The sequence below is a fragment of the Oculina patagonica genome, chromosome 11 (assembly GCF_052425735.1).
Source record: "Oculina patagonica isolate OP01 chromosome 11, crgOcupat, whole genome shotgun sequence".
NCBI lineage: Eukaryota > Metazoa > Cnidaria > Anthozoa > Scleractinia > Oculinidae > Oculina > Oculina patagonica.
This window is the reverse complement of record NC_135768.1, coordinates 3,059,574-3,202,942: the sequence shown is the minus strand read 5'-3', so window position 1 is coordinate 3,202,942 and position 143,369 is coordinate 3,059,574. Positions and strand designations below refer to the sequence as shown.

The 143,369-nt window shown below is 37.4% G+C and overlaps 9 protein-coding genes and 2 long non-coding RNA genes across 14 annotated transcripts in view; 3 read left to right on the top strand and 8 right to left on the bottom strand.

Moving 5' to 3' along the window:
* The window catches only part of LOC144631101 (uncharacterized), a 7,431-nt gene extending 1,230 nt beyond the window's left edge, over positions 1-6,201 (bottom strand). The window contains exons 1-7 of the mRNA XM_078489484.1: positions 5,194-6,201; positions 3,750-3,895; positions 3,482-3,646; positions 2,472-2,671; positions 1,690-1,868; positions 804-1,249; positions 1-49 (exon numbers count right to left, since the gene is read on the bottom strand). The exon at positions 1-49 is cut by the window's left edge and continues 129 nt beyond it. Coding sequence (XP_078345610.1) covers positions 1-49; positions 804-1,249; positions 1,690-1,868; positions 2,472-2,671; positions 3,482-3,646; positions 3,750-3,895; positions 5,194-6,116 — 2,108 coding nt within the window. The 5' untranslated portion in view covers positions 6,117-6,201. The remainder of the gene's footprint in view (positions 50-803; positions 1,250-1,689; positions 1,869-2,471; positions 2,672-3,481; positions 3,647-3,749; positions 3,896-5,193) is intronic.
* A 2,557-nt stretch (positions 6,202-8,758) lies between these two features.
* On the bottom strand, positions 8,759-10,696 carry LOC144629888 (D(1A) dopamine receptor-like). Of its 2 annotated transcripts, XM_078488132.1 has the most exons (2): positions 10,202-10,696; positions 8,759-10,092 (listed from the first exon to the last, which is right to left on the bottom strand). In XM_078488132.1, exon 2 carries the CDS (start codon positions 10,051-10,053, stop codon positions 8,992-8,994), a length of 1,062 nt encoding a protein of 353 aa, XP_078344258.1. In that variant the 5' UTR covers positions 10,054-10,092; positions 10,202-10,696; the 3' UTR covers positions 8,759-8,991. The 2 variants fall into 2 exon arrangements, with proteins under 2 accessions (XP_078344258.1, XP_078344257.1); XM_078488131.1 differs by having other exon boundaries at positions 8,759-10,696.
* Positions 10,697-15,539: 4,843 nt separating this feature from the next.
* LOC144631132 (coatomer subunit zeta-1-like) lies at positions 15,540-24,324 on the top strand. The gene is made up of 8 exons (XM_078489523.1): positions 15,540-15,578; positions 15,796-15,864; positions 17,001-17,082; positions 20,042-20,133; positions 20,508-20,641; positions 21,227-21,278; positions 22,342-22,380; positions 23,595-24,324. The coding sequence occupies exons 1-8, from the start codon at positions 15,561-15,563 to the stop codon at positions 23,640-23,642; spliced, it is 534 nt and encodes a 177-aa protein (XP_078345649.1). The 5' UTR covers positions 15,540-15,560; the 3' UTR covers positions 23,643-24,324.
* Positions 24,325-61,436: 37,112 nt separating this feature from the next.
* LOC144631094 (ubiquitin carboxyl-terminal hydrolase 37-like) lies at positions 61,437-82,414 on the bottom strand. The gene is made up of 24 exons (XM_078489472.1): positions 82,240-82,414; positions 79,858-80,038; positions 78,622-78,671; positions 78,116-78,228; positions 77,315-77,415; positions 76,042-76,126; positions 75,628-75,756; positions 75,134-75,262; positions 74,301-74,427; positions 73,807-73,908; positions 73,562-73,632; positions 72,776-72,826; positions 71,415-71,484; positions 71,061-71,140; positions 70,168-70,268; positions 68,828-68,891; positions 68,385-68,525; positions 66,704-67,685; positions 66,020-66,077; positions 65,237-65,322; positions 64,409-64,487; positions 64,073-64,146; positions 63,339-63,403; positions 61,437-62,291 (listed from the first exon to the last, which is right to left on the bottom strand). Exons 1-24 carry the CDS (start codon positions 82,405-82,407, stop codon positions 62,234-62,236), a joined length of 3,165 nt encoding a protein of 1,054 aa, XP_078345598.1. The 5' UTR covers positions 82,408-82,414; the 3' UTR covers positions 61,437-62,233.
* A 974-nt stretch (positions 82,415-83,388) lies between these two features.
* Positions 83,389-86,399, bottom strand: LOC144631137 (uncharacterized). Its single transcript, XR_013566676.1, has 2 exons — positions 86,211-86,399; positions 83,389-83,986 (listed from the first exon to the last, which is right to left on the bottom strand). It is a non-coding gene; the product is annotated as an uncharacterized LOC144631137 (long non-coding RNA).
* A 1,059-nt stretch (positions 86,400-87,458) lies between these two features.
* LOC144629955 (E3 ubiquitin-protein ligase TRIM45-like) lies at positions 87,459-90,657 on the bottom strand. Its single transcript, XM_078488212.1, has one exon. It carries the CDS (start codon positions 90,511-90,513, stop codon positions 88,267-88,269), a length of 2,247 nt encoding a protein of 748 aa, XP_078344338.1. The 5' UTR covers positions 90,514-90,657; the 3' UTR covers positions 87,459-88,266.
* Positions 90,658-107,490: 16,833 nt separating this feature from the next.
* LOC144630960 (uncharacterized) lies at positions 107,491-109,811 on the top strand. Its single transcript, XM_078489316.1, has 2 exons — positions 107,491-109,618; positions 109,755-109,811. Exons 1-2 carry the CDS (start codon positions 107,501-107,503, stop codon positions 109,809-109,811), a joined length of 2,175 nt encoding a protein of 724 aa, XP_078345442.1. The 5' UTR covers positions 107,491-107,500.
* A 3,135-nt stretch (positions 109,812-112,946) lies between these two features.
* On the top strand, positions 112,947-117,256 carry LOC144629805 (E3 ubiquitin-protein ligase TRIM45-like). Of its 2 annotated transcripts, XM_078488015.1 has the most exons (2): positions 112,947-113,021; positions 114,108-117,256. In XM_078488015.1, exon 2 carries the CDS (start codon positions 114,318-114,320, stop codon positions 116,316-116,318), a length of 2,001 nt encoding a protein of 666 aa, XP_078344141.1. In that variant the 5' UTR covers positions 112,947-113,021; positions 114,108-114,317; the 3' UTR covers positions 116,319-117,256. The 2 variants fall into 2 exon arrangements, with proteins under 2 accessions (XP_078344141.1, XP_078344140.1); XM_078488014.1 differs by lacking the exon at positions 112,947-113,021 and having other exon boundaries at positions 113,855-117,255.
* A 1,077-nt stretch (positions 117,257-118,333) lies between these two features.
* Positions 118,334-127,691, bottom strand: LOC144630493 (serine-enriched protein-like). Its single transcript, XM_078488846.1, has 8 exons — positions 127,345-127,691; positions 125,852-126,148; positions 125,258-125,374; positions 124,406-124,515; positions 123,649-123,907; positions 122,814-122,899; positions 122,042-122,134; positions 118,334-118,939 (listed from the first exon to the last, which is right to left on the bottom strand). The coding sequence occupies exons 1-8, from the start codon at positions 127,636-127,638 to the stop codon at positions 118,738-118,740; spliced, it is 1,458 nt and encodes a 485-aa protein (XP_078344972.1). The 5' UTR covers positions 127,639-127,691; the 3' UTR covers positions 118,334-118,737.
* A 1,470-nt stretch (positions 127,692-129,161) lies between these two features.
* LOC144630476 (solute carrier family 35 member G1-like) lies at positions 129,162-132,324 on the bottom strand. Its single transcript, XM_078488833.1, has 3 exons — positions 131,794-132,324; positions 129,965-130,190; positions 129,162-129,530 (listed from the first exon to the last, which is right to left on the bottom strand). Exons 1-3 carry the CDS (start codon positions 132,322-132,324, stop codon positions 129,220-129,222), a joined length of 1,068 nt encoding a protein of 355 aa, XP_078344959.1. The 3' UTR covers positions 129,162-129,219.
* Positions 132,325-137,366: 5,042 nt separating this feature from the next.
* Positions 137,367-140,186, bottom strand: LOC144631138 (uncharacterized). Of its 2 annotated transcripts, XR_013566677.1 has the most exons (4): positions 140,157-140,186; positions 140,029-140,059; positions 139,897-139,919; positions 137,367-137,782 (listed from the first exon to the last, which is right to left on the bottom strand). It is a non-coding gene; the product is annotated as an uncharacterized LOC144631138 (long non-coding RNA). The 2 variants fall into 2 exon arrangements; XR_013566678.1 differs by lacking the exon at positions 140,029-140,059 and having other exon boundaries at positions 140,126-140,178.
* Between the last annotated feature and the right edge of the window lie 3,183 nt (positions 140,187-143,369).

Sequence of the window (143,369 nt, the reverse complement as noted above, 5' to 3'; positions counted from 1 at the left end):
CGTGTGTAATCCTGCCACGTTCGTAGTGAGTCCGCGGGGGTGGATGTACCTAAAGAAGAAGAAAATTCATGACGGTAATCATGCAATGGACTGAGAGCTGTTTTTTTGGTGTCCTGTGATTCCACCCCGTTCGCAGGCAGGACAGGTAAAGTTGATAAGCTTTGATCAATATACCTTATTATAGGAAAGGTATTGGAAATGAACGCGAAAGAGGGGGTAACAATTCAAAATGAAGGAAATAAAGCGACGTACGCAACAGGAACAAGTTTATTTCAACACTTGTTGGCGTATAATCTTAAACTCAACAATGTTCATGATACTTTTCCCACTTCGACGTTCTTCGCAGTATCAGTGATAGTGGCAGATGTCCACCCTGATAAAATAATGATTTTTCCTTTGAGTCAAGTACGTCTGGTTTGTAACGAGAAATTGGGGCTAAAATAATGGAAATTATGGTCAACGGTGCGGAAATTAACGATAACAAAAATTAACGCCTAAATTAACGCGAATTTTTGAAATTCGCGTTAATTTCCTATAATAAGGTATTTTGTAATTTTGCTGAAGTTGTTCTTACAGTCAACTCTCGCCTTGCGGACACTTCGCTGTTACGTACTTTCTCTTTTATAGACACCAAATTATTGTGGTCCCGATGATGTCCGTTATAGTGGGAGTTCACTGTATCAGGTTTCCTTCCTAAGGAATACCCGAAAGTGTCAAAAGTATCATAATCCATTATTTATAACTTTAAAAAATACATTAAACAAATTCCGACCCTAGGAGGAGAGTGATCTGACTTGACTTACCCTCGTCTGGATGTCGAGGCAGTAGTAACAAAACTTCTCCGTCCCCAACTTTTTCATCGCTTGAGCCATTCGCTTTCTTTTCGAAGTACTCAACCCTGAACTTGTAAAACCGAGGTTTATAGCTGTCGGGCATTTCATCGAGCTTGCATCGGAGATCTTCGGTAATGTCTCGGCCATCCATCGCACTGAACGAACATCGCAACTTTTTTCGCGCCAAATCAAGCGACCGTAGTAATTCTAATGAAACAGGTTGGCCGTGTCCCCGGCTGGAACCGTCGACTACTACGATTTTCTTCAGCCTCTTTTTTAGGAGAGCTAGCAGTCCCAGGTCCTCGACATGGCCACCGTCGCTTAGGTTGAGAAGAGCTGGAGGAACTGGTCCGAGGTCGACAGTTTGTAGAAAAAGGCGGGCAAATCGAACGTGATAAATGTTTACAACACACCACCTAAAGAGAGGGAAAAAATTGTACTTTTTATTGAATGACAATGCGCCTTAAGGCTTGCTAATTACAAGCTTCGTGTGAACAAAAACCTTGTAAGACACTAGATTCGTTAGCAAAATGTGATTTAGTCAATGTGGTATAGAGCGGTTTTCACTTGAGTGTCAAAAGTAATTTGCGTTTGCTTTAGTTTTGCATTACTGCGCTTAGTGATTGGCTCAAAATACTCGCGCCACTTTCTCAGCCAATCAGAAGTAAAACCAAAACCAATCATGACTCGCGCGCGCACGTTTTCCCGCGCTGCATGCCGACTACATGTATTTGCTTCGAATTTTCATTGGTTCACTGCATTGTCTATGTCCTTTGTTATTGACCAGAGTGATTTACTTTGGTTTTGGTTTTACGACACTCAATTGAGTAAACTAACAGCTGTTAAAGCTATTTACCTCACAAACTTATCGAGGTATCCGCCATTTTTACGGCCCGTTGATAAAGCAGCGATAATCAGCACCAAAACGATAACGGTTAGATACCAGGCCACCACGATCACGTGCCAGTCGTCACTGAGAAACGGCGGGAGTATGACGGGAACAACGATTAACATCTGTATTATGACGGGGAGAAACTGGAAAGGAGCGAAACAATGTAATGTGAATACCGTATTTATTCAATTAAAAATCTTTGGACTTTGAGAGTGGGCGCTTATTCGTGGTGGGCGCTTGTTACATTTTTACCATTTTTAGGAAGTAGTTAGTTTATTTTGCAACAAAACAACGAGTAATAATAAACGTGATGATGAACCAAATCAAAACTTAAACTGATCATTGAAAGTTTTTGTAAAATACTAAGAAAACTCAGTTTTCAGGAAGTCCCTCAGCGGTACTGATTCAATTCCAATCAATAATAATCAATAATAGTCTACACTCCTCTAATGCACTTCAGGGTTTTTATGAGGGAGATGTGGTGCACGAAGGTGGGCGCTTATTAACTTTCCCTACCTACAGGGTGGGCGCTTATTCGAGGCAAAGTTTTTTTCAATACATTCTAGTTTTTTATCCACTTTGTTTATTTTTGATCGCTTTAGCCGTGAGGATCAGTTTGCCGTCTATATTTTTCGAAGCTGGACGCATTTTCGAATAACAACGGTAATTCAATTGAAATGAATTAGCATGGTCTTAATATAATCATGTGTCTTTACTAAAATAGTTACGAGGAAAATGGACCTCACCCTGCAACAGGAAATTGTGGACCCTGCAACATCTCTGCTTGGATCAGATATAAGGGATTTACCAAAATGTACACCTAACACCATCTGTAGGTTCCGCACCGTCTCCGCTCTGACGTCATAAACGCCCATATACAGCGCCAGAGCAGCTGCTGACGTAGCCATGGCGTCAGACAGCTTAAGATCACGTGGCTGGATTTTTCCTACCCGATTACAAACATAGTTTTAATTACTATTTATTTCAGTGCTGGCAACGGAGATGAAAAAAGAAACAGAATGTGTAGCCTGTGTAGATGGTGGGATAAGCGCGGCGCGAGAGCGGCCAAGCTGCGATCGGCGAGCTGCGCAGCCGCGAGAGAAATTCTCAACTCGACTCCTCCCCATTTCCTTCGTGGCTTTGTAGCTCCGGTCTCTGCTGTTCGCCGTAAACAAAGCACTTGCACTCGGTCGCGAATCCCGCCAGCTACGCAGGCTACAGAATCTTGAGGTCGAAGCTATCACACCTAGATCTCCAAAAGGCCGGATTCCCCCTAAAAATAGGTTTTTTTTTTTTTTTTTTCTTGTTCCGCTAAAAAAACCCCCCCCCCCTCCCCAGGAAGTGCGAGGGGGAAAATTTTTGGTTTTACACACTCAATAAACCTCTCTACAGAAATCGGTTTTTGGTTGGCAAATGATCAGTTCTGTGGTTTCAGAAGCGAATCGTAACCATATGTGACTAAATCTCCAACTTCTGACTATTCTGGACTTAACCAAAATCAGTGCATCCAGCCAAAACGCTTAGAAGGCATGATGGGAGGGATATACTATTGTCCTCTCACAATCTCAATCTCTTCACCTAAGTGAGCTTTTTTGTCTCTGATTGTTTTTGTTAAAGAAAGTGTATTATAAACCCCTTCTTAACCCGTAATAAAGAAACGCAAAAGAAGTGTCAATCCTGGGTCAATGATGTGATATGGAGAAATTTTCAACGAAAGATGACCTCAAATCAGCTAAGAAGAATAACACATCTTAACCTGCAAAGCTGCTGTACTCATGCGGGTTCTCGTCTAACCGTTCTATGCCCGTGGGGGATAGGGTGAGAAGCTCAAAGGCGTCCGAGTTGTTTCTATCGGGTTCCTTCTGCCAATTGTTCACAACTGTATTACAAAGGTACTCTGGTTTCATGCCTACGAGGTCACCTAAGCCGGAGAAAACAGGAACAATCACAGTTAGAATTAGCCTCTCTGTCTCTCTACATTAATTCTTCTACGTTGAATTCTTAGAGACATCACACGTACTTACCAAGTGTGACGTAACCCTTGTCCAGTTTCTCCCACTCAGACGCATCTGCGCATGAGCAAAATGGTATGATGTCGTGTACGGATATCCCAGCACACCCTAGGAACCCAGTACTGTCAGGGGCGAAAAACGCCTTTTGAAGACGCCATCTTAAAAAAGGAAAGAAATGAAATTTTTCATTTGAAAAGGTAGTTTTTGTTAGTCAAAATAGGTTGCTTTTTTCTTTACATATCACAATGGTTCCACTAAATCCCTTTTAAGCTCGTTTCCAGGATTTAACCTTCGAGAAGAGAAGACCCTGGAAACGAGGTTGGCATTGTTTCTTATTTCGCTTCCATACTCCACTCCGATAGGAAGAAAAATTCAGATTAGCAACGATCTTTTGTGAATTAAGAACTACATTTAGAACATGCTAATGTTTCTGAAAAACTTTTAGAAACATTTGTTGTTTCACGGAATCAAAATTTGCTTTTAGAATAATTGTTGCGTGCAGTCGAACTGGGGAACATTAAGGTTTCCCTAACAATGGTTTGGCAACAATGTTTGCGGGGGTTTTAAGAACCTGCAACAGCGTTTAAAATTACATTTCTACACGAGACACAATTGTTGCTAATTTCCGGCAAAGATTGCCAGGCGACCTAAAGAACATTGTGTGAAATTCAAAATATCGATAGGAGACGTGCTTTGCTAGCCGGTCCCCTTTCTCCAGGCTACTATCTCACTTAGTCATTTTTGCACTTTCAAGCATGGTTTGTGAAAAAAAAAACATTTTTTCATATGCTTTGCAATTTCGAGAGCCATTTAATCAGCATTTTTTTATTTTCTTCCATACGCGTGAAAATGTTTTCCCGATTTTCTCCCCTAGATTTGTTCCTCTCGTAAACTGGGGTATTATGGTAGAGAATAGATTTAGTAAAGAGAAATATTTTCTCTTGATTTAGTCTATCCGATTTGGCGTTGTCTTTCTTAAAGAAGCTACGTCACGGGGAATTCGCAGATTTTTAGTCTAAACTGTTCTGAAATTAGTGGAAGGCAACATAACCCATATAAAAACACTATCTTTGAACATCTAAAGGAAGATATAACCTCAATTTGCGGATAGAAGTCAACCTACGGCTAAAAATATCGATTTTGTTTTATGATGCGCGGAAACCGACTTTAAAACGTTAGCCTCACTTTTTAAAAAAAGTTGCAATTCTTTTCCATCCGAGCCATCCTCGGCCAAAGATGCTCGTTAACAGTTTCAGTACTTTAATATAGCAATTTTTAATAAAAATGGACTATTATTTTTAGGTTTCCTGCAACACAAATATAAATTTTGGCTGTTCAAAAATCTGGAAAAAAAATCCGTGACAATCTCTGTCCCTTTTCCCTTTTTATTTCGCCTGCTGTTCCCCTTCGAGGGCGCAAAGCAAGTGCAAAACGACTATATATTACAATGACCTACCTTCCATATGTTTGAACTGCCGCCATTTTAATAAGACCCAAGAAAGGTCCCGTCCAAAGTAGTATGGCAGATCCGAGCAACGCCTTGTAGAATGTGTCTTCTGAATAAGTAACAGCCAACACAGGGCTTTTATACACTCGCCATTTTGTTATATAAGCGTAAGCATAGACCAGTAGCGCTAAGGAAGCCATGTTACGCAGAGGCGGAAAGCCAAGCCATAGAGCCACACTGCCCAGCAAAATAAACCCATTGACATAAACAGAAGTGTGTACTCGAAGGAACACTTCAAAAAACCACGGCAGAAATGTCATGAGAAGCAAACAGAAAGCGCTCAAGTAGAGCAGTTTGATTTTGCTACGGATAGAGGAATGGCAAGGGTATAAGAGCAACTTCAAAAGATAAAATCCCGCCGAGCATGCAAACAGCGCGCCAAATAAAGTAAAGGTTTCGTCTTGACTCTCTATAAGCATACATCCCTCGCTTTCAGTGACATTTTCATGCGTGGACCTGTTAGGACATTGAAATCCTGCGCGGAGAATATCACCAAAAAGATAATCCACAGAAAAAGCCGTTGGAAGAGCAAACGCCAGCGTAGTGAACGCTGGGAGGATAATAGCGACCACAACACAGAGAAAAAGCAGAATTACAGCATCAAGGATTCCGATGATAGGATTTCCCCAGGAGCAGAAAGTTCCACAACGCTGCCTTAACCGACTGAAGAACTTTTGGTGCCATTCCGCGCTGTCTTGTTGGTTATGGCGATACTTCCAGTCAAGATACGAAGCGCCAGTGAAACCGCCTCCCGAGACACAGCTCAAGTAATCCAAGTCGATCTCGTGTTGAAGAACATAACGTAAAGCACCTGAACAAAGAGCGGCTGATCGGATTCCACCACCGGAGAATGCTACGCCCATCGACGGCATGGCTCTCTTACAAACAAACTGCAACTCGTTTTCACACTGTTTTGGTTGTCCCGAAGCCCTTTAAATGTCACCCTTTTCTTCTTATGTTTTCAGAAACTTTGAAACTTTTAAAGGTAGCGTAGACTTTAAATGGTTTTCCGATACCCAAGCCTGATTTTTTGAGTTTAAGTTTGCTTGACACATGGGACGTTTCACCGGCAAGCTATCAGTCCAGTCCTATACGTTCAAGCTTCTCACGAAGTGTTTCGAGCTCCCCGGCGTTCAGCTAATAAAAAAAATTCTGGTCGCTCTATAGCATTCAACTTTCTTGAGAGCCAAACTTCTTCAAGATTTCCGCGATTTTAAGTTGTTCCAAGTGCCTTCCTTTTCAGTCTTTTCCTTAATACACAATTCAATTAGAACCGAGATATTCACACAACTCCATAAATTGAATTTTTCATTTTAAAAAGCTATTCTTTTTTCATCGCTGCATGAGATTAGAGAAAATAAAATTATTTTGTCGGTTTGATTGTTTAAGTTGTCGTTTTTATTTCAACAAAACCACGCAATTGTTAAAGCTAAATTAAATTACAGTGAAAAATAAATTGGCACACTTTTCTCCAATCATCTCCTTTATATATCTAACATTTACTGATTCCAAAAGGGTATTTTTATAGTAATTTGATCTTGTTAGTTCCATTCAGAAATGCCTTGTCCTCAGTCCTTTTGAATAGAAAGTTATTTAGACATATCTTCAAGAACCTTATAAGTTAGTTATTATTTCTTAACAAAGGAAAGATAAGAAAGAAAATAATTTAAATCAGATGATAAGCAACGACTTTTCACAGTTAAGAAAAAAGGTCTATTTACCCTCAGAGAATTGTAATTAAATTTCAAAAGCTACACGCAATAAATGACATTTCAGTTGAAAACTATTGTTGCCTAGTGATATACCAGTTTCAAATCATTTTGAATTTTGAGAGTGTTCAAATGATTTCTTTGAGTTCTAATAAGCTTATTGCGTTATTTGCATTAGTTCCACGAATTTAATGCCTTAATACCCTAACAATACATTTTTAGTTTAATATAAACAGTAAGGAAGACGATCTATTAATTTACTCGTAGGTTTTCATCAAGGTCTTCATAGCCCTTTTCGTTTCTCTTAGCCAGCAGGGCTCTTGAGACCGGATTTCCAGTCCTAGATTCTAGGACTTCCGGCCTTCATGTATGCAGTCATGATGTTTCTAAATACTGTATGCGAGAGTCGTGGTCCTTTTGACTTCCATTCAAATTTCTTTGTTTCAAAAAGGCCAATAAAAAATATTCAAATTAATACAAAAATCCTATGTCCCCAGAGCCCTTCTGAGGCCCTCCGGCTAAGAGAGAAACGAAGAGGGCTATGGGGGAACAATGGGAAAGAGAATGAGGTTATTTCTCTTTGCCAGTCTCCGTCTTGGGAAAAAACCACAGGAGCTCAGCATACAGCATCTAGACATGCGCGGTAGCCCTCTTTGTGATAAGCGCTGAACATTACAGGGGTGAAGAACTTGTTAAGCAAAGAATTATCATATTCTTTATTCTCTTGGCATGCCTGCTTGACATGAATTGGCAGTACAATTAAGGAGAACATTGAAGTTGACCTGGTTTACCGGTCACTACGGGGAACTTAAAACAGGTTTATAAGCTTAAGGCTAGTGCCATGTCAACCTCATCCCCAGGGTCTTCTCGGCGACGAGTTTTCAAAATGGCGGTCTCGCCCAGCCGCCATCTTGAAGCGGAGTGACCCTAGGAACGAGGTTGGCGCCATGTTGAATTCGAACTCGGGAGAGGCTTGGGGAGAGAGGAAAAAAGTGTCCAAGCGAGAAAGAGTGAGGTTGTTTGCGACTCTTATAATTAGGCCAAGTACGCGAACAAATTATCCAACGCTTGCATTGCAGAATTAAAGGCAGGGAGAGCGCTTGACTTCGCTGTTTGATGTGCATGGACTTATTTGTCTTAGCGGACTCAACGGGCTAAGCCTAACAGTTTTAACTACACATTTACAAATATTTGTAACGAAGTCAGGTCTTAACTTGATTTATTTCAGCACCCTAGAATAATTGTAACTAAAAGAAATTGACAGATAAGAAAATTAGACGTCATTCTGCTGTTTTATTTTCAAGGTCAACGTCAATATCTTACTTGATATAAAGTTTATTTGTGTCTGATTCTGATGTTTGACAAGATTTTTAATAGTATTTTTGACATCTCTCTATTCTTACATGTTTCAGATGGTTTTCCCAATGTTCAGCTGGTCAACGAGGTAATAACAGCAGTGCGAATCAACTTGTTGGTATCTTTGTCACCTTAATTCATGAAATTTTCGCGACATCTTAATTCCGATGTGCCTTTCGTTACACTAAATTCTTTGTTTTTGACCTTTTTTCGCTTTTTGGACAACATTCCTGCTGTTTTCTCCCTTGTTTGAAACGACTGCGTCAGGACACGTCAACAAAAACAAGGGGGGACTGAATTCGGCATGGCAACAACTTTGTCTACAGTGTCATGCTTGTATGTGGTTGGTTACTAATTTCGCATCATCTTTGTTCGCGACCTTTTTCGCGTACTTATTTCGTTTTTTGATCGCGTGTACGTGTCACGAAAAATGTAATAAGGTAGTTTACAAACCTCTTAGCCAATCAAAGAGCAAGAAATGGCACGCGCCGGCACGCGCAACGTTTTGACATCTTTCGTCGGTTTTCCAAATTTTCGGCCAATCAGAGTGCAAATAGCTGACTTGCGATCCGTCGATTTGTATCAAGTTTCAAAAAAAGTAACAAAATTATATGTAATAATTTATTCAAAACCTTAATCCCGTTTAAAGTTAAAAAATGAAAATGTTTAATACCACAGTGATCTAACTTTCTTCTGGTTTTACAACGGAAGCAGAGCCGACTGGACGTTGTCCAGCGGTATTACTCTGGCTGTTTGACATGCCTGCTTCAAAGTCAATTGTACAGTCTCTCTTGCAGAGGAGCTTTCTAAACGCTCGCCTGAACTCTGAACTGGCAAATGCGTACAAAACGGGATTTAAAGAAGAATGAAGGTATGCCAGCCAGCAAGCGACAGTGTCAAAAATTTCCACCAAGCAGGTTGCAACTCCTTCATCAACGAGTATCACAACGTTAATTATTTCAAAAGGCAGCCAGCAGATTACAAAGCAGAGCACGACAATCCCAAGCGTCTTAGCGAGCTTCAGTTCCCGCGCAAAGTTGTTCGTGCGTCTTGTCGACCGTGACGAATTCGTACTTGATGACGTCACCCCAGTACGCTTTGCGTGCCCTTTGGCAATAATGTAAATCTTGGAGTACAAGATTATCATAATAATAAATGGAAAAATGACATTTCCGATGAGGAGAAAACCATGAAATACTGGGTTTATATCGAAGCTGTATGTGTCGTCTTCCGGTGGTTCTAAAAGAAAGAAGATTAAAATACCGATACCGAAGGAATACGCCCATACACTTGTAATCATGATTTTAGCCAACTTCGGTGTCATCCATATGGTATAGCGCAATGGATATACCACTGCCAAAAATCTATCAATGCTTATTGATGTAAGATTTAACACTGAAGCGGTCAAGAAAAGAAAAAATAGCGCGTTCCACAAATTACACACATAGCCGCCCAGCGGCCATCGAGGAAAAGTGATCCAGTAGATAATATCAAATGGCAAAACAAATGCGGCTACCATGATGTCCGAGAGAGCTAGGCTGACTATAAACTGTTCCGAAAATGATTGCAAATACGAAAATTTTATACTTGCTATGCAAACCAGCGTGTTTCCGAAAAGGCAAGTGATCATTATGAAAAACATAAAAACCAAGCCAGCGATTGTAAAACCGGTTCCAAGGTCGTCCTCACACAGAATTAAGTCCAAAGTGTGTTCATGTGATAGTGAAGATTCGTTTTCCGGCATCGGTGAAGTTTGAAGTCGTCGTTGCCTCAACAATGGGATCTTAAAAGTCGAAACCATAATATATCGTTATGCTTAAGAATTAAAAGCAGTGTAAAAGCTTCAATTAACAGATGAAAAATGTATAAACCGACGCACTAAATGTACCCACCGAATGCTCACTCTAGTTGAGCTGTTAAATTTAGCTTTTTTAAAGGGTTGTTTCACTTGAGTGTCCTAACTCCTTGCGAAAGAACAGGTGCGTCTTCAGTTAATGTTTTTAGTTTCAATCCACTCTTGGAACAGCGCCAGACGAACAAAAATGGAAAATCCCCTGATGGGTGGCGATCAATTAATGACGGAAATAAAACTAAAACTTGTCAGGCTGCAATTGGAATATAAATCTGTACCTCCGTGTTATTTTGTCAAAATGTCTTGAATGGGTTTCCCATCTTGTTATCAGTTGACAGTCAATCGCTTTTCTTTCGCCGCAGAGGCTATTTGTTAAAAGATCCGTGAATAATATCTTCAGAGACTCCAGCTAAAGGTCCGCAGTCTTTTAATTTCTCTTGGACAATGTCGAGACAATGGCCTCTCTTGATTTAAATACTGTCCACTTCTTCTTGGAACAAAAGCTCGCAGTACGCTAACTAGATGGTCCACCTTTTCTCTACAACAGAAATCTCAACAAAATTAATTTTAAGGCTCCTAAATCTCTTGCTATCATTATTACGATGTTGACAGCACAAATAATTTAGCTCCGCCTTGGTCGAGGTGCAAATTAATCTATGTCCACAACAGCGCTAACCAGAAACTTCATGAGCAAAATTTCAAAGCAAATATGTCAATGAATGAGAAATTTTTCAACTAAAACAATATATATATATTCATGCCCACCTGTCTCGAAAGAGTTTTGTTTTCAACAATAAGGTTTATTGCAGTTGAATTTCAAATACTTGTCCTGGGTATAAGTGTTGAGTATTTCTTGAGAGCTTGGAAGAGCTCCGAAGAAATTTTTAAGCGTTTAGCAGATTAACTATGGCAGCTACGCCGATGATTTTACGACTTTTTCCCTTCTTATATTTATTATCAGCTGCTGTGTACATAAAGAAAAATTGTGGTTTTATCAGCTGACGTATTTTTTAAAAAATTGTGTGCTTAATGACACATCATTAGAAAGCTCCAAAAATTTCCTTTGCTTTTAACCGGAATATCATAAATTTAATTGAAACGCACTTTTCGAAAAAGCGAAAAGTTGGGAAGCCATTTTATAGCGTCAGATAATTTAAAGACATCCTGACAAGGTATTGCTTGTTATCGGCGAAGTTTTCGGTTTAATAACAATTTCGCACTTAGTCTTTTATTGTTGATTTTTTGCTTTAGGAGTGTTCAAGCTTTCACCTTGCTAATGCATATAGACAAGGGCCCCTGACGGCTGACAGTATTGTTCTAAAAATATTGCTTCATATTTTGCTAATGTTCTAGTTAGAAGGTTGTTTTGTCTGCCTGCATAATAGGTTTTATATTTATCTTATTTTATCTATCTTGCTCTATCTTGTCATCATGCTAGACAGAGTGCCATGAATTGAAGTCTATTCCAATAGCAAAATTTAATTGCGTGAACCTATGAAATCGAACGTCAACTGATTGGTTGGCTTTTAAATCGCTGTCAATCAACTAAAAAACTAAATTTGCCAATGACGCCATGCTCCTGACTCGTACCCAGTCGCTATTTTAATACGTGTTTTTGGGGCGAGACAAGGTTGGATACGAAAGTGGAATGCTCCCCGCGCGCTCCACTCAATCCAGACCCTTTCTCGCAATAATAATATTTTATAATATTTTAAAAAAATTGGGGGAGAAAAAAAAACAAGGGGTTGAAAATAGTCCCCCCTTTGGCCAAAAAAATAATATAGATAGAAAAACTGGTACAAGAAGCATGGCATACAAAAAAAAAAAAAAAATATAGACAACTCCCTGAAAAAAAGACAAAAAGAAAAAAAAATAAAAATAAAAAAAAAATACAAAAAAGAATCAAATTAATTAATAATAATAAAAACTGAAAATTGCAATTGTTGGTCAAAAATTATCTTTAGTGTTTTATTTTATCAATGTTTTTAAGGCCAAAAGGAGCAAAAGGTGTAAGTACAAGTTCTGTATATACGAAGGAACTGCTTCACTTTCAATTTAAATTAATATATAGATAATGAATCTTTAGGAGATAAAGGAATTCTATAAAGAAGCAAACTTTAGTCCAATTTCTCCAGATATTACTTATCTTGTTTTTTTGTTGCGTAAATACTATAATTTGTAAAAATTGCACGAGTTTTTTTAGTATTAAAGTCGTGAACTTGAGTATTTTATATACAGAAATCGTTGAACTATGGTATTGTTCAACTTGTCTCGCAACATTGTTGCATTTCAAGTTGAACGAGTTGTTGCCCGTATTACTACACTGTTACTACCGCGCGCTCAACTTGTCTCGCAACAAATTTCGGGTCTATTGTTGCGAGAAAAGTCCTCATACAAGACCTACGTTCGCCTTGATCCACCGGATGTCTCAAGACTTACCGAATGCCTTCCTTCAATTCTGCTCATTGGTATATGGACCGTTCTCTACCGTGCTCTTCATAGGAGTTGTGCCGGGTGCAGAACTTTCCACAACAGCAAATTTGCCTCAAAATATGCAAGAAGGCGGCACGAAAATTCTGATTGAAAACTGGATAGATGTACGGCGTGATGGCGCTGTTAGAATACGAAACAAAATACCTCATGAAAACAAAACTACTATTGCTGCAGAAGCGTGGAGCTGAGGCATTTAAACACGCCCCGATAGCAACCCAAGCAGGCAACCAGCAAATACAGAACACGATCACAACAGTTGAAAGCATAGAAATCACTTTGCGGTTAATCATACGAGTGCGTGCGGTTCCAGAAGCTGTGCGTTCGCCAGGAGTTTTTCTAGCCAACAGTTTCATCGAAATAGCAGTATACAGGGCTGTTACGGTGCAAATTGGAACTCCTGACGTAATGACAAAATCACAGATTAAATATGTATGATAGTTTTCTGTCGTTTTGAAGAGATTTGCTACAATGGAATTACCACAGTACGTTTTCCCGTTTATGCCTACAAGTACGGCGTAGTGGAATAGCAGATAGTAACAGCAACATGGTAGGATCCAAGTGAAGGTAATTATTCCGGTCATAATTTTTCCAGTCATTGGTCGGCGAAGTGCGAAAAACACTGCAAGAAATCTGTCCAAGGCGATGAACGCGAAACTTAACGTGGAAACGAACAAAGATATAAATGGAACTGAGCTATTGATTTTGCACGTGAGAAGGCCAAAGGTTCCATCGATGAGCCATTCATAACCCACAAGTTCGAGGGAGACCATTCGTGGCATGTTACATAAAGTGATAAGCAGATCTGCGACACTAAGATTCACGATCAGGTAGTTGCTTACTGTTCGCATTCTCCTGTTTTTATTCTGATAAACCGAGCCGATGACGAGGGAATTGCCGACCAGAGAAAGGACTATAACAACAACATAGGCCAAAACTTTGAAAACTGTCGAAGCTAACGATTCCTGGTTAACGGGATTTCTCCAAACGAAAATCGTTCCATTTCTAGGAATCCAATAAGCTGATTTGTTAGCAAAACCAGCATCGAAAATGGAAAAAGGTTTCTGTGTAGTTCCATTAAGAAAACTCATCTTTGGGAGAGAAATCTTCAAACTGGACTGATTGCTGTCGGTAACGCAGAAGTCAAAATCTTTACATGTCTTTCACACATCACAAATTGACCACAGAAGATTGTTATTAAACGTAAAACGGTCGTAGTTATCAAGAAAGACTACACAAATGCAGGAAATAAGACGGAGTAAACGTTGAACTGTCTTACCAAGATTGCCTGAAAGCTATTTATCCAAAATTTCTATTAGCAAGCAGCTGTTCCCAGCTTTGTGTTTAAGTTTAGTTCATTTTGGCCGTATAAGGAAGACGAGTAACATGTCTTTAAATAGATATATAATAAGTCTAAAATTAGCTACGTCAAGATTCAAACTCATTAAGAGATCTACACAGTTTCTTTTCGTTCCTCTGAGTCTTTGTTGCCAGCTTGACTGTGAAAATACAAGGTGGCCTAATGGTTAGCGCGCCGGACTCCGGAGCGAGCGTTCCGGGTTCGAGCCCTGGCCCCCGGGGGGGGACTCGCATATGAAAGTGACGGGGATGCTCGTCGTCTCGCTTAGGGGTGTAAATTTCAGACTTTTGGTCTCGCTTAGGGTGTTCCGGGAAAAAACGCCCAAAACGCCAATATTTTTAGCCATAATTTTGGTCTCGTTTAGGGTTACACACGAAGAAATATACAAATGTAAACTCCATTCTTAGTTTTTTGGTATCTTTTAGGGGTCAAGAAAGGCTTTAGCCACACCCAGATTGGTCTCTTTTAGGGGTTCTTTTCAAAATTTCCGACGAGCATCCCCGTCCCTTTAATATGGGAGTCCCCCCCCCCCGGGCCCTGGCCAGGGTCACTTGTGTCGTGTTCTTGGGCAAGACACTTAACTCTCATAGTGCCTCTCTCCACCCAGGTGTATAAATGGGTACCGGCGAAATAATGCTGGGGGGTTCCCTGCGATGGACTAGCATCCCATCCAGGGGGGAGTAGAAATACTCCTAGCTGCTTAATGCTAAGGAAACCGGGATAAGCTCCGGCAGTATGCGCCACTTTGGCTCGAAGCTGACCTTATTTATAATAGATATATAATAAGTCTAAAATTAGCTACGTCAAGATTCAAACTCATTAAGAGATCTACACAGTTTCTTTTCGTTTCTCTACGTCTTTGTTGCCAGCTTGACTGTGAAAATACAAGGAAGAAAAGCAATAACTTTATGTGCGTGTCGCATTCATATAAAAGTATGATGCCTAAGGCAAATAAATGTCTTTTTGCGTGACCCCTTTCCATTACGTTTCATACGCACTGCTTTACGACTAGTATTAACTAAAGCTGTGCAAGCCACTTTTATCAAAAAAACTGCTGCATTTTTTCATAAAAAATAGAAGCACTTTGCGCGTCCCACAGGGGTCCAAATAGACGTTTGTTTTTGTTTTCGTAAACCAACTGTTCTGGCTCTATGCTTAAAAATTCATACTCGCGGAGGAATTTAGCTAAAGTTTTTCACTTGTCTCCTGAATTAGGTAAAAAGAATGCTTTAGAATGAAACATACGGTTAATTTATAGGTCAAGAAAAGTTTCAGCCAGTTTTACAGATTAGTGAAAGAGTCGGATCTACAGTCTGCATTTGTTGATCGAATATTCTGTGGTATCACTAGATACAAGTAAATTCTTCACGGAAACCTAATTATTGCGATTCGCACTAAAATAAACTTCCACAGACCCAACACTATGAAATATATCCCGAATCCTGTCCGAGCTCTGTCCGATTCATTCCCAGTCCACCGCATACTTGAAGGTTGCCTTGTTCCCAGCATACCTCACGCGCTTGGAATTGGAAACGTCACCAAATCCAATATGGACACCGCGGTTCTGGTGAGCAAGAAAGTTTTTTTTACGAAATTTTTGTACTTATATAAAGTTTATTGACACAAACATTCGCTTTATATAGTAATTTTAGTTTTTAGAAAGAATATTATTGCCTAAACATTTTACGATGATGCGAGATCTTGAATTGCAAGGCCGCTTACGCTGTTCGCTTGAAAATATTTTTTCATTGTAAGCTAAATCTTTCATTCTTGTCGTATCGCAGGAAGCTTCCTTGTACACAGTGAAGGCGATCGCTATATTGGATAATGATGGCGAGAGAGTTGTAGCAAAGGTATGAATGTATTTCCTATGGATTTACATAAGCTTACGCACACGAGCGAAGCTTTTAGTGTTTTCTATTTGCCATGTGTACATCAGAAACACTAAGTAAAATAATAAGTATTTGTAGGACGGTATAACAGTCAGAAAGCGCTTAAATAGCGGGAAATTATAGAAAGCTTTATCACCCAAACTATGTTCAATGTTGCCTTCAATGGTCATTTTCTTTGTACAAGACTCACTAGCCTGCCAGGAGTCTATCTTGTTTGGACTCAACGAGGTCTTATACCAAGATTAGATAAGATTACTTTATTTAAACATGATTAAAAATCCTTCAGCATACAGTATAAAAAATAAACAAAAATGGAGTATCTATCTACTGAACTAAACTGACTGACAATTACCAAATTACAACAATTTCACACTAAGCAAATGAAAGATCATCGCAGTAATGTGCACTCAACTTAAGCAGTTGAGAAAAGCAAGCCTGAAAAAATTCAGGCTTGAACGGAAATCGAACCCATGACCTCCGCGATACTAGTACTACTAGCTGCTTTTCAAGGATGCCTTGTGGAGCGTACAGACAGAAGTCATACAAAACTGTGATGACGCACTTTAGTTTAAAATCTGTTTAAGACTACACAGATTGTAGATCATGGGATAGGCTGTCCCACAACTCAGCTCCTCTATTGAGAGGCTTTGAAAAGCCCTTTTACATGTTCCGTACTGAACTTGTAAATAGAAATGGCGTGAAAAAAAGTGAGACTACACATTAGCCATTGTTGTATAAAATCCCCCCTCTGACCAATAGATGTGAAATGCAGGTAGAAAGGATCATTCTAATTGGTTCACTTAAGTTTTGCAATAGAAACCACTCATGGACAGCTCACAAACATATTTTGCCAGCTTCCTTTCCCACTCCTGAAGGCAAGTAGCCTGCGAATACAGCCGCCTCTCTTTGCTCCCGGTCGGTTTGACATTTTGCAAGACGTCTGCAGTTTACAGCCAGAAATACCGTACTGATGACATCTCTCTTGCGAAACGCCAAACTGACCGTGAGGTGGCTGTATTTGCAGGCTAGAAGGCAAGTTAAGCACTGATCATTTTGTGCAATTATTTGACATCTAACTCTGTTCCATTGCATTATAGTATTATGATGACACATATCCAACGACAAAGGAACAAAAAGAGTTTGAAAAGAATCTTTTCAGTAAAACACATAGAGCAAATGGTGAGATTTCTTTTAGTATCATGATTTTATCATGAGTATTTTACCTATTTTTCTTCTTATGCAGGGCTGCAAATAATTTTTTTCACTTGAAAGGACATACGTCCTACTAAAACACCATCTTGGTCGGACAAAACAACATTGTGGTGGGACAGATTTTTATTCATCGTTGCTGTAAAATGATTTATAATCAAAAATGTGTCCGGACATTATGTCCGACCACACTTGGGATTTCGTCAGACATGAGCAAATTTTGGTCGGCCAATGTCCGATGACTGACTGTTATTTGCAGCCCTGTTATGTACTTATCTTACTTACAGCACATCCTTCTTGTCAGGGTTCTATAAAGTTCTTTATACCATGCCATAGAAAATACAGCCAATCAGAATACAGGAAAGCCGTTGTATATTCGACGGTATTCAACCCAACCTTCCCATCGTGCGCTGCGATCTTATTCTCGCTGAAATTTAGTAAGCGAATTTTCTATGGCATGGTATAAAATAGTCCGGCCCTTTGCCCACTTAGGGCTTATGGCCATAAGTCAAGTAAGTCAAGTATAAAATAGTTACACAACACTTTCTCGTGGTATACTATGGAATATCCCACTTGTCACTTGTATTTTCTCGGTATACACACGAGCCTTTAGGCGAGTGTGTATACGAAGAAAATACAAGTGACAAGTGGGATATTCCATAGTATACCACTCGAAAGCGTTGCATAACTAGTATAAAGCATTTAAATAAATGTTGTACAGATATTAAAAGAAATGTTGTTCACCAGGGCGAGTGAAGAGTTGACTATGGTACCACTATAAGCCTGCACAGAATTAATTTTTGTAGGCCTTTCTGCAGTAGTGACGGCTAGGAAGGGACGGTGTTTTGTTTAAGAGAGGGAGGGGCTAGGGCTTCATTAGCAGTGAGAAGGTAGTTATAAAATTTGAAGGAGATGGAGATGTTTGAGCTGGAAATGTTTGAAACTTGTGTTTGTTTTTTCATTTGATGTGAATTGAAAGAATGTGTTTACCTTGGGCTTGAACAAAAAACATATTCCAGCTTGCTCTTCGGACAGCTGCTCCTTATGTTTCTTGCCCAGGACAGTTGCATTCTTTTTTTTTTTTATTAGTTTACCCCATTGGCTCTTGTGCCGGCCGTAACCGGCCGCGCGAAAACCACCCCCCCAAATTCCCGTGCCGGCCTCAACCGGCCGTAAAAACCACGTGTTGACAAAAGGCCTTTCCCTCCCTCCCTGGAGCTTTTTTGGTTCTCCTATTGTTCTATTGATAATAAGGGCAAATAAACCAATCAGAATCCGTTTTCTGCGCATATTTTTAGAGATTTCTAGGGGTCCTAGAAAGGAGGTTTTTCGCCTTTATACGTGCGTTGAAAATGTACAAGAAAAGCATGGCGCCTCGCGGGATGTATTTACAAACTTCTAGGGTCTTGTTTTCCGTTCTGGACACAGAGAAACACCTTTTTAAAGCTAAATATGGAATGAAAAAACATGGATCGATTTTAAAGTGGATCTAACATGGAAACTAATGGATAACAGAGTGCTAAAACTGCTTTGGTGAAGAAATTTTTCTCTCCTTCGGCTGCCAAGATTACCTCGTGTCATGGCGCTTCTAAAGTGTTTTGACTACAATTCACGGCCTTGATCACGGTTTAATGCAGCTTCTCAAAGCTTCAGAAAGCAAAATGGTAATGTACAATATTTGCTTCGAACTTGAAAGGAATTTTTAGGAAGATCGGTACAGTGATTGACTAAAAAATGCCTTCCAAAGCCGTCGCTCTGAAATAAAACACTTTCACTTCAGCTCGAATATTTAATTTGAACATGGTGCATGCGGAATATCACGGCTTTGAAATTTGCGAAATTTTAAGCTTTTTTAGACATTTATTTGCTTCATCGTGAATGAGAATTAATATTAAACAAACTTTCTTTCAAGTTTCTTTCATTTGTCCAGCTTTAGTTTGGAATTTTAGGCTTTTGAAGCGAACAGATTTGATGTGCACGCGGTGTTATCTGATACGCATCTCTTTCGGCAGACTTGCCGTCGCGTTGTTGATTTAGTCGCTAAGATTTTAATTGTGTTTTACAACCTTCAACGCGAAAAGATTTACAACAGTACTTCAGAAAATTCAAACAAGTATTTTTATTGACTTTGAGATTTATAGAAAGCATTGTGAGTGTATATTTTGTGGAAGGAATTCTGTTGTTTTGCAAAGCGGTTTTGCTCTATTTCACATGATTCGCAAATAATTTTATCACTTCCAATTACCGCTTTTCTGTACCAGGATAATACTTCATTGCTGTTAAATTAATGCCAGTAACAGTTTTACATAACATATGCCAACATTTTATCAGAGTTTTTTTTAAGATTGCTTTATGTTTTGTTCAAAGATTTCGTGTTTTTGTGAGTTTTTAAATGACGCGCGGAAGTGAATAATTTTTTCCTCTGCCTTCAAGCTTGGTTTGGGATCAAGTTATTTAGGTTGATAAACATTTTAATTCATAAATTAGTCTTTTAACATGTCTAGTTGTATTAAAAGTTTACTTCAGAAACGAATTATTTGTCTGAATTTACTGCGCATATGGTTTATTTTTTCCACTCGCACGTCTGTGTTAAATGCTGTAAAAGAGCCGGGAATTTGGGGGTGGGTGCGCGCGTAAAACCTTCGGGAGTCAATGGGTTACTATTTTATGATTTAGTCAGCAAATGACTTGCCTGGGCCCTTGCTCATCGGGCAAGTAAACATGAAAAGTTACTTGCTGGCAGGAAAATCTACTTGTCCCAGATGACGAGACAACAATTTTTTGAAGCCTTGTTTAAACTCAGTTTGTTTTGGATGGCCACCTTGAAATGAGAGGAGAGAGAGAGGTTAACCAACAGTATTTTGTGAATATCAAGCATGCAAGCGACGAACATGACACTCTAATCTTTGTGTGTTTTTTTTTCACTCAGCTGAAATTATTATGTTAGATGGCTTGACATGCGTGTACAGAAGCAATGTAGATCTCTTCTTCTATGTAATGGGATCTTCCAATGAGAATGAGGTAATTTTCAATTATTTTGTACTGATTAACTATCAAAAAATTCCCGTGCATTTTCAGACAAGTGAAAAACCCCTAGAGGGATTTTCACTTAAGCATTGAATGTAATTTACGTTTTGCATTACTACACCTAGTGATTGGTTTAAAACACTCGCGGCCACTTTCTTGACCAATCAGAAGCAATCGTAACGTGCTTACACGATTTTTCCTACACTTTGAACCACCTACAAGTAGTTACTGTACTTTGAGTTTTGATTCTTTTAATGGACTGTCTGTGTCTTTTGTGATTGGCCAGAGTGATTGATTGGGTTTTAGTTTTACGACACTCGAATGAAAACCTCTCTAAAAGTGCATTTTGCAATTTGTTTATTTCACAGCTGATCCTTGTAAGTGTGTTAAATGCATTCTATGATGCAATCAGTCAAATGCTGAGAAAAAATGTTGAAAAGAGAGCACTGATGGACAATTTAGATGGTGTTTTGTCAATACTTGACGAGATTGTGGATGGAGGGTAAGTATCAACTCTAAATTTCCCTCACTGTTTTTGTAGATTTTTTGGGGGGAGGGGGTGGGAGAATTTGGTTCTTTAATCAAGAATTTTTCTGAGATGATTGGGTGCTTGATTCTCATAAATGGGAATAGAAAAGAATCATGTTAAACTGCTCAACATCCCAGTAGCTACTGTAAAACATGTAGGCTTGGATGATGCTCATAAATTGCCATTTTGATGTATCTAGAATTTGTTTTTAGTATGAGGCATAGAGCAGACAGAGACCTACAAAGCGCTGTAGAAATTTTGTGCTCGGATTTTTGAATCAAGACATATCAGGCTTGGTCTTGGATTTTATACTGGAATCTCGGCGTCCCCTTCATAACCTGCTATAATTAGGTATCATTAAGCTGTTAAGCAGCCATTATACTGAAGTTATCACCCGTAGCATTCGCTCTGTAATGCAAGTGTAACATAACACCAATCACATCTTAACTGAACTTAACCATAACAGGTGTTAAATGAGTTATGGCCCTTAATGACTGCCCTGATGGGTTTCTAAAGGTTTTTTGATGTTACTGATCTACACTGTTATTTGAATCACAGGGTGATAATGGAATCTGATGCTTCGTCTATCATACAAAGAGTTGCCATCAAGGTTAGAAATTTAATTATCATCATCATCATCATTATTTATTTGCCATTTCAGAATAACTATGTAATACAAGTTAAACAGTAACATAGGGCAGGGAGACCCCCAATAAAACCACCAGGCTTATAGGGGAGGCTGCCTTGGTTATCATTCCAAAGATATCGTATTCGTTTAACTGCTAAGAAGCTTTCATTTGAATGGTCACACACTAGGGTTTCATCCATAGGTTTAAACGTTAGAACTTCCTTGTTCACCATAATAATAAACAGTACCATATGAAAGTACTACTCAATTGAATGGTCACACACTAGGGTTTCACTTTGTATCTGCTTTGATCTCTGAGAGAATATAATAGCTGATCTTGTAGCTTCCATCCTTACTGTCATTTATTTTGCACTTCCATCGCCTGTGGTTGTCCTTGTTCGTCACAGGTATCTACCGTAACACTGAACCACCTTGTACAGCATAATAAACAGTACCACATAAAAGTACTGCTCAATAGCTTTCATTTAAATGGTCACACACTAGGGTTTCATCCACAGACTCAAAAGTTAGAACCACCTTGTACAACATAATAAACAGTACCACATAAAAGTACTGCTCAATAGCTTTCATTTAAATGGTCACACACTAGGGTTTCATCCACAGATTCAAAAGTTAGAACCACCTTGTACAGCATAATAAACAGTACCACATGAAAGTACTGCTCAATAGCTTTCATTTGAATGGTCACACACTAGGGTTTCATCCACAGACTCAAAAGTTAGAACCACCTTGTACAGCATAATAAACAGTACCACATAAAAGTACTGCTCGACAGCTTTGTTTGAATGTGTTTAAAACTCAGAGCCACCATTTACAGCATAATAAACAATATTACATGAAAGTACTGCTCAATAGCTTCCATTTGAAGGGTCACTACATATAAGAACTACCATAAATGATAATTGGTAGTTCAAATTTATCACTTATTATTTTTGAGAGTTCCACCAATTTGGACATTGCAAAAAATGACTTATCAACTGTATTTTATCAGTCCTTGATATATTTGTATTTTTTTAATTTTCAGACTGATGATGTACCAATCACAGAACAAACAGTAGCTCAGGTAAAATAAAGGTTAAGGGAAAATCCAGTACCTAATTGTGTTTTTAGGAAAGACACATGCTCTGAACAAAGTGAAATTACATGTATTTTTTAGTCCAAGTGGTTGTTGGCTGTAAAAAATTATTGGGAGAAAGGCTCTGAACCTCTTGCTTTCCATGCCTTGTTTTTACATTTTTCCCTGGCCTGACCAATCGATGAAAATCGATGATTGGAAATCAATCAATCAATATCAATCGATGATGGTTAGTTAATTGATATCGATTGGCATAGGCCAATCGATGACCAATCGATAGTCACAAATAAAATTTCCTTAATTACATCGATTGCTATCAATTTTCATCAATTGTTATCGATATCTTGCGGCGTACTTGGGCATCCCCAGGATAATTCTACAGGATATCCAGAAATAGATTTTTGCAATCCTAAAACGACTCATTGTGAGCTGAGCGCGCAATGTCTGAAGAAGCGGTTAAAGCCGGGGATAAAGCATCGGACGTTACACTTGTTATTAAGTGCGTAGTCAAAGGCTACCATCTTCTCAAGTAACCTATACGCTAGTGTAATCCTTGCACCTTTTCTTAATAACGTTGTTTTTGCTGCAAAACAGACATAACAGTACATCAAGAAAATAAATAAATGAGGTATTGATCGCTTTTAAGAGCCACTGAGTTGATGTAATAACACCCATGAATATTGAATTGAACCAAATAAAAAACGATACATGAAAATTGATGGTAATCGATGAAAATCGATGATAATTGATAAAAATCAATGACAGTCGATGAAAATCGGTGAAGTTTTTAAAGTCACAAAATTTTCGGTCATTGATTGGTCATCGATTTTCAATATCAATCGATTAATTGGCATCAACTATTATCGATTGATATCTATTATCATCGATTATCGGTTTCATCGATTGGTCAGGCCTGGATTTCCCATCCCTTAGTTTTGTGGTTCCCTCCACTTTGAGACCTTCCAAGGGGTTTTGTTTTAAAATTTATCATCAGTTTTGTGGCAGCTGTAAAATTCTGGTTTTTGGGGATGCTGTCTCAAAATTGAAGACGTTTGTATGTGTTTTGAACCAGTTTATCAATTGGTTGAAATTTGAAACTCGCCCCAGTTCCCTGCGCAACTCCGGAATGGCAAATGATTACCCAAGGTGCCTAGGATTTACTGTATGATTATTTTAACTGACTGTTTTATTCTCCCTTGTAGGTTCTCCAAACAGCAAAGGATCAGCTGAAATGGTCTCTTCTCAAGTGATAGTTATAAAACCAAAAATTGATATTTAATATGTAGAAAACATTAAACTAAGAAGTTAGAGGACTGTAATACCCTTTGAAACTGGATGGGAATGACACACACTGAACTAACTGAGAAGTAGCTTTGTAAGAAAGACAACGCGTCATTGAGTCATCTGGAGGTATCAATCAATCAGTTAAGCCCGGGATATCTAATCCAACGCTTAGTAATCAAACCCAATCGAACACCGTCATTTAATTGGGTTTGGTAATCGAACATAATTAAACTCACAAAACAATTTGGTCAAACGAACTCAATTGAACGTTTGATTCCCAAACTCCAGTTTGTTTGCATGCCAGACTTACTTATTTTCAGGCATTAAGAGATGCATTCCACTAAAAACCAAGTTGGATAAAGTTTGATTGCATTCGATGTTGTTTGATTGGTTCGATAATTGAACTCACAATAAATAAGATGTTCAATTGAGTTTGATTGAATTTTGGTTCGATTTTGTTCAATTAGATACCCTGGGATTAAGGTATATTATGTGTTGTCATGCAGTGCTTCTCCCATTCCTTTAAATCCATTATTAATTGAGTTGTAGTGGAGAAAAAGGATTATGTGATGATCCAAATAGATATGGTGCATGTATATCAAGGCATACCCTGGCTCTGTAATAAATTTCTTGTTTTTATGTTGCAAATGAACTGTTTACTCTGAGTGATGTTACATTACTTTCAAATCATATAAACATGATGTTGCCAGACTCTCAACATGTGGCTGATTGGCCAAAATATAATTTAATTGCAAAAATAGTCATCTCTCGTGTTTTCCATGCTTTTTCAAGAAATTTGAAACTTAAAAGGAGCTAAGAATGATAAGATGTCACTGTTCAAATGACATCAGATTACTACTTTTTTATTGAAAAACAATTTTCGTTTCTTTAATTTATTCCCATCTTTTTCTACTTTTCGTAATTTTCTTTTAACAAGATTTCGACATGCATTCAAATATTGACCTTCAATATTTTGTCTCCCGTTAAAATCTTAAACTTCAAGATTTTGACTCTTGTTCAAATCTTGAACTTCAAGATTTTGACTCCCGTTGAAACCTTGAACTTCAAGACATTGAATCCCGTTAAAATCTTGAACTTCAAGATTTTCACTCCCGTTCAAATCTTGAACTGCAAGATTTTCACTCCCGTTCAAATCTTCACCTTCACGATTCGAATCTTGAACTTCAAGATTTTGACTCCCGCTCAAATCATGAACTCCAAGATTTTGACTCCCGTTAAAATCTTAAACTTCGAAAGTTTGACTCCTGTTGAAATCGTGAACTTCAAGATTTGACTCCCATTGAAATCTTGAACTTCAAGATTTTGACTCCCGTTCAAAAAAACACGAACTTCAAGATTTTGAATCCCGTTTAAATCCTGAACTTAGGGATTTTGACTGCCGTTGAAATTTTGAACTTCAAGTTTTAATTTGACTCCTGCCGAAATCTTGAACTTCAAGATTTTGACTCCCGTTCGAATCTTGAACTTCAAGATTTTGACTCCCGATGAAATCTTGAACTTCAAGATTTTGATTGCCGCTCAAAACTTGAACTTTAAGATTTTGACTCCCGCTCAAATCTTGAACTTCAAGATTATGAACCCCGTTAAAATCTTGAACTTCAAGATTTTGACTCCCGTGAAAATCATGAACTTCAAAATTTTGACTCTCCTAAAAATCGTAAACTTCAATATTTTGACTCCCTTTTAAATCTTGAACTTCAAGATTTTGACTCCAGTTAAACTCTTGAACTTCAAGATTTTGACTCCTGTTAGAATCTTGAACTTCAAGATTTTGACTCCCGTTAAAACTTTGAACTTCAAGAATTTGACACCCGTTAAAATCTGGAACTTCAATATTTTGACTCCTGTTAAAATCTTGAACTTCAAGATTGTGACTCCCGTAAAAAACGTGATTTTCAAAATTTGGACTCCCGTGTAAATCTTGAACTTCAAAATTTGGACACCCGTGAAAATCGTGAACTTCAAGAATTTGACTCCTGTTAAAATCTTGAACTTCAAGATTTTGCTCCCGTGAAAATCTTGAACTTCAAGATTTTGACTCCGGTGAAAATCTTGAACTTTAACATTTTGACTCCCGTTTAAATCTTGAACTTCAAGATTATGCCCTCCGTTAAAATCTTGAACTTCAAGATTTTGACTCCTGTGAAAATCTTGAACTTCAAGATTTTGACCCCCGTTAAAATCCGGAACTTCAAGATTTTGAATCCCGTGAAAATCGTAAATTTCAATATTTTGACTCCCTTTTAAATCTTGAATTTCAAGATTTGACTCCCGTTAAAATCTTGAACTTCAAGATTTTGACTCCAGTTAAAATCTTGAACTTCAAGATTTTGACTCCCGTGAAAATCTTGAACTTCAAAATTTTGACCCCCGTTAAAATCCTGAACTTCAAGATTTTGAATCCCGTGAAAATCGTAAACTTCAATATTTTGACTCCCTTTTAAATCTTGAATTTCAAGATTTGACTCCCGTTAAAATCTTGAACTACAAGATTTTGACTCCCGTTAAAATCGTGAACTTCAAGATTTTGACTCCAGTTAAAATCTTGAACTTCAAGATTTTGACTTTCGTGAAAATGTTGAACTTCAAGATTTTGACTCCTGTGAAAAAAGAAAACTTCAAGATTTTGATTCCCGTGAAAAAAGAAAACTTCAAGATTTTGACTCCTGTGAAAATCTCGAACTTCAAGATTTTGACTCCTGTGAAAAAAGAAAACTTCAAGATTTTGATTCCCGTGAAAAAAGAAAACTTCAAGATTTTGACTCCTGTGAAAATCTCGAACTTCAAGATTTTGACTCCTGTGAAAATCGTGAACTTCAAGATTTTGATTCCCGTGAAAAAAGAAAACTTCAAGATTTTGACTCCCGTGAAAATGGTGAACTTCAAGATTTTGACTCCTTTTAAAATGTTGAACTTCAAGATTTTTACTTCCGTGAAAATCATGAACTTCAAGATTTTGACTTCCGTGAAAATCGTGAACTTCAAGATTTTGACTTTCGTGAAAATCTTGAACTTCAAGACTTTGACTCCCGTGAAAATATTGAACTTCAAGATTTTGACTCCTGTGAAAAAAGAAAACTTCAAGATTTTGATTCCCGTGAAAAAAGTAAACTTCAAGATTTTGACTCCTGTGAAAATCTCGAACTTCAAGATTTTGACTCCTGTGAAAAAAGGAAACTTCAAGATTTTGATTCCCGTGAAAAAAGAAAACTTCAAGATTTTGACTCCTGTGAAAATCTCGAACTTCAAGATTTTGACTCCTGTGAAAATCGTGAACTTCAAGATTTTGATTCCCGTGAAAAAAGAAAACTTCAGGATTTTAACTCCCGTGAAAATGATGAACTTCAAGATTTTGACTCCTGTGAAAATGTTGAACTTCAAGATTTTTACTTCCGTGAAAATCATGAACTTCAAGATTTTGACTTCCGTGAGAATCGTGATCTTCAAGATTTTGACTCCTGTGAAAATGTTGAACTTCAAGATTTTGACTCCTGCGAAAATCGTGAACTTCAAGATTTTGACTCCCGTGAAAATCGTGAACTTCAAGATTTTGACTCCTGTGAAAATCGTGAACTTCAAGATTTTGATTCCCGTGAAAAAAGAAAACTTCAAGATTTTGACTCCTGTGAAAAAAGAAAACTTCAAGATTTTGACTCCTGTGAAAATCGTGAACTTCAAGATTTTAATTCCCGTGAAAAAAGAAAACTTCAAGATTATGACTCCTGTGAAAAACGAAAACTTCAAGATTTTGACTCCCGTGAAAATAGAAAACTTCAAGATTTTGACTCCTGTGAAAATGTTGAACTTCAAAATTTTGACTCCCGTGTATATCGTGAACTTCAAAATTTGGACTCCCGTGAAAATCGTGAACTTCAAGATTTTGACTCCCCTTAAAATTTCGAACTTCAAGATTTTGATTCTCGTGATTTTGACTCCCGTGTATATCGTGAACTTCAAAATTTGGACTCCCCTGAAAATCTTGAACTTCTAGATTATGACTCCCGTTAAACTCTCCAACTTAAAGATTTTGACTCCCGTTAAAATCATGAACTCCAAGATTTTGACTCCTGCTAAAATCTTGAACTTCAAGATTTTGACTGCCATGAAAAACGTGAACTTCAAGATTTTGACTCCCGTGAAAATCGTGAACTTCAAGATTTTGACTCCCGTGAAAATCGTGAACTTCAAGATTTTGACTCCTGTGAAAATGTTGAACTTCAAGATTTTGACTCCCGTGAAAAAAGAAAACTTCAAGATTTTGACTGCTGTGAAAATCTTGAACTGTAAGATTTTGATTCCCGTGAAAAAAGGAAACTTCAAGATTTTGACTCCCGTGAAAATATTGAACTTCAAGATTATGACCCCCGTTAAAATGTTGAAGTTCAAGAATTTGACACCCGTTAAAATCTCGAACTTCAATATTTTGACTCCTGTTAAAATCTTGAACTTCAAGATTGTGACTCCCGTAAAAAACGTTATTTTCAAAATTTGGACTCCCGTGTAAATCTTGAACTTCAAAAGTTGGACTCCCGTGAAAATCGTGAACTTCAAGAATTTGACTCCTGTTAAAATCTTGAACTTCAAGATTTTGACTCCCGTGAAAATCTTGAACTTCAAGATTTTGACTCCCGTGAAAATCTTGAACTTCAAGATTTTGACTCCCGTTTAAATCTTGAACTTAAAGATTATGCCCTCCGTTAAAATCTTGAACTTCAAGATTTTGAATCCCGTGAAAATCGTAAACTTCAATATTTTTACTCCCTTTTATATCTTGAATTTCAAGATTTGACTCCCGTTAAAATCTTGAACTTCAAGATTTTTACTCCCGTGAAAATCGTGAACTTCAAGATTTTGACTCCCCTTAAAATTTCGAACTTCAAGATTTTGATTCTCGTGATTTTGACTCCCGTGTATATCGTGAACTTCAAAATTTGGACTCCCCTGAAAATCTTGAACTTCTAGATTATGACTCCCGTTAAACTCTCCAACTTAAAGATTTTGACTCCCGTTAAAATCATGAACTCCAAGATTTTGACTCCTGCTAAAATCTTGAACTTCAAGATTTTGACTGCCATGAAAAACGTGAACTTCAAGATTTTGACTCCTGTGAAAATGTTGAACTTCAAGATTTTTACTTCCGTGAAAATCATGAACTTCAAGATTTTTACTTCCGTGAAAATCATGAACTTCAAGATTTTTACTTCCGTGAAAATCATGAACTTCAAGATTTTGACTCCCGTGAAAGTATTGAACTTCAAGATTTTTACTCCCGTGAAAATCTTGAACTTCAAGATTTGACTCCCGTGAAAATCGTGAACTTCAAGATTTTTACTCCCGTGAAAATCGTGAACTTCAAGATTTTTACTTCCGTGAAAATCATGAACTTCAAGATTTTTACTTCCGTGAAAATCATAAACTTCAAGATTTTGACTTCCGTGAAAATCGTGAACTTCAACATTTTGACTTTCGTGAAAATCTTGAACTTCAAGACTTTGACTCCCGCGAAAATCGTGAACTTCAAGATTTTTACTCCCGTGAAAATCGTGAACTTCAAGATTTTTACTCCCGTGAAAATCTTGAACTTCAAGATTTGACTCCCGTGAAAATCGTGAACTTCAAGATTTTTACTCCCGTGAAAATCGTGAACTTCAGGATTTTTACTTCCGTGAAAATCATAAACTTCAAGATTTTTACTTCCGTGAAAATCATGAACTTCAAGATTTTGACTTCCGTGGAAATCGTGAACTTCAACATTTTGACTTTCGTGAAAATCTTGAACTTCAAGACTTTGACTCCCGCGAAAATCGTGAACTTCAAGACTTAAACTCTCGTGAAAATCGTGAACTTCAAGATTTTGACTCCCGTGAAAATCGTGAAGTTCAAGATTTTTACTCCCGTGAAAATCTTGAACTTCAAGATTTTGACTCCCGTGAAAATCATGAACTTGAAGATTTTGACTCCCGTGAAAGTATTGAACTTCAAGATTTTTACTCCCGTGAAAATCTTGAACTTCAAGATTTGACTCCCGTGAAAATCGTGAACTTCAAGATTTTTACTCCCGTGAAAATCGTGAACTTCAGGATTTTGACTCCCGTGAAAATCGTGAACTTCAAGATTTTGACTCCTGTGAAAATGTTGAACTTCAAGATTTTTACTTCCGTGAAAATCATGAACTTCAAGATTTTTACTTCCGTGAAAATCATGAACTTCAAGATTTTGACTTCCGTGGAAATCGTGAACTTCAACATTTTGACTTTCGTGAAAATCTTGAACTTCAAGACTTTGACTCCCGGAAAATCGTGAACTTAAAGATTTAAACTCCCGTGAAAATCGTGAACTTCAAGATTTTGACTCCCGTGAAAATCGTGAAGTTCAAGATTTTTACTCCCGTGAAAATCTTGAACTTCAAGATTTTGACTCCCGTGAAAATCATGAACTTCAAGATTTTGACTTTTGTGAAAATCTTGAACTTCAAGACTTTGACTCCCGTGAAAATATTGAACTTCAAGATTTTGTCTCCCGTGAAAATGGTGAACTTCAAGATTTGACTCCCGGTAAAATCGTGAACTTCAAGATTTTTACTCCCGTGAAAATCGTGAACTTCAAGATTTTGACTCCCGTGAAAATCGTGAACTTCAAGATTTTGACTCCTGTGAAAATGTTGAACTTCAAGATTTTTACATCCGTGAAAATCATCAATTTCAAGATTTTGACTTCCGTGAAAATGGTGAACTTCAAGATTTGACTCCCGGTAAAATCGTGAACTTCAAGATTTTTACTCCCGTGAAAATCGTGAACTTCAAGATTTTGACTCCCGTGAAAATCGTGAACTTCAAGATTTTGACTCCTGTGAAAATGTTGAACTTCAAGATTTTTACATCCGTGAAAATCATGAATTTCAAGATTTTGACTCCCGTGAAAATCGTGAACTTCAAGATTTTGACTCCCGTGAAAATTCTGAACTTCAAGATTTTGACTCCCGTGAAAATCTTGAACTTTAAGATTTTGACTCCCTGTCAAAATCGTGAACTTCAAGATTTTGACTCCCGTGAAAATATTGAACTTCAAGATTTTGACTCCCGTAAAAATCGTGAACTTCAAGATTTTTACTCCCGTGAAAATCTTGAACTTCAAGATTTTGACTCCCGTGAAAATCGTGAACTTCAAGATTTTGACTCCCGTGAAAATAGTGAACTTCAAGATTTTGACTCCCGTGAAAATCGTGAACTTCAAGATTTTGACTCCCGTGAAAATCGTGAACTTCAAGATTTTGACTCCCGTGAAAATCTTGAAGTTCAAGATTTTTACTCCCGTGAAAATCGTGAACTTCAAGATTTTGACTCCCGTGAAAATATTGAAGTTCAAGATTTTGACTCCCGTGAAAATCGTGAACTTCAAGATTTTGACTCCTGTGAAAATGTTGAACTTCAAGATTTTACTTCTGTGAAAATCATGAACTTCAAGATTTTGACTTCCGTGAAAATCGTGAACTTCAAGATTTTGACTCCCGTGAAAATCGTGAACTTCAAGATTTTGACTTCCGTGAAAAGCTTGAACTTCAAGATTTTGACTCCTGTGAAAATCGTGAACTTCAAGATTTTGACTTCCGTGAAAATCGTGAACTTCAAGATTTTTACTTCCGTGAAAATCGTGAACTTCAAGATTTTGACTCCCGTGAAAATCGTGAACTTCAAGATTTTGACTCCCGTGAAAATCCTGAACTTCAAGATTTTGACTCCCGTGAAAATCGTGAACTTCAAGATTTTTACTCCCGTGAAAATCGTGAACTTCAAGATTTTGACTCCCGGTGAAAATCGTGAACTTCAAGATTTTGACTCCCGTGAAAATCGTGAACTTCAAGATTTTGACTCCCGTGAAAATCGTGAACTTCAAGATTTTTACTCCCGTGAAAATCTTGAACTTCAAGATTTTGACTCCCGTGAAAATCATGAACTTCAAGATTTTGACTTCCGTGAAAATCGTGAACTTCAAGATTTTGACTCCCGTGAAAATATTGAACTTCAAGATTTTGACTCCCGTGAAAATCGTGAACTTCAAGATTTTGACTCCCGTGAAAATCGTGAACTTCAAGATTTTGACTCCTGTGAAAATCGTTGAACTTCAAGATTTTTACTTCCGTGAAAATCTTGAACTTCAAGATTTTGACTTCCCGTGAAAATCATGAACTTCAAGATTTTGACTTCTGTGAAAATTTTGAACTTCAAGACTTTGACTCCCGTGAAAATATTGAACTTCAAGATTTTGACTCCCGTGAAAATGGTGAACTTCAAGATTTGACTCCCGGTAAAATCGTGAACTTCAAGATTTTTACTCCCGTGAAAATCGTGAACTTTAGGATTTTGACTCCCGTGAAAATCGTGAACTTCAAGATTTTGACTCCCGTGAAAATGTTGAACTTCAAGATTTTTACATCCGTGAAAATCATGAATTTCAAGATTTTGACTTCCGTGAAAATCGTGAACTTCAAGATTTTGACTCCCGTGAAAATTCTGAACTTCAAGATTTTGACTCCCGTGAAAATCTTGAACTTCAAGATTTTGACTCCTGTCAAAATCGTGAACTTCAAGATTTTGACTCCCGTGAAAATATTGAACTTCAAGATTTTGACTCCCGTGAAAATCGTGAACTTCAAGATTTTTACTCCCGTGAAAATCTTGAACTTCAAGATTTTGACTCCCGTGAAAATCATGAACTTCAAGATTTTGACTCCCGTGAAAGTATTGAACTTCAAGATTTTTACTCCCGTGAAAATCTTGAACTTCAAGATTTGACTCCCGTGAAAATCGTGAACTTCAAGATTTTGACTCTCGTGAAAATCGTGAAGTTCAAGATTTTTACTCCCGTGAAAATCTTGAACTTTAAGACTTTGACTCCCGTGAAAATATTGAAGTTCAAGATTTTGACTCCCGTGAAAATCGTGAACTTCAAGATTTTGACTCCTGTGAAAATGTTGAACTTCAAGATTTTTACTTCCGTGAAAATCATGAACTTCAAGATTTTGACTTCCGTGAAAATCGTGAACTTCAAGATTTTGACTCCTGTGAAAATCTCGAACTTCAAGATTTTGACTCCTGTCGAAAAAAGAAAACTTCAAGATTTTTATTCCCGTGAAAAAAGAAAACTTCAAGATTTTGACTCCTATGAAAATCTCGAACTTCAAGATTTTGACTCCTGTGAAAATCGTGAACTTCAAGATTTTGATTCCCGTGAAAAAAGAAAACTTCAAGATTTTGACTCCCGTGAAAATGGTGAACTTCAAGATTTTGACTCCTGTGAAAATGTTGAACTTCAAGATTTTTACTTCCGTGAAAATCATGAACTTCAAAATTTTGACTTACGTGAAAATGGTGAACTTCAAGATTTTGACTTCCGTTAAAAGCATAAACTTCAAGATTTTGACTCCTTTAAAAATCGTTAACTTCAAGATTTTGACTTCCGTGAAAAATATGAACTTCAAGATTTTGACTTCCGTGAAAATCTTGAACTTCAAGAGTTTGACTCCCGTGAAAATATTGAACTTCAAGATTTTGACTCCCGTGAAAATCGTGAACTTCAAGATTTTGACTCCCGTTAAAATTATGAACTCCAAGATTTTCCCCTTTAAAATCTTGAACTTCAGATTTTGACTCCCGTGAAAATCGTGAACTTCAAGATTTTGACTCCCGTGAAAATCGTGAACTTCAAGATTTTGACTCGCGTGAAAATATTGAACTTCAAGATTTTTACTCCCGTGAAAATCTTGAAGTTCAAGATTTGACTCCCGTGAAAATCGTGAACTTCAAGATTTTTACTCCCGTGAAAATCGTGAACTTCAAGATTTTGACTCCCGTGAAAATCGTGAACTTCAAGATTTTGACTCCTGTGAAAATGTTGAACTTCAAGATTTTGACTTCCGTGAAAATCATGAACTTCAAGATTTTTACTCCCGTGAAAATCTGGAAATTCAAGATTTGACTCCCGTGAAAATCGTGAACTTCAAGATTTTGACTCCCGTGAAAATCGTGAACTTCAAGATTTTGACTCCCGTGAAAAAAGAAAACTTCAAGATTTTGACTCCCGTGAAAATCGTGAACTTCAAGATTTTGACTCCCGTGAAAATCATGAACTTCAAGATTTTGACTTTCGTGAAAATCTTGAACTTCAAGACTTTGACTCCCGTGAAAATCGTGAACTTCAAGATTTTGACTCCCGTGAAAAAAGAAAACTTCAAGATTTTGACTCCCGTGAAAATCGTGAACTTCAAGATTTTGACTCCTGTAAAAATGTTGAACTTCAAGATTTTGATTCCCGTGAAAAAAGAAAACTTCAAGATTTTGACTCCTGTGAAAATCTTGAACTTCAAGATTTTGACTCCCGTGAAAATATTGAACTTCAAGATTTTGACTCCCGTGAAAATATTGAACTTCAAGATTTTAAATCCTGTGAAAATCCTGAACTTCAAGATTTTGACTCCCGTGAAAATCGTGAACTTCAAGATTTTTACTCCCGTGAAAATCGTGAACTTCAAGATTTTGACTCCCGTGAAAATCGTGAAGTTCAAGATTTTTACTCCCGTGAAAATCTTGAACTTCAAGATTTTGACTCCCGTGAAAATCATGAACTTCAAGATTTTGACTTTTGTCAAAATCTTGAACTTCAAGACTTTGACTCCCGTGAAAATATTGAACTTCAAGATTTTGACTCCCGTGAAAATGGTGAACTTCAAGATTTGACTCCCGGTAAAATCGTGAACTTCAAGATTTTTACTCCCGTGAAAATCGTGAACTTCAAGATTTTGACTCCTGTGAAAATGTTGAACTTCAAGATTTTTACATCCGTGAAAATCATGAATTTCAAGATTTTGACTTCCGTGAAAATGGTGAACTTCAAGATTTTGACTCCCGTGAAAATTCTGAACTTCAAGATTTTGACTCCCGTGAAAATATTGAACTTCAAGATTTTAAATCCTGTGAAAATCCTGAACTTCAAGATTTTGACTCCCGTGAAAATCGTGAACTTCAAGATTTTTACTCCCGTGAAAATCGTGAACTTCAAGATTTTGACTCCCGTGAAAATCGTGAACTTCAAGATTTTTACTCCCGTGAAAATCTTGAACTTCAAGATTTTGACTCCCGTGAAAATACAAGAACTTCAAGATTTTTACTCCCGTGAAAATAGTGAACTTCAAGATTTTGACTCCTGTGAAAATCTTGAACTTCAAGATTTTGACTCCCGTGAAAATCGTGAACTTCAAGATTTTGACTCCCGTGAAAATAGAGAACTTCAAGATTTTAACTCCCGTGAAAATCGTGAACTTCAAGATTTTGACTCCTGTGAAAATGTTGAACTTCAAGATTTTTACATCCGTGAAAATCATGAATTTCAAGATTTTGACTTCCGTGAAAATGGTGAACTTCAAGATTTTGACTGCCGTGAAAATATTGAACTTCAAGATTTTGACTCCTGTGAAAATCGTGAAGTTCAAGATTTTGACTCCCGTGAAAATATTGAACTTCAAGATTTTGACTCCCGTGAAAATATTGAACTTCAAGATTTTGACTCCCGTGAAAATCGTGAACTTCAAGACTTTTGACTCCCGTGAAAATCTTGAACTTCAAGATTTTGACTCCCGTGAAAATCATGAACTTCAAGATTTTGACTCCCGTGAAAGTATTGAACTTCAAGATTTTTACTCCCGTGAAAATCTTGAACTTCAAGATTTTGACTCCCGTGAAAATCGTGAACTTCAAGATTTTTACTCCCGTGAAAATCGTGAACTTCAAGATTTTTACTCCCGTGAAAATCTTGAACTTCAAGATTTTGACTCCCGTGAAAATATTGAAGTTCAAGATTTTGACTCCCGTGAAAATCGTGAACTTCAAGATTTTGACTCCTGTGAAAATGTTGAACTTCAAGATTTTTACTTCCGTGAAAATCATGAACTTCAAGATTTTGACTTCCGTGAAAATCGTGAACTTCAAGATTTTGACTCCTGTGAAAATCTCGAACTTCAAGATTTTGACTCCTGAAAAAAAAATAATTACCGTCTTATTTTACTCCGTGAAAATCGTGAACTTAAGATTTTATCCCTGAAAAAAGAAAACTTCAAGATTTTGACTCCCGTGAAAATGTTGAACTTCAAGATTTTGACTTCCGTGAAAATCATGAACTTCAAGATTTTTACTCCCGTGAAAATCTGGAAATTCAAGATTTGACTCCCGTGAAAATCGTGAACTTCAAGATTTTGACTCCCGTGAAAATCATGAACTTCAAGATTTTGACTCCCGTGAAAAAAGAAAACTTCAAGATTTTGACTCCCGTGAAAATCGTGAACTTCAAGATTTTGACTCCCGTGAAAATCATGAACTTCAAGATTTTGACTTTCGTGAAAATCTTGAACTTCAAGACTTTGACTCCCGTGAAAATCGTGAACTTCAAGATTTTGACTCCCGTGAAAAAAGAAAACTTCAAGATTTTGACTCCCGTGAAAATCGTGAACTTCAAGATTTTGACTCCTGTAAAAATGTTGAACTTCAAGATTTTGATTCCCGTGAAAAAAGAAAACTTCAAGATTTTGACTCCTGTGAAAATCTTGAACTTCAAGATTTTGACTCCCGTGAAAATATTGAACTTCAAGATTTTGACTCCCGTGAAAATATTGAACTTCAAGATTTTAAATCCTGTGAAAATCCTGAACTTCAAGATTTTGACTCCCGTGAAAATCGTGAACTTCAAGATTTTTACTCCCGTGAAAATCGTGAACTTCAAGATTTTGACTCCCGTGAAAATCGTGAAGTTCAAGATTTTTACTCCCGTGAAAATCTTGAACTTCAAGATTTTGACTCCCGTGAAAATCATGAACTTCAAGATTTTGACTTTTGTCAAAATCTTGAACTTCAAGACTTTGACTCCCGTGAAAATATTGAACTTCAAGATTTTGACTCCCGTGAAAATGGTGAACTTCAAGATTTGACTCCCGGTAAAATCGTGAACTTCAAGATTTTTACTCCCGTGAAAATCGTGAACTTCAGGATTTTGACTCCCGTGAAAATCGTGAACTTCAAGATTTTGACTCCTGTGAAAATGTTGAACTTCAAGATTTTTACATCCGTGAAAATCATGAATTTCAAGATTTTGACTTCCGTGAAAATCGTGAACTTCAAGATTTTGACTCCCGTGAAAATTCTGAACTTCAAGATTTTGACTCCCGTGAAAATCTTGAACTTCAAGATTTTGACTCCTGTCAAAATCGTGAACTTCAAGATTTTGACTCCCGTGAAAATATTGAACTTCAAGATTTTGACTCCCGTGAAAATCGTGAACTTCAAGATTTTTACTCCCGTGAAAATCTTGAACTTCAAGATTTTGACTCCCGTGAAAATCATGAACTTCAAGATTTTGACTCCCGTGAAAGTATTGAACTTCAAGATTTTTACTCCCGTGAAAATCTTGAACTTCAAGATTTGACTCCCGTGAAAATCGTGAACTTCAAGATTTTGACTCCCGTGAAAATCGTGAAGTTCAAGATTTTTACTCCCGTGAAAATCTTGAACTTTAAGACTTTGACTCCCGTGAAAATATTGAAGTTCAAGATTTTGACTCCCGTGAAAATCGTGAACTTCAAGATTTTGACTCCTGTGAAAATGTTGAACTTCAAGATTTTTACTTCCGTGAAAATCATGAACTTCAAGATTTTGACTTCCGTGAAAATCGTGAACTTCAAGATTTTGACTCCTGTGAAAATCTCGAACTTCAAGATTTTGACTCCTGTGAAAAAAGAAAACTTCAAGATTTTTATTCCCGTGAAAAAAGAAAACTTCAAGATTTTGACTCCTATGAAAATCTCGAACTTCAAGATTTTGACTCCTGTGAAAATCGTGAACTTCAAGATTTTGATTCCCGTGAAAAAAGAAAACTTCAAGATTTTGACTCCCGTGAAAATGGTGAACTTCAAGATTTTGACTCCTGTGAAAATGTTGAACTTCAAGATTTTTACTTCCGTGAAAATCATGAACTTCAAGATTTTGACTTACGTGAAAATGGTGAACTTCAAGATTTTGACTTCCGTTAAAAGCATAAACTTCAAGATTTTGACTCCTTTAAAAATCGTGAACTTCAAGATTTTGACTTCCGTGAAAAATATGAACTTCAAGATTTTGACTTCCGTGAAAATCTTGAACTTCAAGAGTTTGACTCCCGTGAAAATATTGAACTTCAAGATTTTGACTCCCGTGAAAATCGTGAACTTCAAGATTTTGACTCCCGTTAAAATTATGAACTCCAAGATTTTGGCTCCCTGTTAAAATCTTGAACTTCAAGATTTTGACTCCCGTGAAAATCGTGAACTTCAAGATTTTGACTCCCGTGAAAATCGTGAACTTCAAGATTTTGACTCCCGTGAAAATCTTGAACTTCAAGATTTTTACTCCCGTGAAAATCGTGAACTTCAAGATTTTGACTCCCGTGAAAATCGTGAACTTCAAGATTTTGACTTCCGTGAAAATCGTGAACTTCAAGATTTTGACTCCCGTGAAAATCGTGGAACTTCAAGATTTTGACTCCCGTGAAAATCGTGAACTTCAAGATTTTGACTCCCGTGAAAATCGTGAACTTCAAGATTTTGACTCCCGTGAAAATATGGAAACTTCAAGATTTTGACTCCCGTGAAAATCGTGAACTTCAAGATTTTGACTCCCGTGAAAATCATGAACTTCAAGATTTTGACTTTCGTGAAAATCTTGAACTTCAAGACTTTGACTCCCGTGAAAATCGTGAACTTCAAGATTTTGACTCCCGTGAAAAACGTGAACTTCAAGATTTTGACTCCCGTGAAAATCGTGAACTTCAAGATTTTGACTCCCGTGAAAATCGTGAACTTCAAGATTTTGATTCCCGTGAAAAAAGAAAACTTCAAGATTTTGACTCCTGTGAAAATCGTGAACTTCAAGATTTTGACTCCTGTAAAAATGTTGAACTTCAAGATTTTGATTCCCGTGAAAAAAGAAAACTTCAAGATTTTGACTCCTGTGAAAATCCTGAACTTCAAGATTTTGACTCCCGTGAAAATATTGAACTTCAAGATTTTGACTCCCGTGAAAATATTGAACTTCAAGATTTTAAATCCTGTGAAAATCCTGAACTTCAAGATTTTGACTCCCGTGAAAATCGTGAACTTCAAGATTTTTACTCCCGTGAAAATCGTGAACTTCAAGATTTTGACTCCCGTGAAAATCGTGAAGTTCAAGATTTTTACTCCCGTGAAAATCTTGAACTTCAAGATTTTGACTCCCGTGAAAATCATGAACTTCAAGATTTTGACTTTTGTCAAAATCTTGAACTTCAAGACTTTGACTCCCGTGAAAATATTGAACTTCAAGATTTTGACTCCCGTGAAAATGGTGAACTTCAAGATTTGACTCCCGGTAAAATCGTGAACTTCAAGATTTTTACTCCCGTGAAAATCGTGAACTTCAGGATTTTGACTCCCGTGAAAATCGTGAACTTCAAGATTTTGACTCCTGTGAAAATGTTGAACTTCAAGATTTTTACATCCGTGAAAATCATGAATTTCAAGATTTTGACTTCCGTGAAAATCGTGAACTTCAAGATTTTGACTCCCGTGAAAATTCTGAACTTCAAGATTTTGACTCCCGTGAAAATCTTGAACTTCAAGATTTTGACTCCTGTCAAAATCGTGAACTTCAAGATTTTGACTCCCGTGAAAATATGAATATTGACTCCGGAGGACTTCAATTTTACTCCCGTGAATCTGATTCAAATTTTACTCCCTAAATTTCCGGGTTTGTTATCCGTTCGTGATAATTTTGACTCCGTAAATCGTAATTGAAATTTTTACTCCCGTGAAAATCTTGAACTTTAAATTTGACTTCCGTGAAAATATTGAAGTTCAAGATTTTGACTCCCGTGAAAATCGTGAACTTCAAGATTTTGACTCCTGTGAAAATGTTGAACTTCAAGATTTTTACTTCCGTGAAAATCATGAACTTCAAGATTTTGACTTCCGTGAAAATCGTGAACTTCAAGATTTTGACTCCTGTGAAAATCTTGAACTTCAAGATTTTGACTCCTGTGAAAAAAGAAAACTTCAAGATTTTTACTCCCGTGAAAAATAGAAAACTTCAAGATTTTGACTCCTATGAAAATCTCGAACTTCAAGATTTTGACTCCTGTGAAAATCGTGAACTTCAAGATTTTGATTCCCGTGAAAAAAGAAAACTTCAAGATTTTGACTCCCGTGAAAATGGTGAACTTCAAGATTTTGACTCCTGTGAAAATGTTGAACTTCAAGATTTTTACTTCCGTGAAAATCATGAACTTCAAGATTTTGACTCACGTGAAAATGGTGAACTTCAAGATTTTGACTTCCGTTAAAAGCATAAACTTCAAGATTTTGACTCCTTTAAAAATCGTGAACTTCAAGATTTTGACTTCCGTGAAAAATATGAACTTCAAGATTTTGACTTCCGTGAAAATCTTGAACTTCAAGAGTTTGACTCCCGTGAAAATCTTGAACTTCAAGATTTTGACTCCTGTGAAAATAGAAAACTTCAAGATTTTTATTCCCTGAAGTTAAGATTTTGACTCCTGTAAAATCTCGAACTTCAAGATTTTGACTCCCGTGAAAATCGTGAACTTCAAGATTTTGACTCCCGTGAAAATCGAAAACTTCAAGATTTTGACTCCCGTGAAAATCGTGAACTTCAAGATTTTGACTCCTGTGAAAATGTTGAACTTCAAGATTTTTACTTCCGTGAAAATCATGAACTTCAAGATTTTGACTTCCGTGAAAATGGTGAACTTCAAGATTTTGACTCCCGTGAAAAGCATGAACTTCAAGATTTTGACTCCTGTGAAAATCGTGAACTTCAAGATTTTGACTTCCGTGAAAATATTGAACTTCAAGATTTTTACTTCCGTGAAAATCTTGAACTTCAAGATTTTGACTCCCGTGAAAATAGTGAACTTCAAGATTTTGACTCCCGTGAAAATCGTGAACTTCAAGATTTTGACTCCCGTGAAAATCGTGAACTTCAAGATTTTTACTCCCGTGAAAATCTTGAACTTCAAGATTTTGACTCCCGTGAAAATCGTGAACTTCAAGATTTTGACTCCCGTGAAAATCGTGAACTTCAAGATTTTGACTCGCGTGAAAATATTGAACTTCAAGATTTTTACTCCCGTGAAAATCGTGAAGTTCAAGATTTGACTCCCGTGAAAATCGTGAACTTCAAGATTTTTACTCCCGTGAAAATCGTGAACTTCAAGATTTTGACTCCCGTGAAAATCGTGAACTTCAAGATTTTGACTCCTGTGAAAATGGTGAACTTCAAGATTTTGACTTCCGTGAAAATCATGAACTTCAAGATTTTTACTCCCGTGAAAATCTTGAAATTCAAGATTTTGACTCCCGTGAAAATCGTGAACTTCAAGATTTTGACTCCCGTGAAAATCGTGAACTTCAAGATTTTGACTCCCGTGAAAAAAGAAAACTTCAAGATTTTGACTCCCGTGAAAATCGTGAACTTCAAGATTTTGACTCCTGTAAAAATGTTGAACTTCAAGATTTTGATTCCCGTGAAAAAAGAAAACTTCAAGATTTTGACTCCTGTGAAAATCTTGAACTTCAAGATTTTGACTCCCGTGAAAATATTGAACTTCAAGATTTTGACTCCCGTGAAAATCTTGAACTTCAAGATTTTTACTCCCGTGAAAATCCTGAACTTCAAGATTTTGACTCCCGTGAAAATCGTGAACTTCAAGATTTTTACTCCCGTGAAAATCGTGAACTTCAAGATTTTGACTCCCGTGAAAATCGTGAACTTCAAGATTTTGACTCCCGTTAAAATCGTGAACTTCAAGATTTTTACTCCCGTGAAAATCTTGAACTTCAAGATTTTGACTCCCGTGAAAATCATGAACTTCAAGATTTTGACTTCCGTGAAAATCTTGAACTTCAAGATTTTGACTCCCGTGAAAATCGTGAACTTCAAGATTTTGACTCCCGTGAAAATCGTGAACTTCAAGATTTTGACTCCCGTGAAAATCGTGAACTTCAAGATTTTGACTCCTGTGAAAATGTTGAACTTCAAGATTTTGACTCCCGTGAAAATCGTGAACTTCAAGATTTTGACTCCCGTGAAAATCGTGAACTTCAAGATTTTTACTCCCGTGAAAATCTTGAACTTCAAGATTTTAACTCCCGTGAAAATCATGAACTTCAAGATTTTGACTTCCGTGAAAATCTTGAACTTCAAGATTTTTACTTTCGTGAAAATCTTGAACTTCAAGACTTTGACTCCCGTGAAAATCTTGAACTTCAAGATTTTGACTCCCGTGAAAATCGTGAACTTCAAGATTTTGACTCCTGTGAAAATGTTGAACTTCAAGATTTTTACTTCCGTGAAAATCATGAATTTCAAGATTTTGACTTCCGTGAAAATCGTGAACTTCAAGATTTTGACTTCCGTGAAAATCGTGAACTTCAAGATTTTTACTCCCGTGAAAATCTTGAACTTCAAGATTTTGACTCCCGTGAAAAAAGAAAACTTCAAGATTTTGACTCCTGTGAAAATCTCGAACTTCAAGATTTTGACTCCTGTGAAAAAAGAAAACTTCAAGATTTTGATTCCCGTGAAAAAAGAAAACTTCAAGATTTTGACTCCTGTGAAAATCTCGAACTTCAAGATTTTGACTCCTGTGAAAATCGTGAACTTCAAGATTTTGATTCCCGTGAAAAAAGAAAACTTCAAGATTTTGACTCCCGTGAAAATGGTGAACTTCAAGATTTTGACTCCTGTGAAAATGTTGAACTTCAAGATTTTTACTTCCGTGAAAATCATGAACTTCAAGATTTTGACTCCCGTGAAAATCGTGAACTTCAAGATTTTGACTTCCGTGAAAAATATGAACTTCAAGATTTTGACTTCCGTGAAAATCTTGAACTTCAAGATTTTGACTCCCGTGAAAATATTAAACTTCAAGATTTTTACTCCCGTGAAAATCGTGAACTTCAAGATTTGACTCCCGTGAAAATCGTGAACTTCAAGATTTTTACTCCCGTGAAAATCGTGAACTTCAAGATTTTGACTTCCGTGAAAATCGTGAACTTCAAGATTTTGACTCCTGTGAAAATGTTGAACTTCAAGATTTTGACTTCCGTGAAAATCATGAACTTCAAGATTTTTACTCCCGTGAAAATCTGGAAATTCAAGATTTGACTCCCGTGAAAATCGTGAACTTCAAGATTTTGACTCCCGGGAAAATCGTGAACTTCAAGATTTTGACTCCCGTGAAAAAAGAAAACTTCAAGATTTTGACTCCCGTGAAAATCGTGAACTTCAAGATTTTGACTCCTGTAAAAATGTTGAACTTCAAGATTTTGACTCCCGTGAAAAAAGAAAACTTCAAGATTTTGACTCCCGTGAAAATCTTGAACTTCAAGATTTTGACTCCCGTGAAAATATTGAACTTCAAGATTTTGACTCCCGTGAAAATCTTGAACTTCAAGATTTTGACTCCCGTGAAAATATTGAACTTCAAGATTTTGACTCCCGTGAAAATCGTGAACTTCAAGATTTTGACACCCGTGAAAATCGTGAACTTCAAGATTTTGACTCCCGTGAAAATCTTGAACTTCAAGATTTTGACTCCCGTGAAAATCGTGAACTTCAAGATTTTGACTCCCGTGAAAATCTTGAACTTCAAGATTTTGATTCCCGTGAAAATATTAAACTTCAAGATTTTGACTCCCGTAAAAATCCTGAACTTCAAGATTTTGACTCCCGTGAAAATCGTGAACTTCAAGATTTTTACTCCCGTGAAAATCTTGAACTTCAAGATTTTGACTCCCGTGAAAATATTGAACTTCAAGATTTTGACTCCCGTGAAAATCGTGAACTTCAAGATTTTGACTTCCGTGAAAATCGTGAACTTCAAAATTTTGACTCCCGTGAAAATATTAAACTTCAAGATTTTGACTCCCGTGAAAATCCTGAACTTCAAGATTTTGACTCCCGTGAAAATCGTGAACTTCAAGATTTTGACTCCTGTGAAAATGTTGAACTTCAAGATTTTTACTTTCGTGAAAATCATGAACTTCAAGATTTTGACTCTTGTGAAAATCTTGAAGCTCAAGATTTTGACTTCCGTGAAAATCGTGAACTTCAAGATTTTGACTCCTGTGAAAATCGTGAACTTCAAGATTTTTACTTCCGTGAAAATCATGAACTTCAAGATTTTGACTTCCGTGAAAATCGTGAACTTCAAGATTTTGACTCCTGTGAAAATCCTGAACTTCAAGATTTTGACTCCCGTGAAAATCGTGAACTTCAAAATTTTGACTCCCGTGAAAATTGTGAACTTCAAGATTTTGACTCCTCTGAAAATTTCGAACTTCAAGATTTTGATTCACGTGATTTTGACTCCCGTGAATATCGTGAACTTCAAAATTTTGACTCCCCTGAAAATCTTGAACTTCAAGATTATGACTCCCGTGAAACGGTCCAACTTCAAGATTTTGACTCCCGTGAAAATCATGAACTTCAAGATTTTGACTCCTGTGAAAATCTTGAACTTCAAGATTTTGACTCCCATGAAAATCGTGAACTTCAAGATTTTGACTCCCGTGAAAATCCTGAACTTCAAGATTTTGACTCCTGTGAAAATGTTGAACTTCAAGATTTTTACATCCGTGAAAATCGTGAACTTCAAGATTTTGACTCCTGTGAAAATCGTGAACTTCAAGATTTTGACTTCCGTGAAAATGATGAACTTCAAGATTTTGACTCCTGTGAAAATCGTGAACTTCAAGATTTTGACTCCTGTGAAAAAAGAAAACTTAAAGATTTTGATTCCCGTGAAAAAAGAAAACTTCAAGATTTTGACTCCTGTGAAAATCTCGAACTTCAAGATTTTGACGCCTGTGAAAATCGTGAACTTCAAGATTTTGATTTCCGTGAAAAAAGAACACTTCAAGATTTTGACTCCCGTGAAAATAGGAACTTCAAGATTTTGACTCCTGTGAAAATCTTGAACTTCAAGATTTTTACTTCCGTGAAAATCATGAACTTCAAGATTTTGACTTCCGTGAAAATCGTGAACTTCAAGATTTTGACTCCTGTGAAAATGTTGAACTTCAAGATTTTGACTCCTCCGAAAATCGTGAACTTCAAGATTTTGACTCCCGTGAAAAAAGAAAACTTCAAGATTTTGACTCCTGTGAAAATCTCGAACTTCAAGATTTTGACTCCTGTGAAAAAAGAAAACTTCAAGATTTTGATTCCCGTGAAAAAAGAAAACTTCAAGATTTTGACTCCTGTGAAAATCTAGAACTTCAAGATTTTGACTCCTGTGAAAATCGTGAACTTCAAGATTTTGACTCTTGTGAAAATCGTGAACTTCAAGATTTTTACTTCCGTGAAAATCATGAACTTCAAGATTTTGACTTCCGTGAAAATCGTGAACTTCAAGATTTTGACTTCCGTGAAAATCGTGAACTTCAAGATTTTGACTCCTGTGAAAATCGTGAACTTCAAGATTTTGACTCCCGTGAAAATGTTGAATTTCAAGATTTTTACTTTCGTGAAAATCATGAACTTCAAGATTTTGACTCCTGCGAAAATCTTGAAGCTCAAGATTTTGACTTCCGTGAAAATCGTGAACTTCAAGATTTTGACTCCTGTGAAAATCGTGAACTTCAAGATTTTTACTTCCGTGAAAATCGTGAACTTCAAGATTTTGACTTCCGTGAAAATCGTGAACTTCAAGATTTTGACTTCCGTGAAAATCGTGAACTTCAAGATTTTGACTCCCGTGAAAATCGTGAACTTCAAGATTTTTACTTCCGTGAAAATAATGAACTTCAAGATTTTGACTTCCGTGAAAATCGTGAACTTCAAGATTTTGACTTCCGTGAAAATCGAGAACTTCAAGATTTTGACTCCCGTGAAAATCCTGAACTTCAAGATTTTGACTCCCGTGTAAATCGTGAAATTCAAAATTTGGACTCCCGTGAAAATCGTGAACTTCAAGATTTTGACTCCCGTGAAAATCTCGAACTTCAAGATTTTGATTCACGTGATTTTGACTCCCGTGTAAATCGTGAACTTCAAGATTTTGACTCCCTGAAAATCTTGAACTTCAAGATTTTGACTCCCGTTAAAAGCTCGAACTTCAAGATTTTGACTCCCGTTAAAATCGTGAACTTCAAGATTTTGACTCCCGTTAAAATCTTGAACTTCAAGATTTTGACTCCCGTGAAAAACGTGAACTTTAAGATTTTGACTCCCGTGAAAATCCTGAACTTCAAGATTTTGACTCCCGTGAAAATGTTGAACTTCAAGATTTTTACATCCGTGAAAATCATGAACTTCAAGATTTTGACTTCCGTGAAAATCGTGAACTTCAAGATTTTGACTCCCGTGAAAATCGTGAACTTCAAGATTTTTACTTCCGTGAAAATAATGAACTTCAAGATTTTGACTTCCGTGAAAATCGTGAACTTCAAGATTTTGACTTCCGTGAAAATCGTGAACTTCAAGATTTTGACTCCCGTGAAAATCCTGAACTTCAAGATTTTGACTCCCGTGTAAATCGTGAACTTCAAGATTTTGACTCCCGTGAAAATTGTGAACTTCAAGATTTTGACTCCCGTGAAAATTTTGAACTTCAAGATTTTGATTCACGTGATTTTGACTCCCTGAATCGGAACTTCAAAATTTGGATCCCCTGAAAATCTTGAACTTCAAGATTTTGACTCCCGTTAAAATCTTCAACTTCAAGATTTTGACTCCCGTTTAAATCATGAACTTCAAGATTTTGACTCCTGTTAAAATCTTGAACTTCAAGATTTTTACTCCCGTGAAAAACGTGAACTTCAAGATTTTGACTCCCGTGAAAATCCTGAACTTCAAGATTTTGACTCCTGTGAAAATCTTGAACTTCAAGATTTTTACATCCGTGAAAATCATGAACTTCAAGATTTTGACTTCCGTGAAAATCGTGAACTTCAAGATTTTGACTCCTGTGAAAATCTTGAACTTCAAGATTTTGACTCCTGCGAAAATCGTGAACTTCAAGATTTTGACTCCCGTGAAAAAAGAAAACTTCAAGATTTTGACTCCCGTGAAAATCTTGAACTTCAAGATTTTGACTCCTGCGAAAATGTTGAACTTCAAGATTTTGACTTCCTTGAAAATCGTGAACTTCAAGATTTTGACTCCTGTGAAAATGTTGAACTTCAAGATTTTTACTTCCGTGAAAAGCATAAACTTCAAGATTTTGACTCCTGTGAAAATCGTGAACTTCAAGATTTTGACTTCCGTGAAAAATATGAACTTCAAGATTTTGACTTCCGTGAAAATCTTGAACTTCAAGAGTTTGACTCCCGTGAAAATATTGAACTTCAAGATTTTGACTCCCGTGAAAATCGTGAACTTCAAGATTTTGACTCCCGTTAAAATCATGAACTCCAAGATTTTGGCCCCTGTTAAAATCTTGAACTTCAAGATTTTGACTCCCGTGAAAATCGTGAACTTCAAGATTTTGACTCCCGTGAAAATCGTGAACTTCAAGATTTTGACTCGCGTGAAAATATTGAACTTCAAGATTTTTACTCCCGTGAAAATCTTGAAGTTCAAGATTTGACTCCCGTTAAAATCGTGAACTTCAAGATTTTGACTCCCGTGAAAATCGTGAACTTCAAGATTTTGACTCCTGTGAAAATGTTGAACTTCAAGATTTTGACTTCCGTGAAAATCATGAACTTCAAGATTTTGACTCCCGTGAAAATCGTGAACTTCAAGATTTTGACTCCCGTGAAAATCGTGAACTTCAAGATTTTTACTCCCGTGAAAATCTTGAACTTCAAGATTTGACTACCGTGAAAATCGTGAACTTCAAGATTTTTACTCCCGTGAAAATCGTGAACTTCAAGATTTTGACTCCCGTGAAAATATTGAACTTCAAGATTTTGACTCCCGTGAAAATATTGAACTTCAAGATTTTGACTCCCGTGAAAATCGTGAACTTCAAGATTTTGACTCCCGTGAAAATCTTGAACTTCAAGATTTTGACTCCCGTGAAAATCGTGAACTTCAAGATTTTGACTCCCGTGAAAATCGTGAACTTCAAGATTTTGACTCCCGTGAAAATCGTGAACTTCAAGATTTTTACTCCCGTGAAAATCTTGAACTTCAAGATTTGACTCCCGTGAAAATCGTGAACTTCAAGATTTTTACTCCCGTGAAAATCGTGAACTTCAAGATTTTGACTCCGACGAAAATAGTGAACTTCAAGATTTTGACTCCCGTGAAAATGTTGAACTTCAAGATTTTTACTTCCGTGAAAATCATGAACTTCAAGATTTTGACTCTTGCGAAAATGTTGAACTTCAAGATTTTGACTTCCGTGAAAATCGTGAACTTCAAGATTTTGACTCCTGTGAAAATGTTGAACTTCAAGATTTTTACTTCCGTGAAAATCATGAACTTCAAGATTTTGACTTCCGTGAAAATCGTGAACTTCAAGATTTTGACTCCTGTGAAAATGATGAACTTCAAGATTTTGACTTCCGTGAAAATCGTGAACTTCAAGATTTTGACTCCTGTGAAATTCCTGAACTTCAAGATTTTGACTCCCGTGAAAATCTTGAACTTCAAGATTTTGACTTCCGTGAAAATCTTGAACTTCAAGACTTTGACTCCCGTGAAAATATGGAACTTCAAGATTTTGACTGCCGTGTAAATCGTGAACTTCAAGATTTTGACTCCCGTGAAAATCGTGAACTTCAAGATTTTGACTCCCTTAAAATTTCGAACTTCAAGATTTTGATTCTCGTGATTTTGACTCCCGTGTAATCGTGAACTTCAAAATTTGGACTCCCCTAAAAATCTTGAACTTCAAGATTATGACTCCCGTTAAAAGCTTGAACTTCAAGATTTTGACTCCCGTGAAAAAAGAAAACTTCAAGATTTTGACTCCCGTGAAAAAAGAAAACTTCAAGATTTTGACTGCTGTGAAAATCTTGAACTTCAAGATTTTGACTCCTGTGAAAATCTTGAACTTCAAGATTTTGACTCCCGTGAAAATATTGAACTTCAAGATTTTGACTCCCGTGAAAATCGTGAACTTCAAGATTTTGAATCCCGTGAAAATCGTGAACTTCAAGATTTTGACTTTCGTGAAAATCTTGAACTTCAAGATTTTGACTCCCGTGAAAATATTGAACTTCAAGATTTTTACTCCCGTGAAATCTTGAACTTCAAGATTTGACTCCCGTGAAAATCGTGAACTTCAAGATTTTTACTCCCGTGAAAATCGTGAACTTCAAGATTTTGACTCCCGTGAAAATCTTGAACTTCAAGATTTTGACTCCCGTGAAAATATCGAACTTCAAGATTTTGACTCCCGTGAAAATCTTGAACTTCAAGATCTTTACTCCCGTGAAAATATTGAATTTCAAGATTTTTACTCCCGTTAAAATCTTGAACTTCAAGATTTGACTCCCTAAAATCGTGAACTTCAAGATTTTTACTCGCGTGAAAATCGTGAACTTCAAGATTTTGACTCCCGTGAAAATCTTGAACTTCAAGATTTGACTCCCGTGACAATCGTGAACTTCAAAATTTTGACTCCCGTGAAAATCTTGAACTTCAAGATTTTGACTCCTGTGAAAATCGTGAACTTCAAGATTTTGACTGCTGTGAAAATATTGAACTTCAAGATTTTGACTCCTGTGAAAATCTTGAAGTTCAAGATTTTGACTCCCGTGAAAATATTGAACTTCAAGATTTTGACTCCTGTGAAAATCTTGAAGTTCAAGATTTTGACTCCTGTGAAAATCGTGAACTTCAAAATTTTGACTCCCGTGAAAATCTTGAACTTCAAGATTTTGACTCCTGTGAAAATCGTGAACTTCAAGATTTTGACTGCTGTGAAAATCTTGAACTTCAAGATTTTGACTCCTGTGAAAAGCTTGAAGTTCAAGATTTTGACTCCCGTGAAAATATTGAACTTCAAGATTTTGACTCCTGTGAAAATATTGAACTTCAAGATTTTGACTCCTGTGAAAATCTTGAACTTCAAGATTTTGACTCCCGTGAAAATATTGAACTTCAAGATTTTGACTCCCGTGAAAATCTTGAACTTCAAGATTTTGACTCCCGTGAAAATCTTGAACTTCAAGATTTTGACTCCCGTGAAAATATTGAACTTCAAGATTTTTACTCCCGTGAAAATCGTCAACTTCAAGATTTTGACTCCCGTGAAAATATTGAACTTCAAGATTTGACTCCCGTGACAATCGTGAACTTCAAAATTTTGACTCCCGTGAAAATCTTGAACTTCAAGATTTTGACTCCTGTGAAAATCGTGAACTTCAAGATTTTGACTCCTGTGAAAATATTGAACTTCAAGATTTTGACTCCTGTGAAAATCTTGAAGTTCAAGATTTTGACTCCCGTGAAAATATTGAACTTCAAGATTTTGACTCCTGTGAAAATCTTGAAGTTCAAGATTTTGACTCCCGTGAAAATCGTGAACTTCAAGATTTTGACTCCCGTGAAAATCGTGAAGTTTAAGATTTTTACTCCCGTGAAAATCTTGAACTTCAAGATTTTTACTCCCGTGAAAATCATGAACTTCAAGATTTTGACTTTCTTGAAAATCTTGAACTTCAAGATTTTGACTCCCGTGAAAATCTTGAACTTCAAGATTTTGACTCCCGTGAAAATCGTGAACTTCAAGATTTTGACTCCCGTGAAAATATTGAATTTCAAGATTTTTACTCCCGTGAAAATCTTGAACTTCAAGATTTGACTCCCTAAAATCGTGAACTTCAAGATTTTTACTCCCGTGAAAATCGTGAACTTCAAGATTTTGACTCCCGTGAAAATATTGAACTTCAAGATTTTGACTCCCGTGAAAATATTGAACTTCAAGATTTTGACTCCCGTTAAAATCTTGAACTTCAAGATTTTTTGACTCCCGTGAAAATCGTGAACTTCAAGATTTTGACTCCTGTGAAAATATTGAACTTCAAGATTTTGACTCCCGTGAAAATCTTGAACTTCAAGATTTTGACTCCTGTGAAAATCTTGAACTTCAAGATTTTGACTCCTGTGAAAATCTTGAACTTCAAGATTTTGACTGCCGTGAAAATCTTGAACTTCAAGATTTTGACTCCCGTGAAAATCGTGAACTTCAAGATTTTGACTCCTGTAAAAATATTGAACTTCAAGATTTTGACTCCCGTGAAAATCTTGAACTTCAAGATTTTGACTCCCGTGAAAATATTGAACTTCAAGATTTTGACTCCCGTGAAAATATTGAACTTCAAGATTTTGACTCCCGTGAAAATATTGAACTAAAAGATTTGACTCCCGTGAAAATCGTGAACTTCAAAATTTTGACTCCTGTGAAAATCTTGAACTTCAAGATTTTGACTCCTGTGAAAATCGTGAACTTCAAGATTTTGACTCCTGTGAAAATATTGAACTTCAAGATTTTGACTCCCGTGAAAATGTTGAACTTCAAGATTTTGACTCCCGTGAAAATATTGAACTTCAAGATTTTGACTCCTGTGAAAATCGTGAACTTCAAGATTTCGATTCCCGTGAAAATCGTGAACTTCAAGATTTTGACTCCCGTGAAAATCGTGAACTTCAAGATTTTTACTCCTGTGAAAATCGTGAACTTCAAGATTTTGACTGCTGTGAAAATCTTGAACTTCAAGATTTTGACTCCTGTGAAAATCTTGAACTTCAAGATTTTGACTCCCGTGAAAATGTTGAACTTCAAGATTTTGACTCCTGTGAAAATCTTGAACTTCAAGATTTTGATTCCCGTGAAAAAAGAAAACTTCAAGATTTTGACTGCTGTGAAAATCTTGAACTTCAAGATTTTGACTCCAGTGAAAAAAGAAAACTTCAAGATTTTGACTGCCGTGAAAATCTTGAACTTCAAGATTTGACTCCCGTGACAATCGTGAACTTCAAGATTTTGACTCCTGTGAAAATCTTGAACTGCAAGATTTTGACTCCTGTGAAAATCGTGAACTTCAAGATTTTGACTGCTGTGAAAATATTGAACTTCAAGATTTTGACTCCTGTGAAAATCTTGAAGTTCAAGATTTTGACTCCCGTGAAAATATTGAACTTCAAGATTTTGACTCCCGTGAAAATATTGAACTTCAAGATTTTGACTCCCGTGAAAATCGTGAACTTCAAGATTTTGACTCCCGTGAAAATGTTGAACTTCAAGATTTTTACTTCCGTGAAAATCATGAACTTCAAGATTTTGACTCTTCGAAAATGTTGAACTTGAAGATTTTGACTTCCGTGAAAATCGTGAACTTCAAGATTTTGACTCCCGTGAAAATGTTGAACTTCAAGATTTTTACTTCCGTGAAAATCATGAACTTCAAGATTTTGACTTCCGTGAAAATCGTGACTTTCAAGATTTTGACTCCCGTGAAAATCATGAACTTCAAGATTTTGACTTCCGTGAAAATCTTGAACTTCAAGATTTTGACTCCTGTGAAAATCCTGAACTTCAAGATTTTGACTCCCGTGAAAATCTTGAACTTCAAGATTTTGACTCCCGTGAAAATCGTGAACTTCAAGATTTTGACTCCTGTGAAAATGTTGAACTTCAAGATTTTTACTCCCGTGAAAATCATGAACTTCAAGATTTTGACTTCCGTGAAAATCGTGAACTTCAAGATTTTGACTCCCGTGAAAATCTTGAACTTCAAGATTTTTACTTCCGTGAAAATCATGAACTTCAAGATTTTGACTTCCGTGAAAATCGTGAACTTCAAGATTTTGACTCCTGTGAAAATGTTGAACTTCAAGATTTTTACTTCCGTGAAAATCATGAACTTCAAGATTTTGACTTCCGTGAAAATCTTGAACTTCAAGATTTTGACTCCTGTGAAAATCCTGAACTTCAAGATTTTGACTCCCGTGAAAATCTTGAACTTCAAGATTTTGACTCCCGTGAAAATCGTGAACTTCAAGATTTTGATTCCCGTGAAAATGTTGAACTTCAAGATTTTTACTTCCGTGAAAATCATGAACTTCAAGATTTTGACTTCCGTGAAAATCGTGAACTTCAAGATTTTGACTCCTGTGAAAATCTTGAACTTCAAGATTTTGACTCCCGTGAAAATCGTGAACTTCAAGATTTTGACTCCCGTTAAAATCGTGAACTTCAAGATTTTTACTCCCGTGAAAATCGTGAACTTCAAGATTTTTACTCCCGTGAAAATCTTGAACTTCAAGATTTGACTCCCGTGAAAATCGTGAACTTCAAGATTTTTACTCCCGTGAAAATCGTGAACTTCAAGATTTTGACTCCGACGAAAATCGTGAACTTCAAGATTTTGACTCCTGTGAAAATGTTGAACTTCAAGATTTTTACTTTCGTGAAAATCATGAACTTCAAGATTTTGACTCTTGCGAAAATCTTGAACTTCAAGATTTTGACTTCCGTGAAAATCGTGAACTTCAAGATTTTGACTCCCGTGAAAATGTTGAACTTCAAGATTATTACTTCCGTAAAAATCATGAACTTCAAGATTTTGACTTCCGTGAAAATCGTGAACTTCAAGATTTTGACTCCCGTGAAAATGATGAACTTCAAGATTTTGACTTCCGTGAAAATCGTGAACTTCAAGATTTTGACTCCTGTGAAATTCCTGAACTTCAAGATTTTGACTCCCGTGAAAATCTTGAACTTCAAGATTTTGACTTTCGTGAAAATCTTGAACTTCAAGACTTTGACTCCCGTGAAAATATTGAACTTCAAGATTTTGACTGCCGTGTATATCGTGAACTTCAAAATTTTGACTCCCGTGAAAATCGTGAACTTCAAGATTTTGACTCCCCTTAAAATTTCGAACTTCAAGATTTTGATTCTCGTGATTTTGACTCCCGTGTATATCGTTAACTTCAAAATTTGGACTCCCCTAAAAATCTTGAACTTCAAGATTATGACTCCCGTTAAACGGTCCAACTTCAAGATTTTGACTACGGTGAAAAAAGAAAACTTCAAGATTTTGACTCCCGTGAAAAAAGAAAACTTCAAGATTTTGACTGCTGTGAAAATCTTGAACTTCAAGATTTTGACTCCCGTGAAAATCTTGAACTTCAAGATTTTGACTCCCGTGAAAATCTTGAACTTCAAGATTTTGACTCCCGTGAAAATCGTGAACTTCAAGATTTTGAATCCCGTGAAAATCGTGAACTTCAAGATTTTGACTTTCGTGAAAATCTTGAACTTCAAGATTTTGACTCCCGTGAAAATATTGAACTTCAAGATTTTTACTCCCGTGAATATCTTGAACTTCAAGATTTGACTCCCGTGAAAATCGTGAACTTCAAGATTTTTACTCCCGTGAAAATCGTGAACTTCAAGATTTTGACTCCGACGAAAATAGTGAACTTCAAGATTTTGACTCCTGTGAAAATCTTGAACTTCAAGATTTTTACTTCCGTGAAAATCATGAACTTCAAGATTTTGACTCTTGCGAAAATGTTGAACTTGAAGATTTTGACTTCCGTGAAAATCGTGAACTTCAAGATTTTGACTCCTGTGAAAATGTTGAACTTCAAGATTATTACTTCCGTAAAAATCATGAACTTCAAGATTTTGACTTCCGTGAAAATCGTGAACTTCAAGATTTTGACTCCTGTGAAAATGATGAACTTCAAGATTTTGACTTCCGTGAAAATCGTGAACTTCAAGATTTTGATTCCTGTGAAATTCCTGAACTTCAAGATTTTGACTCCCGTGAAAATCTTGAACTTCAAGATTTTGACTTTCGTGAAAATCTTGAACTTCAAGATTTTGACTCCCGTGAAAATATTGAACTTCAAGATTTTGACCCCCGTGAAAATCGTGAACTTCAAGATTTGGACTCCCGTGAAAATCGTGAACTTCAAGATTTTGACTCCCCTTAAAATTTCGAACTTCAAGATTTTGATTCTCGTGATTTTGACTCCCGTGTAATCGTGAACTTCAAAATTTGGACTCCCTAAAAATCTTGAACTTCAAGATTTTGACTCCCGTTAAAAGCTCCAACTTCAAGATTTTGACTGCTGTGAAAATCTTGAACTTCAAGATTTTGACTCCCGTGAAAAAAGAAAACTTCAAGATTTTGACTGCTGTGAAAATCTTGAACTTCAAGATTTTGACTGCTGTGAAAATCTTGAACTTCAAGATTTTGACTCCCGTGAAAATATTGAACTTCAAGATTTTGACTCCCGTGAAAATCGTGAACTTCAAGATTTTGACTCCCCTGAAAATCGTGAACTTCAAGATTTTGACTTTCGTGAAAATCTTGAACTTCAAGATTTTGACTCCCGTGAAAATATTGAACTTCAAGATTTTTACTCCCGTAAAAATCTTGAACTTCAAGATTTGACTCCCGTGAAAATCGTGAACTTCAAGATTTTTACTCCCGTGAAAATCGTGAACTTCAAGATTTTGACTCCCGTGAAAATATTGAACTTCAAGATTTTGACTCCCGTGAAAATATCGAACTTCAAGATTTTGACTCCCGTGAAAATCTTGAACTTCAAGATCTTGACTCCCGTGAAAATATTGAATTTCAAGATTTTTACTCCCGTGAATATCTTGAACTTCAAGATTTTGACTCCCTAAAATCGTGAACTTCAAGATTTTTACTCCCGTGAAAATCGTCAACTTCAAGATTTTGACTCCCGTGAAAATATTGAACTTCAAGATTTTGACTCCCGTGACAATCGTGAACTTCAAAATTTTGACTCCTGTGAAAATCTTGAACTTCAAGATTTTGACTGCTGTGAAAATCGCGAACTTCAAGATTTTGACTGCTGTGAAAATATTGAACTTCAAGATTTTGACTCCCGTGAAAATCTTGAAGTTCACGATTTTGACTCCCGTGAAAATATTGAACTTCAAGATTTTGACTCCCGTGAAAATCTTGAAGTTCAAGATTTTGACTCCTGTGAAAATCGTGAACTTCAAGATTTTGACTCCCGTGAAAATCTTGAACTTCAAGATTTTGACTCCTGTGAAAATCTTGAACTTCAAGATTTTGACTCCTGTGAAAATCTTGAACTTCAAGATTTTGACTCCCGTGAAAATATTGAACTTCAAGATTTTGACTCCCGTGAAAATATTGAACTTCAAGATTTTGACTCCTGTGAAAATCTTGAACTTCAAGATTTTGACTCCCGTGAAAATCTTGAACTTCAAGATTTTGACTCCCGTGAAAATATTGAACTTCAAGATTTTGACTCCCGTGAAAATCTTGAACTTCAAGATTTTGACTCCCGTGAAAATATTGAACTTCAAGATTTTTACTCCCGTGAAAATCGTGAACTTCAAGATTTTGACTCCCGTGAAAATATTGAACTTCAAGATTTGACTCCCGTGACAATCGTGAACTTCAAAATTTTGACTCCTGTGAAAATCTTGAACTGCAAGATTTTGACTCCTGTGAAAATCGTGAACTTCAAGATTTTGACTGCTGTGAAAATATTGAACTTCAAGATTTTGACTCCCGTGAAAATCTTGAAGTTCACGATTTTGACTCCCGTGAAAATATTGAACTTCAAGATTTTGACTCCTGTGAAAATCTTAAAGTTCCAGATTTTGACTCCTGTGAAAATCGTGAACTTGAAGATTTTGACTCCCGTGAAAATCGTGAGGTTCAAGATTTTTACTCCCGTGAAAATCTTGAACTTCAAGATTTTTACTCCCGTGAAAATCATGAACTTCAAGATTTTGACTTTCTTGAAAATCTTGAACTTCAAGATTTTGACTCCCGTGAAAATCTTGAACTTCAAGATTTTGACTCCCGTGAAAATCGTGAACTTCAAGATTTTGACTCCCGTGAAAATATTGAATTTCAAGATTTTTACTCCCGTGAAAATCTTGAACTTCAAGATTTGACTCCCTAAAATCGTGAACTTCAAGATTTTTACTCGCGTGAAAATCGTGAACTTCAAGATTTTGACTCCCGTGAAAATATTGAACTTCAAGATTTTGACTCCCGTGAAAATATTGAACTTCAAGATTTTGACTCCCGTGAAAATCTTGAACTTCAAGATTTTTTGACTTCCGTGAAAATCGTGAACTTCAAGATTTTGACTGCTGTGAAAATCTTGAACTTCAAGATTTTGACTCCTGTGAAAATCTTGAACTTCAAGATTTTGACTCCTGTGAAAATCTTGAACTTCAAGATTTTGACTCCTGTGAAAATCTTGAACTTCAAGATTTTGACTCCTGTGAAAATATTGAACTTCAAGATTTTGACTCCTGTGAAAATCGTGAACTTCAAGATTTTGACTGCTGTGAAAATATTGAACTTCAAGATTTTGACTCCTGTGAAAATCTTGAAGTTCAAGATTTTGACTCCCGTGAAAATATTGAACTTCAAGATTTTGACTCCCGTGAAAATATTGAACTTCAAGATTTTGACTCCCGTGAAAATATTGAACTTCAAGATTTGACTCCCGTGACAATCGTGAACTTCAAGATTTTGACTCCTGTGAAAATCTTGAACTTCAAGATTTTGACTCCTGTGAAAATCGTGAACTTCAAGATTTTGACTCCTGTGAAAATATTGAACTTCAAGATTTTGACTCCTGTGAAAATGTTGAACTTCAAGATTTTGACTCCCGTGAAAATATTGAACTTCAAGATTTTGACTCCTGTGAAAATCGTGAACTTCAAGATTTCGATTCCCGTGAAAATCGTGAACTTCAAGATTTTGACTCCCGTGAAAATCGTGAACTTCAAGATTTTTACTCCTGTGAAAATCGTGAACTTCAAGATTTTGACTGCTGTGAAAATCTTGAACTTCAAGATTTTGACTCCTGTGAAAATGTTGAACTTCAAGATTTTGACTCCCGTGAAAATGTTGAACTTCAAGATTTTGACTCCTGTGAAAATCTTGAACTTCAAGATTTCGATTCCCGTGAAAAAATGAAAACTTCAAGATTTTGACTCCTGTGAAAATCTTGAACTTCAAGATTTTGACTCCAGTGAAAAAAGAAAACTTCAAGATTTTGACTCCTGTGAAAATCTTGAACTTCAAGATTTTGACTCCCGTGACAATCGTGAACTTCAAGATTTTGACTCCCGTGAAAATCTTGAACTTCAAGATTTTGACTCCTGTGAAAATCGTGAACTTCAAGATTTTGACTCCTGTGAAAATCTTGAACTTCAAGATTTTGACTCCCGTGAAAATATTGAACTTCAAGATTTTGACTCCCGTGAAAATATTGAACTTCAAGATTTTGACTCCCGTGAAAATCGTGAACTTCAAGATTTTGACTCCTGTGAAAATCTTGAACTTCAAGATTTTTACTTCCGTGAAAATCATGAACTTCAAGATTTTGACTCTTCGAAAATCTTGAACTTCAAGATTTTGACTTCCGTGAAAATCGTGAACTTCAAGATTTTGACTCCTGTGAAAATGTTGAACTTCAAGATTTTTACTTCCGTGAAAATCATGAACTTCAAGATTTTGACTTCCGTGAAAATCGTGAACTTCAAGATTTTGACTCCTGTGAAATTCATGAACTTCAAGATTTTGACTTCCGTGAAAATCTTGAACTTCAAGATTTTGACTCCCGTGAAAATCCTGAACTTCAAGATTTTGACTCCCGTGAAAATCTTGAACTTCAAGATTTTGACTCCCGTGAAAATCTTGAACTTCAAGATTTTGACTCCTGTGAAAATCTTGAACTTCAAGATTTTGACTTCCGTGAAAATCTTGAACTTCAAGATTTTGACTTCCGTGAAAATCGTGAACTTCAAGATTTTGACTCCTGTGAAAATGTTGAACTTCAAGATTTTTACTTCCGTGAAAATCATGAACTTCAAGATTTTGACTTCCGTGAAAATCGTGAACTTCAAGATTTTGACTCCTGTGAAAATGTTGAACTTCAAGATTTTTACTTCCGTGAAAATCATGAACTTCAAGATTTTGACTTCCGTGAATATCTTGAACTTCAAGATTTTGACTCCTGTGAAAATCCTGAACTTCAAGATTTTGACTCCCGTGAAAATCTTGAACTTCAAGATTTTGACTCCCGTGAAAATCGTGAACTTCAAGATTTTGACTCCTGTGGAAATGTTGAACTTCAAGATTTTTACTTCCGTGAAAATCATGAACTTCAAGATTTTGACTTCCGTGAAAATCGTGAACTTCAAGATTTTGACTCCTGTGAAAATGTTGAACTTCAAGATTTTTACTTCCGTGAAAATCATGAACTTCAAGATTTTGACTTCCGTGAAAATCGTGAACTTCAAGATTTTGACTCCTGTGAAAATCTTGAACTTCAAGATTTTTACTTCCGTGAAAATCATGAACTTCAAGATTTTGACTTCCGTGAAAATCGTGAACTTCAAGATTTTGACTTTCGTGAAAATCTTGAACTTCAAGATTTTGACTTCCGTGAAAATATTGAACTTCAAGATTTTGACTCCCGTGAAAATCCTGAACTTCAAGATTTTGACTCCCGTGAAAATCGTGAACTTCAAGATTTTTACTCCCGTGAAAATCTTGAACTTCAAGATTTTGACTCCTGTGAAAATCTTGAACTTCAAGATTTTGACTCCTGTAAAAATCGTGAACTTCAAGATTTCGATTGCCGTGAAAAAAGAAAACGTCAAGATTTTGACTCCTGTGAAAATGTTGAACTTCAAGATTTTGACTCCGGTGAAAAAAGAAAACTTCAAGATTTTGACTCCCGTGAAAAAAGAAAACTTCAAGATTTTGACTCCCGTGAAAATCTTGAACTTCAAGATTTTGACTCCCGTGAAAATATTGAACTTTAAGATTTTGACTCCCGTGAAAATCGTGAACTTCAAGATTTTGACTCCCGTGAAAATCTTGAACTTCAAGATTTTGACTTTCGTGAAAATCTTGAACTTCAAGACTTTGACTCCCGTGAAAATCTTGAACTTCAAGATTTTTACTCCCGTGAATATCTTGAACTTCAAGATTTGACTCTCGTGAAAATCATGAACTTCAAGATTTTGACTTTCGTGAAAATCTTGAACTTCAAGATTTTGACTCCCGTGAAAATCTTGAACTTCAAGATTTTGATTCCCGTGAAAATCGTGAACTTCAAGATTTTGACTCCCGTGAAAATCTTGAACTTCAAGATTTTGACTCCCGTGAAAATATTGAACTTCAAGATTTTTACTCCCGTGAATATCTTGAACTTCAAGATTTGACTCCCGTGAAAATCGTGAACTTCAAGATTTTTACTCCCGTGAAAATCGTGAACTTCAAGATTTTGACTCCCGTGAAAATATTGAACTTCAAGATTTTGACTCCCGTGAAAATCTTGAACTTCAAGATTTTTACTCCCGTGAAAATCTTGAACTTCAAGATTTTTTGACTCCCGTGAAAATCGTGAACTTCAAGATTTTGACTCCCGTGAAAATCTTGAACTTCAAGATTTTGACTCCTGTGAAAATCGTGAACTTCAAGATTTTGACTGCCGTGAAAATCTTGAACTTCAAGATTTTGACTCCTGTGAAAATCTTGAACTTCAAGATTTTGACTCCTGTGAAAATCTTGAACTTCAAGATTTTGTATTCCTGTGAAAATCTTGAACTTCAAGATTTTGACTGCTGTGAAAATCTTGAACTTCAAGATTTTGACTCCTGTGAAAATCTTGAAGTTCACGATTTTGACTCCCGTGAAAATCTTGAACTTCAAGATTTTGACTCCTGTGAAAATCTTGAACTTCAAGATTTTGACTCCCGTGAAAATATTGAACTTCAAGATTTTGACTCCTGTTAAAATCGTGAACTTCAAGATTTCGATTCCCGTGAAAATCGTGAACTTCAAGATTTTGACTCCCGTGAAAATCGTGAACTTCAAGATTTTGACTGCTGTGAAAATCGTGAACTTCAAGATTTTGACTCCTGCGAAAATGTTGATTTTCAAGATTTTGACTCCTGTGAAAATCCTGAACTTCAAGATTTTTACTCCCGTGAAAATGTTGAACTTCAAGATTTTGACTCCCGTGAAAATGTTGAACTTCAAGATTTTGACCCTCGTTCAAATCTTGAACTTCAAAATTTTGACTCCCGTTCAAATCTTGAACTTCACGTTGAAATCTTGAACTCTCGTTCGAATCTTGAACTTCAAGATTTCGACACGCGTTCAAATATTGAACTTCAAGAATTGTACTTGCATTTAAAACTTGAACTGCAAGATTTGGACACGTGTTCAATATTCAACCTCATAACTTCTATAGTGAACTTGAAGATTTTGACATGCGTTCAAATATTGAACTTCAATATTTGGATTCGCGTTCAAGAATTGAACTTTAAGATTTCGACACGCGTTCAAATATTGAACTTTAATATTTGTACACGCGTTCAATTATTAACTTCAAGATTTGAAGACGCTTTCAAATATTTTATTTCAAGATTGTGATACCGGTTCAAATATTGAACTTCAAGTCTTGGGCACAGAATTTTCATATATTGAGCCTTAAAACTTTGTTCTTCAAAATCGGAATGTGAGTTTTAATTTGATTTTTAAAGTTTGGTCGCCATGCCAAATATTTAATATCACGATTTGGAAATCATTTCAAATATTGAACTTTAAGATTTGGAGATCCTTAACAGTAACGAATTGCAAGTATAAAGTAATATACTGTTAACTTCACCCTTAGCGTAATGACAATATACAAAGCAACATACACATATAATAATAGTTTTTATTCATGATCCTGATAATTAGTCAACACTTATAAACTGGTACAATTTTAAAACCCCAGATCTTGTTTTATTTTATTCTCTAATATTTTTGCTTGTATTTTCCCATTTATTTTACATAATTATGGCATCTCATACTCTCATTTTGAGACGCGAAAGCAAAATTACTAATAAATAACACCTTGGTACAGATTTCTTAGCAAATAAAAACATTTACCAAGGTAAGTTCTTTTTTGGGTGAAAAATGTTCTCCAAATCAAATAATTCCAATCGTTGTAATAAGGGAATTGGTCAAAATTTAAGCACTTTTTACATGTAATGACGTTTTGCTCACTTGTGGTTTGCAAAACGATCGCTGAAATTGAAAATCACATGTACCAAAACAATTCTTTTGGTGACATCATTGAACCTGGGTTCTTATTTCTATCATCAATTATAATTTTTCTCTTGTTCTTTAAGATATAAAACAAGGTTTGGAACGCATTACATACCATTAGATTTAACAATGCCAAGAGATTTATTCTGCGAAAGTTCAACATAATTGGGGAACATACCGGTATGATGCTTTTTAAGAAAGCTGAAAGAAAGATGGTTTAAAAAATATTCAAGACTCGCCCCTCGATTTTTCAAGTTTTTCTGCCATAACAGAGTTAGATGTTGCAGTTTCTCTTCCAATCCTAGTAATAATTATTGTTGCTTTTGCCATACAAATTTAAAAAGCTGTCGTTATTGATTACATGATTGGACGCATCTGCTATTTGCACTATGTACACGTATTCTGCTATCTTTGTGTGTTTTCCTTGCATGGGCTTGCATTCTCTATGGCATCTACACATTGTCTGTGGAAAAATGTACTACGATAAGGATAACATTCAAAACAGTACAGCCCCAAATAAATAAACAAATTACTATATTTAGGGACGGCCCATTATTTTTTTGGAGGGGGGGGGGGTGAAAAATATTGAAAAAAATTGTTTGCAGGGCCTGGAAAGACAAAATAAATTGTTTGCAAACACGATATGTATAAAAAAAATAGTAAGAATTTCGAAAAAAAATGTTTGCAGAGGTGCATAAACTAAAAAAAAAATTTTCAGAGGAAAATTTTTCATCCCCCCCCGCCTCCAAGAAAATAATGGTCCGTCCCTTAAAGAGGAAGCCACATCGGCTCTAGCTGGTTTTCAGGCGGTTTCTCTCTATCCAGATCGAACTGGAATTTGGAAAGTTGGTTTTATGGAGGGAGGAAAACTGGAGAACCCATGCTATGTATACCACTGACATTGAAATTTGTTTTCCTTTTCAACATAGCGAAACGCTTATCCTACAGTGCTTTTTGTCCCACTGATAATTTTACAATATGGGCTGGGACACCTCTTCACTCCATCCCTCCTCCTCCCCCCCCCCCCCCGCACCACCAAAAAAAAAAAAAAAAAAAAAAAGAAATTTAAAAGATGGTTAATTAGACTTGAGGTTATACTAACTGAACAAACTGAGCATGGGATGTTTTGGCTCAAGTGGGCAGTGGTTTGGGTCCTTGCGTCGTATATTTTTTTCTCTTTAACTCACCTGCGTCATATCAAACCTCACTAATACAAACTTTCTGGTGTTCGAGGGGGTGGGGGCTGAATATGTAAAACTCAAACTTAACACATATTCGTCGTCACACCATTAAGGGGAAAATTGGCTTGTGAAACAACCGACTAGAAAGGTTAGTTTAAAGAGACCATTTAATGAAATTTTTATAATGGACAGAATTGTTACAGCTTTGGGCACAAGTTTTATTTCCTATACTTTAACAGGTCTTCAAAAAGTTTCTATTCAGAGTTTGAAACATGTGTTTAATAAAATTATTTCCTTTGGCAGAAGTTTGACACGCACAATGCACTTACTTGTACAAATAAAAGAAAATGTATCCACTATGCTGTCTTTTGTACCGGACACCATGTTCTGTAAGCTGCAGATAAGCACACGTAAACCATTAGAAGGATGGTGGCTTAAAATATGGCAAGTGTGCTGGACTCGTCTCTATATGAAAAGGTCCAAGTTTCACTCCCTGGTTGAGGCCATTATGTTCTGTTGTTGGGCAAAGCTGTTTACTCTCACTGAAAATGGGATGGGGGGGGGGGTAATCTTTAAATTTATGGGGTGTGTCTCGAGGACCCTGAGAACCCAAACCTATACTTGAACATGTTCAGCTGCATCTTGTCGCCCTTTTCTAGACTAAACACAGAAAATCCCTACCCTAGAGCTATTTATCATTGCTTTCAGCTTATAAATGTAAACACAATCCCGGACAAAACGGTTGAGACACTTTGCTAATTTTCACCAATTTTGGTACTACAGCTCATTTTTGTCAATCTCCCCTATTTCAATGTTGTCGTTTTATGGAAACAAAGCCTGGTGAATTGGCATGCCTCATAAAACAACATTGAGTTGGGGAGAGGGGGATAACATGTTTTCAACAAGCTTGACAGGCAAGACAATCACGAAACTCCCACCCCATCCTAGTGATAATAATGCGTTTGTCTCAACTGGTTTTGTCCGGGATTGCAGGGGTCAGTAAAGTTGCTGTACTGCCTGCCATACCAAGCTGCAGCACATGCCTATATAGCTTAGTAAATACCTTTGTTGCTGTAGAATCGTCGTAACTGGTCCACTGTTTGGTTTTGCAATCATAAACATCCGAAATATAGTGTCCTGGTTTAAAAATGAGCAGAGACAGAAAACATGATATAAGCACTTCACAATGCATATTCTCTTAAATAGCAAAGATGGTAAATTTTAAGCTCCGTGATAAATAATACTGAAGATTAAAAGTTCACTATGTCATGAGCATGGGACAAAGAATAAAATTTGGTCCCCAACAGAAATCGAACCCATGGCCTCCCATCATAAAATTTGCGCACTTTTTCCTCAACTTAGAATTCTGTACTTGATGAGAATTAGCCACAGCACTCACCTGAAGTAGAGCTTGTACCAAGATGGCTGACGATACTAATTAGTCTGTATGAATGTGTTGAAGGCTCACCATCCTCATCCTAAACAACAACAAAAAGGTTAATCTTGACTATGGTAAAAAGAGGGAGGCGCGGTGGCCTAATGGTTAGTACGCCAGACTCTGTATTGAATGGTCCGGGTTCGAGCCCTGGCCGGGGTCACTGTGTTGTGTTCTTGGGCAATGCACTTTACTCTCATAGTGCCTCTCTTCACCCAGGTGAATAAATGGGTACCCACAAAATAATGCTGGAGGGGTACCCTGTGATGGACTAGCATCCCATTCAGGGGGAGTAGAAATATTTCTAGCAGCTTAATGCTATCAAAACCGGGATAAGCTTTGGCCTGATGGGCCACTTGGCTTGAGGCTTCCCTTTTGATGGTAAAAAAGGAAACAAGAGCCATGTTTAACACTGTCATAAAACAAAACAGGCATTGGAGAATACTTCAAATGCACTGACTATGAGGTCACTGTGCCTCCTCTGTAAACAAATTTGTAAGAACTTGCCGGAATTCAGTTTCACAATCATTTGTTAACCTCCCAAACTCAACATGTGTTTGCGTTAGGTTAAATAAACACAAGTATGCACATGTTTATTCAATTTTTATTTTATACAGGGCTTCATTGAAAAGCACTACGGTGACATGGACTCCCTTTTAAAATATCATCATCATTATTATTATTAAGGTATTTTTTTATTTCTTTAAAAATACAGTTTTATCATTCTACACATCAAGAAAAATAATAATTTAATTGGTTTTAAAGCATCACCAAACAGCAGTAATAAAATACCTGAAAAGCAGGGTCTGTTAAATTCTCAGTATCCACACTTGCTGGTAAATCAGGCTGATCTGTTGCAGCACCGTTGTCTTCAAACTCTACAAAACAAAACAAAACGTAGTCAAACCTCTATTAAGCAGCCACCCCTATAAAGCTGCCAGTTATCAAAGACCCAAAATGATTGTCAGTAAAATACTTTACATAAAACCCCTTAAAGTTAAGCTCTAATCTGGTTGAAACATAAGCAATATTTTCATTACTAATTAAGGAGGCGAAAAATCCATTAAAACTTGTCAATAGTGTAGTTAAATATCCAGGGCGACATTGATGGAATCTGAGCTGCGCTCAATTAACGACTCCATTGCTTTTTAAAGCCATCACTGCGCTTTCTCAACCGTTGAGTCTTCTTTATAATTATTCCTTGCAAATTAAACTTTTTAAATGTGTGTTTGGTGGTAAGAGCAGAAGATCAACATCTTGAAAATTTAGAAGTTGGACCACATCATCTGCCATGTTTGTTGACTGCTTGCATATAACAAAAATTTCTTTCTACTAGCCAGACACAAAAGGAGAACGAAGAGACCTTTGGGGAGTGGGAAAGGAAACCTGTCTTAGTCTTTACTTCTCAAAAGGTCAATTGCCTTACCTACCCCTTGACAGAGTATACATGCTACAGGTGTACATGTACCTTACCCACCCCTACACATAGGTCTAACAAAGAATTCAAGGAATTTTAAAAGAAAAGAATCACTGATAGCATTTTCCAGATGTGAACCTCTAAGATAGGTTCCTCACCTTGTAGGCTTATCTGTAAAGCCTTCTTTAGTTCTTCATCTTCATCTGTCATCATTTTCTAGAGGTAATTGTTTCAGAAAAAAATAAGAAAAAAATTACAAATTTTTGACATATAAGAAGATATTCCCTAAAAAGGTGTCCAATTAAGAGAGTTTTCACTGTTAAACAATAGAATCCCGGTTAATCGAACTCTGGATGAAAATGAAAAACAGTTTAGGTTAAAGGGGTTTCAAGTAAACGGGGTCGGTCGCCCTGTTAATAATATTATTGGTTTACAGTACACTCAGCAGGAACTGAAACAGGATTATGCATTGTTATGACAATACAGTACTGTGAATGTATGTTTGACTCATAAATTAAGAAAAGACTGTTACACAACAAGAAGAGGTAATAGGACAGTTCAATGGGCTGATCCATTGCGAGTTGCTAGAACAAGAAATTCAAGTTATCAGGGGAAATTTGACTCGAAATTTAGTTGAGTAAGTGTGAATTTCAAGTTATCCAAGTTTGAGTTAACAGAGTAAAAATAACTTAATAGTAGGGTCAAATCAAGGGAAAATGGGACTGTTTTTTCGAGTTTGTGGGGAGTTGGAGTTATCCGAAAATTTTTGAAAAACCGAGGTTCCACTGTAATCAAAAAAATTAATAATAAGTAGAATCTTAGAGAATCTATCTTTGTCTGACCTGTTCTTGCAGACTCATATTGATTGCCTTTGCCATGTCATCGTCTCCAAATGAACCACTGTACCAGCTGGTCTTAGGGCTGTCACTAGGCTTTGCACCACTTGTAGAAACCTTGTTCTCCTTTACACTGTCTTCAAAAACATCGCCGTCAAACCAACTACTCTTAGGCCTGTCATTAGCCTTTGCAACATTCGCAGAATCCTTGTTCTCCTTTACACTGTCTTCAAAAAGATCACCATCAAACTTTCCTAACATTGGCGTTTTGGTCATGCTGACATTGTTTGCAGTTTTTCGTTTTCGCATGAGATGCCCATTGCGTCGTTTCACGCACATTATAGGACTGTTTTTGAGGAGAGTTTCCTTGCACAAGTTCTTTTCTAAACCTGAATCAGCATTGCAGTTTTTGTTAGTACCAGCGTCGTGTACATCACTGATATCCAGGTTGTCAGAACAGTTTTGTGTTGTTAATGTTATTGGTGCACCTCCTTTCAATCCACATGTTTCCTCTGGTCCACTCTCCTGGGCTGCACTCATTAAGTCTTCATCTGACACATCACTTATGAGATTGAAATCTTCATCTTCAAAATTACTTGTGGTATCCTCTGTCGCAGCTGGTGACTTTCCTAAGCACTCTGTGTCAATTTTAGTTGATTCTTGCTCATTCAATTTTTCTCTTGACTCTTTTTCTGCTGACTTGGCACTTTCTGCCATTGCCCATGCCATTTGCTCCTCTTCAGTACCTTCCCAAACAGGTTTGTCCAGTCCCAAACTGGATCTTCCAGTTGTGTTCTCAAGATTTACACTCTGATCAATGTCAAATTGAGTGCAGTTTTTATCACTAGTTTTGTCAGTAGTGCTGCTAGGTTGTTCTGTCTTACCCAGCTTGCTATACTCAACTGTTTTATTAAGCTTGGAAATGCCTATGACCTCCACTTCATCCTCAGAGTTCGCCTCTTTGTTTTGTGGAGAAACTTTAGCAGTGCTGTTGAGAAACCAAGAAACTTTAAATAATCCAGAATTGTGAAAAGGTAAAGTTGGCATTCAAGCCAAGTAGCCTATCAGAAAAAAAAATAGCCCATCAGGCGGGAGCTTATCCCAGTTTCCACAGCAAGAAGCGACTAGGAGTATTTCTATCCCCCCCCCCTCAGGAAGGGATACTAGTCTATCGCAGGGTTACCCCCAGCATTAAATTTGTGGTACCCATTTATACACCTGGGTGAAGAGAGGCACTATGAGAGTAAAGCATTCTGCCCAAGATCACAACACAGGGCTCCCACCAGGGCTCAAACCCGGACTACTCGATCATGAGTCCAGTGCATTAACCATTAGGCCACCACACTTTCCAGAATTGTGCTCAGCTGCAATTCAAAAACACAAGCTCCCTTTATGGTCATTTCTCTAAAAAAAGGACCAAGGACCTGCATTGAATTCTTGTTGGACTTTGCCTATTAGTTGTTTACCTTTTCAAAACTTTCAAGCAAAAATTGGGGGGCAGGGTCCCCCCATTATTGTTTAGGAGCAGCAGTATCTTATTTATATGCATTCATTCCATAAAATATCATCATGATTAAATTCCACAATTGCTTGCTAAATTTAGGTCTCCAACTATTGTTTCTTATTCTACACTGAAAATCGGTCTAGTCATAATTAATTCTATCTGTGTTACACATGTATTATGTACCTTGTAGCTTTCACGTCAGAGAATGAATGAGCAAGTTTTCTCCTCACTGAAGGAGAAGGCTGAAAATCACTAGAATCATCATCATCATCTTCGCAGATAAAATGCCGTTTCTGTGGCTTCCGGCTTGATTTAGTTGGGCTCCTTGAACAAGGATACAATAAGATTAATGAAGTAGAGAATGTGACTAAATCTATAGTTATGAAGAAACCCTTGATACCTAAGTACATTACAAACATGCAGGAACCATATAAGTTCTTAAAGACGCCTTTGCCTTTCGAAACGAAGGGGGGGGGGGGTGGCCTGAATTGGATTGGCTAGTAAAGAGACTGCATGAGATCATTTTGCACTGAAGCAACCTTTGGCATGGTCTTTCCCTACAAAGATCTCCCACTGACCAAAATAAATAACATAAGGTTTGCCAATGTATTGCTCATTGAACTTACATTTTGAGCGGCGACTTTGGTTGGAAGGCAAGTGGAGCCTTGGTGTTGGATGAGCACAGCATTCCTGCAGATTAAGAGAAAGGAAAAGTTAACAGAAATCAACAATCCGCTGACATTCTCCTTTGAACGAATATCAGCACATCAGACAGGTGACAGGAATTAAAGAGAATCATCAACTACAGGGTTCGGTGCAAAAAGGGCGGCAGTGGTTTTGGCCAAAAAAGAACATCGACAAAACAACTCCAAATTTCGCATGTCGTTTGTTCACATATGCAAAACATTGTACTGTATTTATTGTCCCTGGTTTTTGCACCGTTTTACAGGAATAACATAGGCAGAAAGCTCTGTTGTTCAAGTCGGCATTGTTAGAAGTCTCTTTGTTCCCTTTGAATAAAGAAAGTACTAAAGATGCCGACTGGAAAAACCTACTTTTTGCATAAATTATTTCCTCGGAAACAGAGCAAAAGCCACGGAAAATTAATTCATTACAATGTTTCACTTTTGTCAACAAACCCACAAGTGAATTTTGGAGTTGTTCTGGCAACGTTCATTTCAAGGCAAAATCACGGCCGCCCTTTTTGCACCGAGCCCTTCAACTACAAGACAAAGCCTTGACATTCCACCAAATACCCACAGGTTACAGCTCTAAGAACCAATGACACAAAATGAGAACATGTGCATTTACAACCCTCCTCACAGCAAACACAGACCCAGATGTCACTGAAAATCCTTGTAGTATATCAAGTACATCCACTATTTGCTGCAATGGCAAATGATGGTTTCCATCAGCACATGAGATTGTCCAGAAGGGTTAGAAGATGATGATGATGATAAGGAGGAGGATGATGATGGAGGATGATGATGACTAAAGGTAAATCTACATTATAACTGAATCTCAGCAGATGTTAGAACTCAAGCAGGTCGTCACAAAGTGCGAGGCAGCATGGCGTGCGAGCCAAAAAAAATTCCGGTTAATAATAATAATAATAATAAAAAGGTACTTAAAACGCATTTTACAGCCTGACGGAGTCTCAATGCTTTTTACAATTTTAGTTCTATTCCTAATCAAATATAAACGCTGTTAAAAAGAAAAGTTTTAAGTCTCAATTTAAAAGAGTCGACTGTGGAGCACAGTTAGCCTAAATCGGCACTCCGGTTAGCCTACAGTTAGCTTAGGTAACTTGCAGTTAGCCATTTTATTTGGAGTAGGGATTTCTGCCTTGCATGCCTCCCCCCCCTCCTGCCTTACCTCGCATGCCTCGCACGCCTCCCATATTTGAAAGACTCAAAGTCAAGTCAATGAAAGTCTTGTATGCTGGACTAAGACTAAGAACACTTACTGAGATCAATGAACCTTTCAATTTTAACCTTGTCTTGTTTCTTGGCTTGTTCTTCAGTTAAGTTATCGTAGCCATACCGTTTCAAGTGAAGAATAAGCACTCTAAAAAACAAAGTTCAATCTAAATCACTCTTTAACCCTTTTTTTCTTGCAAACCCCAAATCTGTAAGTTGCCCCCAACGCCCAGGTCTACTTTTGCAGGGAGGGGGGGGGCTCGGGGGCTTGCTATCTGCACATACACAGCAGCCACTACACCTTTATCTACAGACCAAAAAGTGGAGTACCCCCCACCCTCACCACGTGATGGAATAAACACAGGAGAGAGACCAAAGCTGTCATGTCTAGCGGGATGGTCTGGATCACAGATGATCTCCTCATTAACAGTAACAGCTGGTGCGGCAAGGGCTTACGGTGGTCAGTGACATTGGCATAAAGACTGAAATTCCCTGATAACTAAGGGAAGGTACGTTTTTTATTGTGGGTGAGGTGGGCTGGGCCTCAGAGGGTAGGGTCATCAGTAAAATTGTTACAAATTGGGGAGGGCCAAACCTGTTTTTTTTTTTTAACAGGAGAGGGAGGGTTACACTTTGTTTTGGCATGGAAAAAAATTTAACAAGAAATAAAACATAAATAGTGGCAACAAACATAACATATGGACAATGCATGGTTTGACAAAGACCCTAAAATGACCCTAAAATACCCCGGCCCACCCCCCCCCTAATAAAAAACATACCTTCCCTCTAACATGCCAGCCCTGTAGTGACTTCTTCCAGTCCAGAAAAATTGAACATAATGTTTTGATTCAATATAATTATAATAATGACTGTAAAATATAGGTAAAAGTATTTTACATACTGTGAGAAAGAGAAAATTGATAGTTAATGGCCCGCTAACCTTGGAAGCCTGCTGAAACTGTGTGAAAGAACAGCCTCCTTAGACTCGCATTTACTACATGAGTATTCTAGTTCTTCATCCTAAAAAATAACAAATATTCCACATCACAGAAAAAAAAAAAAAAAAATAAACTATACATGCCATACCATATCTGGGACAGTGCACTGTTTGCGACAACCATGTCTGAAGGATAATTATTTCTAAAGTACAGACAAGTTACACCTTTAGAACCTTGGGATCCCTTAGGCTAGAGTGTTCCCTTGAGGTCATGTGTGCGTACTTTAGATGTGATCCAGAAAGGTACCTCAACTATCTGCTGTCTTTTCTGATGGTAACAAAATAAAGTTTTCTAACCTCAAAGTGTTTCTCTATTAAGGTTTGCATATTGATTGCACCAAATGAAGACATGTCTGAAGAATCACACCTATGCAAAGAAAAATGTGGAATCTAAAATCAGTACAGTCAAATCTCGATAACTCGAACCTTCAAGGGAAATAGAAAAAGGTTCGAGTTATTGGGAGTTCGAGTTATCCAGGGAAAAATTAGTACGAAAATGACCTGGAGGGGAATCATAAAAAGGTTCGAGTTAGTGGGAGGTTCAAATTATTCAACTGTACTAACCATCCCAGGGGGGGGGGGGGGGGGGGTACTCCGGCTTGTAAATGATGGGGATGATTGAATGAAGGCAAAACTCAGGACCCAAAAAAATCCCTAAGTCTTCCGACATTACCCAAAAAACTCCCTGGACCAAAAATAACCCCCAAAAAATCCCTTGTCAAATTTCCCCTAAATTGCCAGGAGCCACAATAATATAACACAAACGGAACGCTCATTTTGTTTATTCATCATACCATAAAAACGCCAAGGCACTTCAGTTCATTTTTAGTAACCAAAAAAATCCCCTATCTAAATCAAGTCACCCAAAAAAATTCTTGCCAAATTTTCAAACCCCAAAAAATCCCGGAATCAAAAATTTCAAACCCAAAAAAATCCTTCAATCATCCCCGTCATTAACAAGCTGGAGTACCCCCCACCCCTGGGCTAACCATTCACGGAATTAGTGCAGGTTCAGAAAGCACATACAGTTCATTCAGTATCTACATTTGCATGGTTCCAGAAAATATCCATACCCCTACCCCCAGGGGGGTACTCCGGGTTCCAAGTGAGGGGGATGTGCGAAGGATTTTTTTGGGGTCGAAATTTTCGATTCCGGGATTTTTTTGGGTAGGAGAATTTGGCAGGTATTTTTTTGGGTGACTTGATTTAAATAGGGGATTTTTTGGGGTATTAGTGCCTTAGCGCACGGCCTTGGCAATTTATTCATTGTCAGGATTCGTCTCTTACGGAAGAGAGTAGTTGCGCTTGCTGTCCAAACAAAGCTCATGGCCTTCACAACGTTAACAAAACTGCGTATAATAGGGGAGTGGTGAAAATTAATAACTTTGAACTGCAAATCATCGCTTTTGATGAAAAGGAATTTCCAAGGCTGTTTAAGAGTTTCTTTATAGTGCTATTTTTGGTTATACGGAATTCCTTGAGTAAGCACTGCATCGGGACTACGGCACTTATTCGGGGGGGGGGGGGGGCTTATGGGAGTAAATACGGTACACTTTTAAACTAGGTCAGTACAAGTTTGTGCCTACAGTTTGAAGCAAAGTAAAAAATCAGGGCAAATAGAGGAAAGTCACTTTCTTGGATAAACAAAGCACACTTACACAAGGGAAAATGCATGGTAGATCTCTTCTTTTGGCGTTGACTCACCACATCTGAATGAAGGAATATATTATATGAATAAAAATATAGAACAGCCAAACACTTACAGAACTGTTTGTCATGGTTTAATGAAATACAAAGGAGGGCAGGCAGGCAGGTAGCCAGGGAGGGAGGGAGGAAGGAAGAAAGGAAGGAATCAAGCAAATATACCTTATTATAGGAATTTAACGATACATGTAATTACGTCATTGTTAATTAAAATTACATTATTTTTCAGCATTGTTATTTTAATACACCTTTAATTCCGGAAAAGTTATGTTTAAATGACATCAACTTCTCCGTGAAGGCTGCAGGAATAACAAAGGCAGCGGAAAGCACGAGGACGGGATGTACCTCATCCCTGGATCCATTCATTTAATATTAGTCACTATTTGGTCTGTTGAAGTATCTTTGTTGTGTATAGTTACATGTAGTTAGTTCTCTTCGCGCCATGAGGCGCATAAGGCTGTAACTGTCTCTCGCCAATTATCAGAATTAAACTTAAAGTTCTGTTGTTGGACGTTGTTGTTTAATGTCTTTTAAATAGCGTAGTTTGCTATAAAAATTACTATGCATCAAATTTGCGTTAATTAACTGCATGTAAGCACACACCACACGAGAATTCGCGTTAATTAAATGCATATTAACATAAATTTTCGACAATTCGCATTAATTTTATTACGCATAAATTTTGTTCGCATTGTTAAAATGCTTCGTTATATTCCTATAATAAGGTAAACAAAACTTACTGTTTACAGCTGACTGTGTGCACCACTCCACTTTCAAATGACCTTGTCACAGGACACTTTGAATCTGTTGACTATAATAGATAAAATAAGTTATAACACTAGGAGGGGCTGCCTAGTAAGCAGCACATGCCAGGTATTTTTCATTCAGTTCAGATTTTGCGAAAAAAAAACCTTCAAATATGACTTCTTGACTAAAACAGCTGACACACGGAGACTTGTTTTCTGAAAAACTTCATATTTCTTACCAGTGTGTTGCTTTCTTTGGGGGTATCTTTAGGAGGTGAGCTACAAGTACTAACATCATCTTTTAGTTGATCAAACACCTGACACAGAAACTCATGAGCATCCTAAAAGAAAGGAAAGTGAAAAAAATAAAGAAGGAAACAATGGTTTTCACAGTGCGTAGAAAACTTTGGATCCAGCTTGCCCTTCTAATGACCAGCTCTCGATTTTTGCTTGCCCAGGATGTTGCATGCATGTCGTAGTTTACTTTTTAATGATTAAATTGACAAAAGACATGTCAGGGCCCTTAAAATAATAAGCATTAAAGTTAATTGCCCAGCACAAAAATGTATTAATTTTTGTCCCTGATGTCTGACTGGCACAACATTTTTTCAAGCCCTGATATGGTACTGAAAGCAGCTTTCATCCTTCAACTTTTGGTAACTCGCATTCTAATATGTATGATGCCTGGGGGTTACAGTTAAATATAAAATGTTGCAGGATGTCTCTTACGTACATGCTGATGGTAGCCTGAGAAGCGAGTGGCAGCTTCTGAGATTGTTCGCTTTAGTTTCCTCAAACAATTTTTTAGCACCTCGGGATTTTCACATCTCTTTTTGCACAAGAGCACACTGTAAAGACACCTGTAATAAAAATAAAAGAGAGATAAACTATAACTGAGAAGTAAGAAAATTCTACTGACCACTTGTTTCCTAATCTGTCAATGAACCCATGTTTCAATCACTCAGCCCAAGTTTTTAACAATAACCTGGTCAGTCAGTCATTCATTCAGCCAGCCAGCCAGCCAGTCAGCGAGTCAGCCAGCCAGCCAGTCAGTCAGCCAGCCAGCCAGTCAGTCAGTCAGTTAGCAAGTCAGTCAGTGAGTCAGCCAGCCAGCCAGCCAGTTAGTCAGTCAGTCAGTCTTCAGTCAATCAGCCAATGAATCAGTCAGTCAGCCAGTCAGTCAGCCAGTCAGCCAGTCAGTCAGCCAGTCAGTCAGTCAGTCAGTCAGTCAGTCAGTCAGTCAGTCAGCCAGACAGTCAGTCAGTTAACCAGCCAGCCAGTAAGTCAGTCAGTTAGTCTTCAGTCAATCAGCCAATCAATCAGCCAGTCAGTCAATCAGTCAGCCAGCCAGCCAGTCAGTTAGCCAGCCAGCCAGTCAGTCAGTCAGTCGGTCAGCCAGTCAGTCAGTCAGCCAGTCAGTCAGATCAGTCAGATCAGTCAGTCAGCCAGTCAGTCAGTCAAGCACAATGTATTAAATTTGCACTGTGATTCCCCACACAGAAATTTTGCTTTAAATTATAAACTTTTATGGTAACTCTAGAAGCAAGGTGACATATCCAGACTAACCTATACAAACATTGAGGATGAACTTTTTCCAACAAGGCCTTGTTTGAAAGATCCTGAACAAAGGGTGGTACACCAAACAGTGACTGAAGAATGGCATTCATGTAGCATGTATTCCCCAGGTTTGAAAAACTGCAACAAAAACATTTTTATTTTTGACAAAATTGTACAACATGTTATTTTTTCTTTCAATCACAGGATCTAACTCTATTATGTGAACTGATGACCATTCCTACTTTGTACAACTATGAAACTTGTTTTTTTAAATTCAATTTATGCAAATCTCAGGAATAGCTCTACAGGCAACAGTCCGAATACGAAAAATATATAAAAAATGTTCTCTGGCTAAAATTTACAAAAGAGTTGAGCTCTAGGCAGATCTGAATACTGTACAGGCAAATCCTAATTTAGAATAAATACTATCTAAAGCATTCCAATGCTTGTTCTGAAGGTGTACTGTTTGATCCAGTTTTTAAAAATTGATGAGATTTCCCTACCCAGTTAATGCCACTTCTTTTTCAAGTGAAAGCTTCTCACGCGATCTGAAAGAAATTTGACTTGCCAAGCGTGATGTATAGGTTCCTGGTCGAGGTGGAGGCATGAGGCCTGGGCCCCTGGTAGATTTCCTGTGGATTGAACAGTGACGCATCATGATTTGTATCCAATAAAATAATTATTTATGAAATGAAATGGTTTTTAAGCCAATCGTTTTTATAACCTAAATTTTCAGTGACTTTACTGTTCACCTTTATCAGAGTTAAGTAAGTTCATGCAAGACATACTCTGATTACAGTGTTGAGCTATGCAGAAAACAACTCTTAGTTCTGAGAATATCAAAAGGTGGGCTATGCCAGATAATTCATTCTGACTAATTCATTTATTCAAACGTCAGAAATTACAAAATCACCAACCTATCACTTGGAGACCAGGCAGAGTTTCGTGAACCATAAAATGATGATGCAGATTTGTTGCCACTGGATGTATTGCTAAGGTTGTCTACAACAGAAAAAAAAAAATCACAGGCTATGTATAAGAATCTCTCTTCCTTTGGTGACTACCGTTATGTTTCGATTTAGCGCCCAGGGCGTTAATTTACTTTTGGCACCTCAAGGGAGGGCGCTTTTTCAAGACAGGGCGCTTATTCGGGACAGGCCGCTTACCGGTATTTAATTTTTGAGAAACAATCAAATGTTCAAAACAAAACATAAATAACTAACTAACAATAACAGAAACTGTAACAGTAACAAATTGTTGAAAGTTCAGTTACTTTTAAAAGAATAGTTCATTTTAGCAGAATATATATACATGTACGGTACGGTGAATGTTCATGAGTTTATCTATTCGATATTGATGACATCCGTAGGGGCAGTTATCCACAATAGGGGCGCTTTTTAGAAAAGGGGTGCTTATAAGAATGGGGGCGCTTATTGCAATAGGGGCGCTTATTGACAAAAACACATTCGAAGGGGGCCCTTATTCGGAAGGGGAGACTTTTGGAACAAGGGCAAATCATTACGGTACTTTTTATTTTTGTTAAAATACAAACACCAATTTACAACAATTACTAAAAGAATGAAAGTATATATAAAAAACACAATTGAAGGGATCAGTGTTATAAGCAGATATACAGTTATCTGCAAATAATGTTTAATGTCAAGTCAAAATTGACAAAGCATTATCAAAGTTGACTCCTTTCTGTACAAGTAGGGTCAACAACACAAAGCTGGCTCAACAACAAGCCCAGCTGGCTTTTCTGGCCTTGGAAGCCCTAAGTTTATCTACGTCTCTGTTTCCATGTGAAATTTCAGCTGAATTTAAGTTCAGCCAGTGAAATTAGCCGGCGGCCGGCCCTTAGCGACATCCCTAAACAAGTACATGTACTTGCTTTGACGTAGGAAACAGTAGAGCTGTGTATTAAATAATTCTGTTTGGCCAGTTAAAAAGCTTAAATTCCAGCTTGCTTTCAGACAAGCAGCTCTGAAACTTTGCTTGCTCAAGGCAGTTATATGTTTGTCTTAGTTTTCCTCTTTATGATTAAGTCGGCAGATAACTTGCCTGGGCCCTTGCCCATCACGCAAGCGAGCATTAAAGTTACTTGCCTTGCAGGAAAGCCTACTTGTCCCAGTTACCTGCACCAATCATTTCATTTCACTAAAATAAAATTATTAATGTAGAGCTACCAACCTCTTGCAAAAGTTCGATCAACAAGGGGTGTTTTCTTATTCTGCGAGCTGTAAGAAGAAGGCAGATTCATCTGCTTTGCATAGAAATTAGATGGTGTGGCCCTTCAAAAAAAGAAATACTATTATTATAATTATAGCACGTCAAAATGTTCATCAATGTTACTTTTATGTTGAAAGATTGGTGTAGGAGAGCTCTAAGGGATGATTAAGACAATATCAATTTGTGCCACACAAATCTAAATCTCTTTTTGTGGGGAAGACAGGGTTCCTACTCTTGTGAGCTTTTGAAATTCCACAACTTTCCATGACCTTTTCCATGACTTTTCAAAGTTTTCCACGACCTAAATTTGACTTGAAAATTATTTTTTCTTGGAAACTTTCAAAAAATTGTCTTGATTTCGGGTACATTTTTACCCTTTTTCCTCACAAAATATAACCTGCCTAATTAATTTTAAACAATCAATACCATTTTCCATGACCCACACTTAAATTCCAGGACTTTCCAGGCCTGGAAAATGAAATTCTAAAATTCCATGACTTTCCAGGTTTTCCATGACCCGTACAAAGCCTGGGAAAGGGGGGGGGGGGGCACTTGGTGATGGTTCCTTAGGAGAGGTGAAAAAATGCTTATTGCTGCAAAGCACTTGTTCATTTTTAATTTTCAAAACACACCATTTTTTTTCTGGGATTACCGTCTGATTCTTTGGTAAAAGATGGCAAAATCAGCCATCTACTTCCAAAATAAAATCACCTACTTCAAAACTTTCCGACAACCCTGTTGCAGTGCTTACAAAGAACTTACTTTTGTGTGCTCCGAGAGGGTGAAAAAGTGGTGAGGTTGCTTCTTAATGGTGATTCATATTTAGTAACTCTTGGTGAAGTAATACTGAAGTTGTTGTTATTGCAGGGCTGGTTCTGGAAACAAAAAGATCTCTTATTTATAATCTTATCAATCATGGTTGCCACAGACATAAGTTTTCAAAATTCCCTGACGTTTCCCTGATAAAGATCAAATTTCCACGACCAAAAAATGCAAAATGTCAGATGTAATTGCAGTGTCAATCTTTCATTTCCAAAGGAAAAAAAATATCGCTGAGATCATTGACCTGAAATATGTCTTGCAGCCTTCAATGGTATTACATCACTGGTGATATAATTTCAATCTTCCCTGACTTTCAAGAATTTTATTTTTCCCTGACCATTTCCTGACCTGTCGCAACCCTGATTGATGTGCATGTGAATCTCTAGTTCTCGTAACAAAAATTTTTTAAGATAATTTAAGAAATTTTATTGTATGTTATGCCGTACCTCTATATTTTGTATGTTGTCTTCTCTTGACGAAGATGAAGATAATTTTCCTGCAAATACGGAAACATTTTAAAGCAATCTGCTTTACTTACACTACAGGTACTTACCGGGTAACATGAAACTTTAATTTCGCAGCAAATCTCTGATTGATAACAGATCACCACAAAGTGCGAGGCAGCGAAGCATGCAACCCATTCTGGTTAGCCGAAATAGAACTTCAGTTAACCTACATTGTAGATGGCACTCTGGTTAGCCTACTGTTAGCTTACGTAGCTAATGGTTAGCCTTTTTGTTTGGAGTAGGAATTTCTGCCTTGCATGCCTCGCTACCTTGCCTTGCATGCCTCGCTGCCTTGCCTCACACATTTGTAGGACTCATTGATAACACTACTGGTAAGTATGATATATTTTGACAACAGATTACACTTTTGCTACATCACTAAAGTGCTGGATCAGCATCATTAATATGCATTAGCATAATAATCAGCATAAATGAAATTACCGTAAAATTCCGGTTATAAGCCCTGGGCTTATACAACTTCGTAAGGTGTTTTGGGTGGGCTTATAAGCGGAGGGGCTTATATCCGGGAGGTCTTATAATCGGAATAAAAAAAATGTTTCGAAACGAGCCACAGGAGTGTTGATCGAAATACGTTTTTAAGTTAAAAACACATAATAAAGCAACATTTAGCCCTGTTCAGTACAGTCATCTTGCAGAGGGGGGCTTATATCCAGGGGGACTTATAATTGGATGTATTTTTGTGTTTCCAGGCAGATGGGCCTATAAGCAGGAGGGGTGGGGGGGGGGGGGGCTTATGAGCTATGAAGCCATTCGTTGGGAGCCAGGGCAAACACATTTATCAGAAGTCAACCCAAGTATGAGATGTTGAAGTCAGTTTTGTTTCTGGATCAAGAAGAACTCTGTTTATTTGCAGTTATTTGCAGAAGCACTTAATAGTTTTGTGACTAACAAACCTGGGGCCCTCGGATTCCTGATCAAATTGGAATTTAGAAGTGTTGGTTTTTGTGGAGGGAGGAAAACCAGAGAACCTGGAGGCAAACCCTCAGAGCAAGGATGAGAACCAACAACAAACTCAACCCACATATGACGCCGGGTCCGGGAATCGAACTCAGGCCACATTGGTGGGAGGCAAGCCCTCTCACCACTGCGTCATCCCTGATCCCCAAAAGGGTCACAATTAAAGTTATAAAAGCTAACTTTCGCCTTTTTTCTTACCTTTGAAGGAAGCAAAGTATGTTTTAACAGTGTTTAAGGAATCTAGGAACACTCCCAGTTGATTAGGTGTTGCATCTCTCAAATGAATAGAAACTGCAGCTTTATTAGCATCGGCTGATAATGACAAAGTTAACCGTGACTCACGGCTGAGGAGGTTAAATTTATCTGGTTTTAACGGAAACTGAAAGCAAAACATGAGAAAAATACAGTCAGGTTATTCAGAGATTTAATAAACACCATCAACTGATAAATTATATTTTTGCTTGACTCTGAAGATGACTTTTAGTCAGGCAATCAAAAAACCAGCTGTCAATAACAGGCCTCAAAGAACATTGCTTTTTGACTGTGCTTTGTCTTTCCTTGTGGGAGGCACGGTGGCCTAATGGTTACACACTCGACCCCGAGTCAAACGGCCCAGGTTGGAGACCTGGCCGGGGTGCTGTGTTGTGTTCTTGGGCAAAACACTTTACTCTCACAGTGCCTTTCTCCACCCAGGTGTATAAATCGGTACCGCCGAATTTACTGCTGGGGGGGGGGTAACCCTACAATAGACTAGCATCCCATCCAGCAGGGAGTAGCAATACTCCTAGTTGCTTAATGCTACAGAAAACAGGATAAGCTCCGGCTGTATGGGCCACTTGGTTCGGACGCAGACTTTACCTTACCTTAACTTGTGCTTCCTATTTTAAAATATTGTTAGCAATTTTCAATTTTTTCACCTGATTTCTTGTGATTCCAACTAGCTTAAAATTCTCTTTTATTGCCCTCTCTTTATCCACTTCCTTTTGAAACACTCCCTTACTTAGAAATTCCCATGACCTTCCTACAAGGATCCTAAATCCAGGGGGAATGGGGGGGGGACTTAGAAATGTCCTGGGTGGGTATGTGCCATCCAGGTCTCCAAAAAGGCACCCCGCTTTAGCAAGAATTTGTAGTCAAAATCATACCCTGTTCTAGAGACAGGTCGATTTTGTAACCCGTCATTCTTTTAAACTTTCATGGGTTCAAAATATCATACCCCATTCTAGGAATCCTCCCAAGAAAGAATACCCTGTTCAAAATTGAGAGCTTGAAATCATGACCCCATTTGGCAGCACATACCCATGTAGGTATTTTGGGACCCCCAGGGGGTCCTGAAGTAGAAGAGGGGGGGGGGGTATAAGTCCCCTTTCCCATCCAAATTTTGCATTAAATTTAAATACCATTTCCAAGCAAACTTTTTATCCAAATCCCATTCCCATTTTTTCACTTGTGACTGCCAGTCCCAGTGAACCAAATCCTATTTTCCCAGTAAAAATTTAAAAACCCCAGTTTCCATTTTAACCCATCCACCCCTCCCCACCCTATGGGTGCCTTTTGATATTTCCTGGATTTTCTATGTGGTATAACGTTTTCCTAATGCATTGGAGATTGTGAATATACCCATTTATGAAAGCAGCAACAACAGCTGTTTATTTTTAGGGTGGATTTATTTGCAACATAGGCGTATAGCCGTCACATTTGCCTGTTGGAATTTTCAAAAACAATAAACAATTCCAAGGGGCAAATGCGACGGCTATAGGCGTATGTTGCAAATAAATATGCCCTAAATCTTGCAAATTTACAAAGTGATGAGCCTTTTACGTTATGAAGAAAAAATTGCAAGGCCGATTAAACGGTTTGGGACTGTATTGAAATTCCAATATTTCCAATATTTCCAATATTTCCGTTGAATCGGCCTTGCAATTTTTTTCTTTATTCGTTATTTAGTTATAGCCGATAAGATCCTCTACAGTGAGAGGATCCTGTACTTCTATTTTGTCACGGTGGTCCTTGCAAATTCACGTTATCACCACTTTTCACTTTGGATTCCCAATTGAAACCACAGTTGAATCCCGTTATTTCAAATCGTCAGGAAAAATAGTTCAAAATATTGGAAATACGAAATAGCCGATAGTAAATGACTGAAGGGGAAATCCAAGGGAAATGAGTTTTAGTTCGAAATATAAAAGAGGAATTCGAAATAACCGCGTTCGAATTAGCGGGATTCAGCTGTAATTCAAAATTCACAGCAAATTATTATGCCCTTCAAACCAAGATGGCGTTGAACAAATGTAAGGTACGCCATATTTATGTCTGAAAAGCTGTAACGTTACATCTACCCAGTAATCAAAAGGTCATGTAGTGCTGAAAGCATTCTATTCGAAAGGCAGCTTGCTTGCGCAAAAACAACGCTATTATCGGTAGCTTAGTCTCAAAATGTGCAAAATAACTCACTAACTCAAAAGAATAACATATTAAAACCTCGAATTTAAAGATATTCGACACACATCCAAAATAAAAACAGTGAGTTTACATACAAGAGTACGACTTGAGATGACACGGAGAAAGTATTGACCTCACCTTAGCTCGTTTTATAGCTGTTATCGCATGAATGTAATAACTGCTACTGAGCTTGTAAAGAGCTAATGATCCATGATGATAGTCCATCATACAACGATCCACACTGGACCATTTGACGTTGCCAGCAACCTCACAAAGCTTGTCTCCATCGAGTACACAGGCCGCCATCTTTGTTCGTATTTTCAATTTATTTAGCGGGAAAATTTGGTTATATCTGACCGCAAGGATTTAGGGGATACTTCGAAGTGTTTCAAAGATCCTGAGTAGGGTGGGGTGGGAAGAGACAATTTTTTTGGCCGAGGATGAGCAAAATTTCGTGATTTTGATTGGTGAACAGGGCCGGGTTGTTCGAAAGCCGATTAACACTAACCCAGGATTAAAAGTTGATGGAGGGTTCAATTTCTCTTGTATAAAAGTTTTTTTTTGCCAATGTTTTGTAGAGTTTGAGATGAGTTGACGTCCGAAATGGAAGACAGAAAATATAAACAGAAATCTCACTGAAAAGTTAAAAAACTGAAATCAAAATTCATGCTAATCCTGTATGGATTAGCTTAATCGTGCTTTGAACAACTGGGCCCAGATTAATTGCTTGCCGAAGCCGAAGTCTTAGGCAAACAATGGATCTGTGGGACACTATAAACATTTGATCACTGAGTTTGTTTTTGGCTCAGTAGAAAATTTCATTCACTCAGAACTATGGAAAACTGGCTGCCATTATTGACTCATTATTTCTTGAAAGGAGTGAACACAACTACACAACAGCAAAACTCTTATAATTGGCAGCAAAAATTACTGCCAGATGCTAAAGTGCATGCCCAGACCATTATTTTGCAGGCAGTTATTTCTAAATCATGCAGTGCCATGGGCTCTAAAGAAAAAGAGAAACGCATTGAATGATAACGCAATGTGACACAATATTGGTCGATGCTCAAATCAAAAATGCCAAATTTCAGTAAAGAGGCTCTGGCAGGGTTAATTCTGACAAGTGACATGGGCCAAACAGTAGCAACGGCACCTAAAATAAAATTGCGACAAAAGACAACCCTTCGCGGCACAAATTCTGACAGCAACATCAAGGTAGAGAAAAAGGAAACAAAGAACAGCCAGTTGGTATATTTTTACATTAATTTGAAGACCAAGAATCGTAAAGACGAGGCTGAAGTGTTTTATTGCTCGCTGCACTATAAAACAAAGAAAAATTTTTGTTTCAATTTCCAACGAAGTGAGCTAAAACTTGTCTTTCAAAATTAAGAAATCACAGCAACAATCCTGCATCATTAATGTTTACTGAGAGGTCTGTCACGAAACAGTATCAGTAGGATTCCAGGCCCCAAGACTCCTCAGAAACAGTTATTGTAACAATTTTTTTCAACATTTCGTTTATTTTGAAGAAAATACACAAAATCATAAAACATATCATTGACCTATCAGAACAGCAAATTATTTAATTTTGAAAAAGTTAAAACCATCAGCAATTAAAGAGTTTACAAGGCAAATAACAATAGCATCAGCCTCAAAATACATCAAAAGTGTTTAACATTTCCTTCTTATTTACTTGTCACACATCCACACAAAAACAGTCAATAGAAACACCAGTCAGCTTGTCTTTCAAAATTAATGAAATCACAGCAACAATCCATCGTTAATGTTCACTGAGTGGTCTGTCACGAAACAGCATCAGCAGGATTCCAGGCCCCAAGACTCCACAGAATATGGCAGTAAAGGCTCCCACTTGCTGAACAGGTGTCTGTTGAGAAAAGTTTTCAAGTTAAAATTACTGTTCTCCATATTATGTAGCGATCAAATTGAAACTTCAACATGGCCCCCACAAAGCAAACCCCAGGCATCTGAACTTTTGAAGTTTTGGTTGTTCGAATTCCCATCCCTCGGGCGAAAAATAGTGTTCAAATGCCCCACATAACAGTCCCAGCTTGTGATCAAATTTCCCCAACCCCCAGGACATAAATGGAAAAACAATGATCAGTAGAATGGAAGTGCATTTCTTTTTGGTGTATTTATTTTGATTTATTTAAAGTGCAAATTAGATAAAACTGAAACAAATTTATCTTTTAAGCTTTTTCAGGCCCTTCTTTTGCAGCTACAATGTCATGAAAGAAAACAATTGATTCTTAAAGCTCGTTAGTTTCCCAATCTCCACGAGGATTTTAATCAGGAACTGTGAATGTACATGTAGTCATGAAACTGCGGGGAATTATTAACACAACAGTGAGGCAATTTGTTCAAATCTACCCCCACCCCTACCATTTGGTTTCAAATTCCCCACCCTCAAAACAACAACAAAATAATGTCAAATTCTTGCCCCCTGGGCACATTAATGAGTCAAATACCCAGGGTTTGCCCGGGAAGAGGGGAGGGGTGTCGAAGTTTCGATTTAATCCATACATTATACAAGCATTATGTAAAGCAAAACAAGTTCAGGGTTCTCAGGCAACCGACAAGCTACATTAACAAAGCAGTGGAAATCTGCCTGTTGCTGTGTTGTACAGAGAACTCTGTGAGCTACCCAACAACAAGGTAAACTATACACTGGTACCAGGGTTGTGGTTGTGGTACTAGATGTGGTTGTGGTACTAGATGCCCTGATAACTAATGAAAATCACTGTCTTCTTGTCTTGGGTATGCTGGCTACCCTTGCAACCTCCTAAAATAAATAGGATTTTTCAAGATACAAAAATGTACTTGTAAATGTTTTGCTGAGGTTTCCTTCATAGCTAGGTTTTGAAAATGTTCACTGCTGCCCAAAAAAGGCAGATTAGTCCTTGACTTTGGGCAGAATGTAAAGCCTTACCACTTGCTATAATTTACCACAAACATAGAAAATAAGTGGCCCTGTATTCTGTTAAATTTAGCCGATTATAAGCCAATCTTGATCGAATTTAGGCACACGGCAGACAGGGGTTTCAATAATAGCCGGGTAGCGGGTAGATCTACCCGCTTGTGATGGGCGGACTACCCGCTTGAAGCGTAATGCGAATATCTTATCAGACCAGATCATTTCACCGTAGCTACGAATTTCTACCAAGAAATTTCATAAAATTCCTGTCAGGTTCTAGGGAAAGAAAACAAAAGATAAAAAGAAAAGATATTCTGGTGTTTACCCTGTCCTTTGGACCATAAAAGGTGAAGCGAAGTCTTGTAATGACACGTAAAATCATCGTTTCAAAGCGCGAAAAAAATCTACCAGGCACTCTGAAATCGAGGGAGACTGGGACTAAGCGTGAATATTAATATGGCCGCTAAAAATAAAAGACAGACGCTGTTGGCATTTTACGCCCCGGAACCTAAAAAAAAAGGTCAAACGAGGTCAATTCTTCGCAGGGTAAGTTGAATACATTAAAAGGTTAGGGTTTTGCCTAGAAACTTGAAAAGTTTGCACTGATTTATTGCGTAACGTTCGCGTATCATTTCGAATACGAAAAATTAAAATCACATGTTTCAGATGTGTTGGCAACTTGGGCATTAAAAGAGTGCTCTTCCTTGATAGACATTATTGTCTGAGTAACATAATTTTCTTCAGATCTGTTTCTGAGTAACACAATTTTCTTCAGATCTGTTTACACTGGTTGACTTCATACATACAACAAAGTAATCTTAAAAGTACCCAAAATGCAGGAAAATGCACCTACGAGAGTATAGAATTTCAAAACTTTCCGGGGGGGCATGCCCCCGGACCCCCCTAGAGGGGGAAGGCCCGTTGGGCCTTCCATTGATACCCGCCTGTTTTTATATTCTACCCACTTGTGCCAAAACTTATTGAAACCCCTGGCAGATGAGGGAAAATCTGCGTTCAGGCGTAGTGGGCCATCGGAATAACATTGAAAATAGACTATGCTTATTTTATTGACAACTTACACAATTAGACACATTCCCATACGCTAAAAAGAGTGCAATACTGTTTTTGAGATAGATTGCGTGGACTCAGAAATTCAAAATATAGAATCGGGCCTCACCATCTTTAACCCAGTAGATTCCGTGCTTTGCCCAGTGGCCATAGATCTTCGAAGTAAGCCCAATCTTAATGCTCGCTGAAGCAACATTATCGAAAGCCTTCAGGTCCGCCGCTTGAATCTTCCAAAGCAAAAGATCAGATACTACAGTGCTTGCGTTTTTTTGCGTCGAACAAGATGGCGGAAAAGCGATAAGGGTGGGCCGATACTCGATACCAAATATTCGATACACCGATATTTTGACAATTTGGAAAAGTATCGATACTTTCGGAAAATATCGCACTTTCGATACGTTTTCGATACTGCACACGTGACCTGAGCCTGCGGTCTTCTGGTCAGCACCTGAGGTTTAAAAATGCAATTTTGCTCAAAGAAATATTGATGTTCTCGTCAATATTTGAATTTTTCTTGCCTTGACTTGATGTCCACACATTCCTGATGACCAGTGAAACAAAAAGACCAAAAGCAACATTCTTGGCTAACATTTATGATACTTAGTCTGTCCTTTGTATGGTCACGTGACAAACAAATAACGTCAGGACGGAAATGACGTCATGATATCGATATCGATATCGATATCGAGAAAAAAGGCAAATATCGTATCGATATCGTATCGTTTTGAAAAACCGGTATCGGCCCATCCTTAAAAAGCGATGAAGGAACTATATTTCAGCTCTAAGCATGATGGGTAAATTGGTGCTTAGTCTCTCGCGACCAATCTAATAGTTTCTCGGCAACAAAACGGGGAAAGTGAAAAAAGAAAAAATGCAGAAGTAGAAAAAAACGAAAAAACAAAAAGCAAAACAAAAAATTTAGACGCCAAGCTAGTTCAGAACAATTCCATGTCCGGCTGAAATTGCAGAACTCCGGCTTGGCTGAACTCAGCTTAACTTGTCGCAAAACGACAGATCACTTATGTCTTATTACGGCTACTGTAAAATTATTCACTTTATAGCATTACTTCATGTAATTCAGTTTTATAAAAGTTTTTGCCTGTGTAGCATGCAGGCTTCAATGGGTTTTGTTTTTGCTTTTTTTCAGTTCTTGTTGGGCGACGTCTGTAGATCTGTCAAAACTGAGTTCACGAGGTCAAATTCCTGGGAATCAGAAACCATGCATATCCCACGTACGCATCTAAAACAATATTCCGTGATTGGTTCTTGCACAAAGGAAGGTTTTCATAACAAACTGAGTCGATTCCAAGAATAGCTAAATATAGAAAGTCACAAGACTTTAAACGGTCCTTACTAATTCTTTATTGAAAATGTTACACAAAAATTACACAAGTATTTCGTACAAAAAGTATTCACTTGGAAGTGTTAACTATTACAGTTTGTAAGAGCTTGTAAACTACGAAACGCTTACGATTGAACTTATACTTACTTACTTACTACTTACTTACTTACTTACTTACTTACTTACTTACTTACTTACTTACTTACTTACTTACTTACTTACTTACTTACTTACTTACTTAACTGCTCATAGCATGCGGTAAATTAGTACTTTAATTTTCATCAAGCAATGTTCACTTGTATATGTACACTCCTGTGCTTAAATGGTTGTCGTTTACCCTGCCTTAAAGGCAGTAAAATTGTTCAAAATCACACATGATTTGACAAATCTCACACGAGGGACAAGATATTTTCATGTATTCAATGAGTGAAATCCTTATAGCTTACAAACAGCACACGACTTTTCCCCAAAGAAACTTTGATCAGATGTAAAATTCAGTTAAAAGCATCGCTAAACTAGGTAGCAGTGTTGCGGAAACAATGTTTCCTGTTACGTTTCTGGGTGGCTTCATTAGTTGAAGAAGTTTGATTTTTGTCACTGAAAGAGTGTCAAAGCCTCTAGATTCCAAGTTTTTCTGGAGGGCATCCCCCAAGGACCCCCGAGCAAGATCTTGCCTCATCTATTGCAAAGGTCTGGTTACGGCCCTGCTCTATACGCCTCATTTACGAAGGACTTCGAGTCGTTTCATTGATTTTTACTCTTAATTTTTTTTTAAATTTATTTGTCAATTTTTAAAAATGATATCGTAACTTAACTTTTGGCTTCACAACAAATCAAACGTCTGTATGCGATGATTATCAAAATCAGACACAACAATTCGCCCATTACTTAGAACTGCTACAGACCATGGTCGATCGAATTCTCCTAAATTGTTTCCTTGCGTTCCAAACTTTCCAACAAACTTTCCATTCAATTCAAATACTTGTATTCTATGATTACTTTTATCACAGACCATCAGGTGTCCTGACTTGGTTATTGACAAACAATAAGGTTTATTTAACTCCCCGTCCCCCCCACCCTCCTTTCCAAACTGGTACTGAAAGTTTCCGTTTCGGTCGAAAACTTTTATACAATGTTCATCTTTGTCTGACACTGTGAGATATCTATCACACTGAACACAGTGGATAGGAAAAGTAAAACATTCCTTCCCACCAAACTTCAATAGCAACTCTCCATTAGGAGAAAAGATCTTAATCAGTTTGTTACCTGAATCAGCAACAACAATATTCCCATCACTGTCTACAGATAAACCACAAGGATTAGATAGATGACTATCAAGGTTTCCTTTCCCGCCAAACATACCTACGTACTTACCCTCCCCACTAAAAATCTGGATCCTATTGTTACCTTTGTCAGCTACGAAAAAATTTCCATTGCTATGAAATGTTACTCCTCTCGGAAATCTAAATTCCCCGTTTTCGTTACCATTAAGACCAAAGGATCTTAAATAATTCCCGTTAATGTTAAAGATTTGAACTCTATGGTTGTTAGAATCAGTTACAGCTATCTCGTCCATGTCATTCACTGCCACACCCCATGGATGCTGAAACATTCCAACAGACGAACCTTGATTTCCAAAAGATAAAACAGGTTTGACCTGAAATGGCCCTATTTGAACAGAAAAAGGACTATCTCGAATGGGTTGTCCGTTTACCTTTACAGTCATTTTGTATCTGCCTTGATCTCTAGGAAAATAGCTGATCTTGTAGCTTCCATCGTTTTTGTCAATAACTGTCATTTCCGTCGCGCATTCTCGTCCTTGTTCGTCCCTGATTTCTACCGTTACACGGTCGTGTTTATTGTAACACTCTCTTCCTTCAGCACTTCTTGTCTTCAGAACGAACTGGGCTTTACCTGCAACAGTTGCTTCTTTGAGTCCTTTGCCTTCAGCGACAGATTGACTTGCTTTTGTATTAGACGGTATTTCCAAAGTTCCAATCTCTTCGATGTTGACAGTGTCTAACAACTTTTGATTTTCCACGAAAACTGGAAGACCTAAAGGGTCACGGTCAGTCAGTTCCGTTTCACTAACTCCCTCCAAGATGTTCTCTAATGATTTCTTCAGTTGAACGACTTCAGCGTTTGTACTTCGCGTTAAAAGTTTATCGGCCTTTTCCAGCGATGATTCAATCACTTTTACTTGTACGTCAATCTCGGTCTTTCGCTTTGTTAGACTTCCAAGTGTTTTCGTTGTTTCCTTTTCCACCGCTGAGAAAATAGTTTGCTTCTTAGCTTGAATGGCTGTAATTAAATTGTCGGCAATTCTTTGGACATCTTTCTTCACATTTTCGCCTTGCTGGATCAGTTTGGCGCTATCTTCATCAAGTTGACGACCTTCGTTCATCTTTTCTTCTAATTTGCGTCGGTGTGCTTCGACCAAAGATTTCATTTCAGTCTTTTGTCTTTCAGCTTCTTCTTCGATTAAGTTCAAAGTATGACCTCCATGTTCTAACAGGACACAAGTTTGGCAGACTGCCGATTCACAGTTCTTGCAAAAGTAGCTCAGCTCTTCTTTCTTATGTCCCTGCTTAGGACAAAACGCAGGTCTCTTCAACACATCCTCATAGTCCTTTTCTTGAAACTCTTTGAGCGCCAGAACTCTATGATTTTTATGGCTCCGCATGATGTTGTGTCCAGTTAAGCATTTTTGACAATAAAATAAGCAACACTGGAAACAATAAGAACTCTCGGAGCTTTTCACATCGCAATTTCCACATCTTACTTGGCTGCTTTGGCATTCTTTGATTGCCAGCACATCAATCATACCGTTCAGATAAAAACTGGTTGGAAGATCTTTCAGATCGCCACTTTCAGGTATTCTGCTAACGGCTTGGCAGTTTGGACATCTGATTGTGCCTCGGCCATCATAGCTAGTTCTGTGCCATTGTTTTAAGCAGTGCAGACAGAAACTGTGTAGGCATGGAAGCTGTTTTGGGTCGGTAAATATGTTGGAACACACCGAACAAGACACTTCTTCACGGAGATTATGGAGCAACGTTTTGATATCCATGCCGTCTTCGAAAACAAGCGAGCGATTTTGCCTTCTTCGCGGAATTTAAAACGAAACAAAGAAGTCTTGTGACTTTCTCGGGACTTTCTATATTTAACTATTCTTGGAATCGGCTCAGTTTGTTTTGAAAACATTTTCTTGTGCAAGAACCAATCACAAAATATTGTTTTAGAAGCGTACGGCCGTAGTGGGATATGATTTTTGATTCCCAGGAATTTGACCCCGATGCACTAATAATTCTGACAGATCTAGAGAGGTCTTTTAACAACCGAATAAAACAACACAAAACACCTAGCAAGGGCTAGGAGCATACGTTAGATTAAGTGTCTGATTCCTAGGTATTTGACCCTGGAGCACTCAGTTTTGACAGATCAACAGATTTCTTTCTGCAACTGAATAAAACAAGACATAGCACCCAGTCAAATGAGACCCTTGTCTGCATATTGCAAAGGAACGGAAATTAAGAATTCAAAGTCTATCGAGACTCTTAACAGTCGCTTTTTTTTTTCCAGTATTAAATATAATCAACTGTGGAGCCGCCATGTTGAATAGCGTGATAAAACAATTTCGGGTGTTGAGAAAAGGCGGACTTGAGTATTTTTGCCATTCAAGATGGCAGCTTCCTGTTTCTAGCTGGATAAATATTTTGCGTACCTTTAATACCTTTGGGGAAGGGGAGGGGCGACGTTCACAAAATTATTTATGCGATGAGGCTCTTAGGCTCTGTTACGAGGTCCAAACCTTATCCTTTTATATACCATTTTTAACAGAAAAGATAACCTCTATACACCTTCAATAGATGATGGTAACCTTTTCACATACAGGTTCCTACAGTAGGAATATTGCATCTCTTTTCTCTACCGTTTCAATTAAATTACCCCTTTAAATACTAAATGAATCAGCTATAGAGTTCCCCTAGGGGAACCTTATAAATCATTCACTCATTCTTCTATCCCACCCCCAATACTTACAGAACAGTGTACTAGATATGTAATTTGCATTGTCACGCACAAAAATGTCACTTGCACGCATTGTCTGCCTATGTTTTTTGATACTTGGTGTCGCCGCACTCTTCTCAATGTCACAGTCTTGCTATCCAACTGTACGAACGCTTACAAATCGTCTCCAGAGGCATTTGAAATTTTCGTCAGGTTTAATAACGCAGTCTATGCCCTACGCATTCATGATACAAGGCGTCCATGATAATCAGCATGTAATGTGTCCTTTGAACTCAGTTTTACCGCAAGAAGCCGTTTCAGTTGTAAAGCGCAAAGAAAAGCAAAAACGCATTGCTCCATCTCTTTCACTTCTTGATATATATTATTTGAAGTACAATGTTCTGTCAAAAAAGCTAGTGGAGAAGGGCTCATCCCCTAGAGGGAGAGGGTACGTATATGGGCCTATATCCGAGGCGGGAGGCTTGTAACAGGGGGCGGGACGGGGGCGGGGGGTCAGTTCTTATTACCACAATTCTTTGTATATCGAAAAGGAAGTGATTTCGCCTTGTGAAAAATCACAGGGGCTGCTGCATAACCCAACCAATAGTTTTGAATGCCACTGACAGAGAACACTCACAGAGACAAATACTGGAATGGTGATAAATTGTCCTGGGCTTTTCACCCTTCACCCCCTCGCATCTCCCGTTTTGCACTGGCGTCCAGTTCTCTCGCGATTCTTTCCCTGTGTTCAACGATAGAAGAAATATACGTGAAAATAGGACCGCGCACACTCTATATACAGTGTCGAACATGGCACTGAAACTCTCTCCTCCGCAGAGGCTCCTTTAGTGGGGGAAGGCGAAAAACACGGGGGGAGGAAGGCGAAAAACACGAAAAATGAAACATAGGGGGAGCGCGGGTAACGCGTGTAACGCGCGCTTTCGTTTCGATTCTCTCCAGGCTCCGCGCGCTTACTTTTCACCTCTCCCCATTTCCCAGCCCCTACGAAACACGAAAGAGGCCTCTGCGGAGGAGAGAGGCACTGAAAAGGAGGCATATAAAATGGTAATACGAAAATGTCAAATAACTCAATCACACTTGAAGTATTTATAAGACAAAGTAGGTAAAGTCTGCGTCGAGCCTAGTGGTCCATTCAGGCTGGAGCTTATCCCGGTTTCTGTAGCATGAAGCGACTAGGAGTTTTTCTACCCCCCCTGGATGGGATGCTAGTCCATCGCAGGTTTACCCCCCCCCCCCCCCCAGCATTAGTTCGCCGGTACCCATTTATACACCTGGGTGGAGAGAGGCACTATGAAAGTAAAGTGTCTTGCCACGCAACACAATGACCCCGGCCAGGCTCGAACCCGGACTGATCGATCCGGAGTCCAGCGCGTTAACCATAAGGCCACCGCGCCTCCATAGGTCTCCATAATAAGACAATACTTGCGTTCAATCCTGGACACTAGTGACTTTTTTTTAAACAATATAAACTCAAGGAACATCATTTTGAAAATTCTTTATTGAAAATGGTACACTCTATATACCGTTGCTGATATTGAAGGCAGTGTTGTTGTCATTGAAGCTCAGGAACAAGCTATTTTCTCAGCGGTGGAAAATGAAACAATGAAGTCACTTGCAAGTCTAACAAAGCGAAAGACCGAGATCGACGAACAAGTCAAGGTGATCAAATCATCGCTGGAAAAGGCTGATAAACTATTAACTCGAAGTACAAACGCTGAAGTTGTTCAACTGAAGAAATCATTAGAGAAAATCTTGGAGGGAGTTGATGGAACTGAACTGACTGACCGTGACCCTATAGGTCTTCCAGTTTTCGTGGAAAATCAAAAATTGTTAGACACTGTCACCATCGAAGAGATTGGAACTTTGGAAATACCGTCTCCTACAAAAGCAAGTCAATCTGTCGCTGAAGGCAAAGGACTCAAAGAAGGAACTGTTGCAGGTGAAGCCCAGTTTGTCCTGACGACAAGAAACGCTGAAGGAAGACAGTGTTACAATAAACATGACCGTGTAACGGTGGAGATCAGGGACGAACAAGGACGAGAATGCGCGACGGAAATGACAGTTATTGACAAAAACGATGGAAGCTACAAGATCAGCTATTCTCTCAGAGATCAAGGCAGATACAAAGTGACAGTTAAGGTAAACGACGAACATATTCGAGATAGTCCATTTTCTGTTCAAATAGGACCATTTCAGGTCAGACCTGTTTCATCTTTCGGAAATCAAGGTTCGTCTGTTGGAATGTTTCAGTGTCCCTGGGGTGTGGCAGTGAATGACATGGACGAGATAGCCGTAACTGATTTTAATAACCATAGAGTTCAAATCTGTAGCTGTGACGGAAAGTACTTAGGATCCTTTGGTCGGCAAGGTAACGAAAACGGGGAATTTAACAGTCCAACGGGAGTGATATTTCATGCAAATGGGAATATTTTCGTATCTGACAAGGGTAACAATAGGATCCAGATTTTCAATGAAGAGGGTGAGTACGTAGGTTCGTTTGGTGGGAAAGAAAGCCATGATGATAGTCGTCTATCTGGTCCATGTGGTTTATCTGTAGACAGTGATGGGAATATTATTATTGCTGATGCAGGTAACAAAATGATAAAGAACTTTTCTCCGAATGGCAAGTAGTATAGGAGTTGGGGGTACGAGATCATAAAAATTTTTATAATCTCTTACATCCCCAACTCCTATACTACTGCACAGCACTGGATTCAAAAATAGAATCAAAAATAGAATAAAAAAAAATAGAATCAAACATGGAATCAAAAATGAAATCAAAAATAGAATCAAAAATGGATTCAAATATTGGAATCAAATATTGGATCCAAAACTGAAATTGAAACCCTAGAAAAAAAAAAGCCTGTAAAACCAAGCCTTAAAAACCAACCCTTGCTAAACCCTTTAATCAAAATAAAAAAATCTCTTATACCTTTTTCAAAATTTTGGATACAGTGCGTTTAAACAAGCCTTGAAATCATAACTGAAATATGAATCTGGAAAACCAAGCGAAGCAGATTATTTTTGACAATATTTAAAATCAAATGCTCTTATAGTTTAATTGAAAAATCTTGGATCTTAGTGCGTTTATATATGTTGTAGATCCTTCATTGGTATCCAACTATTAAAATCATCATTATATCCTTTCCACTTCACTAAAGCTTGTTTCTTCTTATAATCCCTCCGAATGACTTTATCAATTCTAAATACATCCTGTTTTGCTTTTAACAGTTCAGGTTCATAAAAGCTTCCTTGTATGTCTTCATTATTGAGATCTTTCAATTTGTATGTAATGGGATTAGTATGTTGGATCTTAGTAATTACGAACATTTCTTCACTCCAATTCGGTGTATAACCCTTATCGAAAACAATTCGTTTATACTTAGATATTCGGACCTTGTCACCAACCTTAAATTTTGGTTTAGCTGATAATGGCTCCATATCACCGTATAGGTTAAAGTAAACAGTTCCTTCATTCTTTTTCTTTGAAGCTTCTATGGGTGTCATTTTGATAGAGCTATGTTTTGTATTATTATATTCTTTTACTATTTTTGGAAGTATTTCAAGATACTGTGTATTACCTTGAATAGTAAACTGTTTGTACATTTTATTTTTCAAAGTTCTATTAAATCTCTCAATAACAACAGCTTTACCTTCATTAAAAGTGGAATACATGTTAATATCATTTTGCTTTAGCCATTCCTTGAATGTTTTGTTATAAAATTCAGATCCCTTATCAACCCAGAGATATTCAGGTTTACGCTTGTCATTAATGATAATATTGTTGAAAGCGCTAGTTATTGATGCACCTTTCTTGTCTTTCAATTGTATAGCCCAAGCGAATTTACTGAATACGTCAATTATAGTCAATAGATATTTATAACCTTTATTCCATTTTGAAAGTTTATCCATAAAAACTAAATCAGCCGACCATATGTCGTCAATTCCATTTGATATTACTCTTCTAGTTTTAAATTTTCGTCTGATTGGTTTATGTAACTCATCGGCTAATTGTTGAGACCAATCATTTTTACTCAACGCCGTTTTCCGTTTTTTGGCTTTTTAACACCGAGCCCTATTTTAGCCTTGGTTGCAATTACATTACGAGCGACAGTATGACCCCATTGACGTTGAGAATAAGGGGTAGAGTCGAGCTCTTGGATCATTTTTTGGTCAGCTTTATGCTTGCAACTTAGTTGTTTAGATTTTGCTTTATTTCCACAAACGCTGTATGCAATATCATGCCTCATCGCTATTTCATCCGTTCTGCCTGTCGGTTTTTGAAATATTTGAAGTAATTCACCTGTATTTGGATCATATTTCACTTGTTTTTCGAGAGGATTATAAGGACCCAAAAAGGCATAGCCATGGGGTACCCAGCCGGCTTTTGGTTTTGGCAATTTCCCAATCAATTTATGTATATCAAGAGCGCCTCCTTTAATAAATTTGCTTTTTTTCTTCCTGCATATTTGACAAACTGATTTTTCCATAAGCCGACCATTTTTAGCTTTTACCTTTTTAGAGTTTAATGATTTGGTTTGTTTTTTACACGATAGACAATACGATTGGCACATTATATATATATTGATTAGATATTTAATCGCAATAATGATTTATCCATTTTCCATTTTTATACTCACTGAAATTGCATTTGGGGTCGAGATTTTCATTTTTATATGCACCAGCAGGCTTCCAAAAATTAGATGTCTGAATCCCGCTTTTTTTATTGAATATACCTTTAGCAAAGTCACCGCGCCAATATTTTTTAAATAGATCTTTATCAGATCCCGTAACTGCCATGATACCCGATGCTAAGTCTTGAGCCTGTTGAAAAAATGGAATTTTATCACCAATCTTTTTGTTAATGGTTTGTCCAACTCCTCGTCCTTTTTTCTCACTGACAAATTTGGTTTTAATGATTTTGCATTCTAAGAAAACGCAACGCATCATAAGTCTTCCGTTCTTTGATCTTACATATTGTTCAGAATTAGGTACACAATTTGTTATTTTTCTTTGATTCACACAATACGATTTCATATATAATATGATTACATATTTTTGAAATAATTGCTTATAAAACGTTCATTGTACATTGTGTCAGTCATTGATAATTGCATTAATATATCATGATACTCTCTATCATAAACCAATGCTTGATGCAAGAAATAAATACAATAATAGCCACAAAGTACTGATTTGATATTCTGATATTGTGTGTTATTATACAAAACTTGTTTTATCCCATCTTTCTCAGCTCTCATTTTAAATTCATTTGGGTATGGCATTCCGAAGCTATCAAAGTACCACAATATGTCTTTTTTAATACTAGGAACACAGGCAACCCAGTGGCTACCAACACCTTCATAGCTGTCTAAATTAATGATACATGGGCTATGTTTTTTAGGCATGTGTTCATCTCTGCTGTATATCCCTGTAATATTAATATTTAAATACTTACACCATCTCATTAGATCATTGTTACTTAGAGCTTTTTTGATAAATGCAGGCTTTTTTACTTTTTTTTTGGTTTCAAGATCTTTTTTTTTGGAAGCGCCAATCCGCCTTTAAGAAATTTATCATATTCACCCCAAGAACCAATGAATGGTGGCGGTCTGTAAGATAATGCATCTCTCTTATTTAGTAGTTTGATTTTGCCACCGTTTTTTGGTCTTTGTTTCCTAATGTTTGGTGATGTATAATAAGGGTACTCTATTTGCATTCCTCTACCTCCTTGATTATCAGGAGTGACTTGAATTCCTTTTCCAATCATATCCCTTCGCATTTTACTTATTTGGGCTTTAGATAAACTCAATGTAATGCCTTTACCCTCACTTTTTACTTTATTATGACGTGTTATTTGTCTTTCTGTAAGATATAACTCAGTATTACCCTTCTTTTTTATCTGATTCTTGTTAATTAATAAACTGATTTCACTTGAATTTTTGATTGCTCTGGCTAGCTTTTTTATTTGACCTTCTGAAAGAGGAATATATGTTAAAATATATTTTGTGCTCATAGTCTTGCTCTATATATAATAGTGTTAGATTAAATATTACATAAAAATAAGTTCATTCCCAATTTTATCAATTACGATACTTTCCTCATAAAGAACTACAGCGTAAATCATATAATTGTCAGTAGCTTGTACATTTAATCGATAATGAAACAATAACTGTTTTGGATCATCAGTAACCGATTCCTTATGATTTCTTAAATCGAAATAGATAACAGGAAATAATTCAGAATAATTTTGTAAATTTAACTGAGTTCCTGTATTGTAGTCGTTGGTTCTGAATGCATATTCTTGAATGTCATTATATAATCTTGGTTTAAAATCACAATCATACTCTAGTTCTGGAGTAAAATATGAATTCCCAAGTTGCAATCGACAGGTAGATAGTGTACATGCATTATCACCCGCATTTATTTTAAAAGTATCAAAAATAAAGGGATTTTCTAATTCATTATTTGACTTGTTTCTTTGCAGATATACAAAAACATGTTTTGCATTTTTAATAGCTAGTGTAATTTGATATATCCCAGAAATAGCAGTTGTTGGTGATGAATGTTTAATAAATTCTCTTAAATATATCCATTTTGATGGTGTTAAAAAGGTATTATTCACTAATTTTTGGCCTGCTGATGTAAAGTTTAAACGCGGTAGCCATAACTGAAAATCTTGAACAACATATCGTGTTTCATCCCCCGCAACTCTGTAAATGAATTCTCTGTCATCATTTAGTGTTATATTTAGTTCGATTTGCATAGGTGGTATCATTTTATCGCGGAGTTCTTGAAAAATTGAAAACCTATTTAACGGAATGATTGCGTATACGTCTTTTGATTGTGAACACAATTCAGCTCTTTTAATTGCTCCTACTTTTGGGGCTGTTCTTAAATCGCCCGCTAATACAGCTCTATCGTCGAGATACCAATTGAAATTGGTAGCTACTGTACGGCTATAGTCATCAGAAAATTCAAGCAATCCTTTTATGAAACAGATTTTATGCAGGCTATTACTATCGTAAGGTTTTTTACCTCCTGAAGTTATCATTATGTGATTGATGATACTTGTACTATCATTTATCGTTGACGTTAGCAAGGGTGTTGCTAGATTATTGGCCACGATATTTGCACCATCAGCCTTTTTCTCAAGTTTGTATTTTACGAGAAAGTAACCATAAAACCAATCAAACCAAGAACTTCGGTCAGTCATATTGAATATATAGCCTGTTTTTTCTTGATATTGTCCATTTGCAGGTCGAATAATTGGTGTTGACAGATTAAATCTGAGATAATCTGTTTTTTCAACATTTTCTATGCTTCTGAAACTCATTATATTAATAGATTAGATAATTTACTTCAATTGTGCTAATCGTTTCAAAATAAGATCCCCAGATTTTTCACTTCTATTTAACACGGTTTTTAAACTTTTCTTTTGTGTTTTGTTTAGGGGTGATTTATTGATATATTTTACCATTTTTTTAGCATATTGTCCAATATTTGCTAAATCATTAGTTATTAAACCTGATCCTTTATGACGATATTGATATAAACCTTTTTTAGGGTTATAAAATTTTGACCATTCGTATACTCGATTCATTTTATATTATTAGTTTAGATTAATTTACCTCTTTGATAACGATATGAAACGCCGTATCGATTTCATTTAAATCAATGGGACGATTATACGAATCGGTTATATATATTCGAATTGAATCGATGCTATTTTTATTAATTGGAGAAAATTTCAATCTTCTCGGTTCAAGAGTGAAAGGAAATGACCTACGAATTCCTTGTGCTATAATACTAAAACAAAATAAAACGTCTCTTGATTCATCTGTCAAGGATCTTTTAGTCAAATCGCAATGAATACATATCATATCAACGCTCCTTGTTAAATCAGGTATTTTGTCACTTATATTACTCCCTGAAGTTAAAATTTCTTTTCAAAACCCAGAATCAAATTAAAGTCTGATACAGATAGATCTAATTCATAATTTTGCTTTATGGTTATTATTGTTCTAAATAATGATAAATCAAACGTAACTGAAAATGGATAATCATCACCATCTTTACCAGTTGTATTTTTTAAAAAAGTATCAATGTCTGTATATGAATACATTCCATTAGGAAATTCAACATTTTTAAAATTTGTATCACTTCCATTGGTTTTTCGATATCTTATTTTATTGTTACCGAATGAGGCTGAAAGGTTATACCACGAATATGTCATACTGATTATTTCGTCCAACGCCATTTCATAATTTTTATTTGGATCTAGGAATAAAGGCTGGTCAAGATAAATTGTAAAATCATGTGCTTTCTGATTATAATTATTGGCTTGTCTTTTCGCCCTGAATGAACTAAGTATTAAATGCTTCTCCATTATATATATTTAAATTAGATAAAATAGTTGTTATAAATTTTTTCATATAGACGCTTTGTAATTCTTTTCACTCTTAACAGTTCATCCAATATTGTAATACCTTGGTTTCTTACTTCATAAGATGAATTGCCTGCTCTAATGGTACCGCAAATTACATCCAATTTTTCAATAAGTTTTTCAGGGTCTCTGTAATAAATAGCCTTATAATTATGGGCTAGACCACTACCTTCCCACTCATCTTCTTCTCTATCAGAATCAGAATCAGGCGCTGTGTCCTTCCTAATAGTATCTATCTTATCAAATAATGATTTGACTATAGTTGGCTTTGATTTTATTTTAGATTTACTTTTTGGGGTCTTTTTTAATTTCTTTGAACTCTCTTGTAAATCAAATGATGTGAAGGGAACCCGTTTGTTCTCCATACGTTGTATTTTTTGCTTAGTTAATAACAACTGGTTTTCAATTCTATCAATTTTTTGTGTAAAATCTTCATCTATTTCCAACAGGTCATTATATGATTTTCCTTTGTATTTACCAGATTTGATCATATTTTTACCACTTTTCTTCAGTTTGCCTAATAAAACACTAACCTGACGCCTTTTTTCGGCGAGAGATTCCCTTTGACGATCTAACTCCTTTTGTTCAGCACTTGTATCCCATTTTTTTCTCTTTCGTTCTATTGAGGGTGGTGCTTCAAAATCAGGCATTTCATCTTCATCTTCTGTTTAAATTTCATCAATTGGTATCGGTGGTGGATAATTGGGCATTTCATCTTCATCTTCTGTTTGAGTTTCATCAATTGGATATTCTGGAAGAGGGTCACGCTCTTTTACCCCTTTATTATTATTCAACTTTTTAGTTGCTTCAATTTGAGTGTCGAGACGAGATGTCACAGGTTTAGACATTTTTGCGAATTTGATTTGGCCTAATTCATCTACCAATTTTGAAGACATTATTTGATTGTTGATATTCTTGATTTGATTTTCAACTTCTTCTTTTTGATCAGCAATTTTTTGCCAAGCTAATAGACTCATTTATATATATTAGTGTAGATTATTATCAATCTTTCATCAGTCTTCCAGAAGTCTTTCATCAGTCTTTCATCGGTCTTCCAGAAGTCTTTCATCGGTCTTTCATCAGTCTTTCAGGCGTCTTTCATATTATATAACTGATATATATAGATATGAAAATACCAAATTATGACACTGAAGACGATATAGTCTCGAACTTTAAACAAGTATACGATTTCATGCCAAATCAATGTTTTCGTATGCTACTTTGCGCTCCGAGTAATATGGGAAAGACTAATACTTTAATGCATATGATTTACAATTTATTATATTTCGATAAAATATATTTATATGCAAAAAATTTAGACCAGTCTAAATACCAGAATCTTATCAATGTGTTCCAACCAATAAGCGATGAAGCTGGTTATAACATTATTGAAGCTAGTAACGACCAAATAATTCCTGTTTCTAAACTAAATGATGATAATCAAAAGCTCGTGATATTTGACGATTATGTTTGTGATAAAAATCAAAAACCATTAATCGATTATTTTATACAAGGGAGACATAAAAACTGTAGCGTGATATATTTGTCTCAAAGCTATTTTAAAACGAAAAAAGACATAAGACTTAACTGTTCGCATTTCTGTATTTACGAATTCCCAAGTGCTAATGAGAGGGCACTGATATGCCGTGAAAACAGTATTCCAAAAGAGCTATACGAGCAAGCAACTAAAGACCCATTCAGCTTTTTATATATTGATAAACCACGTAAATTCATAACAAAAAATTTCGATGAGAAGATTTAATCTAACATATTAACAGAAAATGGGGTACATTAATGACGAAAATGATTTTATGCATACCAAATATTCTCAAAGTGCAAAACCTGCAATTGGTTTTAAACAACTGGGAGCTGATTTCGATATGGATAACAAAAAGATATTCCGGTTAAATACGCAAGCTGATGTAGCTATCGATGCTGATCTCGATACATATGCTCTTGATCTTTCGTCTGGAGTTAATAAGGGTTACGTTAAACGTCAATGTCTTACTAAAGACGCTCAGGGCAATGACTTTGATTTGGGCCAGTGTAATATATTTAATAGTGAGCCCTTTTATTCCGGTTTGTACAACGATACATCTTTGCCAAATGTGGAATACGTGAGGTTGGAAGACAACAAAGTCAAAGCAGAACTCAACAACAAACTCGCTGATAAAGCTGATCTAAGTACCAACGACGAACAAACATTTAACAGCATAATAAATGTTCCGAATTTAGATCAAGGATACAGCAATATGTCAAACGTAATGAATAAAGAATATATTGACTCCAGAGACGCGCTTAAAGCTGATAAAACATATGCCGACAATACTTTTCTAACGAAGAAAACAGGTGCTATTTTGGCTAATACCCTTCAGAGCAAGGCTTCCAAAATATATGCCGACAGTACTTTTTTAACGAAGGTTGTTGGTAATGGTTTAGCTCAGAACATACAAAATAGGCTCAATATTCACGGTAGTAACATGATGCAGGGAAATCTCGATATGAACGATAATCGCATAACAAATCTAAGCAAACCAATATATGGAACCGATGGTGTAAATAAATTGTATGTTGACAGTTCACATATTACCTCTATTGATAAAGGAAACGTTTTCAATAATATAATGATTGACAGTGATAATCAACTTAGTGAAGAGAATGATATCGAGCTTGGAGATTTAATTCATCATCCAAATCCTGTTCATCAAATCAATAAAAAGGTAATAGATACAAAATTACTTCTTGATAGTTCGAAAAATTACTACTCAAGCAGATTAGGTATCAACATGTACCCTATACCAATTAATTATTATACAATGGCATTTGAACTCTATTTTCCAGTTGAAATAGATGAGAATAGTGTTGATATCAGTGTTGTGTCACTGATTGATACTGTTAATAAAGTAACTACACGAGTTTATAACGGTTATAGTCGAACAATAGCTCAAGTTCATAAGTATCAACAACATAACAACAACTATCTCTATGTCGATATCATTTTAAAAATGAAGTCAGGACACTCGTATGTACCAAAACTGCAAACTTATATTATAATATATGGGATTAAGAATTATGAAAGTAATGTTGAACCCAGTGTATACGATCAGCTATATTATGTTGAAAATGATAAAATAGCTTTCAATGCATCAATTGATATGAAAACACAGGCCATTCATGGTATTGCAGAAGGTATTACTGATGATCAAGCTGTTAATTATAAACAGTTGGTAAGTCAAATCAATATTCTCAAAACAACTCTTGAAAATCAGATTAAATTATTACAGTCCAAGAGTTTTTATAGTGAAATATTTGAGTACTATTTCGATCTAACGGATGCCTCTAAATTCATCATGTCAGATAGCAACGGAGCTGTATTGTCTGGATTAAATGATAATCTTGTCTTTAATCCCACAAAATTGTTAGCAGATTTTGATCCGAAGAATGGTTTTTTTGGTGTTTTTAAAATTAATTTAAATACAAATATCACTCACGCCGATAACTGGACTTTTTATATGGGATTTAAATATGACTATAAAACCGGTGATAATAAAAGAATTAAAATTGAATTTATCGAGGGTGATAGCTTTAGTTTTCCGTGGGTTAAAGTGGAGCATAATAAGCTATTCATCGATTATGATCTAGATTCATATACAGAGCAAATAAGAGGAACATATTTTGATAAATATTTGAATCTCTGGTATACTAAAATAGGGAATCAATTTAGAATCGCTGTTTGCAATAATGCTATGAGTATTGATCAAACATTGTCTGGGTTTAATATCAATGCATCCAACATTAAAATCAGTTCAGATTACTATGTACAAAGAATCGCTTTTAGTAAAACTGCATATCCGATAAATGGTAAAGAGTATCATAAAATCCAATTTTTAGATAAAACAAAGGCTGTATTCTTCCAATAAATTATCTAACTCCAACGATTTTATCTAATTAAATTATATGAAAACAGTGAAATTGGTTAGCAATATTATTGATTCTATTGAGAGATTAATTCAAAACATAAGGAAGCTGTATTACACAATAAAGAACAAGCGCAATGCTAAAATGACAAAATGATAAAACAAAAAAAATCATATATAACTAATATATATGACCGAACATCGAAAATGCATATTTACATGGAACCATATATCAAGCGAACTTACTGAAGACCAAATTATAGAATTGAAAGCTTATTATCAAACATATCATCGAAAATGTTGGGCTTACAAGCAGGCTGTTAAACGTTTCAAAAAATGGAAATTATTAGGGAATTCATTGTCTATCATATTTGCATCAAGCGGATTTGCCTCCTCTATAGCGACTGGTGGTATCGCTTTGATTACAATATCAACAATTTCATTATTGATTCAGGGTTGGATGATTCACAAAAATCTCGAGTTAAAAATTCATAACTCCATATATGCTTACCAAAGCTATCAACACCTTTTGAACTCTATTAAAGGCGCTATGAGAAGTGGCGATTATAATCCGTCTAGCATTCTAAATACAATGAAAAGCATTGACGATTACATATGCGATACCGGTCCAATAATCGATCGGTATCTGCTCAAATATGATGATAAATTTACCGAATAATCCGTGCGATCTGGGACGATTTTAATGCTAAAATCTCACCCCAATACCAATCATTAAAAGCTCGCGTTTTTTTTTATTTAGTAACACAGATGAAATTGTATGGGATACCAAGCATTTTAAACAGCTGTCTTATAATATATTTCGTTGAGATCATCCTCTTTCTTCTTTTATTTATAGATGGAAGAATAGTATCGATCTCATGAAACACTTTATAAATCTTATCGCGCTGATTATGAGACAATTGAACTCCATTTTTAATACATAAATCGTTTAAAACAGCCTCAATGTGGTATTTACGATGATAGATGCTTTTACGCCATATCTTGTGTATGTTATCGTAAAAATCAATGTACTCACTGACATAATCATAACTATGAACCAAACCGCAATTAATACAAACATTTATACCGTTTTGATTTGACATATCATGCCTAATACAGCATGGCTCAGCCAGCTCAGACACTTTATCACCTTCTACTAATACTTGACCACAATAAGGGCATGTAAACTCTTCCATATTCTTTAATTCATCGTGAATTTGTGAATTACAAGACATTCTATACTATTGATTATATTTTTATGTTGCTACCACATGACGTTAGGGCACAGCTTGGGCAGTAAATTTCAGAATAAACTTTGGGAGTAAAATTTACTCAAAAAGTTTATATATAAAAAACTTTTTACTTGTTGAAATATAATTGGTCAATAGAAATCATACGACTGCATGATGACCTTGGAAAGTAATGATGACTCATTTTCATGGGGAACCCCTATAGTTCTTACATCTTCACAAAAATATTTCACAAAAATATTTCACAAAATGAATAAAGTTTCACAAAATATTTTCACAATTGTGAATCAAAATATGTAGCTTTTGATTGGTTAAAAAAATCATACAATAATCTCCTTATGCTATCAAAAAGTAAATATTTGCGTTGCTATGTTTTTGTTATCATAATAGAACATTGTGGAACCATCTTTTAGTCATTAATCATTTATAACTTATGGCTAAAACCGTAAACTGAATAAATATGTATTTAACGTTGATCCTTACGAGGCCTTCCACGTCGTCGTTTCTGGTCTTCAGGTATACACTCTAAACATGCATGATTTTTGTCTTCATTTGATATTTCAGATCGGCTTTTCAGGTCTGAAGATAGCATTTTAATAATACTAATATTAGCGTCAAGGATGCTCTGAATACAATACATTTTATTAATGAAGGCTATATCATTCGAGCTTTGATCAGCTTCTAGTAGGTGTTTGACATTTAATGTTATATCACTCATTCTATATATATTAATAAAGAAAATAATTATCTGTTTATATCTATCACTTAAACGCACTATAAAAAACACTTAAGGAAATAATATATAGTATATATAATGGGACGAAATAAAAAATACGATAATGAAGAAGACAGACAAAACGCTATTAAGGAAAGCAAGACCAGATATATGCTAAACAAATCATGGATATGTGATGCATGTCAACATGACTACACGCTCGCTGGAAAGCACTCTCACATGAGGACCAATAAGCATATTAAAAATACTGTTATCAAGGCTATTAAAGACCAATACAACATAATACCAGCTGAAAACATATAAAGCAATATTATATAATTATATATTGTATAGCACAGTATATATGAATTGCTGTTATCTGTTGCCTTAGGTGACCAAAAATATATTTATTTCTGGTTATCTTTTAAACGCACCAAAAAAAATCTCAAAAATAATTTTTACTATAAAGGACTTAAAGAAATGGTAATTCTATATAGTACACAAAAATGGAAAAAAATATCTCATATATTAATATGAATGAATTAGATCTAGAAAAATTATCTAAAACTGAACTCATAAAACTAGTATTATCACTAAAAGCAAACCAACCAAGAGTTTACAAACCTAGGCCACCAATCCCAACTCCTCGTAAGAGTGTTAAACAGATGATTGATGATTATGAGGAAAATGTCATTCAACCACCTCCTGAATTTAGGGATGATTACAAGCCTAAACCCATGCCACGGACTATAAAAACAGCCCCACTACCATTACCAAGGACAAAGATAGAGGAAGTTGCTAAAGCTATGAAAGGCTACACAAAGTCTTTTGAAATTGGTACAAAAAATACTAAAGACCCGTTATTACAGCTTCAAAACACAAGAAAAGCTGTAGAAAATCACATAATAAAAGAGCTATCAGCAATGAAAGGACTCAAATTTGCTGAAACTCTTAAGGTGACATTTTCAAAGATGACTGGCGATAGTGTAATATATAAAACAGCTTATTTTAATTGCAAACCACAAACAATCATCAATAATCTAGAGATCGCAGAATCACTACAAGCATCTAAACAACAGATATTAAATTTCGTAGCTCAATGGATATCAGAAGGCTCAGGATGGGTATTACAATCTGTTGATGGTCATTATATTAATATAGTAAAATATGAACCAATAAAGGCATCCTCTTATATCAAACTACCTCAAGAACTCAGAAATAGTTCAAAAGGATTAATAAATATGAAAAATGAAGATAATGAATGCTTTAGATGGTGTCATATCAGACACATAAATCCTCAAGAAAAATATCCTCAACGTATTAAAAAAATTGATAAATCATACATTGAGAATCTAAATTATGATGGAGTTCAATTCCCAGTAGCAATAAAGCAGTACAATAAAATTGAGAAGCAAAATGAGATTAATATTAATGTTTTCGGTTATGAAAACAAACAACCATATCCCATCTATATATCAAAAGAAAAGTATAACAATCAGATGAATTTATTATTGATAACTGAAAATGAAAACAAGCATTATGTTCTAATAAAGGATTTCAATAAATTCATGTATAACCAAACAAAGCATAAAGAGAGGAAACACTTCTGTATGCACTGTTTGCAATGTTTCAGTTCTGAAAGAGTATTAAACGATCACAAAGATAATTGCATTCAAGTCAACGGGACACAAGCAGTTAAAATGCCTGATAAAGACAATAATATACTAAAATTCAACAACTTTCATAAGCAACAAGCCGTCCCATTTGTGATATATGCTGATTTCGAAGCTATAACCGAAAAGATTTCCGGTTGCAAGCCTAAAGATGATAAATCCTATACTCAAGCTTATCAAAGGCATACAGACTGTGGTTATGGTTATAAAGTAGTTTGTTTTTATGATGATAAATACACTAGGCCGTTACAAATTTACAGAGGTGAAAAAGCTGTTTACAAATTCATGGAAAAGATGCTTGAGGAGGTTAAATATTGTAAAAATACAATGAAAAAACATTTCAACAAACCATTAAAGATGACTAAAGATGATGAAGAAGAATTTCAACAAGCAAAAGTATGTCATATCTGTGATAAAGTGTATAATGATGATGATATACGAGTGAGAGATCATTGCCATATTACTGGTAAATACAGAGGGTCAGCACACCAAGACTGTAATCTTAAATTGAGAATAGAACCAGATAAAATAAAGATACCTGTAATTTTTCACAATCTCAGAGGTTATGACAGTCATTTTATAATGCAAGAGATTGGTGCTATTGTCAAAAATCATACATACAAAAATAAAAAAGGAGAGATTAAAGAGATGAATATCAATGCTATACCCAATACCATTGAGAAATATATGACATTTATGCTCGGTAATTATTTAACATTTCTTGATAGTTTCCAGTTTATGAGTTCCAGTCTTGATAAATTAGTAAGTAATCTGCCGAGAGAAAAATTAATATATACTTCTAAAATGTTTAAGGGTGATAAGCTTAATCTTATGTCGAGAAAAGGAATATATCCGTATGACTATATGGATAGCTTTGATAAATTTAATGCAGAGCTACCAACTAAAGAAGAATTTTACAGTATATTAAATAATGAGCATATATCAGACAAAGACTATAAGCATGCAGAAAATGTGTGGAAAACGTTTAAGATCAAAAATATGGGTGAGTACCATGATTTATATTTAAAATCAGATGTCTTATTATTAGCAGATGTGTTTGAAAGCTTTAGAAAAACATGCCTAGAATACTATAAACTTGATCCATGTCATTACTTCACAAGCCCAGGTTTATCGTGGGATGCTATGCTTAAAATGACTGATATCAAATTAGAGCTAATGACTGACGTTGATATGTACCAATTCATCGAAAAAGGAATGAGAGGAGGTATATCGTATATAGCTCATCGATATGGGAAAGCTAATAACAAATATATGAAAAAATATGATGAGAAGGCGCCCTCAAAGTATATCATGTATCTTGATGCTAATAATTTATACGGTTATGCTATGAGTCAATATCTACCAACTGGATGCTTTAGATGGTTAACACAAAAACAAATTGATGAAACAAACTTGGCCAAGTATAAAGAAGACAGTAAAAAAGGCTTGATACTGGAGGTTGATCTTGAATATCCCAAGGAGTTGCATAATCATCATAATGACTACCCATTGGGTGCAGAAAAAGTTAAGGTGACTAAAGATATGCTATCGGATTATTGCAAAAACATTGCTAAAAAATACAATATATCATCAGGTTTAGTACATAAACTGATGCCTACATTAAACAATAAAGAAAAATATGTATTACATTACAGGAATCTTCAGTTGTATTTAGATCTAGGATTAAAGCTCACAAAAGTCTATCGAGTGTTAGAATTTAATCAATCCCCATGGTTGAAGCAATATATCGATTACAATACTGAAAAACGTAAAAATTCTAAAAACGCTTTTGAAAAAGACTTTTTTAAATTGATGAATAATTCAGTATACGGCAAAACCATGGAGAATTTGAGGAAGCGAGTCGACGTTAGGTTAGTGACTAATAAAAATAAATTATTAAAGTTAGCTTCAAAACCAACATATGTCAGTAGCAAAATATTTAATGAAAACTTAGTAGCTGTCCATAAAATCAAAGAAACATTAACCCTCAATCGACCTTCATATGTAGGAATGGCTATATTAGATTTAAGCAAAACACTAATGTATGATTTCCATTATAACTACATAAAAAAGAAGTATGTAAACAAAGCCAAACTACTATTTACAGATACAGACAGTTTAACTTATGAAATTCAGGCTGAAGATGTATATAAAGACTTTTTTAATGATAAAGAGAAATTCGATAACAGTGACTACCCTGAAAAATCACCATTCTTTGATAAAACAAACAAGAAAGTCATTGGTAAATTCAAAGATGAAGCTTCTTTTATTCCTATTTTAGAATTCATCGGTCTGCGATCAAAAATGTATTCTTATATTAAAGACAATCTACAAGTAGGAAAGACTGCCAAAGGAATCAAGAAATCCGTTATCAAAAAAGATATCAAACATGAAAACTACAAAGAGACCTTATTCAATAAAACACAGATGCATCATACTATGAAAACCATCAGAAGTCAAGGCCATCAACTTGGAAGCTATGAGATTAATAAAATATCACTGAGCTGTTTTGATGATAAACGGTATATACTTGATGATGGCTTAACAAGTTATGCTTACGGGCATTATAATATAAAGCAATAATTTTCATTATGATTTCTAGTATAAGAGATTTTTAAACGCACCTTAATTTCAAAATTTTAAAAAGAGTATAAGAGCATTTTTTAAATAATGTGATTTTTGAAATAAATTTTAAAAACATCATAAAACAAGGCCCGAAAAGCTTCTTACGAAGCTTTTTTACCCACCAAGGCCTTGTGATTTTTTAACATTCGTCCCATCCCCCTCCTCGATCTTACGATCTGCGGTGCCGGACTCATTAAAATCTGCTTCGCTTGGTTTTCCAGATTCATATTTCAGTTATGATTTCAAGGCTTGTTTAAACGCACTGTATCCAAAATTTTGAAAAAGGTATAAGAGATTTTTTTATTTTGATTAAAGGGTTTAGCAAGGGTTGGTTTTTAAGGCTTGGTTTTACAGGCTTTTTTTTTCTAGGGTTTGAATTTCAGTTTTGGATCCAATATTTGATTCCAATATTTGAATCCATTTTTGATTCTATTTTTGATTTCATTTTTGATTCCATGTTTGATTCTATTTTTTGATTCTATTTTTGATTCTATTTTTGAATCCAGTGCTGTGCAGTAGTATAGGAGTTGGGGATGTAAGAGATTATAAAAATTTTTATGATCTCGTACCCCCAACTCCTATACTACTATGGCAAGTTTCAATGGAAGTTTGGTGGGGTGGAATCTTTTAGTCATCCTATCCATTGTATTCAGTGTAATAGATATTTCGTGGTGTCTGACCAGGGTAAACATTGTTTGAAAGTTTTCAACAGGAATAGAAACTTCCAGTACAAGATTGGAAAGCCGGGTGGAGGTGACGGGGAGTTTAGGTTTCTCCATTGTTTGTCAGTGAACAAGTCAGGACACCTAATGGTCTGTGATGGAAGTAAAAATAGAATACAAGTATTTGAATTGAATGGAAAGTTTGTTGGCAAGTTTGGAACACAAGGCAACAATTTAGGAGAATATAATACACCATGGTCTGTAGCAGTTTTAAGTAATGGCCGAATTGTTGTGTCAGACCTGTGGAATCATCGCATTCAGATTCTTCAGTTGTTATAAAGCCATTTCCAAAACTTTGAGGGGATACGTTAGTAAGGCATAATTTTCCATCTGCAACAGCGTGCAGGTGAAAAACGTGTTTTTTAAGTTGTGTTTAGCCCTTGGACGTACAAGAAAGGTGGATGCCAACCCTCGAGGTTTTCTTTCGCAATTTTGAAAGGGGGATTTTCTATGCTTAAACGTTTAGTAGCTGTTCATTTATCCCTCACGAAAATTCCGATGTGTCAACTGCGTGTCCATGATTTTTGATATTGCTATGGCAATCGACAAAGTCAAGCCAAATTTCGACATTTTTGGCATGTAACTCTTCGATTTTTCCAGTTGTCGTAAAATTGCAGAATTGTTACATTTTTACATTCCAGTAGCATTTTGGATTGCTCTTGTATCAATTTCCGTTATTTTCTGACCTACTTAGAAAACAGTGAAATCCAAGATGGCGGAAGCCTAGAAGGTGGATATAATGACGTCATAACCAACCACAATTTGCGACATCATGCATGGCAAGCTCATAGCTATCCACACAATGCAAAATAGTTTTGCTGTGGCGTTTGTGAGTGAGGGGTGGCCCATCAACCTTCCTTGTATCACGGTGGGGTATGAATCAGCTTGCATTACCGATGGATAAAAACAAAAGAAAGTTATGGTGAAATGGGATTTTAAAATAAATTAAGCTTAGGAAGGAAAAAAAAAACCCTCGTCGTCAGGATGGAAATTTAATTTTAAAGACTTACTAAAGACATTTCACCTGCATGATCAATGTTCTATTGTGGAGTGTGTTGTTATATTGCTTCCCGTATAAGAAATTGTTAGATTATGTGTGATGTTTATTTTACTAACTGCCTTTTAGTGAAAGTGATGATATGTATATATAATTAAATGAGTAATTGAAGTGAGTAAGCGAGTAAATAAGTATCAAAGAGTTTGTAAGCGAGTAAGGAGAGTTGATGAAATAGAATGAACGAACTTTAGCTTGCTTAAGCTATGTTAATCGCTAGAAATGAACTATTGTAAAAGTATACCAGCTCCTAAACCTGTAAATAGCAGTTATGCCCCTAAGTGAACAGTTTCTGCCAGTACAAAAACTCGATTGTAAGAAACTTTTGTGCAAAATTTTCAATAAAGAACTTACACTGATTATTGAATTTATATAATTGTTTGAAAAATGCCTCGTTGACGATCGATCATTGGTTTTGTTATTTTGTGTACGATGATCATTTCATCCCGTTTCGCATTTTAACGAAAACAACCATGTCACATTTACTAACTATAATATAGCATAACTATTCGAAAAAAAGACGAGCGGTCGATACGAAAATTGAAAGACTTTCAGTTCCTCAATGCTAGCAAGCGTAGCAGGTATTTAAGGGGATGGGAGAAGAAGAGAATTTGACAGGCGACCACTCGCGAGGCTGGCTAAAAGATGGGGAAAATATAGGTCCGCAAAGCGTGCAACTGCCTGAGATCTTGGAGCAGTAGAAGCGATTCTTTATAGAAACCTTTTCCAATCAAACAGCTTTATTGCGAAGCCATCAAATTGAGTAAAAAAGTACAAACAGTACAGTTGAAATGTGAACTCTTTCTGTTCCTAAAACGCGGCAATACAATGCAATGGGGTCTTGCATGCCTTGCTTTTTTAGACCTGGAGTGACATCTTTAGATCTGTTAAAACTGAGTGCAGCAGGGTCACATTCCTGGGAACTCAGAATCGATATCTCTCTTGAAAAAATTCTAGTACAACAATTCGCGATTGGTTCTTGCACTGAAATACGTTAACATAACAAGCTGAGTTTATTCCAAGAATAGCTAATCGAAAAAGCAAAAGACTAACTGTGCAATGTTGAATTCATTGAAAAAGGCTTCATCCCTCGCTTGTTTCCTAACACGACATAGATATCAAAACGTTGCTCCATAATCTCCGTGAAGTAGTGTATCTTTCGATTGTGTCCCAACATATTTGCCGATCCCAAATATCTGCAATTCTTACTTGGATGCCAGGGACGAGTTAGCTGTAACTGACATGTGTGCGAAATACTTCTGTAAATTTGGTGTAACATTTTCAAAAAAAATATACAATACAATGCTGCTTAAATTTATTGTCTAAAAGTTGTTACTGATGTCAAGTAACATAAATTTTGTTCTATAAGTACCATGCTTGACTGGGTTGTTTAGCATTTTCGTATTTCTTTATATATTGTGACAGAATCATTATGAAGTCGCCATCTTGAATGGGAAAGCTGCTAAAAGTCCCGTGGCAGGCTGCCAAAATAATATTAGGTACCATCCCACCCTCACCCCCTCCCCTGTTCTCCACAACATGAGTGGTTTAATCAGATCAGGCTATTCAACATGGCGGCTCCACGGTTCAGGAACTACAACCAGCGACTGTCAAATATATATCTGTGAAATTTGAATTTTTAATTTCCGTTCTTCTCTTGTTCATGCGATGTGATACAGTTAGAACCTGCTAATTCAAACTCAGTTATTTCGAATTTCCTGTTATTTCGAACTAAAACCCATTTCCCTTTGATTTGCCTTTCAGTCATTTGCTAACAGCTTTTTCAAACTCGCGATATTTCGAACTATTTTGTGTTTCCCCTGACAACGGGGTTCAACTGTATGTCGAATGGGGTCTCGCTTGACTGGGAGTTTTGTCTTGTTTTATTCACTTGCAGAAAGACATCTGCAGATCTGTCAAAACTGAGTGCAGCAGGGTCAAATTCGTGCGAATCAGAAACCATCGCCTCTAAGACAATATTCCGTGATTGGTTCGTACAACAAAAATATTATCATAACAAACTGAGCCGATTCCAAGAATAGCTAAATATAGAAAGTCACAAGACATCTTTGTTCCGTGTTGAATTCCGCGAAGAAGGCAACTGAAATCGCTCGCTTGTTTCGAAGACGACATAGCCTGTTCACCACGTTATTCGCTCTCCCATAACAACGAGAGCCTGGAACAGGCTAAAGACGAGATGGATATCAAAACTTTGCTCCACAATCTCCGTGAGGAAGTGTCTTGTTCGGTGTGTTCCAGCATATTTACCGACCCAAAGCAGCTTCCATGCTTGCACAGTTTCTGTCTGCATTGCTTGAAACAATGGCACAGAACAAGCTATGATGGCCGAGGCACAATCAGATGTCCAAACTGCCAAGCCGTTAGCAGAATACCTGAAAGTGGTGATCTGAAAGATCTTCCAACCAGTTTTTATCTGAACGGCATGATTGATGTGCTGGCAATAAAAGAATGTCAAAGCAGCCATGTAAGATGTGGAAATTGCGACACGAAAAGCTCCGAGAGTTCTTATTGTTTCCAGTGTTCCATATTTTATTGTCAAGAATGCTTAACTGGGCACAACATCATGCGGAGCCATAAAAATCATAGAGTTCTGGCGCTCAAAGAGTTTCAAGACAAGGATTATGAAGATGTGTTGAAGAGACCTGCGTTTTGTCCTAAGCAGGGACATAAGAAAGAAGAGCTGAACTATTTTTGTAAGAACTGTGAAACGGCAGTCTGCCAAACTTGTGTCCTGTTGGAACATGGAGGTCATACTCTGAACTTAATCGAAGAAGAAGCTGAAAGACAAAAGATTGAAATGAAATCTTTGATTGAAACACACAGACAAAGTTTACAAGCAAAGATGAACGAAGTTCGTCGACTTGATGAAGACAGTGCCAAACTGATCCAACAAGGCGAAGACGTGAAGGCAGATGTCCAAAGAATTGTTGACAATTTAATTACGGTCCTTGAAGCTAAGAAGCAAACAATTCTCTCTGCGGTGGAAAATGAAACAATGAAGTCACTTGGAAGTCTAACAAAGCGAAAGACCGAGATTGATGAACAAGTAAAGGGGATCAAATCATCGCTGGAAAAAGCTGATAAACTATTAACTCGAAGTACAAACGCTGAAATCGTTCAATTGAAGAAATCATTAGAGAAAATCTTGGAGAAAGTTGATATAACTGAACTGACTGGCCGTGACCCTATAGTTCTTCCAGTTTTCGTGGCAAATCAAAAGTTGTTAGACACTGTCAACATCGAAGAAATTGGAACTTTGGAAATACCAATCCAAACAAAAGCAAGTCAATCTGTTGCTCTTGGCAAAGGACTCAAGGAGGGAACTGTCGGAAGTGAAGCACTGTTCGTTCTTAAGACAAGAAGCGCTGATGGAAGAGAGTGTTACAGTGAACACGACCGTGTAACGGTGGAGATCAGGGACGAACAAGGACGAGAATGCGCGACGGAAGCAAGAATAAATGACAATAAGGATGGAAGATACAAGATCAGCTATTCTCTCAGAGATCAAGGCAGATACAAAGTGACTGTAAAGGTAAACGACGAACATGTTCGTGACAGTCCTTTTTCTGTTCAAATAGGCCCATTTCAGGTCAGACCTGTTTTAACTTTTGGACAATTAGGTTCGTCTATTGGAATGTTTCAGTATCCCTGGGGGGTGGCAGTGAATGAAAGGGACGAGATAGCTGTAACTGACTGGAACAACCACAGAGTTCAAATCTTTAACAGTAGCGGGAATTATTTAAGATCCTTTGGTCGGCAAGGTAGCAATAAAGGTGAATTTAATCATCCTAAGGGAATAGCATTTCACAAAAATGGGAATATTTTTGTGGTTGACTGCGATAACAAAAGGATCCAGATTTTCAATGGGGAGGGTGAGTATATCGATTCGTTTGGCGGGAAAGGAAGCCCCAATAGTCCGTTCTCTATTCCTTGTGGTTTATCTGTAGACAGTGATGGGAATATTATTGTTGCTGATGCAGGTAACAAATTGATTAAGATTTTTTCTCCTAATGGCGAGTTTCTAATGAAGTTAGGTGGGCTGAGCTCTTTTAGTTATCCCACCCACTGTGTTCAATGTGATAGATATCTCATAGTGTCAGACAGTAATGAACATTGTATAAAAGTTTTCGACAGGAGTGGAAACTTTCAGTACAAGTTTGGAAAGCAGGGTGGAGGGAATGGGGAATTTAATACACCTCGTTGTTTGTCAGTGAACAAGTCAGGACACCTGATGGTCTGTGATTCAGAAAATCAGAGAATGCAAGTATTTGAACTGAATGGAAAGTTTGTTGCCATGTTTAGAACACGGGGCAATCAATTAGGCGAGTTTTATTCACCATGGTCTGCAACAGTTCTAAGTAATGGCCGAATTGTTGTGTCTGAGTTTCAAAATCATCGCATACAGACATTTGAGTTGTTGTAAAGCCAAAAGTTAAGTTAAGATAACATTTTCCAAAATTGACAAATAAATTCAGAAGAAGTGAGTGTGAAAATCTATTAAACAGCTTGAAGTCCTTCATATGAGAGGCGAATAAAGGATAGTTGAAATTCTTGTGGAAACTTGAGGGCTATCTATATCTGTAGCAAAGCTAGTGTTAACGAAAATGTAAAATTGCTCAGAAAAAATATATATCTCTACTAAAATGATCTAGAAAAGTACAGAATTACATGATAATTAAGTATACGTACTGAAATTAGGCCTAAGGAAGATTAAAATTATGCTGACGTAAGTAGGAAAAGCATATCTTCATTTATTGTCATGTTTCCTCGTTAAGTCACTCGAGCAGCAAAACACTAAACTTGCTTTCCGTTAATGAAGCGACACAGAAAACATAACAGGAAACATTGTTTCCGCAACAATGTTACCTAGTTTAGCCACGCCTTCAACACAATGATTTTCTGTAAGCCTGGTAGAAACATTTTATCTGATCAAAGTTGCTTTAGGGAAAGTCGTGTGCTGTTCAGTTGTAAGTTATAAAGATTTCAGTCATTGAATACATGAAAATACATCGTTGCTCGTGTGAGAATCGTCAAATTATTAATATGTGCGATTTTAAACAATTTTACTACCTAAAGAGTGTACATATAGTTGTGAACTGGTTTTATTTTAAAGTACTGATTTACCGCATGCTATAAACATATAAGTAAGTAAGTAAGTAAGTAAGTAAGTAAGTAAGTAAGTAAGTAAGTAAGTAAGTAAGTAAGTAAGTAAGTAAGTAAGTAAGTAAGTAAGTAAGTAAGTAAGTAAGTAAGTAAGTAAGTAAGTAAGTAAGTAAAGCGTCTTTGCGAAATACTTGTGTATTTTGTGTAACATTTTCAATAAAGACTGATGTTGTTTGAAGAATTTTAGTTTATATTATTTAGGAATTGCCCCCTAAGCGTTCAACTGCACCCAAATATAAAATCATTTCTACTTCTTTCACATTTTCCAAAACACCCGTCACCCTTTCAATAACTGGGATATTAGTAATGATAATAAACATTGAGTGAGTATAAGTGAATTCAGTGAGCCAAATCGGGAAAATAAGTTCAGAAGCAACCCGAGCATTTAGCGCAAGTTTGTTTTGAAATTATACGACCTGATTATAATGACTACATAACAAAATTCGGATATTGTACGAACGTATGGACCCGTCACGGAGATTCTGTAACTTACGCGCTATAATTATTCTCGTGATACACTTGTTCCCTGACGGGTAGGCGGGGCTCGCTATATGGAATGGCGCGCATGCGTGTTTTTAAGATTGACTTACTTGACTTAAACCCTTGACTTTCCATTGGAACATAGGTCGTCCACCAGAGATCTCCATCTTCCCCTGTCCTTGGCCACTTTTTCCAGTTGTTTCCAACTCATCCTAGTCTGTTGTACTTCAGCCTCAGTTGATCTTCTCCATGTTGTTTTAGGCCTTCTTCGGTTTCTTTTACCCTGAGGTATCCATCGAAGGGCATGCCTGGTGACATTGGCAGAGGGCTTTCTCAGCGTATGGCCTAGCCAGCGCCGTGTTTTTTAGATTAGAAGATAAAAAATGAATCGAGCCTCTTAATCTGTTTCTAAATACAGTGTTAGATGGCAGGCTTTTGGCGGCCATTGTTTTGGCGTGGGTTTCTTGGCCGATTTCTTAGCGGACTTTTAGCTGTGGGCTTCTTAGCCGCTGTTTTTTTAGCTGCGAGTTTCTTTGCTGCTGGTAATTTAGTGGCGGTTTTTTGGCAGCCTTTTTCTTGCCGCGGGCTTTTTCGCTGGCTTCTTGGCGATGGCCTTCTTTGGTTAGATGGCAGCGGCTTACTTCTTGGAAGCTGGCTTTTCGATTTCTTCTCCCTCTTTCCCGCTTCTTGGGCAATTTGAAGGAACCTAAAGCACTTACTGTAACTGTAACCATGAGGTTTCTTGACTCCACCCGTGAAAGGCCCACTCTTACGAGCTGCCTTTGTGGCGCGCTGTTCGCACAGAGCTTTTCTACCAGTTGCATCATAAGTAAAAAAAAAACGCTAAAAGTCAATCACAAGGAGCAAACAAGGCAAACAAGAGCACATTTTATAACAGCGAGGGAGTTTTTCAGCTCCTTGTTTTATTAAGTTAAATTTATTTACAGTTGCCAATCGAACTATTGAACTATAGAAAAACAATTAAAAAATATAGGTTAGTCTCTGCATCTGCATTGGTGAGTTTGTGTGAACATTTCAAATACAACTCGTTTATTCTCTGCAAAAGAGCCAGAAATGAACATTGCTGCTTTTTGATCGCAGTATATGGTTCAACAAGAGAAAAAATGTTTACCCTTGATACAAAACAAATAAACAAAGTATGTTTCCTAAAGTATGTATAAAATATTTTTTTCTGTTTGTTATACTCTTTCATATAAAGGTTCTGTTTTTAAGCCAAATACTTCATAATCTTTTACTATGAAATTGTAGTCTCCCATAAGGAGAGTAGAGGAGGCCTGGGGACCATCATAGGAGTGAGGTAAGTTAGAGTAGGACTCAGGCCTCTCATGACACTCATCACTGATACACAGGTCTGCCCCAGCACCGAACATAGGACCATATCTGCAAGACAAAAAACCCCTTGCATTATAGGCATGCAATGTGTGTTGAGTGCTTTGTAGCTGTAGTACCAATCTCGAGCCCAGAGTCCGTCCAGTCGGTCAGCGGTACGGGACGGACTCTGGGAAACTGGAATCGATCAGATCAATTTCAGGTCGATTTCAGGTAGAGCCTTGGTCTTCCGGTTTTTATTGTGCATACACGGATCCAGAGTTTCAGACTTCCGGTCCAAATTCAAAGGAAAAGTGAGCACTCATTAAGTCAGACCATTGTTAAACATCGCAAAACACAATAGCCTGACTTAATGAGTCTCACTTTTCTTTTGAATTTGGACCGGAAGTCTGAAACTCTGGATCCGTGTATGCTCTCAGGTCTAAGCGGAAGTAAATTTCCCAGAACGGAAGTAAATCGAGAAAGTTGAACTATTTCTAACACAGTATTGACAGAACTGGTGTTTATCGAAGCAACAAAAGTAACAAAAACGTAACGTAAAGTAACAAAAGAGAGAGTCAACAAAAGAGTGTCTGGTGTTTTGATTTCCGTTAGTCTCTTTCTTGTGCATACTGTTATAATGGTTTTAAATCAAAGATCTTGTTTGCCTTCCAAGATTCCGCCTGACTGTGTGCATGTGTTCGTTGTTGTTTTGCGGACGACAGTGAAGAAATTTACATAATGCACAACGCACGGACAAGCTATTGTTCTGTTATAAAAAATTTTTGTTTGGCGACTTTCGTATATTTCAAAGGCTTCTCGCTGACAGCGCATCTTTTTATGATAGATTGCATGTTTTCGAGCAAATAATTTTTTCCTCGTCAAATAGCGGTAATATTAATAAAGACGTTAAAGGCCACATCGGTCAACGCTATTCAAAAGGAGTAATTAGCATTTCGGCGACTCAGCTCGTGCACACATTCACGTGCACAAAATTGTACAATTCTTTTTTTCAGCAAAACAACAACGCGTAATGTTCAAATTCTGCTTTATTGGTTATTATTTTGAATCGAGCACTGTCTGCGATATTCAGTTTTTCAACCGTAACGGAGATTTGAATGAAAACAGTAGTTCTAGCGAGATTTGTAAGTCAACTATAAATTGAGTTTTCAATCGACCTTGTCCTTGGTGACGCCGTGGTTGTTGTTTTAAAACTCCGCTCAGAATCGACGCTTAAAGGAAGTCCTTTTTTATTCAAGGTATCTTTTGAGTTCAAAAAGAATGATAGAATTAGAAAATACTTCATTTATGTAGCGCCATATGACGAGTTCTTAGGTGTTTTACAAAATTAAGGTGATACACCTGAACATTCGACCATGGAAAACAAAAAATGTTTTTCCAGGGTTTCCGGTTTGGTTTACTTCCGGGGAAGATTTTCAGACTTCCGTGTTGATTTCTATTGTTCTGTGAGGACCAGTAAGACACTGAATTATTATTCAGTTTCCCAGAGTGAGTCCCGGCGACCCTACCGCTGACCAACCGCTGACGGATCGCGGAGCCGGGGCTCACTCTGGGCTCGAGATTGCTGTAGTACTTTAAGGTGGCTCGTACCAGTTTTTCTTGCGTGGGAAGTCTGGTGACTAGCGCGCATCAAGCTTCATAACCACGAGTCACGCGCGAGATTTGAAAAGGAAAACAAACACGGCGGCCCAGTGCGTGGTTGCTTTTCTTCAATTTATGAAAAAAAATCCGTCTTCAATTGAAGTTGTTTCAACAAGAACATTTTAAGTAAACTTAATGTTCATTAGTCAAAATGTTTTCGGATCTCACTGCTCGAGTTACAAAAGCAAATTCGCATGTGCTACGATCGATCTTCAGGTTGGAGATCGTGAGTCAATTCCACTTTTTTTGTTTCAGCTTATCTGAGTTCGCTGTCAAACACATGATTATTCAGACAAAGAAATACTTAAAACTAGGACCTAAGAGGCATAACTGGCGTCAACTGAAACTGGCTAAATCCCATAAAATCCTTAGCCGAAAAGTTTCGCAGACAAAGCGAGGGAAAGTCCACGCGTGTTGCGCGCGTATGTGCCCGCAAAGATCAGCTGTAGTCGGAACTGAGCATGAGTAAAAACCAAACTTTTGAAAATCGAAATTTTAAAGTGCGAGGAAACGCGCGTGGGAATTATTGAGTTCGCGAAGGCTTTAGCAAGAAAACTAACCCGATGACCGCTATTTTTTATTGCCCTAATATTTTCCTTTTATGTAAAGCAAACGACAGAAAAAATCTAAAAAAATTCTACGAAAGGAATTTTTAATTAATTTCAAATTGCCCTTTTTTCCATTTGCAGAAAATCCGCTTCGTAGAAATTTTTAAAAATAATTATACAGTTTCTTTTTTATATGCCAAAATTTATCAGGAGAAAAAAAATGAGTGTCATCGAGTTAGTTTTCAAGATATAAGCACTGGAAGCTGAAAAAGGGTTCTAAAAATCATTGGCTATCGTTGCCATGGTAACCACTGATGACGTAATTATTGGTATTTCGGAACAACAACACAATGGGTAATTTAATTATGCAAAAATTTTGTTACGATCTTTAATTGTTTTTTTGCCATTTTCTTTCAAAGGTCGCACAGTCAAAAACCTGAATACTGGTACGAGACACCTTAAATACATAAATTTGGGGAGCTTTGCATTTGATACTTGGTGATGAAATGATTATTAACGAACAGATTATAAGGGTTCCCCTAGTATAACTGACATATATTGGAAACAGTTCCTCCCCCCAGCTTTTTCTTTTTTTGTAGATTCAAGAAAAGTCATGCATGATTTTGTTGCCACGATCATATTCTATGACAAGTGAAATCTGGGGAAAGAAGAAAACAAATACGACAAATGGTTTGTTTGGATGTTTTTTCATGATATTAAAGATGGCAGCTCTTTGATTGAACATAACAGCATGCATTGAACTGCAGGGTCTTCTCCACTACAGCAAGAAACCTTTTATGTCTAAAAATAGTAGCAAAAATGTAGAGATGAGTGTATATATTATTAATTGCAGTCATTGATCTAAACAAATAGGTATGTCATATTGTAAAAGCACGAATCATAGAATTGGCAATCTCCCTTAACAAATTAAGTGTGTGGTTTATTGGTATCCATGGCAACAAACCTTGGATGATGAAGAGTAGCATACTTGGGGTGTGTTACATCAAACTTGCTTGGAGGGGCACCTTCAGAGTTGATCAGTGTAAACAAGAACGCCCTAACAAAAATTAATAAAACAAAATCAGTAAATGCAAGAAAATATTGTTCCAAGGGGGTGGGGGGAGTGTTACAGGTGAACTAAATGGACAAGAGTTAAGAGAGGAATAGAAGACGGAAGAAAAAGGCACAGGTTAGAAAGTGCGGGCCTTGACGCACTTAGAACTGAAAAGCACTGACTGGTACGAGAGTGCGTAATGTTAGATGGCAGTGTCGATAAATAAATGATAAAATGGACAAAAGACAATGGTATTCCGAGTAATGCGTCATGCAAGGAATGCATGTTTTTATCATTTCCTATTGCAGCGAACCAATCTATGCTGTTGATTACACAGTTTTGTGAAGTGTAGTCGAGCGCACACGCGTAATACGCAATCCGCTGGTCACTGTCAAGATTAGGGTTGCGGGCCTCTCTTGGGCCCGCAATAAGTAGCTCTTGTGCACCCCTTCAACTTGTGTAATATCATTACTCGAGCACCTGTAAATGGTTGGGTGAAGTACAGGTTTCCTTACTTTAATGACATGGTCGTGACGTTTTCTCATGGAGCATAACTGATAAAACAATCAATTCACTGTTTTGACAGGAGCTCCTTTCTAGGCAAATTATTCTTCAAAGCAATGATATGGGATTAGAAAAAGTTGATTTGAACCGATGGTTGATGTTAACAACATTCTCCCACCTTTTGGATGGCATATATTTTCCTCTAGGAATATCACTTCGCCATGGCTGATCACTAAACCCACCACAAAGACTTCCATTTGTACCCTAAAATTGAATGATATTATAACTAACTATTAAAAGACAGAAAACCTTTATTACAGTTATCATAATGATTAAATAAATTTAACATTCTCACTCAAATAAGCACCCCCTTAATTAAATGCCCCTCCCAGTTGATGATGTTTTTGTAATAAGTACCTCTTTTCTAATAAATGACCACTATTACGATAAATGCACTTTTTATACTTTACTTTTAAAATAATAACTCCCATATTCCAATGATGATACTCAGTGTATTGAGCTTCAATTAGTTTAGAGTTGAGAATTACTTGTTTTAAAATCCATAAGACCGAATTTTTACTAAGCTCTTGTTTTGTACATTGGGCACTTCAGAGATGAAGAAAAAAAAAATTTATGCCCCATCTTCCTTTGAACTGCCAAAATTTGATAAGTGCCTAGCATAAATTGAAATTTTAACATGCACATGGGGCATTGAATTGAAAATGTTGCCTTAGTCTCACAGAAAAGTAGTCTTACTATCTTGCAGTCTCAAGTTTTACATAACTTTTTACACTCCTCTTAAACCTTTTTGTTCCCAGATCCTACATCCCCCATAACCAGCGGTCGGGAAACGCAATGGCTCTAAGCAATTAAAAAACCAGCCAATCAGATTTGGCCGTGTTTTTGGCAAGCTTCCAGTCTAGCCAAGACGGTTGTTTCTAGGTGACGACCAAAAGGATCACAGCCTCTGGGGACAAAATTGAAACCTTTCACTAAAAGGGTTTAAAACTTACCAGAACAACTGTCATTGTTGGTGAATGGCCATCGCACTTTGTATGAAATGCCGCAGCGGAGAACCTATCCTTTGAGGCTTTATAGAGCAGCTGCCATTCTTGGTGCTCGTTCCCATACAAGACATTCAGTATGTTTTGAAACTTGAGACATTCTTTTGTCAACAGACTTGTATTGTGAAACAACTTTTGAGAAGCTCTGGGTCTTAGACGAGGATCTTCAACTTTTCTAAAATGACTAGGCACTGCTGCAAAGCGATACCTAGAAGAAAACATGAAAACTATCACCTTTACTATAAATGGCATGCAATGCATGCAGAAGTGATGGCATTTCACAAGAAGGTCTTAAATAATTTCAGGAAATTTGTCCAAACAATGATGTAAATAAAAGAAGCTGACATCTTTCTGTTGTTATGAATAATTGTTCAACAAAAGTTGCTTTATCATGTATCATGATGTCCAAATGTACAATATTTCTAGGGAGCAAGATCAAACACTGTCTTGTAATGGCTGATTCCCTCTATAGCACGCGCATGAAGGGAATCACAGTAGTTGTATTCATCAAACCATGAGCAAGACTCAGCAAAGATGCACGCTGCAGAGTCTCGCGTATGGTTTAATGAATACAACTACCGTGATTCCTTGCAGGTGCGCGCTATAGAGGGAATCGGGTATTGTTTACACCGGCCCTGTACAGGAAACAGTAAAGAGAAATTGACTTCTGAACATGACCCTTGACAGATAGTCCTCTGACCCTCACCTTTCTAAAGAGACCTCCATTGGGACTACTCCTGTAGGTTCCACTTCTTCAGCATACACAGAACTGTCAATCAATAACAATTTGATGTGTTCAATCACACCGGACAGTGCCTAAATAAGAAAAAAGTAAGAAACAATTACTAGTTGAAACATACAACATACATCTCCTTCATGGATTACCATGAAAATTTTTCAGGAAAATGCTAGATCAAACAGGAACAAAACTTGAAAAAAGTTTTTCCACCCTATGACAGCAAATTCTCATACATTGATTATTGATAGCTCTTGTTAAATTGAACTTATCCTTCTTATTTACTTTACTATTCCTGTTTGAAGGTCTAGCATCCCATCCAGGGACGAGTCACTTCTAGCCACTTCAAGAAATAGAAATAACTAACATGAAGTGCTGGCTTGATGCACTTAATAGCTGATTATTAACTGGAAGTTCAACAAGGTAAATAAACTGCCATTATTTAGTGAATTTTGAAAAGTTGACATCTCGAGGATTAGCCCATTGTTGGAGCTGGCCTAATATATCACCTGTCCTGGGCTTATAGTCAGACTTGGAGCAGATATGGCGCAGTGGCAAGAGTGCTCACCTCCCGCGAATGTGGCCCAGGTTCGATTCCTGGACCCAGCATCATATGTGGGTTAAGTTTGTTGTTGGTTCACTTCCTTGCTCTGAGAGCTTTTCCCCAGGTTCTCTGGTTTTCCTCCCTCCACAAAAATCAACACTACTAAATTCCAATTCGATCTGGAACCAGTAGGATCAGAAGGTCCACTATGTAGAAGATGCCACTGGAAATTCAGTTCCCATCATGAAACTTTCCCTGATTCTGTTTGAATGCCTCACCTCCCTTATCTTGTTGTTATCCTCTTCTGTCCACTGATTGGTTGGTTTGTTGACACCAGAACCCCTTTTTGCCCATAAAAGGACAGCTCTCCAAAGCTCCTCCTCTGAAACTGCAAACTGTGTGCAGAAAGGAAAGGTTAACAATTTCGTAATAATTGCTGACAATATTATTTAGTTTCAAAGGCTCAGCATGCACACACACAGAAGGGAAAATGTAGCGGCAACCCTTTGTTTGCATTTGCAGGTCTATGACTAGTTGTAAAACATTAAAAACCTTAGTTTCATAACAGGGCTTGCCTGATGAGCAAGGGTCCAGTCAAGTCATTTGCCGATGAAGTCATAACAAAACTCAGATAAGCCTGCATATTGCTCTTGTTTGTTAATCCTCTTCATGCAAGTCTGTGTATTCAACCTCGTTCCCAGGGCCTATCTCTCTCGCTCTTGGGGGCAGGGAGAGAGACCCTGGGAACAAGGTTGCTGTGTATTAGCCCATATGCAACTGCTCTGGGCGACCAAAATTTGAGAGCTGTTTGTTTGAAGGGCAAGCTGGAATTCATTTTTTTAGCCCTGCACAAAAAAGAAGCAAAGTATTACCTGATCACTTGATGCAAGCCTGATCATCGCTGGTTTTGGAAGCAGAAGGAACCCTTCAGTTTTAACAACTTCTTCAGCATTTTCCTCCATAAATCCAACACACCTATCCACCAAAGAAGACATGCCTCCAGTACCAACTCCTCTCGACAGAGACATGGCATCTGCTAGAAACTCTGCCGCATTCTCTGTGCTTAGATTGTCCATGAAATATTGCTCACAAGCTAACTGTAAATCTGTTATTTCTAAGTCTTCAGCGATTCTCAGCATCTCAAAGGCTGTGCGGCTATGAAGTTCGACCTAATACAAATTATAAAGATTTTTTTAAATTATTGATTTGCCTCATTAGGGGTGGTGAATGGTTTTTCAAAAAATTTGTGTCTCGCAAAGTTTTATCCAAATTTCAGGGGTCTCGTTGTCTCGAATTTTTCTTTGAGGCCTTCTCAGATTCAATTTCTTTTGCAAGGCTAAAAAGGTCTCGGGCTCGCAGAAAAGATTTCAGTCTCGCCGTCTCACAAAGTCTCGTATTAACCATTCAACACCCCTCTCATTACATTTTATTACAGTTTATTAATCCCTTTAAGTCCCAAGGTGATTAAAGTATTCAGTCTCTTTATTTGTTGTCAAATATTTATTTTATTTTAGTTAGGAGAATTTGGTGGTAAGCCATAAAACTGCATCTCCAAGCTGATGATTCAGTTATTTTGAGCACAGTTTACTTAATAAATGAGCTCAAACTCTAGACATCAGATTATAAGAATCAAAACAGATTTCATAGGGATGTTTCATTTGTTATCTACAGCCCCACACCTCCCCAGGGTTCGTACACGTTTTCAGGCCAAAAATTCACAAACTTTTCAAGGACTTTCCAGAACCCTTTTTGGAAATTTCAAGGATTTTTTTTTTATAAAATTTACCTCAAATCAATGATTTCCAGTCAGTTGTGCTGTTAATGTGCTTGCTGAAGAACTATAAAAATCGCTTATTTTGGCAGTCTTCTCATTGCCTTGAAGCCTTTTGACATTTAATAAAAAATCAACGACTTTCAAGGACCGAAAATCAATTTTGAGTACTTTTAAGGCCTTGAAATCGAACTCCTGAAATTCAAGGGTTTTCAAGATGCGTACGAACCCTGCCTCCCCCTACCCCAGAGATGGCAGGAGCTGCACTCTTTATTTTTTGTTGGTGCTCTTTGAAATATGAAATCTGAAGGGTTGATTTTTGTCAGCAGCTTTGAAAAAAAAAAATCCAAAATGTCCAATTTTATTGGTTTCTTTGGATAAAGGGGGAGCGGAAAAACAGACCTCAATTGACAAAGGTAGTGAAATTAAACTCTTAGGTTTAACATTTCGTCCTGTCTCATTCTAGATGCAAAGGAATTTCAAAACACTTCACTAAACAAATATAAGAAAGTTTACATATAGTTTGTACTCGATCAATCTAAACAAAGTACAAGTATCAGCAGTAAATGATTCAGATTATCGTTTTAGAATTACCTTTCCAGTGTACACGAACGACAAAACTTCACGGAAAACATCAGGCCGGAATTCAGGCTTTCTTACTGTAAGCTGTGCATGAACTGATTTGGAAGACCATAACTCTCTTTTGCGATGCTGAAAGTGCTTGCATCGAGTCACAAGAATCAATCTGTGTGCATATATTGGAGCTTCTTCTTGCCCAACTAGGAACAAAACATCTGCAGTGTCACGATCGTCGAGTAAGTTTTGTAAGTCGCGTAAAAGTGCTTCTACTCCGAGCCAAGTTTTCTCCTTGGCTTGGAAAGAATCCATGTTTAATTGGCAGACGAGAGAAAAACAGTCAGGCTCTGTCAGGCGCAGCTTGTACCAGCTTTCCTCGGTCGATCATAGGCATGCAATTCGTACAAATATGGAAATTTCAGTTTCGTCAGGGCTCCTGGTTTCGTTTGATGAATTACTTCTTAGGGACCTACTTTTTACCGATCTCTCCCCTTGGTTCGCCAGTTACGTAGACAGAACTGTTTTAGAAAGCTTGTCTGAGGTCAATGTTTAATTTACGTTTTTAACGCAATGGCCTGTGACGTCATCATCTTTGATCAAAAAGAGCATGATTTACACTCAATCTTTGCGGAAGGAAAAAGTATTTCAAATGATGCCCAGGTAAGAGTGATTCGGTCAGTTGAGCTTATAGTACCCACAAAAATGACGTAAAATGCTTAGAAGTTTGAGTGAAAAACTCGTAGGAAAATTTGCCTCAACCCCCTTGGTTCCTCAATGGCGAACACCGTAAACTTCCGGTTATAAGCCCCCCCCCCGGTTATAGGCCCATCTATCTGGAAACAAAAAAATACATCCGGTTATAAGCCCCCCCCGGATATAAGCCCCCCTCTTCTGAGTACTGAACAGCGCTAAATGTTGCTTTATTATGTGTTTTAACCTAAAAACGTATTTCGATCAATACTCCCGTGGCTCGTTTCGAAACTTTTTTTTATTCCGCTTATAAGCCCTCCCGGATATAAGCCCCTCCGCTTCTAAGCCCACCCAAATCCCCTTACGAAGTTGTATAAGCCCAGGGATTATAACCGGAATTTTACAGTATTCCCTGCTTCCAGGTTAGATGGCACTTTCTCGGAAATTCTTGAACTGCAAGCGACTGCAGCAAAAAGATAAGAAAAGAAGCAAAAGCAAAAGCGAGAAAAAATGAAAAATGATGATATATCGATAGGATGGTAGGACGCTTGCCCGGGAGGGGGGGAGGTACTCCCTACAATGGCCTATACGGGGAGGCTCCGCCCGAAAGGGGTACCTTTTTCAGGCTTCAGGTATGTTAAAGGGTAGGAATTTCACAAGTTTAGGTATACGGCGGCGTATGTGAATCTGTCATTGAGGTTTTTGAAAGGGCCTTTAATTAAAATATTTCGAACAGATGCAATTTATGGCTGTATTATTTCAATTTATTAAGCGCTAATTGAAAATGACAAGAAAACGTCATGTTTTAAGTCAATACCATGACTTTCAGTATATGAGAGGGGTACCTTTTTTCATTAAAAGGTATACGAAAGGGGTACAATTTTTGGCAAAATGGTATATAAAAGGGTAAGGGGTAAGAGCTCTGGGCGAAGCCTCCCCGTACAAATCTTTTTGGGGTACCCCCTCAGGGGGGTAAAGCAAATAAGAAATGGGATTGAAGCAACTAGCCTCCGCCATCGGGATACGACATATTCACAATTTACTCTTTATTCATCTATATAGCAGTTCTCCTATAATTAATCTTGATAACAATAACATTACTCGTGTTAATAATCAACATTCGTCTCGCTGAAATACATATCGCAAAGACTTCAAATTATTTTCCAAAAAAATGAGCTTTCGAAAACTCTTCCTGAAAAGTCTTCAGTAACTTTTAGCAAGCATTCTGCCATACAGTTGTTGTTTAACCGTTCCCATCAGGCTTTGCCTTTCCTCTGGTATCTCTCCGCGCCTTTCTGTGACTTCCTTATTTGGTATGCACCCGCCGCGTTTTAAAATCACCAACACGTTGCAGCCCAAAACTAACGCTGCGCCCGCGATGCTGTAGATGTTAGCGCCGTAATCCAAGAACAGCAGCTGCAGAATGAAGGCTAAAGCGATGTCTAGCGTCCGCACGAGAGCGACCACGCCTGCTTTCTCCAACTGTAACGATCTGGTAAGGAGAGCCTGGCCACCTGCGAAAAAATCATTTGCATAATGGTCATGAGGATATCAATCAAATTCTCTCTACTGTAACGTTGAAAAATGTATTTGATCTGTTAGGAGAAGATGTGATTTGATTTGACTACCCCATGACCGCAGAAAGGCCTAGAAGTAGTCATATCAAACACTAAGATAAAAACTGGATATGAATGAAGCTACTAACTATTTTGAAGATTTGTAGTCTATCATGTTGATTTTCTAGGGGAAAGCGCTATAATTAGACAACTGCTTTTTTCTTTGCTGGGTCAAAGCGCTAAAATATTTCCATGTGCCACGCGCAGTTCGCATGGTCACAAACAATCACGCCTTAAATAAATCGGTAGCAGTACGCATGAGTCTAAAAACTCTGGAGCGTGACTTATTCCAACTGTATTTTCATTTGGAAAGCAGTGCTACGTACACTTACCAAGCCCACACAGACCAAGCCCGAAGAGGAACCACTCGTGCCAGTGCCCGCATATGACACTCTGAAATGAACCCGATGCAAGGATTGCTCCCGTCGTAAGGACCACGCTGGAGAGCCCCACATAGAACACTGGCACTAGAAAGTTTACGCCTTGAAGCTTCCTGATTGCGATTAGGGCGATGGAGGTCAAAATAGCGCCACACAAGGCAACCAAGCTGGCAGTAATCTGCAACGAAACAAAAACTTTAGTTATAAGATCAGTTATAGGACTTACTAGACCATACATAACTATCTTCAGGATAGGAGGGCGCAAGTTGTGCGGGGTGCACGCAAGGTACCCTGCGTAGCAGGCGGCTTTTTCTTTGCGTGGCTTCTCGCGCCTTTCGCGTTTCCCATACACGCGCTCGAAACTAATTAAATGGAGCCGAAACCAATTGTGGAATTGCACGCATTTTAGGCATCCAACTGATGAACAGTTACGGCAATTCAGTTAGATATTTTCAGGAGCGCCATTACGTTCATGGTCTGTCCCCATAGAATGCGTGCGCTTGAAACTACGGCGCCTGCTACGCGGCTACCCGCAAGGAGATCCTCATGCGCATAAACTTCCCAAGTGAGTCCTGAGAACTCGCGCCCTATTTTTGTCCCTGCCACTTGTCTCCTTGTGGAAGGCACAGTGACCTAGCGGGAAGGGCATTGGATTCCGGATTAAGCGGTACAGGTTCGGGGCATCGCGTTGTGTTCTTGGGTAAGACACTGTACCATCACAGTGCCCCTCTCCACCGCGTGTGTTAATGTGCACAGACGAATTAACAGGGCAACTCGACAAAAATACTGAGTTACGTGGAACGAACTAAGCATCATATCTAGGGAAAAATTCAACGGTCTTAGTCGCTTCACGGTGTGATAAACCGCCTTGTTGAGATTTTAACACTGCTACACAGTCTAGTTCAGTTGGAGTTTTTAATTTGGAATTACTTTTTGATTCAGATGGGGTATATTTACTTGGCAGGCATAGGAAATTGATCGACGGACGGCTCGCTGGCAGTCTATAGCTATACCTTGAAGTTATCATGAAGTCGCAAATCAGTAAACAGTGATCAACATGTAAATTCTTCACAAAGTATTAATACAAATACAAGCAGATAGGTGAGGAGATTAAAAAAGTAATCAACTGTGAACCGTAACAAAAACTGAAACAGCTCAGACCTAAAACACTGAAAGATAGGAACGACGTCCCTGGCAATTAAAACGGACAATTTTTATTTGGAGCTTGGGATCAAAACCTTGAGTAAAATTAAAATAATAAATTAAAGGGACTGTGTCACGGCTGAACTAAGTTTATTTTATTAAGTTTTACCAAATTCTCGCTATGAAACTTAACGTTTGCAAAAAAATCACTTCAAAAACCTATATCGCAATCCCTTTCAATTTTTGTCAATTTTGGCCATCCGTAGCTTCTTTTGTACAGATATTGAAATGTTCCTTTGCTATTATTTTTATATTTCACCGAAATTGACCGTCATTTCTCGTGCCGGTAAATTTGGCTAAAAATCCGTGACACAGTCCCTTTAACATAGACCACGAGCAGTCGTTCCTTTTTTTTCGCAGAGTCCGTCGAGCTTAAAGCGAAAATTTTTTCGAAGAGTCCGTCGAGGTTGAAGCAAGAAAAAAAATGAACGCGCGGGGAGAGGAGGCGGGGCGAGACGAGAAGCGACGCCCCGCCACCTTCCCCCGCGCGGTAATTTATTTTTTCGCTTGACGCTCGACGGACTCTGCGAAAAAATGGGGACTGCTCGAAGTCTACTTTAAAAAAACTGGATTAATACCTGTTCTAAGTCGCTTCCTTCGCTAGCCGTCTCCATCGGTCTTGAAAAGAGAAACGTTGGTCTCGCTATGAGCACCACGCCAGTAAAACACAGCAATGTAGCCAGTGCGTCAAACAAACCCCACGCCTCCCCTAACAGAAAATGCGCCAGTACACCCGTGAATATAGGAGACGAGAACACGATGACTGTAGCGTCTGCCAGCGGCATGTGCTGGAAAGCGTAAAACTGGCAGCAAAGAGCTAACGTTCCCGCTATGCCGCGAACACACAAGAACGGGAGATGCTTCGTGTCGCCAAACACTGGGACCTCGCTGTAGATCAACGGAGGAAGGACGAAAATAACTTGAACCAGGCTGCGAAAGAAGACTACCTCTTGCGGTGGGATTTCTTGAAGTAGTTTGACGAACAGCGAAGAAAACGCGAAGAAAATACATGAAAACATGGCGAAAATCACACCTAGTGTTCTCTTAAGAGGAGAGAAATCCTCCGCGTTTTCATCTTTTTTGGCCGTTTTCTTTTTCCGTCGCGGCATTTTGGAAAGTGACTTGTTTTCGCCTCACTAAACTTACCCTTTTTCAAGAAAATAAATACTAAAACGCCGTTGCCTTATTCAGAGTAAGTTACACCCGTGAAAATGGCAAACAACGGCAGAAATTTATAAAAAGACGAACTTTATATTTCGCATCTCTCAAGCGACCTTATGGCGAGTTCTCAGGAAGAGATTTTAAATGAATTTTTTGTGACAACTGAGGAATTAAAGTACTTTCGGATTCTGATGTAAGCAAAAAACAGGAATTACATGATGAGCTGTTTCAAAAGAGCCTTAACACCGTTTATGAATATCTTCAAAAGGTAATTACGTGTTAACTGAGAAATAAACAGCTGTTGCGTAAAAGTGAATCTTTTAGAGAAAAATTAAGGAAATGGAAATTAAAACTTGCAGTCATTAGATTTCTACTTTAGAGGGCGGTTATTAGACTGTCCACAGCCTCTCGATTTTTCAACGAAAAAAAGCGCGGAGGGAGGGGGGCGGGAAGTGAGCGAAGCGAGCAAAAGAAAAATATTATTTTTCGCTCCCCGCTCCCCACCCCCTTGCTTCTTTCGTTTTGCACTGGCGTCCAGTTCTCTCACCGTTCTCACCGCGCGCTCATCGATCGAAAAAACACGAAAAAAATAGAGGGCTGTGGACAGTCTAGGCGGTTATTCGCTGACTATGTCGCTTTTGGAAGCACATAGAAACTTTTCATGGCTTAGTAGCCGGTCAGCGGCAATACGAGTGAAATTTCAACGATCGTACATTGTTCAACATGTAAACAGTTTCAGTTAGTGAAAACGGAAGCTTTCGGAGAATGAACCCAAACATTCAACAAAGTAATTAAACAAAACATTTTCATTTCACTCGCTTGTAACATAAGTACGCGCAAGAGCCTCCTGGTACGGACACCGCGGCAGAACGTCTACGCATGCGCTGAATTTAGCACTTCCGGTCCTTCCGGTCGCCTTTGCAGTCACTCAATAGGCTTTTGTACATTATGCTTTTGTTTCCCCACTAAAATGATCCACCTTAATGCTCCATTTTGCCCACTAAAATGCTCAGTCTCCCCCAAAAAAGTCACTAAAATGCTCGGATAATGCTCATTATACAGACGTTTTTTTTTAAAAATAATTCCAAAGTTTTTAACATGGTGTTAACTGTTAACACTTACAATAACGTACAAGTGTTGCAAGTAAAAACAACAACGTATACAAGTTCATAAATACAGCCAAAAAAACATAATCCTCGAAATCATCTACGAGTCTAAGTACAGAAAGCAGTTGACTATCTTCAGAAATTTATTTGTAGTTGAATTTTGAGTTTTTAGTCTTCATTTTCTCTAAAAAAAATAATTTCTTTTTTTATTTTCTCGGGAAAAAATTAAATTTTCCGGGAAAATGCCACTAAAATGCTCGAATAATGCTCAATGCTTTTGCCTCACTAAAATGCTCGAAAAAATGCTAGCATAATGTACAAAAGCCTATCACTCAACGGGCTTCACTCGTTGACACTCGTCACGCTTTCCGTTCAAGGCCTACGTTTAGTTGTTTTGCTTCGTGAATTGCGGTGTTTTAATCTGCTGTCGTCGTGGATTACAAGCTAAATATGACCGAAACAATACTCGATAGATTTAAAAAAGGTAAGTCGTGGATTCACTAAGGTTTTGATTCTGAATTTGAGCAGTAGATGAGCTTTAATAAGCTTAAGTTTAAGCTTATCTTTCACACAAGGCGGGAAGGCGGAGTTTTACTTGCCAGTTTCACCTAATCGATTAACCTTGACTAAATTCATAGCTTTGATTATTTTCAGTTCTACATTTATTTATCCTAAAACTTTTGGAAAATAAGAGCACACAGTCGCTTATTCGTGTTTGTTTTTCGTTCAGAGGTATAAAAACTCAGTTTGATCACAGGGAGACCACAACAGTAAAAAAAATTAAATAAATAAAATACTACTTATTAACCGAGAGTGAGGTCATTACAGGGGAATCTCAGACCGAGGCCTTGATGTATTGACCGAGCGACAGCGAGGTCAATACATCAAGGTCGAGGTCTGAGATTCCCCTGTAATGACCGAACGGACGAGGTTAATAAGTTATTTATTATATGGCCTTTAAGCACTATTCAGAAAAGGTGTAATCAAGGGAAAAAACACTGGAGGTAAAACTCGCTCTCGCTCTCTGTGCCTCTCTTCGTCGCTCATACTAAAGAAGTATCGGTATGCTTATATTTTTCTTTCAGTTATTGAAAAGATAGTTATATTTTGTCGGCATTTTTTGTTGTTTTTGCCCCCTCGTTGGTAGCTTTTACTCACGACTCAAAAAACCGTCGAGCCGAGAAAAATTTTCATAATGCCCGGTCATTACAAGAAAATAATGCCCGCTCAGCAGCCAATCAGAGCACGCATACTATTGTAGCCATATAATAAAGAATATTATTCACGTGGTTTCGTTTGTTTTCTGCGTTGTTTTTCTTTATGCGTAGTCGATAGACACGACAGCACTGTTGTCGTATGCTGAGCTGTCTTGTGCGCGAGCGGATTTCAGATATGCAAATTTCCTCTTTTCTTAATAATAATTGACAAGACAGCTCAGCATACGACAACAGTGCTGTCGTGTCTATCGACTACGCATAAAGAAAAACAACACAGAAAACGAACGAAACCACGTGAATAATATTCTTTTATTTATTTATTTAATTTTTTTTACTGTTGTGGTCTCCCTGTGGTTTGATTACACCCGGCAGCGAGTTTCGATTTTTAATTATTCGGTTTTTGGTTTAAAGCAAGTTGTAAAACAAGTCTATGATTCTGCTTTTCCTTTCAGATTGAAGAGAGAGAACCGATACGATAGTCTGAAAGTTTGGTAAATTGAACGCCATGTGTGAATCTGCAAGTTTCGTGTTCGCGCGTGAGGCAGCCACACGGACTGGAAATGTGGAAAACATCCGCCAAGTAGACGAATATATTCGACCTTGTGAGGAGGATTAAGAAATCAAATTGCCTTTGTCTTGAATGAAAACACATTATAAACTTGTTTAGCTTCTCGGCTAACAGCTTTCAATCCAGCAAAAACTCCAGGTAGTACGGGAGTATCGCTCGAAGACTCAATTCATTCTTGTTGAACTAAGCATGCAAACACTGAGCAAATGTTTTCTTTCTTTTGTGACTTTTTTCTCAGTGAAGGCAAGAATTATCTAACTCGCCTAAACCTGAAAGTTCAGTGGTTCTTTATTTTGGTTTTTCGTAGTTTTCTTTCTCATTTGTCGCCCTTTAATTTGCGAGCAATTTAAAGCGGGAAAAGTAATAGAAACCGTGAAAACGAATTGCCGCTGTCGACTGTCGAGCGCTAGCGACCTGCAAACTTCAAGCATCATTTTCAATGTTGGTGCAAGGAGGAAACCCCATGGTGCAAAAGTATGAAGCTACAAAAATAAATAAACTTTTGAAAGAGACCATTCTTTTCCTTAAGTTTCTTTGCTATTTCTTAAGTTTTGTGTTTAAACTTCGCGCGACGGGAATTTTGTATTTACGCGACTGGATTACATAGTCAACCGGAAATACAAAACTGACCGGATGTTAATTTTCCACCCATGCGCAGTGCGTTCTGCCGCGGTGTCCCTGGTACGCGAAGAACGACGGGGCCTGGTAAGGAGCACGTTTCATTCGGCCCAACTCCTTGCTTCCGTTGAGCTAGGCACACACTAAGGGACTAGTCGCAGGGACTTATCCCTTAGTGTGTACTGGTGAAAAATTGACCGATTTGTGGGACTATTGGTCCCTGCGACTAGTCCCAGAAATCAAACCAGCTTTATTCGTGGGACTAGACGCAGGGACCAATAGTCCCACAAATCGGTCCAGAATTTCGATGCAAAATACGAGTACACACTAGGGGACTGGTCCTTGAAACAAGTCCCTGCGACTTGCCGACCTTTAATCAGTTCCCAAAATTTACTGCGACGAAACATTACAGTTCCCTCGACTTACTTTTTTCACTTGCCTGACGTTATATATATGAGTAAAAAATTCATTGAAACCTGAAAGTTTTCTTGCGAAAAAAAGTCGGGTGGGGTTTTCCTTCGACTTTCGTTTATACGAAGTCAGATGCCTGCGCTTTTTCTCCCCCGTGATTTTATTTATACGAATGTACCTTTTTGCTCACTTTCAGTATTTTATCAAGATCTACTGGTCCTCTACTGCAGTTTTAGTAATGTAAATCCCTCAAATTTTTGGAGAAAAGAACGTATGCGCAGGTTAATTAGTCAGCTGACACGTTATTAAAACCGCGGGCTCAATATATTCCGATGCATATCAAATACAGGATCAAACAATAAGTTTTAAAGAAATGATTGTGCTGAAATCACGTGAAATATTTTTAAGTTGGTTATGATGACCTTGGCTTTCATTTCTGAGCAGCAAAATTTTTTTACATTTCACAGTGAATGTCAGAGCTGCGTGTAGCCTGATTGTCACCATCTAGGCGGGGGGGGGGGGGGCGGGGCTTATTGCGGTTTTCAGTGAAATGCAAACTCTGAAATTCAATCTTCAACCAAAGGTTCACGCTTTTTGCTGCCCTCAATCATCTTAGCAGACTTTTTGGAAAATAGAAGTTCACTTCAATTGGATCAAAAGGTCAAGTCTTTCGGTTGTGATTGGTAGATTTTGATCCATTTTGTCTCTGTTTTACATGGGTCGGTAGTTGTCGCCATAATTATGATTGACGGCAGCGAAAAACGCAATCGTTTGTTGGATTTGGAGATCGCATTTCACTGAAAACCGCAATTAGTCAAAACAGCTCAATTGTTTAAAAGCAGTAAATAGAATTATGGATTTGATCAAATTTCCAGTTAATGGAAGGGGTTGGGTTGTCTGGCTGACTGCACCCAAATGGATTTTTTTAGCTTGTCCCCCAACTCACTGAACACCTGGGACTGGCTAGTTCAAAATGATATGCACATCTGAACATTGCAGTCCACATGTAATCTCCACTGGATAATAACCAGGAGAGTATTATATGAATGTCTGAAAGAATAACCCAAGTATTGAGCAAAAACTCTATTTTTAATAACTCCACATAGGGTTAATACAAAATTTGACAGAGGGATGATTGACGACACATCGCTATTTCCATGATGGTGACAAAACAAGTGTTCAGAAGTAATCAAGCCATTATGTCCATTGAAATAAACAAGTTGATCTTGACGCTTTCAATAAAGTTCCACATAGTTCATGTTGAAGTCAAACTTGGCTGGAACACAGTTAACTTTGCAGTTAGCTACAGTTATTGATGACTGCGAAGAGTAATTCAAGACCAGTGTGTAGTTATTCCATGGGGTTAAAAGCCATCATGTCTGACCACGTTTGTAAAGAGGATACTGCTTGTACCAGCCACCATCCCTGCTATCGTGTCCAGGCCTACTTGGATCTTGCTCGCATCTTTCTCCTTTTGCGCTTCAGTCTGCAACAAAATAAAGGATTATAATAACTAAAGAACAACATTACTGCATGCACTAGAAGCACTTTCCCAAAACAAAAAAGGACTAAATATTTTAGTAATAGTTCAAGTGCCCAGGAAAATTTTTCTAAACTAAACTAAAGTCACTAGTTCCAGGTTGTTGGAAGAAAGCTGTCAAGCTTTTTTGAGCATTTTGTTACTACAAGTGATTTTGTAACAAAATCAAGTCTTACAGTCAATCCACGTCACGCGCGACCAGTATCTTGAAGATGTAATCGAAGTCTTCCAATCCACGCGCTACTTTCAGTGACGTAACGGAGATCACATGGGAAAATCGTCGTTTCCATTGAAATTTGCAAAAATGGAAGCGATTTTTTTGGAGATCTCTTTGAAAAATGGATACAATATTCCTGGAGATAAGAAATTGCAAGGAAGACAATCTGCGCTTTGTAGAGAGACCACATAGTTTTATCCATTCGTTCCTTGATCAGGTGCGAGGAGAGTTAAACGGAGAAGTCGGCGACCTTCTTCCCCCGCGAGTATAAGTTCTGTCGATGTGGGTTTCCCGTGTCGAGAAAACAAGAGGAAGGCTTGCAACTCAACGTTTGTATTCGTACAATGCAACCTAATGAAGTCGGCGAACAACAGGATACATGTGATGTGTCAAGTGATTATTGCCTTTCGACCTGAGCATCAGTTTGACTCTCTCTGGGAACAACGCATAGTTTCTTGTACGACATGCCAAGGTCTTTTGTAATTGCTTTGTTGATTGTGGACAAAGCCGGAACACTTCGCATATCACATATTCCATCATTCAGCAATCTTGCTCGAATTTCCTTTCCATACATGCAAGGTTTTGTTAGTTTAAACAATTCGATAGATTCAAGAACGTCGTCCGTAAGTATAGAACGATGAGATCGACCCCCTTGACGGAAGGCGTCAAATGTTCCGAACGTTTCATATTGTCGAATGATAGCAAGAACTGTGCTTTTACTTAAACGAACTTCTCTTGATATTGCTGTCGGTCCCTCTCCAGTCAAATAAATATCGATTATCCGTCTTCTGGTTTCCTTATTGAGATGCCTACCTGGCTTGAATTCCCGACCAAAGGTATTAACGGTAACAGGTCGCAACATTTTGAAAATTCCCTTCGAAATTTCCTTTCGATTTCCCAAATCACTCTTGAAATCTCCAGAAACACAAGGAAATGCCCAAATATGGAAAGCGAAAATGTGTCACGTTGTTTGAAATTTTGAAATCACTGGTCGCGCGTGAAGTAGATTGACTGTAAATTGGCAATCTTGTGGATACTGTGTCACAAAGGTTATTTTATGCTTTTGTGTGTTTTTTGTAAAATAAAAATGCACCCCAGTGCATTGTTGAGTTATATAAGCATGCAGGAATTTTTAAGAACACAAGAGAAGTGCATAGATCTTCTCGCACTTGTGATGTAATCTGCATATATTATAACTCGATAAAGCATTGCGTGACACGAGCCGCATGCTTTAAGGAGCTATTATGAAATTGAACTGACCAATCATAGCATGCGCAATTCCTAAAACATTTTTAAATTTGCAAGTTAAAAGAACTTGCAAAGCACACTACAAAACAACCTCACAACGACTGACTTTTTTTGAGGGGGGGGGAGGGAAGAGGAAAGACAGCAGGAGAAAACCATTCACTGACATTTTTCTAAGCAGCAGCAAGAAGAAAACTATGATACGACATTAAATTTTATCGTTACTAAACTTTTAAATGCAAGATGAACTGATAACACTATGCAAATTTATTCAACTCTAGTCTCTGGTACCTCGACAAACGTGGAGAAATTTGAAAATGTTTCGTGGCAAGCTTTTTTCTTCGAGTGGGAAAGGCCAAGTACAGTATTGTAACAATTTACTTTGCACCGTGTCCTACACGTTCTCGGGAATAAAATTTATCGGTGTTTTGTTAAGTGAAATGGTATAAAAAAGCAAACATATAAGCGAGACACCTTGCGAAAGCATGTAGACGGAGCTTTATCCCGCCGTAATGGTCGCTTCATTTGTTTCTTAAGTCTTTGCTCTTCACAAAAACGAGTATGAATATAAGAGAAAAAATAAAAGACTATCACTGACCTTCGCATACGCTTCTTCCTCCACTGAAACAAAAGAGCAAAGATGCGATTAGCAAAATTTAGCAAACCTCATGCATACAACCTACATCTTTTTGTTGTAAATACAAGTCTTTTTTTAGTAAAAAAAACTTACCTTGTCTCTCATGTTGTTGTCCTCTAGTTCACTGTTATCAAAAGAAAAAGATACAATAATAAGTCAGTGTCGATGGCCTAATAATAACGAGATAAACAAAGATTTCAAAGCTGCTCTCTAATACAAACCTTCGAACATGGAGGACGAAAGAGGACCTTCGAGGAGCAGCATATCCCGTATGTAGTCCTGAAGAATTAGTTCCCAGGCGCCACTCGTTCAGTTATTTTCCAATATCAAGGGTGGTTGGGGCAGAAGGAGCGAAATAAAGGGTTTTAGTGAGCGCGTATCTCGTTCCTTTACATTTAACAACGTCATAAAAGGAATAATTACTCCGTTTTTACTCTGTCTTTTTCATGATAAAAGATCAGTCACTTCGCTTGGCTCCTCGAATGGCTATTAGGGTCCAGAACGGTAACCCTCTCTGTGTCCCCGGCCCGGGAGCGAAATGACATGACTATGATCTTAATTTATCAAATTTAATATCAACGAAAAAGAAACAAAGGTTGCCCGGGGATGACTTACTTGATGGTGGTAGAGGGTTTTTCGTTATCCGTGATAGGACATTTCGCCTCGTGAATGGTGAAATAGCCCTGTTTTTCCCGTGAAAAGTGATATTGAGGGTGACCGGAAGGTTTTTTGGTGATCAGTGAAAGGCCTTTTATCCTTGTGAAATCTATACTTTATACAGCGACACACTTTTTGCTTTAAAAAGCGTGTGTTGTTGCTGTTATATTTTCCGTGAAATGTGGTCTAGCCCCCCCCCCCCCCCCCCCCCCCCCCGGCCTCTTGACCTTGTGGGAGGAAGAGGGCCAGCGAGACTCTCTAAAACTTTGGGCCTGAGGGAGTGCGTCGCTCTCTCTGAAATCCTTACCCTATTTTAGACCTGACGTTACCCAGGAACTGTTTTGAAGATGGGATACAAATTAACGAAGCTTGTAAATCGCACTTCTCAAGGTCAGGAGCTTATTACTAGTATTAAATGGGCTCCTGTCAAGGTATGAATAATAACAATCATAAAAATAGTTGATCAAAAATTAAACACGAACAGAGTACGCAAAACATGACCAAAATGGACGAAATCTGTACAGTCGGGGGATAGCGACATCACCCTCTCCGAGAAGTGACTGAGCCCGCAGTTTTCGTCCCAGAAGTTGCTAAGCAACATGACGTATTTGTATGCGCCATTGCTTTCGGAGTACCCGTGAGCCGTCGCCCCGGGGCCGTCGCGCTAGTTTCTGATTGGATAAAATAATTCGGAAATTCTTCGAGTGCTTCAACGAAGATTTGACAATACTTACCCCCCCCCCCCCGACTGTATACCCTATTTTTAACCAAAACGTCTCGAATATCATACCCTTTGCCCTTTGGCCTACATACCTGTATAGGTTACGGAGCAAGGCAACGGAAAACAAACTAATAAATTACCTAAATAAGGCTTCGTTGATTTCATAGTTAGCCAAGGTACCGTTAAAGATCAATTTCTGTTTTGAGGGTCCTGAAGGGGTAAAATGGGAACTGGGAATTGGGCAAATTTTCACTGGGAAATGGGATTTGAGTCACTGGGACTGGGATTCGGTCAATGGGAATCGCAAACAGAAAAACAATAAAACTGGGACTGAGATTTTGAAAATTTCTCGAGAAACAATAAAATAGGCTGGGAAAGGGATTTGGGCTGGGAAATGGGATTTATACCCCTCCCCCTTCAGAACACTCTGTTTTGTTCTTTCAAATCTAAAACTGCGGTCAGATTAGTTGGGTAATCACGAGGAGCGTCCCCCGCCTGGCGGCGGTGCGTCGGCTCTGGTCGCTCCTCGGGAGCACAGTCGCCGTCCCCTCCTCTCCTCGTCCCGGCGCAGTGCGCTCAATCCGCTCGATCCATTTGTTGGCTGTCTGGTCGTTTTGACGTGAAATTCATCACGGTCCAGGCTGCTGCGTGCGCGAGTCAGAGTGCCTACATCTTTTTCCGACGCCATCCGCTAACTCGTTCCATGCAATTTTTCACATGTAATATTCGTTGAATTCGCGCCAAAATTAGGAGTAATTTGTTACCTATGATATTATAATGTTAACGCTTCGCCTTGGGCTTGAGGTTTTCTACCGATTAGGTTTAACGCCAGTCCTCTCTGTTTTTTAACATTGGCTCATAAGGAGTTTGCTTGCACGGAGATGACATAAATTGTCATAAAGTTAAAATCAATGGCGCTTGCCATTAAACCAAAAATCTCGGTTTGAATTTCCGAAAATTGCCAGTGGAGAATGGAATGGAATGGGTTGTCTGGATGACTGCACCGGAAAGGAATTTTTCCAAAAAGGAGGGGAACTTTGTGAGGTATACCCAATTGCGAGATTTTCAGCCTGAAAATTTCTGTTCCATTCGATTTTGCTTCCCAATTTTCCTGAATTTTCAGTTGCATGGTTCAACAGTTTTCGGACTTCCTGCAAACTTTTCCAGGAAATTTCTGTACCATTCACTCACTTTCTAAAATTTCCGGAAGTTTTAATTGGGCGAACGGAAAGCGCAACCTCGTTCCAGGGTCTCTCTCTGGGAGCTTGTGGAAAGCACCCCAAGACGACCCAATCTCGTCTCAGAAGCCGCGATCCTTCTGGTCTGCGCCAGGGATCGGGACCCTCGTTTCAGAACAAGTTTGAGTTTGAGCCGTTGAGTTTCCCGACTGCTGGTCAAGTGGAACGCAGGCTCTGGAAACGAGATTGGATTAGCTCAAAGTCCTTGAGTTTCACGACCGCTGGTCAAGGGAAACGCAGGCTCTGGGAACGAGATTGGATTAGCCCAGAGCTGTTGAGTTTCCCGACCGCTGGTCAAGGGAAACGCAGGCTCTGGGAACGAGATTGGATTAGCCCAGAGCTGTTGAGTTTCCCAACCGCTGGTCAAGTGGAATGCAGGCTCTAGGAATGAGATTGGATTTGCCCAGAGCCGTTGAGTTTCCCGACCGCTGATCAAGGAGAACGCTGGCTCTGGGAACGAGATTGAAGACGACCACAAGACTACAACAGAAAACAAATGAACAAAGTTTCCAAATGACTTTATTAAACGACAAGTTACTCGTTTATAAACACCATATGGTCTAACAACAAACCTTTTCCTGGTGTGAATATAATAAAACTATACGTCCTCATAAGGACAATATTAAAACCGACCCAATTTGCTGCCTCGTCCCCAGGCACCCTTCTTCTTGGTCCTGCGCGGTTCGCTTGGCGTTGTGGGACTGATGCAAACGAGAAGGCGGTCGACCTCCATGACTCGCACCCTAACCAGCAACCCCTGTGCTCCCTGTTTTCCTGCCTTAACCGAAAGGCCGATGGGCGCCTGGGGACAAGGCAGC

Excerpts from the sequence above, each read along its gene's own strand:
- LOC144631132 (XM_078489523.1), top strand. Across the intron at positions 17,083-20,041 it reads TAAAACACATAGAGCAAATG|CTGAAATTATTATGTTAGAT; the intron begins GTGAGATTTCTT and ends TTTTTCACTCAG. Across the intron at positions 22,381-23,594 it reads CAGAACAAACAGTAGCTCAG|GTTCTCCAAACAGCAAAGGA; the intron begins GTAAAATAAAGG and ends TCTCCCTTGTAG.
- LOC144630476 (XM_078488833.1), bottom strand. The coding sequence starts at position 132,324 with ATGCCGCGACGGAAAAAGAAAACGGCCAAAAAAGATGAAAACGCGGAG. Across the intron at positions 130,191-131,793 it reads AAGGAAGCGACTTAGAACAG|ATTACTGCCAGCTTGGTTGC; the intron begins GTATTAATCCAG and ends GTTTCGTTGCAG. Across the intron at positions 129,531-129,964 it reads GCTTGGTCTGTGTGGGCTTG|GTGGCCAGGCTCTCCTTACC; the intron begins GTAAGTGTACGT and ends ATTTTTTCGCAG.
- LOC144630960 (XM_078489316.1), top strand. The coding sequence starts at position 107,501 with ATGCCTGATAAAGACAATAATATACTAAAATTCAACAACTTTCATAAG. Across the intron at positions 109,619-109,754 it reads ATGAAATTCAGGCTGAAGAT|AATTCATCGGTCTGCGATCA; the intron begins GTATATAAAGAC and ends TTCCTATTTTAG.
- LOC144629955 (XM_078488212.1), bottom strand. The coding sequence starts at position 90,513 with ATGGATATCAAAACGTTGCTCCATAATCTCCGTGAAGAAGTGTCTTGT.
- LOC144629888 (XM_078488131.1), bottom strand. The coding sequence starts at position 10,110 with ATGGTTTCGACTTTTAAGATCCCATTGTTGAGGCAACGACGACTTCAA.
- LOC144629805 (XM_078488014.1), top strand. The coding sequence starts at position 114,072 with ATGGATATCAAAACTTTGCTCCACAATCTCCGTGAGGAAGTGTCTTGT.
- LOC144630493 (XM_078488846.1), bottom strand. The coding sequence starts at position 127,638 with ATGGATTCTTTCCAAGCCAAGGAGAAAACTTGGCTCGGAGTAGAAGCA. Across the intron at positions 126,149-127,344 it reads CGTTCGTGTACACTGGAAAG|GTCGAACTTCATAGCCGCAC; the intron begins GTAATTCTAAAA and ends AATTTGTATTAG. Across the intron at positions 123,908-124,405 it reads ATGGAGGTCTCTTTAGAAAG|GTATCGCTTTGCAGCAGTGC; the intron begins GTGAGGGTCAGA and ends GTTTTCTTCTAG.
- LOC144631094 (XM_078489472.1), bottom strand. The coding sequence starts at position 82,407 with ATGGCGGCCTGTGTACTCGATGGAGACAAGCTTTGTGAGGTTGCTGGC. Across the intron at positions 65,323-66,019 it reads TTTACAGATAAGCCTACAAG|AGTTTGAAGACAACGGTGCT; the intron begins GTGAGGAACCTA and ends TTTGTTTTGTAG. Across the intron at positions 62,292-63,338 it reads ATTTTCTTTTATTTGTACAA|ACAATGTGTAGATGCCATAG; the intron begins GTAAGTGCATTG and ends ATTTTTCCACAG.